The sequence below is a fragment of the Anarhichas minor genome, unplaced genomic scaffold (assembly GCF_050575085.1).
Source record: "Anarhichas minor isolate MPS153535 unplaced genomic scaffold, ASM5057508v1 ptg000010l, whole genome shotgun sequence".
Lineage (NCBI taxonomy): Eukaryota > Metazoa > Chordata > Actinopteri > Perciformes > Anarhichadidae > Anarhichas > Anarhichas minor.
In genome coordinates, this window is record NW_027466456.1 from 6,152,865 (window position 1) to 6,265,351 (window position 112,487).

The window sequence follows — 112,487 nt, forward strand, 5'->3', positions numbered from 1 at the left end:
TTTTATGACACATCGTCCTCAGTGACAGCAGTGTTTCCCTGAGAGAGTAAATGTCAAAGTGACATTGAGCGAGCATCAAGCCAGTCTGTGTGTCTGTGTGTGTGTGTGTGTGCGTGCGTGCGTGCGTGCGTGCGTGTGTGTGTGTGTGCGTGCGTGCGTGCGTGCGTGCGTGCGTGTGTGTGTGTGTGTGTGTGTGTGTGTGTGTGTGTGTGACCTAGTCTGAGCGTCCCCTGGGACTGGAGCTGGCTGGCTGACTGTTCCCAAGCTGTCACCAGACATTGACTCAGAGCGCTATACACTCACCATCGACACACTGACTCACCGAGCTCCATCCATCTATCACATCCATAAACACATTCAGAGGAACTTTGAGTCCTGTGAACTGAATTAAATTGGTTTCAGCTCCCTCAACTGAATTATGTTAGAAAGCAATATGTCTTAAAATCTCTTATTTGTTGCGCCTGCAATTGGATTTGTTTTCAGGAAATATTTGCTTATTGAATTCTCTACCAGGAAGCATTGGCCCTATTAAGGCATCAATGATTTCACTGGCAACATTGTGCATTCAAACCACAGGCAGCCACACTGCTGCACTACTGTTCTCTCTGCCTGCTTCTGCTAAATGATTGCTTGTTGTACTCATGGAGGGATATTGTGTAACTCATAGATATTGACTGGCTGCTAACTGTACTATGAACACTCCTTTTATTGTAATGGAAACAAAGTTAGGTCTTCACCTTTTTAGAAGTTTTCAGGTGATACCAACCCATCACTCCTACTTTCTGTGGATGCATTATATCTCAAACTGATGGAATATTTGTATATCACTTAGCACTGCTTCACCTTCTTATTGACAATATTCTTACTACATATGCAGCGCACAAGAGCAAACCAGGGACACGTAGATTAAGTTGGTATCAGTGGCAACGGCTAACCCATAAAACTGACTAACAGGGCTAATCTCCCCCCAAAAAACTTGGTGTATCCTTTTTTAAAAGTGCTTTTCAAGTCTAATCCCAGGCCTCGCGTTCTCCCAGAGATCTGTGTCGCTGTTGTTAAAACTCAGCAGACAGCACTGTACAAATATAGCTGAGTAACTAGGCCTACTGCAAATAGAACAGAACTGAATTTAATCAAATCAACACAGCATGCTCTATGTTCCAACATTCACCCTCTGGCTGCACCCCTCCTCCAGCTTCCTCTCTCCTGCTCTGTATGCTCTCTGTCTGACTCGGTTTTTCTCTCTTGCCTCCTTGCAGACGGTAAAAAAAAAGCACATGCACGAGCACACATTTAAGCACAAAACATGACCTCATTACTGCACTTTGCCGCCCGTCTTATCCCCAAAACCCCTCACACTAAATTACATAATTTCTGGATATAATAGTTTAATTTCTTTTTCCGTTCATCTCCCTTCCTTTTTGAAATATTTTTTTAATTTAACCTTTATTTATGCAGGTATAATCTCATCAAGAGAGACTGGTAAAGACACAACACAAAGTTACAGACAGACAGGACATTTATACAGAGACAGAAAATAAATCATAAAAGGGATATGACCAAAAGTGACAAAGTGGTAGTTTAAAACTATAATAAAGAACAAGAGCAGACCCCGCAGAAGTTCACTAACCTGCTCTTGAATCTTGAATCTTGCTCTACTTCATGCAGATCTTCCTGTCTAAGAGCTACATGCAGCTAAACATACACTCTTGCAGACACACACACTGCACCCTCTGCCTCTCACCGGACCAAACGTACCATGAGTCATCACACGAATCATTTTCAGCTTTATCACTGACCAGCTTTCAGCAGGTTGCAATTATCGGATGTCAAATACTGTTTGGTGGTATTGTCGTTATATTAGGACAACAGAGCAGCGACGGGACACTGATGGCTGGCCTGTGTCTGAGGTGACATAATGATAGTTTATGACGGGCTTGCGGTAGTGGTAATGTGTGTATTAATGTGCGTGCGTGCATTTGCTCCACCGCCTCAATTACGCAGCAGTCAGTCAGTTAACCGTCCGACCGGCCAGCCAGGCAGCCAGCAGGGTCCAAACAGGGTGAAGCAGCAGGCTGGTAGGCAAAATGAACCGCAGTGGCAGTGCAAACCGACCACAGTCGGACCACATCACAACCACACAGCACACTGCCATTTACAGCGCTGCATGTGTCTGTCTGCAGGGAGGGGAAGGAAGGAGGGACAGCAGCAAAGGGAAATGGAAAGGAAGGAAGGGAAGAGAAGAAGGACTGGTGGGATGGTGAGGGTGAAGTCTAAAGGAGGAAGAGTGAAAAAGGAAGAACGCAAGAAAGGTAGAGGAACGACAAGAGGAGGAGAGACAAGCAGAAACACTAAGACGAAGGAGACATTAACACAGAACGAGAGTCCAATTCAAGCGTTTTCAAAAAGCTTTCCATCTTCATCCCGGCTTTGTGAAGCCTGCTATATTTACTACTGACAACTGAGTCATTCATCTGACGGAGGATTCACTGTGGAGAGACGATTTACTTTAATAGCCACCTCCATCCAATACTGAATGATGGACTGCACAGGTAACCAGAAATAGCTAGCTGTATGGGAATGCTACCAGTACATAACAGGTTTCTGTTTCAGTCTCACATTGACACTGCAAAGTCTAATTTAGGTGACATGAAAGGCCGACAAAAATACTGAATAAGTGGCTTAGATTTGTTTTTTCATAGATTTAAAAATATGTGCTGGGCCGTGTTTGTACCCTTCTAGCATTTCTCGCTTAACCTTACTCAACAGTATATCCTACAGTTGACTCCATGTGTTAGATAAGGATTTTAAATTTTCTGCTTTGAGTGGCTTTAAACAAACAATTTCTACTCTGTGACTTATCTCCACAAACAAATATCTGGATATGAATGCAGAATCTGTCGGCAACGGGTTCTGGTTTCCGTTCCGACCAATCACGTTAGAGCAGGCTTTGGTTGTATGCAGGTAAACAGCCTGTGTGGAGAGCAAAAGAGGCACACTGGACAAAATGCAATGTCAGAACCAATCGGCTATTGCCTGATGATGGTTTATCTTTCTTTCGCTAAAAAACAAACTGTTAACTGAGTGTAAACTGGCTACTTGTGAAACAACTGCAGTTGTAGAGCTGAACTCCAGCGGCATTCTCGCGTCTCAAGTTGCTAACTGGACTGTAAAACAATGACAGGCGCATGGAAGAGGAAGTCTTGGCCCGGATGTGCGTTATCCGTTATCGGGATATCTGCTTGCTAAGCCATCCGAAACCGCTGAGAAATTGGCTGTTGCCCCCGGAGGCTACATCGTCTGTGGACCATTAGCTGATGGGTTGCTAGATTGCTCCGTTACTAGTTCAGACATAACTGTACAGGGCGGGGCAGGCTTTAAAGAAATGTCAGCCAAAAAGTTATAAAGACAACATGTTGGTGGATATCTTGGATAAGAGAAAAGCCAACAGTTAGGACGACGTGCTGAAAAGGTCCTGCAGTCGTGTGGCATGTACCTCAACCAATAGGTCACTGGGCCGCCCCGAGGGTTTAGCGGATGACTGCATTCAATAAAAAGTCAGGTGATCACCAAAGTTATACAACTCATGGTGACACTAGACTAAAACTCACAGGATCTCCAAAATCATCAGGGTTCATCATCTGGGCACTGTGGATACTTATATATTACCTTTATACTGTGGTACAAAGTTAAGGGTAATCCATCTGGTATTCTAGACCAATGTGGTGGATCAACCGACGGACCAACAGACAGACGTTAGAGCCGTGCCACTTACATGGATAAAAACCAGTGTGGACAGACTCAGTTGATACACCACAGATGACGGCTGAAAACACTTCTATCACATAAAAATCTGCATTTCAGCAACTGAGCAAAGCTTACATTTTACAGCCTGATAACCATGTATTTATGAAGTCATACAAAAGACTTTAAATGGTTCCAACGGACCATAGCTGGCAAAAAAAAGGACTCTTCAAACATTCAAACATGACTAAATGCTTTCCACTGCATGAGCAGCAGTGTGTAACCTTGATCCCTGTGCAACAGTCGTGTCATTTTCTAATATGAACAACAAAGGGAAAAATAGAAAGCCAAGAGAATTATAATTCTGAAGCACAAGTTGGCAGGAATATATTTGTGAAGCCCACTGAGGAGCTGAGAGGATCTAACATTAGCATTACTGTGTTTAGGAGAGTAACTACAAGCAGACCATTATCTTGTCATTGGCACTCACTGTAATGCTTGCTTTTAGGGGCGAGCATCAGATAAATGCAGCTCGAGAAGGAAAGCAGCCAAGAGGGGGAGAGAAAAGAACAGTACAAACAGAGAGCATAAGAGGCAGGAAACAAAGAGCGGAGACGGAAACAGGGAGACAGGTGATGATGAGGAAAAGAAAAGTGAGATATGGGAGGAGGAAAAGAAAAGAAACAGACTGCGTTTCATGGCGTGAGGAAGAAGCCAGGCCACTATTGTAGTGAGTTAGCCCGAGGTGTTTTCATACTTGAGCTGGCGCTGATGGATGAAGGTCATAAGCAACTGAATTAGTGATGAGGATCAGGATGAAAGTGCTTTCTAGAAACTGCAGGGCCGACCAGACAAAGCCGGGGCACATAGGATAGGTAGTGCCCGGGGTGTGAGGATGGAGTGATAGACGGGACAGGGCCGGCCATGAACACATGAACTGTCAACACATATCATACATGCCAACAATACTCCAGTAGAATCTGCAGACCTGTCAGTGTGATTGCTCCTTTTAACAATCTGTATTTAAGATGCACTTCTTCATGTATTTTGATGCGTTACTCTCATTTCTGCTTTAGCAGTTCCCTTAATTTCGCTGCTGACGCAGTTAAAAATGATCGACTTTTATTTATGGTCTCTGAAAGCAGGACTTCAATATGGGACATATGGGGCAGCAGCTTATGTGGTATTATTGGGGCTTTAATTATGTTCATTTACAATCCTCATGAATGCTGGTGAATGATGGTGCATTCATCCGGTTTACTCTGGTCAAAAAGTGAGAGAAAGTATCAGAAAAACATCCTTGCAAGGGATCCAATTTCTTTTTACTTTCTTGCCAATAAATCTTTGAATTTGACAGATAGAGTGTGAAGGGCGTAGAGATCCCATTAAGGAACATTTATATTTGTGGTAAAATATCTGTAATTTTACATAAAGCTTTAACTCGATGATCGGTATCATTGTTTGTAATATTACATCGGGGAGAACTCAGTTAGCACTTCCACTGTTTCACAGAATAACTTACAACAGAAAACAGATGAGAAGATTCCTGCCAACTCCTTCCTGCAGGCATTTGTGTGGCTACATGGTGTTAAGGTATTTTGAGGCTATACTGTCAGTGGATTTCCCTTCGTATGATTGTAAAATATTGGCAGCAACTGATGAACTTTGACTTTGCATATTGATTATGCTCAACTGGCGTCAAAGTCTGAGGTTTGCAGTTGACATTTTACGCAAATGAAAAGACATGAGCCGTCAGACTTTGTAGCCACACTGGAAATATGTAAAGGGGGAGTGTTGTTGTTTCGGTCAGATATCTGCAAAAAATGAGAAAAACGAACCATTACAGCAGTAACATAAAAGGGACCAGGGATGTTTTTTTTTAGCATTTGTTGCATGTACGACTGTTTTAAAGCAGCAAGACACACGCGGTTATACTTCAAAGAATAAAGGGATCTTTAAAAAGAGGGCATGTATGAGTTGTACAAAAATGCTAATTTCACAAGTCACAGAACTTAAATGTAAATTTATCCATGAAAAATACGAAACACAAAGAAAAATCAATGAATAAATAATACAAGAGTCCCTTTGCATCATATGTAGCTGCGGTTGTAGTAGCAGAAAGTACTGTGGCAGATACGTTGCGTCAGATTTACACAAGTTGATCAAATCAGCCGTCTTAACTCAAGGTCCAGCTTTCAATCACACCTCAGTGCAATCATATGACCGAACATACAGTTTCATGACAAGTAAGCAAATTCCATCCGTTAAGGAAGATCATGAGACAGAAAGTGAACATTTGGTTTGTTCTTTCTACTTTCTTTATTGTGTAAGAATTGTTTCGTACAACTGTGAGAAACACAGAGACAAAAAAGTGAATAATAAAGATAGAGAGAGAGAGACTGTTAAAAATGTGAAAGAAGAATAAGAAAAAGATGTTTTTTCCTCTAGCAACCAGGAGACGAGGAGGAGGAGACAAGGAGGAGGAGACGAGGAGGAGGAGGAGGAGCAATGTAGCAGGCAGCGAATAGAGCTGGAGTGAGAGAGAGAGGAGGGAGAGAGCGACAGCACTTGCTAAATGAATTTGGCTTTTAGCAATGGGGAGTCTACTCCACTGCTGTGCCAGTAATGTGTGTGTGTGTGTGGGGGGGGGGGGGGGGGGGGCATATGTGCCTGCATGCTAATATCCTCATATATGCACATATATGTCTGCCAGCGTGTGTTGAAGGGATGTGTTTGTGTTTGTGTGTGTGTGTGTGTGTGTGTGTGTGCGTGCGTGTGTGTGTGCGTGTGTGTGTGTGTGTCGCCCTGTATGTGTGCATCTGCAGCTGAATCTGTGTGTATTTGTGTGTGTGCACAAATGGTTTTGCAAGAATGGAAAACATTAGTGTGCGTGTTTATGCATATCTTTTGGACAGGCGACTAAATAATGTTCCTAAACGCGTATGTCAGGAAAAGACAAGGCGAGTGTGTGTGTGTGTGTGTGTGTGTGTGTGTGTGTGTGTGTGTTTTAGGTGCACTGTCACCAGGATTGGAAGTGACAGGCAGGAAGTATCAGAGGCAGCTGGGTAACAGCCCACTAACCACACAGGGGAGGGCTCTACACTGAAAAACATTACCAGTAGGGGTAGAGAGACTATATATATATATATATATATATATATATATATATATATATATATATATATATATATATATATATATATATATATATATATATATATATATATATATATATATATATATATATATATATATATATATATATATATATATATATATATAGAGAGAGAGAGAGAGAGAGAGAGAGAGAGAGAGAGACATAGAGAGACAAAGAGAGAGAGAGACAATGGAGGGGAGCTAAAAAAAATCAAGAAGAAAATCAAACAGGAAGACAAAAAAGAGGACAGAGGAGTAAAAATGATATTTGTTTTGCTGTTATTGCTTCAGAGCAGAACTGTTAAAAGAGTAGTTTCATACATGATTGGAAATAAACAAATAAGAACTGATATCTTATATATAAGGAAGGGAAACAGGGGGAAACAGTGGGCATGCCTCTGTGAAACTGTAACAAAATCCACTAACACACACCTCTGAAACCCGTTAATAAAGACAATATATTGTTTAATCTGTTGACGCTATGGAGGTACCGGTCATTAGATTTTGTGAGATTTGAACAACTGTTTCCCCTTTTCTTCAGTCTTTGTGCTAAGCTAAACGACTGCTAGCCGTAGCTTCATATTCAATTCCCCTTTAACTCTTGGTAGAAAAGCTTTCAAGCATATTTTTCTTTCCCAAATTCCTTTATGGAGATGGTGTAAGGACGTGTTTAGCATATCTTTGTATAAAATAGTTTCACTTCTACAGAAGTGCAAAAACGTCAATTTGTGGTTCTAGGGGGATTTTTGTGCTCAAACCTGACCTTCTTTAAGTCTTGTTGTCACAGTAAGATCAGCAAGTTTTGGTACCATAGTGCTTGGACAGTCACCAAAACCAAAGAGATGTGCTCATATCTGGCAACCCATGCAGCAGCAGGAGACTGCTGGGTGAAAGGATAAATAACTTCTGTTTATGTAAGCAAAGTTAGAGGTGCTGGTACTTTGAAGACAGCGGGACTAGCTGCTTGTCCCTGTTTTTCATCTTTACGCTAACCTATGCTAAGCTAAGCTAGGCTAAGATAGACTAAACATGTACTGGCTCCAGCTCCATACTTCTCAGAATGTCTCAAACTATTCTTTCACACTCACATGCTCGAGCGTTCATAGACAGCTTTTGGTAAAAAGAGCTTCCAAGATAAAAAGAAATAAAAAGGAAGGCGATGAGGCGTTGGCTGAAGAAAGCACAGTCATTAGGCTGCAGAACAAGAAAGATTCAAAGAAAGAAACGAGCGACAGAGATAGACGGTGAGTAATCGAGATAAGGCAAGGACCGTCATGAGTCAAACATGAAGACGGGATGGGAGATGGGAGACTAAACTAAAGAAGAGTAATGGGGTGAGATGATAAAGAGAATAACAAATGAGCGAGGAGAGAGGAAAAGAAGAGAGAGAACAGAGAGGAGAGACAGAAGGTTAGAGTGAATTTTAAAAAAAAGATGAAAATAGAGAGAGAAAGAGGGAGACGAGGAAGGTCAGCGAAGGAGAAGACAGACAGCGAGTGGAGACGGGACAGAGAGGTTGTTTGTATCTCATATGACTCCATTAAAGTTTGAATAGTTCTCATCTCTCTTTCTGTCTCCTGCTGCTGGAGAAACCCAACACACACACACACACACACACACACACACACACACAAACAAACACACACTGGTATCTGCATGCCAACACACACACGCTCAGACAGTGTCCACTCACACACACATGCAAACATGCCTAAACTCACACATAAACACTTGAATTTGCCTTAGACAGACACAGAAACAAACACACACTGAGCATGACACACGTGTGTGTGTGTGTGTGTGTGTGTGTGTGTGTGTGTGTGTGTGTGTGTGTGTGTGTGTGTGTGTGTGTGTGTGCAATGAGGAACTGCACAGAGAGAAGGCAAGATTAGAAAAGCAGGCCAAGAGACGGTTTCCCATGGTGCATCTCTGGAAGCATTTGTATGAGACCGGGTTGTGTCAACACTGACTGCTCCTCCAGCTGAGGCCCAGAGACACACAAAGACACACAGAGAGAGACAGACAGACAGAGAGAGAGTAAAACGTGGGTGTCTCTGAGAGCAGAGGAGGTAAAAGGGGGGAGTGCACATAGAAAGAGAGAAAATGTATATCAAAGTGGCAGGAATGGGTGAGACAGCTAGAGACGAAAAGAGTAAAGAGAGTAAAAGGAGTGACAGTGATGGATGGGAGAGATAGATGGATGGATGGAGGGACGTGAGGCGGGTTAGAGGATGGAGAGGCGGCAGACGGAGATTGACAGCCTCCTTTCCCGGGGACGGATGAATAAACCGGTTCAGCGACGGATGGAGAGAGAGAGAGAGAAAAGGAGTGAGGGATGGAGGAGGGGAGGTAATGAGAGAGAGAGTACGTCTCCGTAATCAAGCCATAAAGGAGAGCGGGAGCGAGGGAGCGAGGTGGAAAAGACGAGTGGGCTCTGAATGAGTCAATCATGATTAATCAAGACACTTCTCGCTCTCCGTCGCTCTCTCCGTCTTTTTGCTCAGACTCATCATCATCATCATCATCATACATACACCCACACACACACACACACACACACACACACACACACAAAACCTTGTTCTCCAGTGCAGCCCCCTTGTGCATTCCTATCCAGACTGTAAACACAGTTACACATGTACTTTCAGGCCTTTTTCCAAACTAGAAATGAAGTTCAATCGGCCAACTCACATTGAATGCACTACAATATAACTACTAATACTATTACATAAGGCCCCAGGGTCATTACACTCGCCAGGCACAGCAGGGAGCGACAACAACACACAGGTAGATGCTGTGGTGGAGCTTTTTAAATGCTACATGAACAGCAGCAGCAGCGTCAACGGCAAGTGACAGCGTAGCTGTTAGGCGAGTGGCGTGAAGTACACCGCCATTATTATCCCACGCCATGTGATGGTAGAGGCTGACTCCAGTTGACTGCCATGAAGGTTTTGCGTCTTTCATTTCCACTTGTGACCCTTAATCACAGGTAACGTGTTGACATGTGACATTATGAGTAACTCAAGAGTTATTTTCCTTCTTGGACTGTTTCATTTGACATATTTGTAAAAGCCCAAATGTGATAGTAGACAGTATATCACCAAGAGACACAATTATAGAAGAAAATACAAAAATACATTTTTTGAAATAGATATTTTCTTTCTATGCAGTTCTATCATCTGGTGACCCGTTAGATTTATCTTTTGACCCCTTGTCTCAAAGGATAAGGCTGGCGTTACCATATTTATTATTTATCAAATTTGAAAGTTCAATTTATTCATCCATAAAAACATGGACATATATTTTCTCTTTTTCAAAGTTGAGCAATTTATTTTTGACAATGTCGTTTTAAGTGAATGCTCAAACAGCAGTAAATATATTGAGGACTATTTTCAGATGCGGATTAATACACATTTGTTGCTCTCCGGACTATTTACAGCAGCAGGGTGGTGTATGTGGGGATGACTTAAAGGGGACATATCACAAGGAAACTCACTTCCTCTTGTGCACATACATTTGGATATCTCGAGTTCCTACCAACCCACCAACTGTAAAATATGACCACCGTCAGTTTTTACTGATCAGAAAACATGTGATTTAACGAGCCACTCAGATTCGGCTCCCCTTCCTATGACACATGCAGGCTCATTAGAATATATCGCCACCACATCGGAGTATCTCCACCCACAGCTTGAGAACTATACCTTTGCAAAGGTGCACCATATTTTTCCTCGCAAGCCAATCAGAGGAGACTTTTTATGGGTGGGGCCTTAAAGAGACAGGCACTAAAACGCAGCGTTTCAGACAGAGAGGGACAACGGGTATATTCAGACAGACGGTATGAGAAAAATAACGTGTTTTTATAACATTAAAGCATCTTAACGTGTTCTAGTAGAAACCCAAAATACAAAAAAGAACCTTAAAAATGAGCATATGTCACCTTTAAAATACACTACAGTACATGTTTATTGTAATGATAAACAGTGTGACTCACTCATGTGTTTTTAATAGTTTTTGGACAACAGTGAATATCTATGGCACAGAGGAATAAGCTGTATTAGGCAATAATTCATTATTAGTAAATGTATTGTCGAATTTGGTCTTTTCATGGGATTTCAACAACAAAAACGCAGAATGATCAGTGCTAACATTTAAGGTGCCACTAATTAAATTACTCGAGTATGATTGTGGAACTTTTTATCTTTTTTCCACAGGCTCTAATGTGCTCTATAGAAAAAGACTGGATGAGAGAAAACCTCCCCTACGCTGCCTCTGCGTCGCGGCTTGTGAGCAGCGTGTGATTCCTCAGACAGAAAGAGAAAAAAATAGGGCACTTTCATATTTATTCAAGTGTCAGATCCAGAGCTGTCTGTGGGGAGAGCGAGAGAGAGAGGAGGGGAGGAAGAGAGGAAGGAGGGCTGCAACCACAGGAGCTCTGAGGTTTCACAAGCCTGCCTTTCTCTTTTCTAACTCTGAACACACACACACACACACACACAGCAAACGCACTCATGTGCCCGCATGGACACAGAAAAAGAAAGTGAGGAGATTGAGGAGGAAGGATGTGCTGTCATTCAAACAGACACAAAGAAACAATTAATAAAAACATCCACTGCATGTGCGTGAATCTGCCTATCACCAGTGTGTGTGAATGAATGAGCTGTGAATGAATGAGCTGTGAATGAATGAGCTGTGAATTCAACACGCCAAGTTATGTCTCAGGAGTGTTAGACTGAGCATCTAAATGAGGATTACGCGCAGGTGCCAAACAGGCCGCGATCCACCGTCTCCGAGATGTCACATCAATTCTGGGTACATGCGCTGCTGAATAGATAAACCTTCATCAACGCAGCCAAAAGAACAGGAAGCTCCCTCTTGAATGAGATACACAAACACTGAAGCACATGTAAGAATACCTCAGAGCAATTACCTCAGAGTGCAGGTGCTGGTAAACGTAAATCAACACTTCCTCCTGGTGGCTCCAACGTTAACTACAGGAACCCTCCGGGCATCAGAAGGCAGTCAGATCCTGTTTGAATTCATCTTTCTGTATGACACTAAATTCGTTAATGTTACTGTGAGGAACTTTTAACTGGTTATGAAACAGTCTAAATGTAATACTGATGCCTCTATGACCTTCGTAAGTAAACGAGACCATCGGTGAACAGATTGACTATTTCTATAAAGTTATTCTTGATGCTCGTCATCGGTGCCACCAGGTTGGGTTCTGCGCAAAAATCAGATCATGATCAGTGAATCACGCAGGTTCGACAGCATCTCCTTCAGCTCAGACTCCAGCAAGCAGCCGGCCCACCGCAGACAGACCCAGATACGACGCCTTCGACCTGCAGTCAGAAGCTCCGGGGTCTCCTCCATCGGCCAGGAGCCGAGCTGAGCCGAGCTGGTCCTCTGGTCCCCGCTTGGGACTATACTGCTGCAGACACAGGCCGTTATTGCTGGGCCTGCTGCAGTTAAATGAGAGGGTTTTCTAAAGGGACTCTGGTGCTGTGGAAGCACCACCACCTTTGTCCACAGGGACCGCCAAAATCATCACGAAATAAAAGTTCCTTGTAGCAGCTTTAAGTCGTGGATCTGGTTCAGTCACTTACACCTCGACTTTGGGTCGTAAAGAAGGTGGACTAACAGATGGGGGCACTCATGTCAGCATGAATCCAAGTAAGATCTGAAGACACTTCTATGCCCTTGTTGTCAGTTTCTGCCTCTGAAAGCCACACATCATGGAACGTATTCTATATCTTATGCTATAAGACCTGCTAGCTGTGAGCAAAGATTTAAACTTCAACAATTCCCTCAACTGGGCAACTCCTCACTGCTGAGGAGGATTGTGTGATCAAAAGCTCCAGAGTAGCCACTAAACAGGCCTTCTGATGAGTTTGCATTTCATTCTTGAAGTATTTCAGATTCTTTTCCAACGCTTCAGTTATTTTTACTAGGTTACATAAATTCTTATTTTTACAATTTAGCTGAGATTTTTGTCAAAGCTGATCCTGCAATGGATGAATATTTAAATAATGAATGGATGGATTTGGTTTCATAATGCACGTGTATATCTTTGATATTCAACTTACGAGTTCATGGATAACAAATACTTGATTGTGCTGCTTGTAGTTTCTGAGACATTTTTTTATACTTTATTTAGACTTTGGACACAAAAAATATAATGAAATACATAGAACAAGAAAAGGAAACATTAGTCCCCTCATGTGTCCAACGACTAAATGTGGTGGAATAACAAAAACGTACTTTTCAGCCAAATTTTGAAACTTTCTTCAGATTTTTGCACGCCCAGAGAACACTTCTACCAAAAGAAATTCAAAAGTTAAATCACGAACACAAATGGGATTAGATCACCTCACTCCAACAAGAAATCAAGGATAACAAACGTTTACTGTGATGGATCGCGTACTTCTACCGACTTTTAGATCTCTGCAAGTAGATTTCCACACGTTGATGAGATGATCTGGGACCAATACCTGCCTAAAATTTGGGATATTTAACACAAGTTTATTTGGCTCACTCTGCAAAAAAGTAGTGACGTTAAACATTCAGAGGCTGCAGCACTCACCTTCAATTGGGGCCTTCTGCTTGGACGGTCACCCTGATAAAGTTCACCATACTGCCTGCAGTTACCAGTGACTTAAAGTAAATACAGGATAAAACGGGGGAAATGATTTTACAGGAATCCACCGACCACACAGACATTCAAAAAGAGTCACAGAAGACTTTCTTATGATTTGATTGACTTTATTTGTAAGGCACCAGAAGTCCTTCCTTACTGCAGAACATTTCATATTATTTATAGTAAATGTTTGTTGTACTTTTTAATAGTTTCTTTTTTTTTGTTGTTGTTTCAATGAAGCTATGATTTCAGACACAAAACATTTTTTTTTTTGCCAAAGTACACACTTTCAGGTTTTACATTATGCACAAAATAAGTATTTAAAAAAAGACCTTTACAAAGCTCAAAACGCTTACAATGCTTCACGCTATGGGGGCAAAAAGTCGGGGGGAGGTGGGATGTGGCGCGGGAGTAGAGGGCATGGGGGTAAGAGAGGAGAGGAGGGGTCAACGTACTGCAGTTTCCCCCCTGGTGTCACATCATTGTAACACAATAGCACAAGAATCATCCAGGACAGACAAGAAAAGATGCAGCTATATACACATAAAGCTTTCTATGTATAACTGTATACAGAGGCAAGCGCCTCCAACTACTTGAACAAATACATAGAATTTATTTTGTATGTTTATAACGTCAGCTTTGTAACTCTCGTTCTAGTTCATATTGATTAATATTTAAAAACAAATAAGAGGGGGAAACAAAAACAAACAAAAAACAAGTGCATTGATCACAGAAAAGTTTGGACCAAACATTCTTTTGAAAAAAATGACAACTAGAAAGAAATCGATCTCGTTTCCCCGACAGACATGCATTGATGCGTGTGTGTGTGTGTGTGTGTCGCTGTGTCTACACGCTCTGCATATCACTACGAGTACAGTATGTAGCTCGACACATACCGCATGTGGGAGCACGATGTGCTGCAAGCTTAACTCACAAATAGCATGTTAGCTTTAGTAACACGTTTCCTCTCTGTGTGTATCAAACCTGGTTCATGTATCCACATACATACACAACAATGAGCATCAGCGAAGGAGTCGCCTCACCAACAGTGTGCGTCGTCTGACCTTCTGGACTAAACGAAGGGTTTTATTCGGAGTGCCGTAACGTGCAATTTGTGTAATTGTTTCCTTTCTGAATCTCTTAAACAATAAATTTGCTTTATCGTCATTAAGCCAAAGATCGTTTGGAGTGGCGTTTCTTCCCAAATTCATTCTCACAGTGTAGCCGCTAATTCAGAGAGAGGAGGCTAAGAAAGGGTGTGTGTTTCTGTGTGTGTGTGTCGGGGGTTTATAGAACAACTTTCATACTATTTCAAGCTGTCTTCAGAATCAAACTGTTTGTACGGTACCCGCTGCGTACCAGGATGTCCTACATGTGGGAGTATGTTTGAGGGCACTATAAAGTTCTGCTGCTGACATTTTGAACACAGCCAGGGTTTGGTGACATCACATTATTCCCAGCATAGCTTTGCCGCACTTCCACCTGACGAGAGGCCTAACCAGACGAGCTAATTGAAAACAGGGCCTGTGAGGCTGAGGGGGAGTTGTTACTCATCGGAGCAGCTGTGGAGGACGCTTGTGCTGTGTGAGCTGCACCGATAATATTTGTGTTAGGTCATGGAAATTTCCCACTCAGGGTTGAACGTAGGTGTAATACCGCCTGAATAATGTAGTGTTAGCCTGATATGCGACAGATCAAAATGTACCGTATTTAAATCAGAAATTACAGAGGGCTCAAAAGCACGGGTCCAGTTGTGTTTCTGTTTCACGCCGAGATGTTCCCTAAAACAGATCAAAGGCTATTTCTCAAGAACTGGATGACAGAGACTGAGACTGACCGCATGCAGAGATTAATGTCGCCAGTCTAGTCTCTGTATATTTAGTTTGTACACACAGAGTGGATGAATAAGCTCTTCCCTGTTGTGAAACAGCCTGTTCTCCGTCATTGTCCTGTATTTTATTTGTGTTGCTCTGAACCCATCGAGGAGGAAGACACACACTGCCCTCTGCTGTCAAACACACAACATGCACACTCTTCCCCCCCTCCGGTGCCTGTTCTAATATTAGTGCACATTAAAGATGCTACGGGTGAATGGGAGGGTGCAGGAGTCTAGCAGCATCTTTGTTCATTTAACCAGTGAAGAAAACATTGTCTTTCAGTCGAGGTGCGGGTTGGAGGTATCGTACCGAACGCAGCTCACAGGGTCAGGCAAGGACCGCTGAGTAGAGGTGGATTACTCACTGAGAGGGTTTGTTCACTACTCTGACGGCTCTCAGCAGGATGTTTGCTCTAAGAAGGTGCTTTTCCTTTCTTAATATAAATTCAGGACTTTACACAAAATCTCTAGTTTGTCAACCGTCTTCCCAATACAACCATTCTGCTCTAACAGCAGCAGTTTTTGGGGGTTTGGATGTGTGTGTGTGTGTGTGTGAGATGTTTCTCTCTTGAGCCGGGACACGAGGGCGCTATTCAAACACTTCTCTGCTCCGTAAAAATCCACCGTTTAAACTCAAAGCCAACTTGTAGCTTGGAATGAATGCATGCAATCTGTACTGCCAAAAAAGAAAAAAAACATCAACACTACGGATCTCTGTCAGACCTCTTTGTTGGGAAAATGAAATTCGTAGGAATTCCTGTGTTGTGTCTGAAAAGTATTTCAAGCTTGCCAAAGAATGTTTAGCCTGCAGTGCGGAGCGTTCAGTGTCACAGATCAGTCCTGCATAACAAGGACCGGCTTAGAACAGAGGCGAGAGGTGGGTGCGAGTGGAGGAAAAAAAAAAAAAAAAACAGAAACTAAACAGGAATGAGAACTGAGAGTGCAACAGGAAGACAGGAAGGAACAGAAATAGAAACCAGTACTGATGAAAAAAAATAAACAAAGTAACTGAAGCTTAATCACATGCAGAAAAGAGACAGTATTTCAAGAAAAAGACACGGGAGACACTGTGATGGCGATAGAGAGAAGGGAGGATAAAGAAACAACCTATGTACGGTAAATATGAAGCGACCAGGACTAGTCTGGCATTAGGGGGCAGGTGCCAAAGCCCTCCCAATAAAGGGAGGTGGTTAGGGGTCTGTAGCTGGAGCTGTGTTGATGGGATTGAAGCCCATGTTAGCTAAGGTCAGAGAGAGGGAGACCAGGGGAGAGGCTGTAGGCCAAAGGGGGGGCTCAGATCTAGGGATTCAGGTCTCTGGACAAAAAGCGGAGCTGAATGAGGGGACACCATCTAATCAGACTTGTCTCCGTCCTCCTCGCGGTGGCTGTCAACTCCGTCACGCGAGGCTTTCTCCTCCTTGGCCAGCTGGGCTTGGGAGGCCAGCAGGGAGGAGAGGGAGAAGAGACCGGAGGAGGTGGTGACGGCGGGGAGGCTCGGCTGGCTCAGGCCCAGCGGCAGGGGGGTCATGGGCAGGGCCAGGCCCTGGAGCTGAGACAGCTGGTGAGCCTGGAGCTGCTGCTACATGGAAGACAACCAGACACAACTTAGGCACAGCAGGATAGACCCGACACACAAATCACCGCAGAAACACTGAGGGAAAGTCAAAATCTGCAATGCACAGACCTATTATACATCACAAATTATGTGTCGTATATAACCCCGGAGGCACAGCTCAGCTAACAGCTCAGGCACACTAGGATAGATGGAAGGCACACATCAAAGCTCAAATGCATGCTCGGTAGGAGATGGAAAGTCTGCAGCACACATAACTTATTTATAACGGATGCAATTTTCAATCTATATCGCCCCAAGAAACCAAGCGAGAGGGGAGAATACTGTACAGAGGACACACATGCTCCGCAATGCAACACATAAAAAGACCACGGGATGTTTCATATAGAAAGACACAGTTACTGCCAAGCGTGATCATTTTCATCACTCCCTGTTGTGCACACACTTGACGTCATGACACACCAGTGGGTGGATTTTAATGACGATGTGGCTGACGTCTCATAATCTAAATGCCCCGGTTTGCACAAGCTACACCTCCAAAGTAAACAGCTCTGCTTTACATTCAAACCAGAGCTCATAGGCTCCATGTCCTTGAGGTGTATATATATATATATATATATATATATATATATATATGATATTAGCAGCTATGGAAGAAAAATACAGATAGGCATCAGAAAATGGACCAAGTCCTGTGGCTCCCTCTGCTAAGAAGAGCCTAAGGACCGGCCGATGTAGACCAGTCTCCTCTGTTTCTAACGCGGTAGACACAAAGACAAAGGCAGGGCGCCTCTTTGGATCATGCATCACAGTGATGGAGTGGCTAAGCTAGCCAACACCAGACCCATAGTAAAATGATGGAGTGGCTCAGCTAGCGAATACTAAACCTCTGGTAAAATGATGAAGTAGCTAAGCTAGCCACTACAAGGCTTATATTGATGAAGTGTAGCCGGCTAGCATTAAAGCCCCAGAGATGAAGGATTACAGTTAGCTGGCTAATGCCCCATCCTTATTGATTCAGTATGCAGCAAGCTAATCTTGCTATTGTAATTGGTGTTTATTAAAAATAATGGTCGCACCATTGCCACCTACTGTTCCAGCTATTCGAGTCAGTATCTGACCAATTTCAGTTTTCCTACTAGTTTCAAAATATAGACGTTAGATATTTAAAACTATAAGCCAATAATAATAATATTAATGAAGGCCATTAAAGAGAACAATAGAATAAGTGAGAATGATCAATAGTTGTGCTTTCTAGCCATCATAAGACCCTCAAGCGGGGCTGGAACATCATACCCTTATGATGGAGTTCATCTCTGGGGGGGTGACCTGCTTGGCCCTCTCTATGGCTGCCAGGACCTGCTGCTGGTGCTGGAGACGGTGGGTGGATGGTGGGGGTGAAGACGGGGGAAGGAAAGTGAGAGAGACAACAAAAGCGAGACAGAAACAAGGAGGGGAGAGTTTGGGGAGAGGGGGGGAGAGAGGTGGAGAGGTTAGATCAATATCAATAGTCCCAACAGAGAGCGACAACCCTCTCTGGTGATGCACCCCCCCCTCAGGCCATTCAGCTGTTCATCCAGTCATATACACGCGCACACACACACACACACACACACACACACACACACACACACACACACACACACACACACACACACACACACACACACACACACACACACACACACACACACACACACACACACACACACACACAAAAGAGCCTTGTGTGACACCGGTGAATGGATGGTTGGCTGGTGTGCTGTAATGGGTGGAGGTCAACGCCCTGGTGGGCAGATAAGAGCATGGCTTATCTGAATCACACAACCATTTATTACGCTGACTCACACACACACACATATAGGGAAAAGAGAAGTGGGATAGGGGAGATGGTGGAGGAAGAAGAGATAAAGGGAAGGAGGGGAGTGGAGGAGGAAGTCAAATAGGGAGGGGGGAGGGAAAACTGGGAGGACAGATTGAATATGGCAGAGGAGAATGGGGGAGGGAGGAATAAAGTGAAAGTGAGTTGGAAAGGAACACGGGAGGCGAGTGATGATGAATGACGAGAGGAGAGGAGAGGAGGGAGGGATGCAGAGCGAGGGGTCGCGGAGGTGGAGAGGTAATGAGGCGGGAATGAGGATGATCTCATTCCAGGGCGTAAGGAAACTGTGCCGAGGGTCAGAGGGTCAGTGAGGACTTTGTGTGTGTGTGCGTGTGTGTGCTTACCTCCTGAGACAGGTAGGGGAGGACTTGTGCGCAGATCCCGTTCAATCTCTTCACGATCTCAGCCTGCGGAAAGAGAGATTTAAGTTAACGGGCAATACGGGCGTTGCTCTACATTTCAGTTGCTGTCAACAAATCCCTAGAAAAGACCAAAACCACGTCGCTGGCCCGTCAGTTACACGCAGGCCCATTCATTCCTACATAAGATGTTCACCATATAAACTGATCACAAAAAGTAGTTCCCTAAAAAAAGCTGGGCACTGTAGTTTTAAGCAAATGTTACTCAAACATTCATTTGGTGCTCTAGTGAGGACGGTGTACATGAGACTGATTCCAGTTCGACATCAGTGCCCACGTTCGTCATGATGGAGGATGTCGGCCAGAGCAACAGTGTGACTCACTGTTGTGTTTTTAAAGCCGCTACACACCCTAATGCCTGCTCCAGACTGCACGATATCCGCCCGACTCTAGCCAGACGCGGTCACAACGACAATGAGCGTCTGCTGTGTCAATCAATCGTTTTATTCCAGGTGTTGTAACATAATAGACGACAATGGATGTCGCATCTGGTTCACCTATCAACGTCCTGACAGAGGGACTAGCATGTAAGCCTTTTATTTTGCCTTCCAAGACTTGTTCCTTCACACTCTTCAACTGTAAACACGGCTAAGAGAAAGAGGAATGATGTGAAAGATAAAGAAGTCGTCTCCCGGCCAAGTCAAGTCGAGCATTAGTCCACCCACACAGGTGTTTTGCCCTCATCTCAGGACTATGTGGGTGTGAACAGACCGTGCTTGATTGACGGCTCCCTCACTCTCGTTAGATTTGTCGCACCATCATCACTAGCCAGCGTGAAGCTCGTTACGTAGCAGCAAGGGTGGGGAAAATTTTTAAGAGTCCTTTTCACTTTCATTTAGCCTCAATAAGTCATGTGAAATGTGTTTACTACTCTGTATTGTTTCAGTGCTTTCTGTACACGTTAATACTCAGCATGTGTATCACCAAGACTATCCTGATCCGGTTTGAACATTTTAAAAATAAGACATTTCGACATGTCACAGTATTAAACACACTAATTTAAGTAATGAAAATGAATGATTCAATCCGTTTTTGGTTTTGGTCTTTTCGTGGGACTTGTTGACAAAGAAAAAACTAAAGCACTTCACCAGCTTTATCCTTTAAACCCTTACGATTCAAACCACACTCTCATCAGTATGGGAAACATCTGCTTTGACCTTCCCAAACTGGGGCACACATATCTTGCATCACACACACATCAAAAATCCCTTTATTCACCTCATTAATTAAGTTGCTTGTACTCCATACTCTCAAACTCTTGGGCACGCACGCGCACACGCACACGCGCGCACACACACACACACACACACACACTTCTCATCTTGCACATTCTCTATCTTTCTCACATGCAGGTCTATTATCACATTTGGTTGGTAATCATCCAATCCGTCTGAGATATGCAAAGCAGCAGTAATTGTGTTAGAGCCTAATTCGTGGCACGATGAGGAGAGGGGCCCTCCTAACCGTCATTAGGCATGCAGAGCACAGCTCCCCATCAAGCGCCTCCCTCCTATCCGCTCATCATTACACGCACACACACACCCTGACATCTCTAAAATGTCTCTCTAAAATGTCTCTGCGGGACTCGCTCGATGCCAACTATGGCTCTTCCTCTTTTTCAGTGCCCTTTATGCGTCTCTCTCTCTCTTTCTCCCCAACCCAGCCTCCGTTTCCTCTTTTATCTGTGCTCTCTATTATCCTCCTCTCTGTGTCTCCCTCAGCTTTTATCTGTCTGAACGCTTCTTCTTCTCTTTTGTCCTGCCGTTACATTTTACTCTGCTTCTTTCGAGCTTTCCTCAAGTGCTACTGGAGCACACATTCACTGACGAGAGCGTTGCATGTGGGCAAATAAAACATACATCATGATAAAACTGGTCAAGGGCACAAATACAGCAGGGATGTTCAACAGCATTCATTTGTGTTGGAGATGTCTTGGCTGCTTTATGTCAATTTGGGATTTTTGTCTATATTAACCATTTTATTATCGTATCGTACGAGTTGATGAAGAATCCGTTTCAAGGAAGCATGGAGGGCAGTCTAAACAAATATAACGTTTCACAGACTTCCTCCCGGTGTCATGCTTTTGTCCCTGAATGAGCTTCTCTGTTTGAGTGTCTTGTGCTGCTGCTTCCTGCCAGGAATACAACCTGATATCATACGTATTCATCATTTATTAAATACCTTAAAAAGATTAAAAATCTAACAAGCAGTAGTGGAAAGTCCAGTGCATTTACTCACCGGTCTTAAGTAGAATTCTGAGATACCATGATTGAGTATTTACTTTTTCTACTCCAGAATATTTCAGAAGGAAATTTGGTCATTACATCATACAAACATATGATCTTAAAAAATATGATCCATTAGTATAGATTTAACTACCAAAATGTATTTAAATTAATTCCGGTAAGCTACAACTCAACCTACAACATTAAAATGCTGCAGTCACTTATTTAATCCAATAGCATATGATATAATTATAATAATAATAATATATGATAATGTAAAACTTTGACCATGGACATTGCACCAAGGTCCATTCTGCCTCAAAATAGTTTCCAATTAAACTTCAATGAATCCACTTATCAATTAATGGACATTATTTCAGCTCTACTACTTAGTAGTACTACTTGTACAGTGCGTGTAATGACGACTGCTTGTACATTATTTAGACATGCAATGAAAGCTCCTACACTGTATACCAAGTAAACAAAACAATGATGAAGAGTTACGTTGTGATACAGCAGGACACACATCAAACACTAAACATGGAGGAAGAAAAACACAGAAAACAGAACAGAAAGACAAAGAGGGGCCCAGCAACAATACGGCTTCATTCAACATGTTCCAAGTTCAATCCACAACTCAACCGTCTCTTCACCAAGACAAAACACGGAGGAACAGAGAGAGAGAGAGAGAGAGAGCGACAGAGAGAACGAGAGAGAGAGAGAGCGACAGAGAGAACGAGAGAGAGCGCGAGATAGAGAGAGAGAGCGACAGAGAGAACGAGAGAGAGAGAGAGAGAGAGAGAGCGCGAGATAGAGAGAGAGAGAGCGCGAGATAGAGAGAGAGCGCGAGATAGAGAGAGAGCGCGAGATAGAGAGAGCGACAGAGAGCAAGAGAGAGAGAGCGAGAGCGAGAGAGCGAACGAGAGAGAGAGAGAGAGAGCGCGAGATAGAGAGAGAGCGCGAGATAGAGAGAGCGACAGAGAGCAAGAGAGAGAGAGCGAGAGCGAGAGAGCGAACGAGAGAGAGAGAGAGAGAGAAAGAACAGACAGAGAAGAGAGACATTTTTTGAATTGAGTAGGACGGAGTGATCAAGAGGGAGCAATTGAATGTGTGAGAGAGAGAAAGAAAGAAAGAGGGAAATAGAGACAGAGGTGGAAAGGGAGGAGGAGGAGCAAACGAGGGGAGGGGGGGGGCACTGGCTGTGCACAATAGGCCTAGACATGAATGCTCCTCGACACTCGTTTCCACACATCCCCTTCAATTTCAACTCTCTAATGGAACTAGAGATTCTCCGCACCCACTCAAACTGTGCACAAAGCATGCACGCACACACACACACACAGGATAAGAGGAGCACGCATCAACAGAAACCCACAACTGCTTATGAACACGTGCCACCTGCGCGCACACGCACATTTTTTTTTTGTAAATTGCACACAGCCATAAGGACAATGCATGAGCAAATGTACAAAATCACACAAAGACTTCTGGACACACACACACCCACATATATTTGAAACAACAAATCACACACACAACCACACTTGTGACTGTGAATTTCATTCCTGTGAGATAAAGGAATAGGGTGGGATGAAGTGCACAATAAGGCTCAGTGTGTGTGTGTGTGTGTGTGTTTTTCCCGTATGCATCACAGCAGTCTTCCTGCCTCAGAGTTTGTGGGGGTGCATATATGTGAAGGTCTTTAAATCATGGAAGCTGCTACTTCTGTGCATGTGTGTCCATTTGTCAAAGCATACTCGGTTCTCCCAATATGGCTGTCAGTGTGCGCCATCAATCATAAGACAGTGTGTGTGTGTGTGTGTGTGTTAGTGTGTGTGTGTGGAGGGGCAGCTCCAGACGAGGTCACCGATAAGGGCCGGCCCTTTGGAGGCCCATCGCTCTCTCCCTCCTACAGGCTGAGCATAAATTACTCCCCCCAGCTTCAGCCACACAAACTGTATGATATCGGCTCTTTACACCCCTCCCCTGCCTTTTCTTTTCTTTATCAAAATGGCCAACTGAATCTAGCTGGACTTCTCTGAATTTAAAGATTTTGGGGAGGGGGCTGCTCCTATGATTTTGGATTTGTTGCCACATCAATATGCACAGACTAAAATAAACTTTCCAATGATAAAATGCACTTCCTCATACACATTTCCCTGCTCGCCATGACTGTGGATACAGTGAACTCAAATTGATTTGCCTGCATTTCCACACACAGCCTCAGGTGACATCGTTCAAATGTCCCTGAACACTCCCAAAGTGAAGGCAGATTATCTCTGTAATTCACACCTGCCAATCAGCGAGCTGCAGGTGCACAGTGGGGGGAATGGCTTTGGGAACGCACAGCTGTGTCTGCATCAACAGAATAACAACATGGAGGCGAGTTATTTTGGATGTTCAAGGTTCTGAAAGTAAAAAGTTTGGTTTTGTGGCGCCGTGAACACACTGGAAGCTGGACGGCCTCCAAGGTTCTGGTGGCCATGAAAGCCCCGTCATCAGCATGATAAACTGAAATGGACGGACTGATAGTCCTCGACACTGTCAAATCACAGAGTTTAAAAAGGATGCTGTGTGAACCAGTAATGGCGGGCAGAAAAAATTCAAAGAAAAACTTGGCGCGGTGCTGCGCTCCTAATTCCGACAACTAATTGTTCTGAGATTGCAGCGGCTCTAATTTGTGGCTCTTGCTGGTTTCTCCACAGCACTTCAAAGGGAATACCGCCTACCTGGTGCATATGAGAGAAGTTATGCTCCAGAAAGAAGGGATTTCCTGCTTCCTGTCAGCACCAAGTTTAGCGAAAAAGCTGAACTCATGTTTCACTCATAGACTTCTCTTTGGATTCTCCCCAGCGACATGAACACTGTAGCGTTTGCAGCTACTTGCCAAAGCAAACTGAGAACAGGTTTATATTGTATGTGATTAGGACGTGTGAGAGTTATTAAACATAGACTCACCTGTTTGTGCATCTCAATATTGAGCCCGTAGGACATCTCATAGTACTGGAAAAGAGGAGAGAGTGAGACAAAAAGGAAAATGTTAGAACAACACAAGCATCCAAAACCTTTTCTCAGACAATCCTTGTGCACAGGAGGTCCATGCTAACACTTTATTATGGAGCTGTTACTGTGACAATTCATTCGGATAACACTACAATTAGACAAACTGTCTTTTTCAGCTGGTGTTCTCAAAAAAAAAAAAAGAATGTATGATTTAGTAACTGCTATGCGCCGTTAATGAAGAAAACTAAATTCATCATTATTTGACTTAACATATACACGCACACGTATGTATACATGTATACATAGAGAGTGGGGAAGAGAAGGTGGACTATTGCATGAAATGTTTCTCTAAGTTATTAATAATAATAATTCAAAAGTCAAAAGTGAACGTCTATGTGTCAAACTATTCGGTACAGCCAGGGTAGGAAATTTACATATTTTTTAGGGAGCAATTGTTGCCCCCACTGACTGAAATCCAGGGGCATTTAAAAATAATTGAGGGCACTTTTTGAAACTTGTGAAATAACATTTAACCTTTGTTCAAAACAATAAATATACTTATTTAGGCTTACAGTATATGAGCAATTGTCATCAAATGGCAATAATAAGACTATTAGGCAGTAGTCTGCAGATTCAAAGATTCAAAAACAAACAGAAAACATAAATCAGACAATCATATTCAATTTTATTCTTATTTCTTTGTGGTTATTTATTGTTATTATTACATTTTTTTAAACAACTATTAACAATTATTAAGTCAACGATGACTTGATTACATATACATCAGTCATTGTATGGAATTATTGAGAAAGATATTTTGTAGCACCTCAAATATTGTGATATTACCCATTTTTGTCCTGAACTTATGCATTAGTCATTGTGTGGAATTTTTGAGAAAAAACATTTTTATAGCACCTTAATTTTTTTTTAAATGTGCCATTTGAAGGTACAAATTCAGTTCAGAGTTTTTGCTTAGTAAAATATCTTAATTGACTGTCAGTCAGGTATTATTCATGTCCAGCAACCCTCAAATCAAAGAATAAAGACACTTTACGCACAATTTAGGTGCATTTTCCCTTTAACTCACGAGATGCAGGTAGCATGTTTTATACTTAATGTGAATATAATTCATTTAATCTAATTTCCATTATGCAATATGTATACTTTGTTGGCATCTTATTCTGAAAACCGGATGTTCGTCTGAAGAAACCGGATGTTGTCTCACGTAAATCTTTCCGCTAACTTTCAAAGTCCTTCGCTCACTCCCGATCTGTGCCGTTTGAATGAGTTTACCGTGAATTTCAGCATATAGGTGCACTAACATGTAAGTGTCTGCTGAGTTGACCACAGAGATCTGAGCGTCTGCTGACTTTACCGCAGTCACAGGTCTGATGAAGAAGCGCTCCATTTGTTTATTTGTTTAGAACGTTCGGTTCTTCACTCACACGCAACATCAGTCAATGCGAAATTCATAACTATTCTATGGCAACTGGACTGGGTCATATAGGCTACGATGTTTTTGACAAGTTCATTAAATTCTCATTATTATTAGAGGAAATTATGGGGGCATTTTTTGCCCCTCTCCTAGTGATATCAGGGGCACAATTATATTTCTTAGGGGCAGGTTTGCCCTTTGCCCTTGTGTATTTCCGACGCTGGGTACAGCCCGAGTCATGGCTGTGATTTGGATTGTGATATTAAAGATAAGATAATAGTCTATTGTTAGCTGGACAATCCTGTGAGTATTGAAGCACAGACAAAGACTTGTAAAAGGGAGCTGCTGTTTGATTAGAGGAGACGTTGCTATTAAATAGATTCCTCTCTTTTAAAAATGTTTATTCACTTAACTTTAACTGCATTGCTTGCAAAAAGCTTCACGGTTCCATTATTCCAAATATGTCAGATGTTGAGCCATGGCGATCGAAACGATCGTCCTACGACACATCTTAATAACTCTAAAACGTATTCACACTCACAAACACACCTGCACACACACACACACACACACACACACACACACACACAAAAGGAGAAGAGAAGACACACGGCTACAAATAGGAAAAGGAACAGAGAGAAAAGACGAGAGTAGAGAAAGAGCCTGAGAGTGTGTGTGTGTGTGCGAGTGTACGTGTGTGTGAGTTCAGTGTTAATGAGAGGGCCACCCTCTAGGCGTCAACCCTGTTAATCACCCACTCTGTCTGCAGGGGGGACTGGCTCTGTCACTGGAAAACAAACAACACACAGATCTCTCACACATAAATGTGGACACACACACACACACACACACACACACACGCACGGCTTACTCACGCGCACACTCAATTATTGTTTTTTCTGTTCAATCTCACACTATCTCGTACGTGAATGCATGTGCACACACACATGCACAGACACACTAAACACACAAACACACACACTCTTTCTCTGTAGCTGCTCGCGCCCACATGGAAGCTCCCTAAAGTAATTACAGCGCTGGGGAAATGGAGGTGCTGCCGCTGGCCGGGGGAGTGGGGCAACCTGATACGCTATTAGAGAAGGAGTGGGGGGAGGGGGTTGGTTGTTGTTGAGATACAAGGCCGGGCCTGCCCCTGATGGAGTGGAAGTGCGATTGAAAGTGTGTGTGTGTGCATGGTGTGTCTTTGTTTGTGTAAGTGTGTGCATTACGAGCGTGTGAGGGAGGGAGCGAGGAGGGAAAAAGCTATATTGCATTCATAGTTCAATTTTATGGCAACATTTTGAGCTGAATCTGAAGACGGTGCGGACTGGAGGAAGAGCCCTTTGTGCTTCAGAGGAGGATATTTCATGTATGAAAAAACAAGGGGCATATGTCCCGATGGTAAAATACATTGCAGGATTGTTTAGTTTGTTCGTGTTGCCTCCGCTGTCTCACTGAGTGACAACTCCACAGGTGACTTCAGATTTTTTGTCGTGTTAACCAGCAGGCAGCAAACAGTAGGGCTGTGTCGAATGTCTGTTTTTACCCTCAAGCTCCTATTGAGGTTTCTTTGACATCTGTGGTTTTAAATCCAAAATGCTTCCACACAATAGTTCTCAGATGGTTTGGTTCCATGATTATTTGTTGATTACTTGTTTCCTCCACTTTAAAGTTAATGAAGAGGATAACTGGCATGTTTACTGATAAGGCCAAAAGCCAGACAGTGAGGTTTACAAAGACACGTGTACTTATACACGGTGAGTTTTGAATTTTTCAGACCGCAATAGATTATGAATACTGGATTTTGCTGAATTTAAGGAGCTAAACAGTACACAGAACAGGAACGATCATCAACCTTTTAGTTACTCTTTGCATGTATAGGACTTTGTCTGGATTTGGCACATGCATCCGTTAGGTCTCAGAGTGAACTGGAAGCAAAGCACTGTTCTTGAAAACAGACAAAACAATATATATATACAGTACTGTGGACAGCAGTCAAAGAAAATACTGCTTTTTTGGGGCAAAAAAAACGAGACCGCTGCAAGCAGCATTGCACTTCAAACCATGATGACAACCTTCATTTTTCTTTCCTGACTGATAAAGCCAGCCTTTAGGCGAGCACACATCCTGCCGGACCAGATCATCCAATGAAATCATGTAAAATTTTGGGGGAAATGTGTTTCTGCATACTTCATGAATCTAAATTTAACTTTTACCTTAATCTGTATCAGTAATTAAACATACCAAAATAACATACGTTCAGTTGTGAACGTCAGTTTAAAATACAGAAACGGAACATTTTGTGTCATCAGATCTTTTTGCACGATTGTGCTTTCCTGTCCAAATGTGGATATTTATCTGTGTGTGGGGATGCTATCAGGCCGACAATGACTGTGGTTGTGTGTGTGTGTGAGATCGTATGCACTCGCACCTGCGTGAAACACACAGAGAGGAAGTGCGTGTGTGTGCCTGCTGGCTGGCTGATGGTGGAGAGAGCAGTGCGGCGGCACAGATTAGATGAGATTAAAGCCAGTCAGAGGATCAATTAGAGGCAAAACATCAGACGGCAACACAGCCAAGGCCAGCAACAATGAGATTAGCCCTGAGGTGGAGCAGAGAGCAGGCGAGCACGTGTGTGTGTGTGTATGTGCGCACGTTTGTGTGTGACGGTGTGTTGTATGGAGAGAGAGGGGAAATGGAGGGGGTTGGGGAGAGATATTGCACACATACATCCCTCCAGAAACACAAAGGGAGAGAATAAACAAGGACGATTGCAATTTATTGCAACTATGGCCGTATCTTTGGCTAACGTTGGTTATGTTATCATTGTCACAATCAGTTTTATCAAGTAGGTTTCCACATGCAAGGGATCTTCTCTGGTGTATAACATTAACACAGTAGAATTTAATTTAATTAAAAATAAAAGCAAGTATTGAAAACTGAAGGAACAAATTGTCCTAGCCGAGTTAACTGTTGAGACCAACTTCACTGGACTAAACGAGGCAACACACAGGATTCACATTGTGATGTCTGAATCTATTCACGTTATTATAAACGATTTTATAGTTTCTCCTTGCTATGTTGATGGCACAGAAAAAGGTTTAACCAACAAGCCTCAATCGAATGACAAAATACGTCACTTTTCAGTTTTATGAGACAACACTATAGTTAAGGGTTAGCTTTAAGCAGAAAAACAGCTTTCATTACTTTAAACATATCAGATTGTCGTGTTTCCTGTGTTTAGCAGCGTCTTCGCATTCCAAGATCGAAGCAATTTTCTTTGTGTACGCAATTTTAGTGAGTACTGTACAAAGAACAGATGGCCAAAGCTATAAAAATGGGCAGCAAGAAAAGAGACATAAGAGAACAATTTCACTTGAAAGAGTATTAATTAACAGAGAGTGAGAACACAAGAACAGTAAATCATTTCTTTGCATGTAAACATCAACATCTTCATGTCAGAATCAAATATGACAAACCATCACCTCTGGTGCTAAACAAACACACACACACACACACACACACAGCTTCACTCACCATGATATAATGGCGCTGCATCTCTGACTTCTCACTGGCCAACTTGTCACACTCGAGCTTCAAACTGGGGAGAGAGGAGAGTCAGCCTGTGTTAGTGAGCTCGACAGTGTTCTCTCTAAAGTGCTGACACCAGGTGACTTCCACCCCCTTCATCATCCTCACCACCAACGGCCCTGTCATCACTTTCATCATCACTGCCTCCCACCTTCATCATCATCATCAGCACCACCTCCATTGTCATCCTCTCGGCTACCATTATTGTCTTTATCGCTATCACCGCCCCCATCATCATCATCATCATTAGCGCCGTCATCATGCGCACCTTTACTAGTCAGAGTGGCAGCGGTTCCACCGAGCTCGACAAGGTGTCACGTGACAGGAGGAGGTCAAACCGAGCTCGAGCCAAAATGTCTGCTTTCTAAATCAGAGAAGAGGCAGTGAAGTAAAAAAAAATAAAAAAGTCTAAATATAGCGGTGGGAGCGCTTCCTTGCGACCTGGTCCCTGTGACAGCCATTAGCTGTAATCATGTCAGCGCTGATGTCACGCGAGGCGACAGGACAAAGGAGGACGCGTCAACAAGTCACCCAGATCGTCAAACGGAAAAGACAGAGGAGGGGAAGAAGAAGAAAAAAAATCCCCCCTCGATGCCTTTTGACTGAAGCAGCCAGTTACGACGTGCCAGTCTCAGAAGGCATCATCCGATGTGAGGACAGGATAAGACTCAGATCAAATAAAGATATGCGCAGGCACACGGTGGATAGTTTCAGATTTGGGGATAAGTCTGAAACCTGTTTGATGGTGTGTGTGTGTGTATATTTATGCCGGGATGTTCTTCTCAGCTGTCTGCGGGAATGACAGCTCGATTACAGCGAGCGCCGCCTGAGTCTTCGTCGCTGTTAGTCTTAACTGGCAGACTGAACACGGTGTTACACGGGGCCAATAATGTGAGCTCACGCATACACACAGTATTGTGCTTCTCCTGTAATTATCGCAGCAGCTGCAGTGTTGGCTGTGGTTAACTTCAGCTTTTGGTTGAGCGTTCATCCTTGTTTATTAGACATGATGACAATATGACAATTAAGTATCTTATTTGAGATTTAAAAGAGCAATAATCAATCTGAATAACTCCATTAAAGACTACAAACTGGATAACTGAACATATAAGTCAATGTAATAATACCTGAATATATAAATCTGGATCACTAAAGATTAAATTCAAACTTATAATGTAGGCATACCGAAATAAATAGCCGATATGAATCTCAAACTGAACCTGAAGCTCAAAGTAATGAACAAATAAATCTGGAACTGAACATTAAACTAACCATAAAAGATCCAGACGAGAGTATTTCTTCTTTTTTAAAGAGAGAAATGAAAGTGAAGGAGTTTTTATGATGTGCTTTACTTACGTCGGCTACTTTTGCATACGCCGTTTTTAGTAAAGCTTTTTGTCCCTCAGAATGTAATCATCGGTAACTATGTACTACATAGTACTTAGTTGGAATATTTCTTATTTATTTACAATTGCCGATGCGCTGTTCTAAGTGGTCATCAGTTCAGCCAGCTTCTTCTAACCCGAGCGCCAGAAAGAAAAATGCATGGAAGGTTTTTGGAGTTTTTAAAATGGAGTGGAGAACTGCTTTCTGGAAAAACATCTCTGCTGTAGTCTACAATGAAAGACGTGTATTCACAGTCTGTCACACATTCACGGCTTAAGCACACCGAGTGCCAAACCTCTTAAAATGGTCAACCTCTATCCGCTAGTATTTATTTAGTCTAATTTGCTCTTCAGAGCACACTGAACTGATGAATCCATCTATGTTCTGTCCCCACAGAGGGACTGGAGCCGATTCAGCATGTATAGGAGACACGCTGTGGGTCAACGCAACACGTTCACGGGACAATCCGTCCAAACTGCATTCAGAAGAGACGAGGCTGTCGGGAATACTCACTGCATGTTGACACTCCCACCGTGACACCCAGTTTAGAAACTTTTGCTTGAAATATTTATTCGGAAAAAGAGCACAGAAATCCTGTAATGACCCAGAATGTGACCGAGTGCTCGTGGTGCTCCCAAAAACACGCCTCATTCAGTTCACTCAATACACAGTTTTATGTAAAAGTTAAAATCAGCATCCTGATGCGTTCTGTGATGCATTACCTTCACTAAAGTCTCAGAGGTTGTTTTTATTCATTCTAAAAACTGAATGAGGTCAAGCTATGGCCTCATAGGCTCTCATCCTGATTTAAAACTCTTTAAATGCATTAAACATTAAAAAAAAAAAAGTTTTGGACAATCTCAAATCATACTACACCAGATGCTTCTTTTTTTTTTTACTACCTGGGGGCGATCAAGATGTTTTGGCTTCACATTTGGGGAGCGGTCATGCTGTCTTTATATACAGTCTATGATGGGAACACATTAAGTCCACTTTACGAGATGATTAAGTTTACTTCTGCTAAGGCAGCTAACCGACACCGAACTTGATCACTGGGGTCGATCTCCTGCCACCTATTCTTGTGCGGTGGATAAGCAGACTCCACTTATCCCAAAAACGCTCCCCTTCCCTCCTACATGAAACCCTGCCTGCTATCCCCGCGTAGGCTGGTTTGGTGGGTTGTCATGACGACAGGCCTACCTGGGATTGGCTTTGTGCCGCCTCTGATTGGTGCTCAGCCCCCCCCCCCCTCCCCCCCCGGGCCTGCACCGCCGCTCTCAAACGACACTTTGATGGAGTTTTATTGCCGATTCTTCCGTCTCTAAATCGCTCCTGCTGTCATCTTTATTTTGATTTATGTATTCCCTGATCTATTTATGCATGTGAACGAGGGGAGGGGAGGGGGGCGGGGAAGAGGGGGGTGGGGGGGGGGGGGGGGGGGTGAGGAGAGGAAGACAGCGACAGCTACAATGCTCACTACTATACCCGGGGGATCGCCTGCGGTACATTTGCCTTTTAAAGGCTTCAGCAACAGACAAGCACGGCACAGCAGCAAAGCGCTACAAAGCCTCGTCTGTGTCTCCCAAGCCCCCCCCCCCCACCACAGCCCCCCTCCTGAGTCAATAGGCACTGTATGCATGTTCTGTACGCTCAGACAAAAAAGGTATTCTTTCAACTGCGCCCTGGCTCTCTGAAGAGGGTTAAACGGTGCTGCTCATCGTTGTGGGAATTACAAAAAACCAAAAGGCGAGAGGAAAAAAGAAGACGCGCCGCGGTGTTATCGCCGCTTCTGAATCCTCCGCAAACAAGAGCGATCAGACCAGAGCAGGAATTTTGCGCTCACACAATTTGTCAGGCTTTCATCTGCCTTCGCCCGTCTCTGTAACCGGCAGAGGCTCTGGAAGGTTCTGGGTACAGAGGAACAAAACAACCTCCTCAGGAAGGAAGGCGGGCTTCAAAGACTCCCCTCTCACAAAGAGAGGATCTCTCGCAGAGATGCAGACCCCGTGGCGCCCCCCCCCCCCCTCCCCTTCTTTAAAACCGCTATCAAACAGATCAGTTGAGGTCGAACCAGGCACTTTGGAAGCGCCTCAGACTGCTGGCACTGTAGCGGTATTTAAGCGGTAAAGCAAGATCAATGGGCGAGGGTAAACGAGATTGATTTAGGTAGGAGTCAATAAAAGGATGTTGCCTCGGTGGTGGAGTTGAGGAATAGTGGAACAATGGTAGACGTCTTCATTTCATCACAGTTCACTGCCGTGTCTCTCAATCTTCAGCACAGTTTTTATCATTCCAAAAGAACTTCTTTTAAGTTTTTTGGGAAGAAATATAGAGGAAATAGAGACTTCGAGAAAGAGAGAGTTCTCAGACTGTTATTTTAGTTTTTTTAGTAGTGTGGAGTTAAAAAGCAACTATTGAAACACCAGCTACATTTAAACCAAAGTAAATATCTATTCATTCCTAATACATGTGGAGTGTTGGGCTTGCCTGTAGACAAATGCACCGTTTTGCATGTTAATCTGATCTGCTGTGCACTGACCAAAAGTAACAGTGGCTTAGCATCTAATAGGAATGTATTAATTGGAAGTGTACGAGCTGAACACTGGGTCTATTTTACCGATAGTTTGGGTCAAATTCTATATTTCTTTCCAGGGAACTGATTAGGAAAGATCTGTTATATAAAACGCGAGATAGTTTCCAAGTGTATGTGACAACATTATGTGAAATGAAGTGTTGAACAAGGCCATACATTCACATTAAGACCTATTTGTGGCCAAGATATGGCAGCAATACTGCAGCTCAAATCTGCAGTTTACCTTCGTAGCTACCATTACAACAATGTGTGCAATAAAGGAAACCCCTAAGTGATACGTGTATAACTGAGAGATATGCTACGTATTTCAAAGAACTGCTTCTCCTTTGTGTGTGTGTGTGTGTGTGTGTGTGTGTGCACCTGTGGTATTGTGCTTGGAGGAACTGGAACTCATCCTTGATCCTGTCACAGGAGTCAGAGGTTGTGAATTTCAGCTGCTGCGATGAAGCCTAAGAGAAAGAGAAAAACAGACGAGACAAAAATAAAGTCAGAATCGAGTGAAAAGACAAAAGATGAGGAAGAGAGAGAGAAATGATTAAAAACATGAACATGAAATCAAGCAGTTGTGCGACATTACTAGGAAACCGGTTGCCGAGTATGTTTCCACACACGAGGGGCCAAATGTTGATTCAAGACAAACTGTGCAGGCACCAAAGCAGAAGCATGCATACCCATTGTTTCAGCCTGATTTTGAAACCTCTGCGTTTGCTCTACTCTGTTATAGATCTCAATCACACGAGCCTAACCCACACGCAGACACAATTAGCCATGAATGGATGTCGACACACCCCTATTTAACCTTCTATAGACGTAACCCAGACTCTTTCTGTCCTTGGTCTGGCTCCGGCAGAGCCTTCAACAGTGCAGAAGAAGCAACCATAGAGAGTTATTACCACACCGCCATTACAAACATTACAATATATGTTGCGAGCCGTAACAGCCGACTGAAGTTATAATCCAATGTGTGTTATTATACCGACATTCCTTATTGTTATTCCAACGTTCAATTAGGGTTACGTAAGCCTACGCGCTGGAGTACATCTTGCTGGTAAAAATAATGACGGTAACACACATTTGGAAGTTTTATTGTCGGGAACTTGGTTGAGACCGCATTGAGTCTTTTGAGGTGTTGAAAAGATTTAGCTCCAAATAAAAAGTCTCTTAAATTCCTGCATCGTGCCGTCACTCAGCTGTTCACTCAGAGATGTGCTTGTTGTGAAGCATAAGTGGAGTAAAGGACGGTGATGTGGTTCAAATATTCTATCACTATACATATAAACTTCAATTGTGTTAGTGATATAAAGTACATTATCTAGAAAGTCAATTAAAACATTTTACCATGAAAAAATGTGACGGTACCTTTCCACATTAAACAAAACAAACAATGCACCCAAAGACTGTAGTTTTCCTTCTACGACTACAACAAATGCAATGGCTGCCACTTTTATCTTTTCTGTATTTTGTGCCTCGTCGTCTCCTCTCTCCTCCTGCCTCTACTTAAGAGTCTCATGTCCCACAATGCATTTTGAGGAGAGAGGAGGTTTGCCGGAGGAGCTCTGAGCGGAGCACAGGTGTGTCCTTTGCAGAGGACTTTATCGGTACCCATGACGTATGAAAGAGGCGTGACACACAGCCGGAATACACACACACACACACAATTGTGAATGGAATTAAAATGAAATATTTAAGTTGTCATGAACACTGTTATGCTCATCTGACAGGTCATAAAATACAACAAAACAACAGACAGGTGGTGCAGCTGTGCCACACGTCAGATTTAATTGACGTCACGTCCGAAGCACGGATGTCTCGTTTTGTTACACGTCTGCTGCCTCGACTCCTCTCCTAGTCTCTCTCCTTTGCCTTCTGCGCTCGTATCTCAGGTGAGAGGAGGCGAGGAGAGGAATCGAGGATGTACAAACTGAGAAATGGGGCTACAACAACAAAGCCAAGGAAAACAGGGCACGGAAAAGTTTTTAAATTGGAACAAGACTACAGAAAAATAAATGAAACGACTTGAATGGAGCAAACTGAAAAAAATATATAGACTGGGTTGATATACAGATTAAATAATTAGTCAATTAATGTATTAAAAACAACACATCTGAAGACGTTCTCTGGGAAGTTATGCTTAGCACTTATTTTGGTAGTGATACCATGGTGTCCAATGTGGTCCTGTGTAACACAGCACTAGCCTAGTGAGGGTCAGGACTTCACTTCATAATTAAGCCAAGTGTTCACTGAAACCAAATGACACTCATGTCAAAAGAGAGACTTGTTTTGAGCGCCACACAGCGAGCTACACCATCGCTCTGTCACCTAGCCTGGATGCTGCTATTAGCCCTTATTGTAATTCTGTCCACACTACATTCCCCAGGCAGCCGCGGATGGCCTGGTTGTGTGTTAGAGCACAGCAAGCATCAAACCCAAATAGGGACAAAATCTCATTATTTCCCAGCAAGCTGCATAATGGGTCAGGTGGGGAAAGAAAAAAAAAAAAAAATCGACATTTTCCCACTACGATCAAGCAGGCATACAACACCATCAGACATCTGATTGCTGCACTTACGGGAAGCTAGCCTGCCGCTGTTAGGTATGACCTGTCGCTTTGTACCCTGCTCCCCATCGCGTGTCGCTCAGCTTCATTTTTAACTACAAATAGGCGGCTTCGCATTCACAGAACCATGGCCAGAGAATATGCTAAGCAACAGGATTGCTTCAGGTTGCAGGAATGAACCTGCACACTTCAAAAGGCTGAATTAGTTTTTTTGCTGTCTGGCTCAGTAGGCGGTGCTTTGGCTCCAACATGGTTTTAGGGTTGGGGGTGAATTCCTTGACAAGACTTCTATATATACACTCTTGGGATTATATTGGTTTGGACATCAAATTAAGTAGTTTAGATTATGTTACAAGAAGCATTAGGGTTGGAAGAGAAAAACAGACTAGGAGGGCATTAAAAAAAACTAAAAACACACATTCATTCCCGCTAAACGGTGACAAGCCCAGTGACCTCGGCCGTTACACTTCCAAATGTCATGAGAAGCGCTGACATTACCGCCACACAGAAGCCCCAATCCGCTACTCGGAGACAGCGGCTCCGCCTGTAAAGCAGAATAACCTTTTTCCATTATCACTCCGGCCGGTGTGGCGCGGACCAAACTCGGCAAACAGCTCGGGTCTACGGGTCTGTGCCACACAGAGCCTGTGTCAACACAAGGCACTTAGCTCCAGGCAGCCGTGTAACTCGCACTGCAGTAACTATTCCCTGTGCTCGCATGGTTTCTCAACACACCGAGTGTGTTTTCCTGTGTGTCTTCCTACAGGTTAACCCCCCCCCCCCCCTCCTTGTGCCTGGGGGGTAAAGTTGTTGCCCTAGATCCGATTTCCTTCCTGTGTAGCGCAGTATGCAAACGTTTAAAATACCAAAGTCTCTTTCTCTCTCTCGGTCAACAGCCCCGGGGTTTGGCAACCTGTTCCGCTGGGAATACAGAGGAGACGGAGAAAAGAGACAGAAGAAGAAGAAGAAGAAGACGACAAGGGAAAGGAAGGCAAGAAACTGAAGAACTTTCAATTTTAAATGAACGAACCACCTTGTGTACCGTACGGCGGAGAGCAAAGCGTTTTTTGAACACAGTTTTTGAATTATGGATAAAAAGCAGAATATTTCTTAAGATAAAAACATGTTGGGAATTGCTCAAAACATTTTGAAGGACTAGCCTGTTGCTCGGAGGTTTGCACACAATGTTTCTGTAAGTTATTTATAGTAATAATAATTTGAAAGTAAACGTTATGAATGAAGCTTGAAACTATTTGGAACAGACCTGTGTGTAACCGTCACTCGTCATTTCATTCAGAACTAGGAGTTGAATATAATAATAATATAATAATAATTATCTATAATAATTTAATGCAAGTACTCAAGTAATCTTGAAAGGACTATAAATTATCTTCCCTACTTTACAGGATCATTGCATGTGGTAACTGGCCTTTATATTGCATAAGGTGACAGAATGGTTACTACATTTTTAATCTGGTTTTTATATATTTTTTGATCGATAGCTTTTTTCTTGTGTCATGCACATAACGTGCCCGACCCTCATGGGTTTATAACACACCCAAAATACAGCTTCAGCGGACACACGTTTCATTCAATTACAAACTGACACGTTACTTCTCCACCCGATCTTAAACTAAATATTCGGCCTTCTCTCCCAACACAACGCTCACTCAACACAACGTTCCTGTAACTGTGCACATAGTGCTAACACACGCCATATACAAGTGGCGTGACGTAAACACGTGTATATAGTCAAACATATGTTGTTTATGAAATGGTTTTAGGGCTTTTTTTATTTTTTAATGGTTGCAACCAGACTACAGAAAGTAGTTTACAGTAGTCGGCATCTGATTGCTTGGGGCAACAAGATAACCGTCACACTTCACCTTCTACTTGAAATACTTCAAAGATTAATAACATAGATCAGAACGGGATGTATTTTCTGACCTTAGATCAAATGGGGCCATATTTAGCAGATCAGAATTTGAAAGCATAGCTGGAGGTGATGTTAATGTACACGCTAGCTTACAACCCTGCTAACAGGACGGGGAGGGAACCACAACGATTTAAGACGACGTTTTGTTAATAAAAAAGTATCGGAACAGTCATATGAGATTGTATTGTTTTGCTTACGATGTAAACTGTGTTACCAAGTACAGTTTACTATTCATCAAGGTCATCACAGAGCTGCCTAAATCCTGGATAAAACGCTCGGTAAAGAGCAGGAGTCTGAAGGACGGTTCTCACAGAGCCGCCCTGATACTTCTGCCACTACACAACCAGACCATGCAGGCCTCTCCTGGCTCCACAATATACACAATATACACTGCTAACAATGTGTATTATCCCTCTCTCTCTCTGTCAGGGACCAAAACAAGGTGCTCTGTGGGGGCCTGAGAGCGCACAACAGATGGATGCCCATAATGTTAATGAAATACTGCTGTAATATTGTGACACGTGCCATCTGCTCAGACAAAAAAAAAAAAAAAAAAAAAAAAAAAAAAGGTGCCTACACGCTGTGTACGTGGAAATGTGTTTCTGCAAGTGAGAGGCTATCGTGTGTGTTTGTGCGCCGTCTTTTGTTTGCGTTACAGAGGAATAGCCTAGACAGTGTGAATGTGACAGAGAAAGATGTGTGTGTTAGAGCAAAACAGAGAGCCTTAACATTGAATAGGTGTGTGAGTGTGTGTGTGGGGGGGGGGGGGGTATGATTCTTGGCTGCCAGAGGAACAAATATTCACTGCCATGAATCATACACAAGGATACAACAGCCCACACACACACACACATTCTCCCTCAAATGCAAAATTTGCATAGTGCGCACGCACACACGCGCACGTACACACACACACAGCACCTAAATGTAGGACAATCTCTAATTTGATTCTGCCCTGCTCCTTTGAGACGTAATTAAAGCATTAAAAAGCTTTGTGCGCTGGTGAGGCAATTGAGACAGTCTTCAGCGAATAAATGGGATTCATCGTTTCAGGAAATTGCTGCCCCACCCCCATCCCCCACCCACCAACCCAAAGCCCACTCATCATCCCCCCCCCCCCCACACCCTTCCTGGCCTCATCATCTGGTCCAATCCATGTGAAATCTACTGTGAAACATAATGTCTATTTTAAATAAGAATCAGGCTAAGGCTGTTTCTGCTCCATGGATCAGTCGACAAAGAAGATGGGGAGGGATGGAGATTACAGGGTGGGGGGGGGGGGCTTAACACACACACAAACATACCACACTGCACTGATTAGACACACCAACAATACATGAATACAGTACATACATCCAGGCAGAGCACACACACAATTACAATACACACAGACAATAGCAGCAGGATACATTGGAAAACATCCTCCTCAGTATAAATCCTGCCTGAGGGCAGCAGCAGCGTGGGGATTGTATTTCCTGGAGCCCTGCCTGGCTGTTTACATCTCAGTTGGAGTGTGTGTGTGTGTGTGTGTGTGTGTGTGTGTGTTGGGGGCATGGATAGGGCCTTGGCATTGTAATCACTCACTAATGACTGGATGTTATCTCTCTCTCCCACTTTTAAATGAATGCCGGAGATCTACACAGACGAGCAGTTGGCCTATTTCTCAACGCCAGGCTGTCTGTTTGCTCCACAGCAACAGTCCCATGGAGGCCATTTGAGCCGTCCACCTCCTCCGTCCATCTCAGACCCAGACACATTGTTATTCAAAGATAACGCAATGACTGAGAAGAAGGGAAAGGGTTTCTATGTTGAAAACAAAATAACCATTAGCTTCCTTGAGTTCGGTGGCGAGGGTTAGAAATTACAGGGGGTAAATTCAAGCCTAGATGGGAGTTGTTTAGAAAAATGCTTTTGTGAAAAAGGGCTGAGAGCAGGTACTGAAAGTGGTGTTTAGATGGTATGAAGTATTGCAATACACCCGGAGTAATTTAACACAACTCTGCAAACCATATCAAGACATTCCCATAAATTCTGGGCTCATTTCCTCTAAAATGAGAGTCTACGTGTAGCAGTCACCCTACTGAAGGGGATAATTACGCCTGGCTCTGTGTATTGGTGAATACAACATGTGGGGTATGTGTTTAACATGTGGGCAAACCTCTCAGCAAAAAATCCATCATGACATGACTTACCGAGCCAGACGTTGAGGGCTTAAAGCCTTTTGCTAATACACCAGCACCAAACAAGATCACATCCTCCGTCTAAGAATAGCTGCAACCAAACAATTCCATCTAAATATCCCAGATTAGTGTTTGGACTAAAGCGTATGTGCCCAGTGATCTGAGAGAGGGACAGGGCTAACTGGCCCACGTCCAAACTCTGTCTGGGCCAAGTGCGCCTTGCTATGTTAGCTGCTCAGAGTGTGTGTGTGTGTGTGTGTGTGTGTGTGTGTGTGTGTGTGTGTGTGTGTGTGTGTGTGTGTGTGTGTGTGTGAATCAGAGGAGGCTGAGGAATAGGATTGTGTCTTCAGCCGCTCTGGACAGGGGCTTTAGAGCGCAGGGAGAGCCTAATCCTGTTTGGGCCAGGAATTTGATTTTGATTATTATCTCTCACGAATCAAGCCAAGGCTTACCCCCATTTCTGCAGCATTATCCCAACAACACACACACAAACACACACCCACACGCACACACCTCCCCCTTTCAGCCCAACAGATTTGACCTCGTTAAGACGCTTTAAAGGGGATTATTCTACTTTTATCACTTCGAGTGAAGTGCCCTTGCAAACATAGGCTTGGCATGGCTCGACTCCCCCCCCCCCCCCCCCCACTCCGCAGAACTGTCTTCTTTACCCCCCTGTGCAAGGCCAGCCAAGCGCGCAGTACCCACACACACACAAACGTGACACTTAAGGCACACTGCCCTGTAAACACAGATGCAAGAAAATGTAGTAAACTTTACCCACAAACACACACACACACACACACGTATGTACACAAACACAGCAGAGACAAGGTGGGGGCGCTCATACTGTAACACAACACACACACATGAAAAATAGTGCAGAGATTGCAAAGCCAAGGGAAATGGGCAATTTGTCAAGAGTGGGGAAAGTGGTGAGGCCGACAGGGCTGTGGGTTTGGAGACCATGGCTGAGATTAAAGCCAGCCTCGCAGAAGGGGGGCTTTAAGATTACACCCAGTACGCTTGTGCAGATGATTGATGCCTGCTTGTAAAAACCAAGGTTTTTACTTACAACAGCCGGGAAGGAGGGAAGACATGGACGGAGGAAAGGAAGATTAGTCCCAAAGTTCGCAACAAATAAGTGGACAATGAAAACAGAAGGCTGGAGTGCCGGCATGCGGCCGACACCAGGGAACTTGTGTTTCACTAAAGTTCCAGTTTAAATTGAAGTAGTTATAGTGTGCTCACTGGACAGCACCTTTACCTCCACACCTTTCCTACATTGGAAGGTGGACGAGTGGGCCGACACTTTGTTGTAACTTTCCGAAACTGACAACCTAACTGATAAGTCCGCTTCACGCAGTTTGCCAGGAGTGAAGAAAGTAAAGATTTTAACTTCTCACTCGTACTTTTTATTTAAATTTTGGTCACTTTTAATAAGCACAAACGGATGCAACACTATGAATTCCTACACGAACAGAAAGCCCCAAAGTGTGTGCAGTTATCCCCATATTTGAATGATTATCGCATCTCTCTCTCTCTCTCTATGACAGCAAGCTTTTTTTCAGTGTGGCCGTTTGAAAGTATATAGACATGAAGACTAAACTTTTGCAATAACATAATGGCATTTTATCCAGCAAGCCACTGCATTGGCCAAATAAATGTATTCTGGTAGAATCATTTTTTTAAATGAACGGTGTAATTTGACCATTTCGCTCTCAAACGCTCTTTACAAAAGGATTAATGGTGACTTTCAGTTGTAAAATGTCTTGTAGTATCGTTTACCGCTGTGCGGTGTTCGATAATTCTTCTAACTAATCAGTCTATTGCTACATCTGGACGTCCTGGACACGTTTTGTGTTCTTACTGCTACCTGTGGCAACACGCCCAATCCAATGCGGCCCCTCGTGTTTTCTTTTTTTAACCTTCTTCTATCTCCAGTGTGAATTCCCCCGTGAGACTAAGAAAACGTCATTAGCCTGAGTGGACCAGTTAACAGGGTGTCCCGTTGCAAATATCAAGCGTGTCTAATAAGGACGGGACGGCCTGCACTCAGGACTAGCAGGACACCGACCACACAGCACGGTGCTGACAATACCTGCCAACGTGTACCCTGAATACAACACCATAGAAACCAGTGCTGTCTCATAGTGGACGTCTGTCCCCCCCCTCCTGAACGAGGGATGTTTTCTTTGCCTTGCTGTGAATCCTCCCGGTGTCTGACTGAGACCTCGGTGGAACTGAGGCGGCATGTTGTTTCAGTCGGGGCCGTACTGCTCTTAGGCACACAAACAGAGCCGCTAATTCTCTTGTCGGAACTGGTGCAGTGCCTGGCGTTTTTTGGCAGGTCTAGGGGGGCCCCTGGCCGAGGAGGGCCACGGCACCCCCTGTGCCGCTTTGTTCCAGCCCACCGCACCGTTCTGCTCTGAGGAAGGGCTGCCCCACCCACCACCACCTCCCTCCCTCCTTCCCACCTCCCACACACTCCTCGTAGGTAGCCGATGCTGAATACTGATACAGCCGCTTCACTCCACACACCCCCATCTTCACTCCACACACCCCCATCTTCACTCCACACACACACACACACACACACACACACACACACACACACACACACACACACACGCACACGATGAGCTCTTGACTGCGTGTGTGTGTGAGCGTGTACGTAGACACACGCGCACAAACTCATTACCATTCTACTTTTTTCTCTTCACGCACAACATCCTTCAGTGACACACACACGTCCATAAATGCCACAGAAACATTTACATCAATAGCTCCTACGGACTTGAGCTAAACCAAAAACATGGTTCAACTCAGTTCTGTTGACATCCGATTGTATTTATATTTCCCGTTCTTTCGGTTTGCTGCGGTACTTTGTGTAAGGCAAAGCGGCCCAGGCAGACAAAGTGGTAGAGATATAACTTGCAAATCTTATTTTGATCAATGTTAAAGGGGAAGCCGTGGGTTCTCATTACAAGGCATCATTCATTTTGACAAGGTTCTTGGTTATTTCACATAGTATGTTTTGTCTCATGACGGCAAAAAACCACACACTAAGCGGTCTTGTATTCCCTTGGCCTTGCCTGCGCCTTATGAATATGCCACAGCTGGTTTATGTGGTCTTTTAATCTGTAGAGGAAATTTACTTCCAGTCCATATACATTATTTTTCAGCTATTTCTGTCCAACACAACAAATAAACCCGAGGTGAAAGTTGTGTAACTGATTGGCCCAGCAGGGACTGCATCCTTCATAGAGCGGTGACATGTTTTCTGTCGTCTTGATTCAGTATTTCCTCCAAGAGGCCGCTCTGGTGCACGCCGTGTACTCCAAGGGGATGGTGCAAAAATTGCGCGCGCGTGTTTTGTTTTAGCCATAGTCACACTAATGTGAACACACCTAAAGCTGTGTAATATACAATATCTACATGCAAATGAATACGTTTACGGTTTTAAAACGAAAGCGATCTCCGTCCACGCGGGCGTTTCAGGAATGATTTCCTAGCACGTCTGAAAATGAACATCACATGACTGATCACGTACACTGGGCATGCGGGTGCCGGTGTAAACAGGAAGTAGACTGGTTGCTTAATTACAGAAAATATTATAGTACTCTTAAATAATAAAAGGTACTTAATACTTAAGATCATCCTCCTCTATATATTAAACGGACAAATATAGTGAAAAAAACAACTTAATTACAAGGCTGCAGTCTTGCTCTACCACACACACACACACACACACACACACACACACACACACACACACACACACACACACACACACACACACACACACACACACACACACACACACACACACACACACACACACACACACACACACACACACTACATTTGGTGAACACAAGGTCTCCGGTTCAGCGCCTGTCCACACTACGAACAACCCCGGAGTTTACAAACGTAGCCAGCATTGGTTGCATTTTCAAACTTTGTTTTAGGAGCTCGAAACTCATGAGTAGTGTGGCTGCTGGGAAACGTAGTAGTGTGGCTGTGGCCTCGGAGTGAATATGATCCACTTCTCATGTGGCCTAAGCATGACCAACAAAATGCACATGAAGTATCAGAGTTTCCATTCGCTTTCTGCGGCGTCAAAGTCAGCCCACCTTAATCAGCAAGACGCAGGAACTCAGCTTGGGTTCTGCTTGCAGACTTTGGCAAGTACTGCTATAACCCATCACGTCTGTCTTTTCATCTTTAACTGAAAAATGCTTCCACAAAATACATTTTAAAAACACATTACGAGCTGTTGACTGTGACATGTTTTATAGGGTTTGACCGTATGCAACAAAGCTTTGCAGTTTGCCTCAGTAATTTACACTCTAGTCCTCTTGCCAGTGTTATCAGCACAAACATAATCATGACAGCGATGAAGTTAGAGAGGCTGTAATATTGGCCCATTAACACCGTAGCTCCTTGCCCCTCCATGTTTCTTTTACATCTTCACGAGGAACATTTCTTACTATTGTTGTCGGGTTTATCTCAATATTAATATAAGACGTCTCAACAGAGATATTGCTGGCTAACATCGAACTATCGCACTGTAATTGTAGTTTAAAGAAACATCTCGAAAATACATTTTTAAGAAAAATCCCTGAGGCTCGACGGGGGGGTCAATTTAGGCCATGCTTGCAATGCAGTAGTGTAATCCCTGCTGGGGATTACCTGAAACAACAGTCTCATGTATGGAGTCACACAGGTTGAAAGCGCATATACCTGCAGCACCCTGTGTTTAAGGGGTTAAGATGATAACCGCTAACCACTTCCCCGGTTAGAGTCCAGCTGGGGGGCCTTTGTTGACTCTCTCTCCCCCCCACTGGCGCCATCAAAAAGCCAAAAAAAAATAACTATTTAGAAAGAAAGTGTGCATACAAGGGTGCACAGGTCTTCTGGATGAGGGGGGTATAAGTGTGTGTGTGTGAATGTGTATTCAAATGTAACTTCTCTGCTTACTTGAGTCCAAGTCAGTATGTGTGCGTGTTCCAGAAGAGGAGGGCTGCACCGGTCTACACCCCTCTCTTTCAACCAACCCCAAAGCATTTTGACAATCATCCACTGTGGCCCTTCACAAAAATCAACATCACCTGTGACCCATGGCCTCAACTGGACCACTCAACAGCAGGGCCTCCTGCGGGGGGGGGGGGGGGGCTCTGCGGGGCTCTGTTTGTCATGCTAATCAGCTGGCCTAACCTCAACGACCCAGACATCTGCTGGCCTGCGTGTGTCAAGCCCCACATTCAATTTGTTCCTCCGATACAAAAAGCAGATAAGACCCTTGAGGGCTGGGAAGAATGTCCGTGTGTGTGTGTGTGTGTGTGTGTGTGTGTGTGTGTGTGTGTGCGTGTGTGTCCTTGCTGTTGATGAGTGAAAGGGAAAAATCCTTTTATTTCTATGCATGTACAAGAGCGATAATTACCAGCAGAGAAGGGAGCTAAAGTGTATGTTCGTGTGTTCGATGCTGTGCTCATTCTTTCTTCTGTGTGTGTGCGCGCTTCAATGTCTAATACCCCCCACTGACAAACACACAGACAGCCAGGCTTGTTGCTCACACACACACACGCGTTTGTGAGTGCGTGTGTGTGTGTGTGTGCAGCGGGGCGACAGAGAAGGGGTGGGGGGAGTTTGTTTAATGGGCGAGACAGGGGACCATGGGGATTAAGCTGCCCCCAGCTGGAGGCTTTAGAGGAAAGGCTGGGGGCTGTCCTGTTAATTCAAGTGGGCTTAATAATGCCTGTGCACCCTCTGCCCCTGACCCTCCCACCACTACATCAGATCTGGGAGGAAACGCATGATAAAGGGAGACAAGCGGGAGGAGGAGGAGGGAGTGTGTCTGTGTGTACAACCTGTGGCCATCTCTACAGTGGAGTAACGGGCTCCGGGGACTCCAGAGATTTTTGCCTCCATATTACTTGCTCTACTCTCCGGCTTTTGGCACCGGAGTCTTTCTGTTGCTCCACTTTCACGCCACAGCCAGCTTTGTTGGAGCTGCATTAGGATTAATCAACACCCAAACAATATGGCAAATGCTATCAACTGGGTCAGGCACTGTGCCGCTATCAAATGAGGCTTTTTCCTATTAAACCAATGAACTGTGCCCGTAACCGGTGACAGTGGATTAAAATGCACCCATTGACTTAAAAGGCACACGAATCCTTCTTAAAAATACGGCCTTCTTTGTGTCTAAATGGGACGAATATCTGAAATAAACGTAAAAATTAAATTCATCGCTTATCGTTTTTGCTTTCCGATATTAAAAAATAAATCCTGGCAAACCTATAAAATAAGTGAGCACTTCCACGAGGCATGACTATTAAACTGGAGCACACAATATGTACCCAATACAACAAACATACAAATGTCAGCCCGAGGAAGATGGCGGTGAACCCGGAATCTCTGGAAAGAAAGCCGCTACAATGCAAATGGAGAAAAATGACGTGACCCGGTGTTTAGACAGAAACATCTTCCTCTTATTCCACATGAATCAGATAAAAGCCTTAAGGCATTTCACATAGTTTATAGAAACTAAATACGGTAAATTGCCTTAAGTGGCCAGGGAAAGGCAACATCTTCTGTGATTCACACAGGAAACGTAACATTATTTTAGTGCAATGTGACCACACATCACCACTACGGCTTCCTCTGCTGCTTCAAATTAGACACATCACACATGAGCGGATCCTTGATTGTGCACATCATTCATATATATACATATATATATATATATATATATACATATATATATATATATATATGGAACTTCAACACTAATGTTACTACAGAGAGAACAAAGGAAAATAGAGGGAAAGCAGATTCTGTGCTGACTGAGTCCGTTTGAGAGATCCATCATCTGTTATTATGAGGCAGTGCCGTTATTCTCTCATCCTCCAGCTCCTTATCTGTGACACTCGTATCTATACGAGTGTCACACATTCTCCCCATCCTCGGCCCCCTGTGACAGCAGCAGCAGCAGCTGAGAAGGAAGAGGAATTGAAGGGGGAAGACGGGTGTGTGTGGTGGGATGGTTTAGTACACAGGTGTATTTGTGGAGGGTTGGAAATGGCTTGTTGTAGCAGGTTGAGACTAAAGCAGCTGCAGAACGAGTGAGCAGACATCCTAAATTCCCCAAACCCCATTTTTAATCCTGTGTGTTGGGTCTTAATACTCCAATCAAGCAGCATAAGGGCACTCAATTGGATTAGAAAAATAACCTCCTATCAGACAGGCAGGCAGGAGTGGCCCAGCTTTTCTCACCTCGGACTCAGTTCTCACCCCATCAGGAGGTGACTGCTCCACCACCTCACCCAGAGGAAGGAGGTGAAACATGGGCTCTAAAGTGGAATCTCACTCCGGTAATTCCCTGAAATTAAAGTATGCGGCTTCATCTCTGCCACTTATTGCTCATTTACTTAGGCGTGTCAACTAGCCAGCTTTCTTGTGAGAAAGCATTGTATGAATAATAAACAACAATAACAACATTTATCCACAGCTGGTTAAGACTAAACTTCCCTTTCCGCCACTAAAAATAATTTCTTCTTCTGCAAAGCATTGCCAAACCTTCCAATTGAATTTCGCCCCATTTTTTCCCACCTGCTTTCCCACAATTCTTTGAACTTTGCGTCACACCGCAGCCAGTGTGTAGAATACATTTCAAATACTGTGACATGGACTCAGACACAACCAACAAAAAAAATCTATTCTTACTGTTCAAAGTACGTAACCGGCTGCCAACAAGAAATGGTCACTGTGGTGAGCCGTGGTAAGATTAAATTTAATATAGTGACAGATATTTTTGTTGAGAACACAGCCCAAACTGTAGTTTTTTTTAGATCATCAGTTTCAGAACCCTTAGGTTGAGCTCGGTAGGACGTAGAGCGTATACAGGATTTCACTCATCTGACAAGCCAGGCCAGAGGTTTCCCAAATCCTCACATTCTGCGCCCGAGTCTGGAAACACACATCCTGGATGGCATCAGAGGCAGTGCCACAATCGATCTGCCACACACACACACACACACACACACACACACACACAGACCGCCAAAGGGCAAAGCCATTCAAGTCACAAAAGACATTCAGGTTCTAGCTTCGGCAAACAACCCTTCCGCTTCGAGCAGTAAAAAGTACCAGTGGCGGTGACAAGACGTTGCCTGGGAGAAGCAGAGGGCACAGTCTTCTTCTCGCTGTTGTGTTAACCTGAGCCGGACCGACGCAAATACCTTTTTGTTATGATTTTGCCCTTGCGAGGAAGGGAAAAGGTGAAATGGCAGCCAAGACCAGGAGGTGGAAATACAGGTTATGTCATCATATTTCTGTTTCAGAGAAGTTTCTTGTTGCACCAAAAGAAGCCAATTGAGTTTGACCAGAAAACATCATTACTAACAGTGACACCAGTGTGCCGGTCACTTAACATAAATGTTTGACCAATGGGCTGAGAGGCCTCATCACTGATACATATACATGCCCTGGACTTAGTTTCTGTTACCATGGAAACTTGAGATTTAGGGGAATTGAGGAGATGTCATAGAAACACCGACCTGCACATAATAGTGTACAGTGTTATTTTTTGAGTGGTTCAGTAACCATATGATGACAGTGACAACATAATTTATATATCTTTGTTATAAAATATATATCTGGCATATTTTAGAGACTGCAGCCCATTGAAAATGCACTGACACGAGGGTGTGAAAATCACACATAGCTGTGAAATATGACAGCATTCATTAGAGTTGTTTGATTTTGGAGGACATACCATCTGGAGAAAAAAAAAGTTTAACAGTTTAAATCCTAAATACAAAAAAAGGGGGGGGGGGGGGTGGGTGGGTTCTCCCATCGTGTGTCTGTAATCCCACAACCACACATCTTCTGCAGAACTTACCAGAACTAAACACTGCAGTTATAAAATAACAGTTTCTTCTAAAACCTCTAATTAAATTACGACATGGTCCTAAACAAACAAGCATGCATAATTCCCCTACCTAGCTAACCTGCCTTTAAATCAGTTGGTGGGTTACCTAAATTCTGGAGGAAAAATAAAATAAAATGTCAAAATAAAAACCACTTACTGAGTGTCTTGATTGTGGAAACATCATGTCAATTCCTTGTTTGTTGCTTTCCTTCCTTAACACGATCAACTGAGTGCCCCGTGTTTATATGTTTCCTTTGTCCAAAGCTAGCCCAGCCGTGCACAGTCCAGCGTTAGCAGGACGACTAGCTAACGGTAGCTAGCGACCGAATATAAGTGATGCACTTTGAGGTAAAGGAGTCGGTGTCTTGTCTGGTTGATGGTAGACCTCGTACCTGTGTCCAGACCCCCGTATTTACTGCGTCTGTTGAACAGGAAACCACCACAACCAGTGCTGGTTCCTCGCTTGGCTAAAGCTAATGGCTAATTCTTCCAAAGCTGTCAGTCAAAATGATCCATCGCAGTTGCAAGAAGCCTTTCCGCCTCAACGCACGAGCGGCGGCAGCGATGCGCGAGCTCAACGCATATAAATTAAAAAAAAAAAAAAACGTTACGCACACACGGTGGTGTTTGGATTTAGCGGAGGGGGGGTAGTAATGGTTTCCTCCGTCGCTTTGTGGTGGTGGTGCTCCTTAATAAAAGCTTTCAGGTCGCTTGCTTCACACAGCCGCGATTACGCAGATGAAAAAAAAGTAGGTGGAAAAAAAAAAACGGTCTAATTCTCAGAAATAACAAAATGTCTGCGGGTTCGTTGTAAGTTGAAAGCTCGTTCCGTCCAACGGCTACACATAAGTCGCGAGTGAAAAAGAAAGACGCTCAGACGGTTAAATAAACTTTAAATATAAGCTGTTCGGGCTTCAGTTTAAACTCTGAACGTTTATCGGAGGGAGTCGCGGAAGAAACAGCGGGTTTGTCAGCGGTGGTGAAGCTAGAAAGTCAGTCCGTTCTCCCGGAGCTTGGAGGCGTAGAAGCTGAACGCCCCACACAGAAACACAGCGGATAGATCAGCGGTGACGCAAAGATCTACACGCCACAGATCTAACCTCGTCGGCCGGCTGATGTCTGGGCTACTAGCGCCCCGCGTGGACAGGTCGCCACACAGCAGCCTCCACGGTCACTGGAGGCTGTTGTGTGTTTATCATGGATGTCTGAAGAAGTTTGTATCATTGTACTATGAATGAATAATAAATAAATATGTTTTCATCGTATATGGCTGTAAATATTGCATTATTTTAAGTTTAAGTTTGCAGGATTAATCAACATCTATATTTGAGTCATATCCTTAAACTCTGTAAAATGTTTTATTTTTAAAAATCCACTATATCTTTACACAGCAAATAGTTGTTTGCTGCTAATCCTGTATACATTTATTTTTTTGGTTAATGAAGTTGCTTCAAAATATTTTCCAATAACTAATAATTTATTCTCTACTCCTGGAACTTGAGTATTGTTTTCTGTCAGTGATGAAAACTTGATGTTCACATTAATATACAAGCAGGTAGAGTTCACCGTCACAGAATTAGCTGCTACATGGATCCAAACCAAGAAGTTGTGCACATTTCAGTCCATTTAATACAAATTAAACGTGTACAGTTTATATTACAGCTGCCAATTAACCATTGTTCAAAGCATGCTGTAGTTTGTCAGATGTTTTCCCCCTTTGCAGATGTTAAATACTACATTTAAAAGGAGCCACTGACTTTAATGCCACAAAAAAGGTATAAAAAATAACTTGTGGAGATCCGACTCTATGAACATCACATTTTTCATGTTGTTTTTTTTGGTCAAAGTTAGTGATTGTTGCATGATAATTGTCTTAATTTTAACTTTGTACTGAAGAGAATGGAAAACAGCTTACTGGAAGGTACGGGAAGTTATGTAAAGTACACAACTTGTAGTATTTGACATAATTTGTATGGTTCTTCAATTGCAATATGTAAAAAAAACACAACTTTCTCACTCCAAAGGAAATGTACAAGGATGCAATAAGAGAGTATAGGAACATATTTTATTCCAATTTAAAACATTTAAAGGAGAAGGCTATGAAAATCATTTTCATGTTTGAATGAGGTTCAGGCAACAGTGGTTGAAATGAAACATACAAAAGAGAAATATGGCTAAAATACTGTAAATCAATAACTATTAGGACCCTTTTCATGAGGGTGTTGCATGAATACAGTATCTCACCCACCCACTCCCCAACCTGACAAACACATGCAATTAAAATGACATTTATCTTTAAAAACAGCAGTTCATCAATAATCTTAAATATAGAATAAAATTGTCCTTTTTAGTTTGTTTTTTTTAGTTAATTAATCACATACTTAAGTGTTTATTTCTTTTAAAAACTGGACCATGAAATTCACAGGCCCTCTGATTTTTCACAACATTGGCACTTTGTTAAGAGTCTGGCTTTACAAAGAAAGGGGATTGGCACACTCATTGTACATCATTTACATTTGGTATACTTAAAAAAAGAAAAAAAAAAAATACATTACTTTCAATTGTACACCACTACACAAAGTTTATTTTAACTCTTTTTAAAAAAGTCTGTCATCTTAAGTGGTCCTAAATACACGTGTTAAGGTGTGTCAACCTTACAAAAGAAACCAAATAAAAGATGCAAAGAGAGCTTTTAATATCACCGTATGTCCATCCCTCTAATCAGAATAGATCTCAAGCATAAGCAATAGCCATTAAAAGTGTACACATACATACATACATACACACACACACACACACACACACACACACACACACACACACACACACACACACACACACACACACACACACACCTCAAAGAGTACCAATGAGCACGCTTGAACGGACATGTAAGTTGCATGAATGCAGGCCCATCGCAGTGGTGCAGTTTCAGTGCCTTCGACCCAAAGAGAGAACACACAGTCCAATCAAGTAAGAGGGAAAAGAAGAAGAAGAGAGCGGAGAATGGCGGACATGTAAACACACAGCATATTCACTCACTCACTCAATTATAACCACCAAAATATTATAATGGACATTTCAGTACCTTCACTTGGCAAGTGTTTCAATAAATACGTTAATACTGAGGCTTAACACACAAGCTTCATTAGGAGGGGAAGAAGAGTGGATTGACAAAAAGGTTTTACCACAGAGCTCTGGGTCAGGTTATGACAAATTATTAATTTTTCATAGCTTTTTTCTGTGGCCGATTGATTTTGTTTGGCACAGTGTTTTGTACTTGATTGTCGTACAAACCCTCTCCACAATGCATTCTACGCAAAACAAAGCAAAGACGGTACAAATCAATGGAAACGGAAACGACCTCAGCTCTGCTGGTGGCTCTCATTACTGGTGGTGGAACCAACCATGTGACCTTTTTCCTGTGTTGGTCCTGCGGCTGTGAGGGGCTAACCGGACAAGGCATGAAGTGCGCAAATAGTCAGCATGTGAAATCTGATACAAAGTTTTTAAAAGAGTACAACCTCATGCCAAGACACCGGTCCCTGTAGTGGTCACCTTCATTTTGTTAAGCATCCTCATAGCGGTCCATTCGAGTCCAATGTCTCATCTACAAGACAAAGTGTAAATATAAAAAAAAATAAAAATAAAAAAGGGACCCCACAGTTCGGGGGAATGGAGTGTGCTTCCTGAAAGCCAAGCTGAGGGTTTTAAAAACACACACAGACATCACCGTGTTATCCCAGCAGTAAAGCAGAACACAAAACTTCATTTCCAAGCTCAGTTACAGTTTGACAGCTAGTTTATTCATCCGCATATCAAAATACACAAGCTCTTTATTTCAAACTGAAAAGTGTGCTGAATTGTGACTTCTGTTAGCGAGTGAGTGTGACAAAGCGTCGCCCTATAAACGGGACAAACTGGTCAAGAAAAAAAGGCCTTTAAATGTTTACTGAAGCACCAAAGATTAACCCACGACCAACACAACGAGATCTCCGCAGGAATAAGTTGACTCGTCAAAGTCGGAGTGTCGCAACATCTCCGATGTTGTCTCAACTCGTGGAAAATGATGGCACTTAGCATAAATATACACATGTCCCTTCTTCATTAAGTGTCTCAGGATGCACACAGTCTCACGATAATGGCTTCATCATCAACACAATGTACACGTTTACACTAAAGATGTGACAATTACTCACACTGGGTACATGTGAATACAACCAAGGCGAAGTAATACAAAGGGTGGGGGAATTCCCCCTAAAATTTAGCAAATCATACTGCTTTTCTACATTTGTAAACCTTTTTGGCAAACTTTTTAAGATACACAGAGGGAGTACGGCCGGATCTTTGATGTTTAATCTGACCCTTCCAGCTCTTTCAAATGTGCACAAAAAGGTCAAAATGTCCCGAGAACTTCCCCTTCTTCTCACTCCAAACACAGCCAAATGCCAAAGTCAAACATGGAAACATTACCAATGAGAAGAGAGAAGCCAAATATGCATAACCACATAGTGGAAAATATGATAAAGCCAAGAAGATCAGCATATATAATTCATGACAGTAAGAGGACGGTTAGTTTAGCGATAGCCAGGACACTAAAGATGTGCTATTGCACCTTGGGAAACCCCGCTTCTTCTGATGTCAGCCAGTCTCCTCCTCCAAAGGCAAAAAGATGGTGAACAAAGAGCCAAACAGCCACCATGTCATGTAGGCATCTGTGGACTGCTGCATTCCTCCCTCACTGAACCTGCGGCCATCACCCTCAACAGGAAGTCACCACACTCGTTCATTCATTGCTCCCCCCCCCCTCGTGAATTAATTGCACCTTTTGCTCTAAGCCGTTCATAGAGTCGTGTCCTTTCTACCAAAGCTGCTAGTAGCCCTTGTGATGAAAACATTATGAAAACTTACCTGAATTACATTGTGAAGACAGAAAACAGCCACCTATCAACGTTCAGCTTAATGGAATATTCAAACAACTACCAGGCAAGAGACACGATATGGGATTGGTACCAATATCCAACACATATCCTTCAAAATTACAAAAAAATTAAATTAAAAATGCAAGCATCCTTGAACGGTAAATATTCAACCACTACTTTTTTTTTTTTTTGTCCGATTTCATTTTCCTATTTGCATAAAGCACAAACCCCATTGTCAAACATTTCAAAACAGAATTTGCGACAACTAAATACATGAAGTATCATTAGAAAGATAGAACACTTGTCCGTAAAATTGATTTGATATTTTCACAGCAGTATAAAATCTCCTCCCGTCTCAGTTGGAAAAACGTTTGAGCTGAAACTAGGGAGGAAGTCTCATTTACTGTGTCAACAATACTCCGATCCGTTTGATAAATTAGAAAAACAAAAAAAAGTATTTAGTCTCGCTATGCATTACAGTTTATCAAATGTTGGCCCAATAATATGGCAAAACAAAGTGGATTACAGAGAGAAGCCATATGGATGATCAAGACCAACTAACTCGCAGCACAAAAACCTTTATCTACAAACCGACTATTGCACTGTACTGATCGGGCATCGTCATTCGCAGGAAGATTATTCTCACCATCAAAGGGAACAGAGAAAATAAAACAGTACTAATTAATACGCGTGTGATTCAGACAACAGTCGACACGGGAAAAAAAAATAAAAATGCCACACGAAGTGAGTTGTTATGCCATCAACATCTGAAGGATCCACTTAATCATTGAAGCACTTCATTTTTTGGCAATACCTGTTTCCAAATACATGTGTTAGTATCTGAACACTGAAGGGATGAACAGGATACTGGCTAGCTAATTATATTTACAGAAACAAAAAGTAGGTGGTTTTAAATTTGGCAATGTGATACAAAATGACAGGAGTGTTGATAAACAGGATGTAAATAATCGGTAGTGTCGTCTCTCAATTCTTAGTCTCGCCGTCTGTGTTAACACTTGTAAAAAGGAGCATTGCATTCCTTTGAGTAGTCATCTTCAATTCAATTGCAATTGGAGATCAAAAGCAGTAATAATATAACCGAGAAGTTAACATAGCAGAAAATATTTAAAGTCGACGGAGAGCGTGTAGTCGTCTCCGTCTAGCCCTCACTCGGTGTGAGCAGCATGAAAACATTATTTACATTCAACAGAGCTTCTGCGCTCTGATTCGGGGCAAAGAAAAAAATCAAATACACAAATCAATACCCAGGGGAACCAAGTACCTCACTGCAACCCCAGCACGGCCTGATAATGTATTCCTATCATCATAATTAGTTACTCCTTTAGCAGAGGAACAGAGTCCTGGTTCTGCAGCCTGGCCTCGTGCCCTCCTGCTGTAGTGTGTAGCATGCATGGGTTAAATAAGAAGAAGGGGAGAGAGCCCTTTGTCCTTCGAAGCCTCGTCTACCCACCTCCAACACACAAGCACTGGTGATAATGTAGTGTAAAGAAAGAAAACATGTGAGCAGGGCCCAGACCAACAAGAGAGGAGAGGGGGGGTGGGGGGACAAATGTAGGGAGTGTTATATTTGTGTTTGTAAGAGGAGCAATTATCAGAGCCACAAAGACGATTACCAGTCTTCTAAAATAAATGGGCAAACCAAAAACCAAGGAGCTCAGTGGACAGTGGGGACAGATCATGGATTAGGTTGGTCTGGCAGAGAACTCTTTGAGCAGCAGTGTGTTTCATGCAATTGTGTGTGCTTCTAGAAGTGGACTCTGCATTGTGTGAGTGTGTGTGTGTATGTGTGTGTGTGTGTGTGGGGGGGGGGGGGGGGCTGCAGGTCTTGCTCTCTCTCTCTCTCCCTCTCTTTCCGTTTCTCTTTTCACACCAGGTTGTACTCTTTGAGGTTGAGCTGCAGGATGGTGTCTTTGACGGCGGCAAAGACGAAGCGGATGTTCTCCGTGTCGGTGGCGCATGTGAAATGGGAGTAGATGATCTTGTCACTGTCTGGGTTCAAGTCCACAAACATCTTCAAGATGAACTCCCGACCTGCTTGGGCGTCCCTCTGGGGGCCTGGAAGAAGAACAGACCGTTTTATATTTAGCCGTTATTGAGCATCACATTAGCATAATTCAACCTGTATTGTTTTTTTTGTGTCATTTATCCGTATTATTTAAAATATCAGCATCCCAACAATTAAACAGAACACAAAAACATTGAACTAGCCTGTTCAGTCATACATCAGTTTGCGTTGTAGTACAGCATCATGACCATGGGGTGTCACTCTACAATCAAAAATATAAGTGAAAGGTTCCTGCCTATGTGTGCAAATAATGACATGGACACTTTTGGGACACTTCCACTGTTAAGATAAGAAGCAGCCAGTTAGATAATGGTACAGGGCGTGTGTGTTTTTAATGGTACAGGGCGTTTACAAACTGCTAAAAGTACATTGAAAATAAAAATACAGCTTGAGCTCGACTTCTCCCCTGTATGGATAATTCATTAAGTTAATCCTTGAATATACGTCACTGCTGAGGCTAACATGGCATGGTCCTACACTACACAGCCACGCAGGGATAGGCAGACTATATAACATGTATGTTCTCGTTAAGATGTCGAGTTCAGGGATAAAATTTAAAAAAAAAAGGTAAAATTACCATCAAACTCTGGGAAGTAGTCAACCAGGTGAGAATACATGATCTTCTCCTCCAGCAGGTCCTTCTTGTTGAGGAAGAGGATGACGGAGGAGTTTTGGAACCACGGATACGTGATGATGGTCCTGAACAGAGCTTTACTCTCCTCCATCCGATTCTAACGAGGCAGAAGGAGAAAGCAGGAAAACGAGGGCGAGGTTAGGATGTATCAACGATACAAGCCTTCTCAAATTCGCGACTTAAATTGTATCAATTCTGGCCTAATACACAGACGCTACGGTTAATATCAATTTCACATGGTACACATCGGATTTTAAGGATTATCTCTAAAGGTTTTTGGGTTAACATTCAGTTAGCAGCCCCAACAATGAACAGACCTTTGTGCGTCTCTGAAACGCTGCCAAAGCAGCGCTGAAAGGTGCCAGACTTTAATAATGGCGAGTCTGAATGTGAGAAAGGTTTTTTAGCTTTATCTATCTCTACTTTGTTTGCCGTTTACCTTTATCTACATTTGATGAAACTTTGAAGCTGAACAGCGCTAATAGCAATGACCAATGGAACCGAAACTTTGTCACTGGACTTCTGCCATAACAAGACATTCATTTAAAAATAAAAACACTACCAGCGACAATAAAAATGAAGCCAAATGAAACTAACGTTTAGTTTGTCTTCAAAGACAAATACATGAAGAAACATTTCACAGGAAACATTTAAGTATATATATTTTTTTACTTTCACTTATTATGATTGCTAACATTAGTAGCACAGTTTAGCTGTTAGCGATGCAAATACCCTCAAAAAAAGACATTGTTAGGTTTGTGTTTGTACTAAAAATCCTTGGCTTATTAATCGTGATGGACTGTAGCTGGATGACATCAGTTGTAATGTAGCATATACAGAGAATACAGGATATAGCAGTAATGGATGAGATGCAGCCAGGGAACACTCAGGATTGTCAAAACAACCCAAAAAATGGCTCAAGACTTTCCCAGTTATGTTAATTCATCCAGGCACGTTCCAAACAGAAGACTCACTCCAAAGAAAACTGTCCAGCAAACACAGAAAGCGGAGCAAGTGGAGTTGGGAACCTACTCACGTAAACTACTAAAAGCTTAGAGACTCTGTCAAACATGACTTGTCTTCCTCTTCCTGAGCTAAACTCACTCCCCTTCAGTTTAGTCTTGGCGAGACATAACGGGATCCGGGCCAGACTCGACCCGATGAAATCAAAGATGTTTGAAAACAATGTCGTCGGGCTCCGGCTGGTCTGAAGGGTCAAAGTCTCGGTGTCGAGCCCGTCAACACGACAGGATAATCTCTGCAGACCGTGATGCCCTCGTCTCGGCCGTCAACCATTTAGAAACGGAGCTCAGTAACTAAATCTAAATTGTCCAGCGGGGCCTACCACCTGCGGCCATACGACATATTACAAGCAGGAAGAAGCAAATAAACGGCAACCTGCAGAAATGTCCTTGTGCGTACACAATAAAGGCTCCACACATGAGCAGGCCCGGTGGAGATAAAGTACAGTATGTGCGCATTAACTAACTCCTGCCAGAGTGGACAAACATTGACACGGTTGACCATGAAGCTGCTGTGACGTGCCGCACATGTAGCGAGTCAAGCTGGCAGCTGGGCCTGGATTGTGAAACCCATTCGTCATGTGACCGGAGGCCGGTTTCACGAAACAGGATTCGGGGTCATCGAGGTGACGTCAGGGTTAACTCTGGGTTTTCAGTTCCACGACGGAGGTTCACTTCTTACCGGATTAGATTATCTCCAACATAAACTGCTCCGGAGTGATATCATAGATCTGTTAAACATTCACACAGTAGGCGATTTCTTGTTCAGACTGTTATTTTCAGCCGGAATTACGAGTTTAACTTCTACGTATTTGTCCGATCTCATAGTTTTCTCTTTATTTGTAAAAAGCGCCGCTCTGCTGACAGCAGACTTGTCCATGTTTGTGATCGGTCAAATGCTGCAAACAACGCCCCTCTTACGTGAACACAGCCAGATTGGAATAACCTGGGTTGAATTTACCGAGTTGATAACCAGCTTCGTGGGGCCGCTTAGCGGGACCGTGGTTGTTGGGGTCGGTGAAGCCAGATAACATAAAGATACCATGGGTATGTTGAGCTGGCTCTGTGAAACAGGCCTCTGGTCAGAGAAAGGGTTTGTTGTCAGGAGAGGAGCAGAGGGTCACATGAGCTTTATTAGGGATAATTCTATCTCGACAGTCAAAGAGGAAAGAGCCTACGACATTTACGAACTATATATCCGTGGAGTATACTGAGAGAGAGACTAAGCTGTGAACATAGGAAGTTGATATGGTGAACACATGTTGGCATGTTTGCACATCCAGCAGACACAGAGCAACAGTGTCTGCTCCCAGTCAGTGAGAAAATGTTGTGCATGCACTCAACCGTTCAGAGATCACAACTATTTCTGCGTCGCCGTCTCACCTCGTTGTCCGACTCCACCAGGACTTGGTCGTACTCGCTGAGCGCCACCAGAAACATGATGGAGGTGACGTTCTCAAAGCAGTGGATCCACTTCCTCCTCTCTGACCTCTGACCCCCCACGTCCACCATCCTGAACGGAACAGATGAGATGGAGAGCCGCCAAACGGGGGGGGGGGGGAGGAAAAAGAATCGCATAAAAGAGAAGAAATGAGAATTAGAATTCAATCACATTAGCTCAAAGATTGAACTTTTGTTGAACCCTAAAGCCACCGGCCAAAAGAGCGGAGTCACTTCAAGACAGGGTTATGATATTCAATTAGAAAATGTATCAGTGCAAAGAGGCATTTGTCTTGTATAGTGTGTCCTAAATATTTAATTTCCACTAAGCTTTGCATCTAGTGGTGGCCAATCCATACATTTCAAAAGGCAGTGTGGTCTCACTATTGCTTCTACGTTAACATATAACTTATATATAACGAGCCGAGCGTAGCTCAAGCCAAACACCCCTTTTGCACCGATAACATAAACAGAAGAAACGTGAACAGAGAATCTGCAGCGTGAATCATGGAGAGGACAGAGCAAACCTTCTCTACACCGAACCAAAATAACTACAAGGAAGTGTGTGTGTGTGTGTGTGTGTAAACAATGCAACCCCTCTCTCCTTTCTCTCCAATGTAGATGCAGGAGAGTCCATGCAGCAGAAACATTTTCTCGTTTAGAAGTGCTTACAAAAAGGTGCTAAATGTGAAAGATGTGAGAGGAGCAAGAGATGGAGGTCGGAGGAGGAGGAGGGTTGTTCAAAGAAAAAAAAGATGAGGAAAAGATGGAATATTAGAGAATAGGGAAATCAAGAAGAATGAGAGAAATTGAATCATATGCTTGATATATGGATTTCAATTCTGAGGTAGGAGATGTGGACGGACTCTTGAATAGGCTGGATTTAACGTCCATGTTTTTTAGATGAGTTTTGAGCAAATGGAATTGAATTCAAATTGGACTGAAAAGATAATGCTGTAGATAAGAATGGAAGGAGGCGCAGAGAGGGTGGAAGGGAGATTGTTTGATCCGTCGATATACTAACTAAACTGCTGCTGAAATTGCAAACTCAGACAATGAACTGAACTGTGATTGTACTCATCAGTTGAGTCGGTTCAAGTCTCCGCCCCAGAGAATTTCACCCCGATATCATTCAAAAGACAGTGGAGCGTTGATCACACATCACAAAAGGTGAAGTCAGTGAGTCTGCCAGAAGGAGGGCAGCCATTGATAAATGTCCTCCAGAAGAGCCAGCCCAAAATAAAACCCCTTCACATAAGACAACCTCCTTTTTTTTTTTTTCTTTCCTCTAGCAAGGATGAGTGACCTACTTAGTACGCTGAGCTCTCCTGGGCTGAATAGGCCAAGTGAAATTACATTTTCTGTGTCTTCAAAAGCCAATTAACAGAGAAGGAAGCAAGTCTAATGGAGATGTGTGTCTGAAAGGCTTCCTTGTTGCGGCTACGGCCCCGTCGACTGTGAGCAGAGGCAGAACAACGCCACATGTGCTTGTTACTATACACGAGCCTGAGGAACTTCTCATCCGGCATCAAGTATCCTCCATGTTAAATTACATGAATATGACAACTCGTTCTCATAAATCCCTAAACTAAGAAGCTTCAAAAAGTGGGCTCTTCTTCCAATAAGACCTGACATCTCGCGTTCATTCCCCCTTCATATTTGTATTCCCGGTCACTTAACACAAGACTGATGTCATTGAGAGCATGTGGTGATTCACCAGCAGCAGCACAGCCGAGCGGAGCCTATCGGCTGGCTGCAGCAGCAGCAGGGAGGCTGGGAACCTCTTCAGCACAACCTCAATGCAAGCAGAGTTATTTCTAGCCTTGCCAAGCGTAGGAGGGGGCTGACATGATGGCTTCCTATCGATTCGCACTCTTCTGTAATCGCTCTTGTTCACCGAGTCCAACTCTATCTTCTCATCTTCTCTCTCTCTTTCTTTTTGTGTGTGCAAGAGACGGAGGAAGGCAAGCTGCTCTACGTATTGGTGGCGGGTCCTAAGACGGTCTCTGTGCCAAGTCCTGGAGGCTGTGTGTCTGGACTACACACAACTACTATTATATAAAAATGCCTGTCTCCATGAGCCGTTCCGTTTCTAAACATGCAAACTTCATAGAGTACAGCTGGAGGATTGTCATGAAGCATCCGTACATAATGATTTACACAACTTTATCGTATAAATACAAATACACAATCATCTCGGCTTGTTTTTTTACTGTGACAAATTAGAGACTGCAGTTAATATGTTAATACGTACAAGTATGTTTATTTTCATTATAAGCTATTCTGCTAATGAACGTTTGGTCTAAAAATGTGCCCAAAAAAGGTGAAAAATGTCCACCAGATTTTCCCAATTTTCATTAAACTGCTTGTTTTAACCTACTACAGACATTCAGTACCCCCGCACAGCCGGAACGGAACGACCAGATGTTTCCGCCAATGCGATGATTTGACTGCGAGACTTCTGAATACAATGAACAGTATGGACTGGGGACATTTTTTCAGACAAAATGAGGACATAAAAGATTGTTGTGGGTGACGTATAAACATGTTGACAGAACACTAGGGGGGGGGGGGGGTACAGGAGTTAGTCAAAGTAGTGTTGTTCTTCTTCTACCTGAAAATGATGCTTTGCAAGTCGAAAGGGTATTCTATGATCCCAGTGGTTGGGATTCGAACCCTAAGCACGTCCTGTTGGGTTGGTAGATAGGACGGTTCAGCAATACGATCCAGATCACTTAGATAGCTAGAGACAGGAAGGACAACAAAAGACAGACAGAGGGGGGGAAAGAGAAAGTGAAGCATAACAGCAGATACAGCACACCCCCCTCCAAAAAGCAAGTGGATCAGTCCAGATGTAACTGCAAGAAAGCCATTCCCAAGAGTTATGAAGGGATTAGGGGACGTTTTTGTACCTCTACCCGCAAATTGTCTCTTAGAAATGCAGCTTCATCCTTGATGGCAGCTCCCAAAAGACAAAACATTCCTCCTTTTTCCTCATCTGCTCCCCCTCAAAGTGCTGGCTGACTGAAGGTTTAAGGAAGCAGGGATTTTTAACTTGACTCCAAAAAGATGATTTAGCGCAAAAGAGAAGCCAACTTTGAAATGAAAATTAATGCCTTTTTAGCGAGACTTGAACAGAGGGTTGGGGCCTGTTCTTGAGGCCGGTCTTTGGGAGCGTACCATCAGGGATGTGTTAAAGTGCTGAGCCCTGTGCAGCACAGGGTAGGCGGGACACAGCGGCATCGGCGGTTTTCAACTGGCCGACCAACTGTGTCGAGCAGCTAGCCAACCAGTGACGTCATCGGGCAGCACTCAACACCAGTACCTGAAGATAATACTCTCCAGGTCAAACGGGTACTCAATGATACCGGTGGTAGGCACTCGAACCCGCAGCACATCCTGCTGAGTGGGCATGAACCCCGCTGACGCTATTCGCTCTAAATCATTAAGGTAACTGTGGAAAGGGAGGGAACATGTGATGAAGATGCAAACCAACCGTCTCCACAGTAGGAGACCTCATGCACATGTGCAAAGAGCAGACACAAAAACACATACAATAGCAAAACAATATTCAAACAAATGCATATTGCATGAGCCAGTAGTAGCTCTAAAAACTAGGTATACACAAGTAGAAGCTTTCATTTTTCCCCCCCAATCCTCAACTTTTTAAGGAGCAATGTTAGTCTGAAATGGATTAATGTAGGTTGGAATTAGCTCGGATATTATTAGGAGTCGTTTATAAATCTGCCAACATTTCCTCTTCCATGACTCTCCCCATGTGCCTCCTCTCTCTTCCCTTCCTCGGGTCGAGTGCATGATACCAGTTAGGAAACTGAAAAAGGGTCTATTAACATCTGGCAACTTTTTTGATGCATCTGTGATTTCATCCCTCATGTCTATACGTTGGAAACTGTTATTAACCAACTACATCACATCAAGTAAATAATCATTCATTCTATCAGATTAAAAGGTCGTAGACGTACTATTTGGTTGAGTCGGAGAGCTGGTACTCTCTCCTGCGATCATAGGCCTCCTGGATGCCAGGGTCAGCCCACAGCATCTTTATCGCACTGGTGTACGGCTGCTCGAATGATGAAATCTTCTCCACGTCCACCTCACGCACCACCTGGGCATTGTTCTGAGAGAACAAGAAACAAAGCACACTTTAAACAACATGTCAATTTATTTTATGTAAGATTCATGAGTGAAATTCACAAGTGATTGCCTCCCAATCTCAAAGTGTCAGGTGCTTTCTTAGCCAATTATTGACTAAAACGTCCCGGGGAGTCAAATGTCTTTCTATATTGGCCACATTTACTTCCTCTACAGTGCTATATTCCTCGAAGTAAACATTATAGATACACAGGAGAGGCGGGAGCTAAGCAAACCCAGCTAGGACCTACTCAGCCTACTGCTCGCTGATGTCTGAGTGCAGAAAAATAAGATGGGAGGAAATAAGCCTTCAGGCTCACCCAGTAACAGAGACCTGGCTGCATTGTTGCTTCCCAGATCGGGCTGCACTTGACCTGTGGACCTCAGCACAGAGCGCAGGTCTCTGCCACATCGATGGGGGGGGGGGGGGGGAGACCATTCAATAATCCAGTATTTCAGTCGCTGCTCAGCACTGTATGTGCCTCACAAACTAGCAAGTATAACCAAGTAGTTGGATGTGGATTATCCATTTTAATATACACATCACACAAGAATATTTTCATCCCAACACCAGTGTTGTACATGAACAAGTTCATTTTATTCTGTGTGAACTGAACTTTGATCTAGCTCTGGGGTAGTGTGGACTTGGTACGCACCTTGTTCTGTTCGTACTTGTACGGGATCTTGAGGGTCTCGGTTGCACGGATCATGGCCTGCATCGAGGTGAAGATGTTCTGGTAGACCAGTTTGGTGAAGCCCTTCTTATCCTCATCTGTGTAGCCTGACCCGTGGATTATTCTCATCTGCTTGATGAAGGTGCTCTTGCCACTCTCTCCAGTACCTGAAAGGAAGACAAAAAGAAACGGGGTTGTTAGCCTCCGACTGAAAGCGGATCATAAATGGATACAGGCAATTGCCGACAGTGTGAAAAGGTACAACTGTTGTATTCTCACACTTGACATGACCCAGGAGCAAAACAGAAAGTTCTAGTATCCTGCAGTGCTCATTAACAACTGGAAAGAAACAAGGATGAGAGTATTCAATTCAAACTTTTGTTTGAAAAGCAGGCCGATGCTACAATACCCCAAGATGAGCTCTAATCCAGCCACCCTCCATCCACACCGTGAAGTAGCTCTCTCACATTAACGTAGTCAGCAAAATCTATTTTATCAGAGCAAACCAACAGTAAGATTCAATACAATCGTGGTCAAATTTGAGCCTTTTTTTCTTTATATAACTCATATTTCTGTGGTCTTTGCAACAGGCTGACCTCGTCTGTCCACCTCCAACCTGCTGCTGGACACACAAGACTGTGAAAGAATCCACACCATCATGCCCCCAGGCAGTGAGCCAGGCCTGTGTTTCACCAGTACAGGCTGCTAAGCTGAGCGTTTATTGTTAAATTACCTACCTATTAACATATTTTGTATCTTTTAAAAATGTACTCAAATGTTACTTGCTCGTGGTTGCATGCACTTCTGGTAAACAAGAAATGTGAGCAACATAATCCTGAGTAAGGGACCTAAACCACAGTCAAAAATACATGTGGACAAAAGTTTGTGCACCATAACAATGAAGTGTGATCATTGTTTTGGCTGCGGATGGACGGTCTGGGGTAAGTGGAGCAGCCCAGAGTAACCACACGAGGGCTGCACGGCTCACCTCAGCTCAACAAAGAGCCGGGTGAACCGAGTACACTCCTCCAACTTTGTATCACGGTGACCATGCATATGCACACATGCATAAACACAGAAATACCTCGTCATAGAGGAAGAAAACATGCAGGGGGAGAAATACACATAAACCCCCACAGATCCCTCACACACACTATAACTTCTCCAAGAGAACTTCCACCGCTGGATCTGGGTCTTTATATGGATATATTCAGTGAGCATGCTACCACTGCAGGCTTAGGGGTCATCAAGTAAAGTAGAACATTCAGAAGACAAGGCAGGTAGCGGCCTAACCCAAATTAAACTTGTAGTTTCACTATGCAGCTCTCTTTCCAGAGCATACCTCCTCTGTTCCACCCACCTATTGTCTTCCTCTTCCACCACTGATCTCCATCTCACTTCTCTCAACACTCAAGTCTGAGTCACTGCAGCGAAGCGTATTCTCTTTCACTCGTGTCTTTGTCCTGCCGATCCCAACCGGGGCTGCTACACACAGTTATTTTCCCTATGAATTCATCTAAATGTGACTTTTTCTGCTCGTAAAATTATTCTCTAGATTAAATTATGTGTTAAAATGTATGAAGTGCCCATCACAAATTAAAAGATACCATGTGACGCCAATCAAATTGCTGACATTATGTTTGAACAGATGCGTAACTCAAGGATATTTGATTTACATTAGCAACGTCTGGACGTTTTAAATTTGCACATAATCTAAATAACCACACGGACTGTACCTGCAGACCATATTTGCTGACAAATGTGTGAGAAATACATCCATGCATGCACACACCCAATAATGTAGCATAAACAGAAGTTAGGGTGGTGTGTTAGCATGCTAACATTTGATAGCTAACAAAGAAAACAGTACAGCTGAGGCTCATGGGAAGAACATTCATTTTAAGTGTTCAGACAAATTTTAATGTTGTCGTTTTACAAAGGACAACCTCATTGTGGCACTAGAGGAAAAGTCAGTGGGAGACATCCTCCAACGACCATGAATATCTGAAGAAAATTTCAAGGCAATCCCACCGATAGTAGGATAGTTTAAATATTATGGTCTGGACTGAAGGGGACATGCGGTAGTCTACAGCCTCCATTAGCGACCTAACAGTGAAAAGGAGAGCTGCACACCGCTCATAATGTTAACGGCCACATTGTGTAGACAGAACTCTCGGGGCTGATTAGATTAAGGAATGTGCTTTGTGCCATAAAGCACAGCTGGTATTCCCGAGACAAAGTAGCCGAAATGTCTTCCGAACGGATGACAAGAGTCAAGTTTGACTGTCGCTGACAGAAGAGCACAGTCGAGTGTACAGTGAAGGAGTGCCTCCAACCAGACAGGATCTCTCACTGTGGAAAGCAGGTCAGGCAACATCGGAGTTTCCCCTTCAGACAGAGTCCGTCTTTGAGAGAGGGACATAAATAGCGATTGTCAGGACACGGCACTGGAGAGTTCACTTTCTCATTGACTAAAGAGCTGTGGAGAAGGGAGGGGGTTACTGGGAGGGCTTAAGAGAGTACATTTTCTATGCTTTCCAAGCAGAGAAATAACGGGAGTTTACATGGGATCGATACGTCAGCTTTGTTGTTTAATTAAATGTGTATGTGTATTCTCCCCAAACACACACACACACACACACACACACAACCAGAGGAGAGGAGAACATGCCAAGCCAGGGTCAAAAAGGACAGAGGGCGTCGTATTGTGAAGCCCCACGAGGGAACATTTGGGATTCGTAATATTAGACTATATGAATAAAAAATTGAGCCGTCTTGCAGGCACGATCATCTTTAACTCAACAGATCCCATTGTTCTCGTGCCTAACTGGAGAACCCAGCAGAAGCGTTTATCACGGACCGGCTAACGTACGTTCACCGGAGCTACTCCTGAGGGGGTAATGCTAGTTGCCACGGCAACTCCTGTCCTGGACTCATAAATACATGACCGAAAACACACCAGCTGATCGGCTTCAGTGCGTCTCCACAGAGCCCAGGCAAACATGCAACTTCAGCGTGTGCTTTTCTTTTTTTAATCCCACAATGTCCTCAGCCGTCGGGCATTAAAATGTTATGAGAGCAGATACTGGACACGAAGATTTGAATCTTAAAAATGCATCTTATTCTCTTCTGAATATTGGAGACTTGAACTTTCTTTTTGAATTTGTGAACCCTAAAAAAAGGTTTTGAAATTGCACAACTTTAAGTCAACTATTGAAATTTTAGAGGGACAGTTCACCCCAAAATCAGAAATGTATATATTTTTCTTAACTGTCGTGCAACTCAGTCTACATTGTTTGGTCTGTGGATTATCTTGAGTAACCGGGTCATGATATCTGGAAAGAGACACTGCTGTTGAGAATTTAAAATGTTTTTCGTTTTTTTGGAGCTTTAAGCACCAAAAGCAAAGTGTCATATAGATGATATTAAAGAGAACGCAGACATCTCGACAGGCCGATATCTCCAAAACTAGGCAACTCGCACAAAAACAATCTAGATCGATAACGCTACAGACAAAAATTCTCTGATTCGAGCTTTTTAAATGTGAATATTTTCTGGTTTCTTTACTCTATGAGAGTAAACTTAATACTCTTGAGTTGTGGACAACACAAGACTTTTGAGTCTTCATGAGCTCATCATGGGAAACACTGAAACTTTTCCCCTCCATTTTCAACAACAATATAAATGCAAAATATGGGCATGATGCAATTATGTCCCATCACATTTGTTAGAAAATAAAGGGTTGTTATGCCCACTATGCCTGTAGGGACAGGAAGCAGAGCGCTGAACACACTCAAAATATGGCTAAAAAAAAAACCACTGTTGAAATACTGGTACTGCTTGAGTACCTCCACTAATAAAATGGGGTATAGTACCGTTTTTTTAACGGCACTATACCTTTACAGTATCGGTATACCGTGCAACACTAGACCGGGGTATTAGTCATTCTGTTAAATAACCATTAACTCACAAAGAACAGGAAACAATATCCTATATCCAGAAACAGATCTGTTTAAATGGGCCGGGCCAGCTGGAGACATCTCAGCTGTGGTTTACATGAAGAGCAACAACTTGAAGCAGTGTTTGGCATCCACGTTGAAAGGGAAAGAACAAAGAGTGGAGGAGACAAGAGGGAGAGGAAGGAGGTGCAAAGTGTCACAGAGTGGTGGAGAAGGGAGCTCTAAGTAAATGATTCCTTAAAACTAAAAGTGGACATAGCTTCAAACAGGAAGCTATGTCCACTTCAGCTCAGTGTTGGGGAAAGGTTTGCTGAAGGCCTGTCTGACTGCACAGGAACTGAATGACTGTCTAGTGGCTCTTTTCGCCCCCAGGAACATTTTGACTGTAGGAGCAGAGTACCAAGTTCCCACAAGGTTCCCGCTCTCCTCCCAGTTCTGTTGGAGCAGAACTATTGGGGTTAATATCAATTCAACAAACCCAAGTTTCACGACTTCTATTCAGATATCAATGCACTAACTGTACCAACATTAAGCAGCGGGGGGAAAGTAATACAATGCATCAAGGGAACATAATGTACTTTTCATTCCACTTCTATGACTACCAGTTACTTTGCAGATTGAGATCTTACAAACGTATCCTACAATGAACTCATAAGGTCAGTTTCTATGATACACTGTCACATGTTAACACAACATTCATGTAATGGATTTCCCCTACAGAGTGAGAGAGAGCCAGTGAGCCTGGGGAAACAAACATACAACCGGGTGCCAAATCAAACATCAAGTGTTTGAGTGTTGGATGACTAACAAGCTGAACCACCAAAAGATTCAGTGATCCTTCGTGTAGATTCTCCGTGCTGAGAATCTGTTCAACCAGTCTTCCTTTAACTCGTCTTATTGATTCAATGCAATTTGTACGTCAATAAAACAGAAAAATACAGGAAGAAAAAAAATTCTGGTTCTTCTGGTGGAAACACAAGAATGAACTAAAAGATAGACCCAGCCCAGTGCTGCCAACTCTTGTCCAATGTAAAGTAGCTAGCAGCACTAGCGACAAAATTGCTAAATCTAGCGACAAAATCAACAAACCGGTAATTCTGACAGCCCGCCCCTTTAGGGCTCCTTCGTGTGAGAGTTTGAATATTTCATTGCTGTCGGGACGTCGTGAGAATATCAACAAATATCACAAAAATATTTTTGAAGAAGAATACCATTCCGTGCTGAAACGGTTTTATCGAAAGCCCGATTCCAGATCTGCAGATTAAAAACACCATTTGGGACTGAGAGTGTCACAAGACTTGGATTGCCATATTGGCAGATGCTTCATCATGCAGCTGCTATGAATACAGTAACCCCTGCATGCTTGAGAAGAATGTGTGTGCGTGTGTGTGAGAGAGATTTATTTCCCATGTCACTGTTCCTTTCACGAGCTGGAAGCCCTCCACCCCCACCAATCCTCTATATGCTATAAGTCTACAGATACAAGACCACATGGGACAGAAAAGAAAAGGAAATTAGTAAGAGGTGGAACAAGACGGTGGAGAACAACAGCACACTGTATTACAACATTATTTCTGCTATCGCCGTTGTTATAGTGGAAAAAAGGCCCGATATTATCAGCCGAAACTTTATCCGATGAATCATTTGGGTCTATAGAAAGTCAGAAAATAGTGAGAGTTCACAAAGTGGTCTTGAATTGCCTTGTTTTGGCAAACCAAAAGGTCCTAAACCTAAGTATATTCAGTTCACCATCATTAAAAACTAAAGAAGACACCAAATACTCGCATGTGGAAAATGACTTAAAGTGTGTAGGATCCAGTGGCATCTAGCGGTGTTGGTTGATTAAAACCAACTGCTCGCAGCAGAATAAGCTGTTTGGCATTGGCAGAGAAGATTTGGCAAATTTTTCATGGGCACAACCCACATACTCAGCTGTGCTGCTCATCCCAGAAATGCATGTTCCTTACATATGGGGCACCGTTTGAAAAGGTAACTAAACAGGCTTTCCAACAGTATAAAATTCATTGCCAAGAAGCATTGTTACAACAGAGAAATAATCTACCAAACACTATTTCCGAACTTTTTGTTCGATGTTTAGTTATGAGTATTACATATTCCCTTTCTTATCATGTTCTTGTTCCTTAAATTTAAAAACACATCCATCTCCTCGTTTCAAATCGAAGCAGCTGGACTAGTGGGCACCAGGAACCGATTGGACACCTCATACATCACGGCTTTTACAGCTACGTCTTCATCTCCTCACTTCAAAGACGGTCTGAACAGCATCTATGCTGAGACAGAGAGAGGGGGCAGCGAGCACAGGATCTCTATTCCAGCTTTTAGATCATTCCGAGCATACTTTTCCTTCTAAAGCACTTACAAGCCAATTCAATCATTTTGCCTATTTTGGGTCCAATTTAATGAAAATAGTTGGACTGGAAGAGCAGTATTTCTCACTGTACAGAGGTTTTCGCTGCAGTTCGCAGTCCCTCGACTAATTGTGATCCGTCTTCAACTTCACTTCCTTGTCTGGAACTTTCCCTGTGTAAACATACAAAAAGAATGTTGAAGCTTTTTGTCCTTTCAGGTATCCAGACCGGTTTGATATTTTCACACACACACACACACACACACACACACACACACACACACACACACACACACACACACACACACACACACACACACACACACACACACACACACACACACACACACACACACACACACACACACCTTATAGATATGTCATTTCAAAAAACAAACATTTGTCTTAGACTTCCAACCCAATCTACCATAGACCTCAGATATAACTCAAGACATTGAGCTATAGGAGAAGGCTTTATCGGGACCATACGCGTCTATAATAAACGAGCCAGACAGGCGGCGACATGAGAAGCACCGGGCAGTCTCTCACAGGCCTGACTGCCACATAACTGTCGAAACTCTGGGTGTGTCAACATCGGTTTGCTCAACCAACAGAGCCGCCAGACAAACAGTGCAAGAACTGCGAACACCAACTTGTCTTGCCTTCGTACCACACTGTGAAACTCCATTTTTCATCTAGCAGGCACAGAAGCTCAGGGGCTGCACACATATCGCTCTAAAAAAAATGATGGTTGGCATGACTGCTACAGTACAGGTATACTTACACCACAAGTGCTGGTATACATTTCATTACCATAACAAAACTACTTTAGGAGCAACGGAATTCAGACAGCGGCGGGCAGTACCACGGTTTTGCCTTCTGCAGCTCACGTTACTGCAGTTTCACAAGCGTGTCTGAGAACTACGGTGGCCTGCAGGTAACGTAAAGCCACACAAGACCCTCTCTGGTGTGTGTGTGTGGTTTGTCCGTTTTTGGGCTACTGTAGAAACATGTCGGTGCGGACTCAGTGAAGACGACCCGCTCCCTGTGTAGATATGAAGGGCTCATTTTAAGCTAACGAAAACAAAACAAAAAATTCTTAGTTTCAGGTGATAAATGAAAATAGTTATTATTCCATTTCTGCCAATAAAGCCCCCCTAAATCCTAAACATTGGCCATTTAAGCTCAGATAGAATTTCTTCTTATGTTCATCCGCAGCATTTTTCACAGCATGGTACATCCATTGATATAAAAGGAGTGGTCAAAACGAAAATACGCCCCTCTCAGTAAAATGCAACGCAATTATACCTCACGACTGCATTAGTTTTATCTCATGTGTTCCCTAATAAACTGACCACAGAGTGTACATTTTGTTCTCATGGGATCCAAAAATGTCCAGATAAACTGTGCAAAACATTACTAAACATTGTTAAGTATGAAAGTCTCAGACTGTGAAGGCAAAGCAGAGACGGTCAGTCATCATCGCTGATATTGCAGCATTCTGTGAAAAGAGCTAAAAACTGGACGAACTATAAAGATAGTTTTATGACACGCTGCTTTAACTTAACTTGCCAAGTAGATCTTCAACATGCGTTGCGTTGTGTATAAAGAGCCATAATGTCACATTGGAACAAACACATTTGATGTGAAATCTACGACCATACCTGGATAACTAAACCCAGCAACATGCTGGATTAATCAGCAACTATTTAGATAATCTATTCATTGTTTCAGTCAACTGTAAGGCAAAAATAATGGCCAAATATCTGGTTTCAGCATCTCAAATGTAAAAAAAAAAATAATAATATTTTGTAATATGCGACAGTAAATTTTATATTTTGGCATGTTGGTTGAACAAAGGAAGCAAATTAAAAAGACATCAAAGTGGGTTTGAAGCAAGTGTAAATCGATTTTTGCACAATTTTGGAACATTTCATAGTTTAGTTTTTAAGTTTATTTTGTCAGAACAGACAAAAAAAAATAGTATTTACAATAAATTAAATATGACTGAATTAGTTAACCAACTAATCATTTCAGCAGTAAACTGGACAACAACTATAATCACCTAATACCATACCACCAGAATAAAAACCACGTTAGACCACCAAGGCAATGCTTCCTGTTGACAGGAAAATGGTGCCACACAAGTCATATTGGGTCAAGTAATAAATAGATGTCCTGGCAGTAATTTATTGAGCAGCATTATGAAAATGTATTCAGTATCCCACTGACAGCTGTGATGTACAGCCAGGTTGAGAGGGTTTCTTCTGTTTAGACACAATCTAATGCTGAGTGGAACAGAACTGAAAGCACAGGAGACTTTCATGGTGGATAAAAAAAAAAAAAACTATTTCAATAAAAAAACAATATGCATTTGTCTAAACTAACCGGCAAGTCACTTGGCACAATCACACACCAGGTCAGGCTGCAGGAGGAGTCCAGCAATTTGAGATTTTCTTGGAAATAAGCTCACGTGGGTGACGATTAGCATTATCCACCTTGGCTGAGAGTCAGTCAGCTTTAGACGTACGGTGGTGGGAGTGAGGATACAAGGGAGGGATCTGCCAACTCTGCCTTCAGCAGCGCTGGTGTACCCGTGAGGATAGCTGGGTACCACAGGGCAGTCCTAAGACGGCCCACAATGCCACTGTTCATACACACTCCCTGTCAAGTCTCTTTTGGGTCACTCTATCCTCTCGGTGTGTGGGTTGTTCCATCATTTTGTTAGTTCTACAAAACTCTGCCATGCCTGCCGTTACCTTGGCAGCAGCTAACAGGGATCCAAATAAATATGGCCAACACGGGGCTTATCTGCTGGGCTTACTGAAAGACTTACTAAGAGAAACCATAATACGCGTAGGTAGGCTCCATGCATGAGACATCCTTGGGTGTTGCCAAAAAACAAACACTCATTAACCCAGATACTACCGGCCTGTGTGAGCGGTGTGCACATTGACAGATGAAGTGTGTGCTCAGTCTGTGTGTGTGTGTGTGTGTGTGTGTGTGTGTGTACACACACAGCATCCTGACTACCATTTCAATTATGAATTCAGGTAAATATCATGTGCGGCCCGAGGCTTTAGCTCGTTCAGGTGTACAGAATGTTGTCCCGATGTCGTGGATTTAAAAACCGGCTCAGAGCCGCTGATCGGCTCGCCTGTAGCGCTGCATTTAAAACATGAGAAAAATCAAGGTAACAGTGTTTGAAATGACAAAAATTACTGTTTTAGCTCACTCCATCCTCGAAAATACATACATGTATTTAACGGTTTTACATTAGAATAAGTTATTTGATGCTCATCACATTAAAACTACATTTGTATATGTACCTGATGAACCAAAAACCTATGAATGGGTATGCTCAACCTTTAGCTTAAACTTTGCAGAACTTTCTTGTATTGAAGCAGCTATAATCAATATTTTTATATGCATATATTATTACAATATTTGGCCGTTCTGGTTATAAAATGATGAGCCACGACAATTCAACTGTCACCAACAGTTGACTGGACCTCAAATGTACACAACATTGACTTGACACATTTTAGACTTGATAAAGAAAAGGGAGTGATGGCATTACATATTATTGAGCTTGTAAAATGCATTACTCTAAACAATTTAAAATAATATAGTGGGATTTTCTGATATTTCTTGTAGGAACCACAACTGATTTCAGTCAAATGCTCCTGAGTTGCCCGCTTTGTAACAGGGCTGTTCAATATGAACACACTTCATAGAAGAGATATGTAGCATTCGTGCAGTACTGCATTAGTACACGTTTTACAGGTTTTTCATTCATACGAGTGACTTAACCTTCAGTCAACAGTGGATCCACATGGGAGACGTTAAAGTGACCGTCTCGAGTCGTTGTTTGCACACGATGCACAAAAGCAATTTATTTCACGTTATAGCGACATACTTTCATGTTATGTATCAAGTTTCTTGTTACAAAAGAAATACTATGATCATAATAATCCTGAGAGTAATATATCACAAGAACATGAAAGTATATTGTCATCACGAGAATGTACTTCAGTGTGCATCTGACAATTTCAGTTGGTTTGACACAGTTGCACAAACAAACATTAACATATTTTGAAAAACGGTCCCGTACTGAAGACGGCTCACAGACTGGTGTTGTTCCTGCAGCTCCCTGGGCTGCGGCTGCACACATTTAATTACTTGTGACTTTCATTAGCTACAGCTGACCCTGGCTGGCATTTCTACCATGCACGAGCTCACCACACTGTGGAGGAACGCCAGCCCGTTGCTGATAAACAGCTGGAATAAAGAAATCGTAAAAAACACAGCAATGCTCCTTAAAAGGTCACAAGTAAGTATGTCACAATTTAGAAGAGCATGACAATGAGAGTCGGAGCAACACCCAGGTTGTATCTTTCCAGCTGAAAACTGAAATATTTGGTTAAAGCTGCAACATTAGCGAGCAAATCACCAAAACTATAAAAAGTTTGTTATTTCTTTCCCCAATTTGTGAAACAGTGAATTTAAGCAGTCACAAGCCATTGAAGAGACGCGACATGATGCCAAAAACATAAAAAGCTGCAGTTTGCGTGAAGATCTATAAAAAGGATCAAAGATGTCCATAATAGGTTCCAAATGAAGTGAGACAACCAGAGTGCACCATAACTCACACTGTAGTGGCTACATGGTGCTTAGATCCTTTTCACACAAGCCTAAATAATGTGACAGCAGACTCCCACCACAAGCTGGAAAAAAGACAAATGACTCCTGCAATTTGTACTTTAGCATTTTCAACGAAAAAAAAAAAAAAAGGATTTGGGTTGCGAGGAAGGAAAAGGGATTTCTTCCAAATCAATCTCTCTGAGTGAGTCACCATCCCAGGAAAAGAAGGACAATAACAATATGTCGCTGCGCCAACAACACTTTTATATTTCTAATCAATGTTTGGCAATATGTTGGCCAACTGAATCAACAGATGCCTTTTGTGTGTTGCCAACCATTATTTTTTTGTGCCATTTTTCAATTAGAGGCTTTGACTTGTAGCACTCAGTCACACTGAAACGTCATATTACAGCTAAATATTAACAGATTCCAGGAGTTTGATACCTCTTACTTGATATTAGTTACATAACTTATCATAGATAGAATAGACACAGAATAGACATAAAATATAATCAATACATAAGAAACACATCATAAAATATGACATATAATAAAAAAAAATAAAAGAAACAAGCAGCTCACGTTCTCACTTTTAACTACAACAGTTTTGCTTAATAGCTAGAAATTATTAATAATCTATAAACACACGGATGAAATGCATTCATGAATTAATTTCGAGTGAGACAAAAGTTTTAAGACTTTCTGTTTCATTGAAACTTCAACATACCACTTACTGACGCAGTTAAAAGGTGAAAGGAGCAAAGATTACTTATGCATGTTGGAGAATCGGCTAAGCCTATTAGGCATCCACTACTCTACATGCTAATAAAATAAGAACATCTCCTTATGTTAGTAAAGATACAACAACTTATTTCTCCGCATTCAACAAGGTTCTGACAATGATACGACTCATAAACATGAATGGTTTGAGAACAGAGTCAAGAAAGGTTATTTCTAAAGATAAGTTAAGATCTTATCTTAAGTGCCACAGCAGTTAAATTTGCTAATGTATACACTGCTATCCCTTTGAGTGTTGGACGTTGTTGCCGATAGGAGTGAGCGTATCCTTATAAAGCCACAAAGTGTGAATTCAGTCACTTGTGACAACAAAGCACAGAGTTACTGAAGAGTACTCAAAGCATGATACTGAATACTTCAGCATGTCGTTGTGATGCCGTTTGTAGCCAACCCTAAACTTGGAACAAGCTAAATAACATCTTTCTAACGCAACATAAAAACTGGCTCTGCTCCTCTTTAAACAGGAAAACTAGTCGGTGGATGACAGAGCCTATTCTTTGGAGAGCAGTTATTTCCCCCCCGAGTGGGACACCTCAGTGAAGGCCTTTTCTAGACCAGACACCAAGAGAATGCGGTCTCTCTTGTAGTAGACTTAATTAAAACAAACTCTTAATCTGTATTCAAGCCATGTTTAACAGGCAGATAAAACTATGGTGATGTGGAAGGCCACTACAGGAAGAAGAGCTGGTTATGAGAAGATAAACTTAACGAACAAACACATTTTTTATATATATATTTTTTCATTCAGGAGGATAACCATGTATATTTCTATGAAATTTGATTTGGTTCACAGAAAGAGACTTCAAATGTTACAACCCATTCTCTTATGCCGTTTGAGTCCATTTGTGTTTTGTGAGTTGCCAAAATGAAGCCGGAACAACCATCTCATGAAGTGGAATACATGAAGTGACGACAGTCTCCTGCCTCCGTTATCTTGTGAGGGGTCGACAGACTTGTCATGAACCTGACAATGTCAAAGGGCTTTTAATTAGGCTGTGGAGGCAAAAGAAGCAAGAGGGCCGACCCAAGATGGCAGCTATGAACACAGCACAGACTGTTGGTGTAAATGTCATTCATATATTTATAGAACACATACATACTGTATATATACACACTGCATATTACCCAGCTTCCTGGGTCAATGGCTGCTCTTAGCTCCTCCACTACTAGCTCCCATCTGAATTTTTTATTTGCATGGGAAATGTGGCTCGTACAATTGTGGGTGCAATGTTTTGCATGCAAAACCTTTACAATGCAATCAAATCAATAGCTCAGGCACTATCTGATTGGTGTGTGTGTGCGTATGAGTGGGGTTTATCAAGAAGTAGCGATGATGTGCAAATGTCCAGCCAATGTGAGACAGTCTCCGTTAGACTTACCCAGCAGAAGAAGCTTCAGCTCCCGTCTCGCGTCCCTCTTGTCTCGCCGGAGTTGTTTCTCGATCTCTGCGTTGATTCGTTTGGACTCCTTCGCCTCTTCACTCAGGCAACAAGCCATCATGGAGTCTAAAGTCATCACCGCATGAGCTGAAAAGCCCGTCTGACAAGGGGGCCGCCTGGCTACACCTCACACAAGTATCAGAGAAATGAGCAACAGTCCCGTTTTTGTCAACAAGTTATATCCACACGCTGAATAATGGAGCTCGACGGGCTCTTGGTGCAGAATGTGGCCGTCTTGTTTGTTGGCGAAACTGCTGTCAAGTGTCAAATATTTGACAGCTAACGTCAAAGTCTTTAGTAGATCATCAGGCGACAGGGACACACAATGTGCAATGCAACATGTCAAATATCTCAGATGACTACCGAACGCGTAAATAACAGTTTTATTTGATGCACTTTTTCAAAAAAAAAAAAAAGAGAGCTGAAATTAGTTAGGGTAACGTCAACTAGCTTGTAGGCTAAATGCTTGCTAACGTTATAACCAAAGCTAACGTTGACAACTTGATGGATTGTCAGTGTTAACCAATACGTTAAAGCTAGTAAACTAAAACCGCAAGTCTAACACAATCCGGGTTTTTATTCCAAACTACCACTTACGGTCCCAGAGACAGTGGGACAGTACTGGCTGCCACATTTGTACAATCCCTCTGCTGGTCGCCCGGCCGAGTACAAGGCTAGCCGCCCAGAAACCAACACTGTACGCCCGCGCAGCGACGATGAGCGCCCGTTAAAACTGTCCATCTACCGAACTAACAGTCAGGCGAGCACGCTGCCACAAGGCACTCGACGGACGATGACCGTTGTGGCAATCCGAACGAAAAAAATATCGCTTTAAAAAATTGCGCTCAGTGCTTGTTATCCTCTTGCAAGAACCAAGACACCCAAGTGACCAGTGTGGCTAAATGGGAAAAGGCTAATTGTTAGCTAGCTAGCTAGGTTAGCTCAGCTAGCCATCCCTGGAAAAAGCAGCTAACTGGTAAAAAAAAAAATACCCAAAAAGCTCTGCTTGACAGAGGACCTTTATTGTGTTGAAATAGTGTTCTCCAAAAGACATCGCCAGGAACAAACCCTCAAAAGACCCAACCGTATATTTGACAGTCAAATGGACCCATGTAGTCCGTGCATTTTATCGCTCCTGGTATTCTTTTTTTTTTTTTTTTTTTTTCTCCTGGTGGTGGTGATTGCTCTTCGTCACCCACTCCTCAAGCCCCGGTGTGGCGCTGCTGCTGACGTCGCTTGGGATATAATTGATTGACAAGAGTTGGCAGCGAATGAGAACAGAGCTTGTGGGCGTTTTAAGGCGGGACTTTTGCCGGATGGTTGGCTTCCTAAGTTTGCTTGAGAGGACGCGCTCCTTTCGGAGGCGTGTCAGCGAAAAAGCAACAGACGTTTGGCTGGACGGGCAACGCCCATCTTTCCTGTCAAAGACCAGCGCCTCATCCCGACCGTTCCAGATGTTGGTCTTCACTGTGGCCTTTCAGAGATTCACAAGCTCACTACTGAAAAATATTCAAACATCTACCTGCAAACAGAGAAGTGACGTATATTTACTAAACCAGAATCAGAATCCGGTTTTATTGTCAAGTCGGTTTTTCACATAGAAATTAATCTACTTAGGTGTTTTGGTGCATAACATAAACATGGTAAAAGAAAATTTAATTAAAAATAAAAGCAAATTTTGCAAAAATCAAGAAATGTCAATATAGAATGGAAAAAAATACAACAAAAATATCAAAAAATACTATTAAAATATGTACAATATATCTGAATTAAAATCAAAGAGCTGTGTAGCTTTTAGAAGTGGTAGTTTTGTGCATAATTGCCGAATAATATAATATGAAGTTAAAATATGTAGTAGCCTGCTATTTTTAAGTACTCGTTTACTTGGATATTTCTATTTTATGCTACTATATATTAATCTTCACTATACGTAATGGCAAATATTGTACTTTTTACTCCACTATACTTTTTTGACAGCGATAGTTATTGGTTACTTTTTGGATACATTTTTTACAAAATAAATCACTTTAATTATTATAAGGTTATAAAATACAATGCATTGCCAATAAGTAAACCAGTGGTTTCAAACATTTTTGACTTGAGACCTGTTTAAGAAAGGCAATAATACCCTAAAGTACCTAACTCTATATAAATAGATAAAACCAGCCTCTTCAAGCAGCTACTACAGTGAAATGCCAACACATTGTGTATAATTATATGTCACTCACAGCCAGAGGACATGTTTCTGTGGAACCTTAACTTTTGATACTTTATTTATATTTAGCTAATTATGTAGTTTTACTTAAGTAGGACCTTTGAATGCAGGAGTATTTTCACATTGTTGTATTAGTACTTTTACTTCAGTAAAATATCTGAGTATTTCTTCCACCACTGTCTGCAACACAGTGCTTGATGCAACATTTCGTGACTAAACGGCACCAACATTAGCTAAAGACTTTAAAGAAAGAATTTAAAAGGTATAATTCTACCTCAATATCAGATCTGTCTTCCTGCCAAAAAGAACGCTTAGTCAACAAACGAAACAGGTAACATCACAGATACTGTCAATATTTGAAGTGGCTCATGGTATCCAGGAAACCTATTACTAAACAGAAAGTCTCATATTTACTTTGTAATGTGACACATCAGATACATCAGCATGTAAAAGAAAAGAGAAACAATATCAATTTAAAATAAACAGAACACTTTCACAGTTGTTTTCTTACAGATCATCAGTCATTTAACCTCAGGGTATACGTGTACCTGCAACTATAATCAGCTGAATGTCTAAATATATTTCCTGGTGTTAATTGTACGTCTATATATTTGTCTCTTAAATAATTCTAAATATGTTAAGTTTGAAACTTTCTCAGCCACAGTGGCAGAGGGAGGAAGTATTCACTCGTATCAAAGGATCATTATTAGTGATTACATACCCTGTAAAAAAAAAGTATCTATTACAATATATTGTATTATACAAGCTTATCTGTAAACTCTTTATCTGTAAAGTACTATACCCGTCAAATAAATGTACAGTAATGCATTCAAACGTAAACTATTTCCCTCTGAAATGTAATGGAGTAGAAGTATAATACAGTAGAATGTAAATACTGAAGTCTCTCAGTATTTACATTACTCAAGTAAAGTTACTCCGGTTAATGGGTTCCCTCATTTGCATACGTGAATGTAGAATATCCTGTTTCGTTGGTTTCCTTTAGCTTAAGTGAGTAATCATTTGGTCCACATCCAGTAGAGCAGTGGCGCAGTGTAAAAATATGGTTACAAGTAAAAGTACCAAAGTACGAATACTAAAAGTGTCCCTTAAGTTTTGAAAGTAAAACAAGTCATTATGCAGACTGGTGCCTATCAGAGTACTATGTTATTATATGACCACACAGTTTATAGGTCGATCCAACATGGTCGCCAGAGAAATCCCTGGAATTCAAATTGGCCTCTCCAGATGCCAATCCCAAATTTAGACACCTAAGGTTTCTTACTAAATTGTGCTTGTATGGATTTATCTAAACTGGGACAAAAATCCATATGCAGTCTGCTATGTGCACGCCAACCAATATAGTTGCCACCCTCATACTGCATTCTACCCTGTGGGGCTCCCGAAGGGCCACAGTGGGAATTTTGTTTCTGAACTACTTTTGCATTCCTCTCATTCCCTACCAAAACTCAGGGAGGGCACATTTTTTTGTAAAGTAACGCAAAAAAAAAAAGGTTTGGTGATACAGAGTCCCCTGTGCAATTAAAAACACCTATAAAAACAGTTTGTCCCTGTAAAATATCTTCATTATAAGAAGGACAGCTCCTTTTTGAAGCCAGCTTGCTACCTCAACATTAGATCTATTTCTTTCAGTACTCACCACCCAGTACCTGTTTCCCCTTTTAATGAAGTTCCTATTGTGGACTGTGTTTTTATTTAATGTGTTTTAATATGTCCTGTTTGGATGAAACATCTTCTGTTTGAATATACCCTTTTTAACAGCAGATTCTGAAACCAAATCAAATTTCTGCCTTGTCCATGTAAAAGCATTTTCTATTCTGTATAAAATGTTCACAGTTACTAGTATAGCGGTCAAATCAAGGCAGTGGAGTAAAAGAATACGCTTCCCTCTCAAATGTCGTGAAGAAAAAGTATAAAGTAGCAGAAAATGGAAATAATCAAGTAAAGCAGGAGTACCTCAAAATTGGACCTACGTACAGGACAGTACATCTGCAGTAGAGAGTTGTTAACTAAGTGAATGCAGACGTGAAAACATTGATAAATTCACCGAACAGAAATTCCTCTTCTTTGTCAGTTAATAATGTATTATTCATCTTGTCCACATTTCAGCGTTATGACACTGGAGGCAAAGTATTTCCTCCTCGTTGTATCTGAAACCTTTAAGTGTGAACGAGCCGGCAGACAAAACTGTTGAGCGAAGTGACATCTTGTGGACACGTGATGTAGTCGCATGACTAGAGGTTCAATCCACCACGGAGGAATCTGGCAAAAATGTTGAAAAGTCCTAACATGAAAAATAAGCGTTGTGTGCGTTTGACCTGTTTCAGAGCCTCTTCCTTTCATTCTTCCAAGCAACAAGTGTCTGACATAAATGTCTGGGACTTACTTTAGGAGAAGGAATGAAGGAATCCAAATGAATGTATTGAGGCTCAAATCACATTCAAATCTTAAACATTTCAATAAAAAATAGATGAAGTTTTAAAATGTCTTGCCGTTTTATGGTTTAAACTCCCGAAGGTCAATATGCCAAAGATAATAAACTAAAAGAGCGAACAGCATCAGATATCAAAGAAGCCGTTCTTTGTAGGATCAGGAAGATCTTCAGCCATGACTCATGAGATCACAGCCTGACCTTCGCTTATCTCAGCCACCAGCCTTCATGAAGGATTTTATTCACTCACTTTGGACCATATCATTCACAAACACGTAAACAGTGTCATCTTTCTAGTTTTCCTTTCAATTCATTGGTTCAGGCGTCTGTGCACTTCCCTCAATTTAATTTTCTGAAATTAAGATATCTCCTCACATTATGTTAAAGTCTTCGTAGTCTAATGTTAAATAAAATTAACTCTACTTTGGGTATTTAAATGATTAAATGACTGTTGTATAGCCAGTGGTTCCCAACCTAAGGGGAGCCCACCAAGGGGTCACAAGACATATCTGAAGGGGTCGCAAGCTAATAAATGGGAATATTCTGCTACACATCTTTACATTCATTTTTTTTCCCAGTGGATTTTTGATGTAACTGCTCACAATTCAGATGTAGATGTTAAACAGATGCATAACGCTGCTGCACTTTAAAAGGGTCTCAAGCCCACAAAGGTTGTGAACCATTTATAGTGAACAATTAAGGAGCATTTGCAACTAAAAAGTGTACTTTAATTGAATTTGAATTGTGTTTTGTGGTTGACATTGAAAGGTAATCTCATGAGTAAGTTAAAAAGATGTTCTCAGGTTCATGCATTCTCTTAAACAAACATGCTTTGAAATCTTGAGTTTGAATGATCACTCTTGCTGAGCGACATGTTTGAATGCAGAAGCGACGTTGACGTGAAAGGTGCTCCATCACCTCCAGTGTGTCACAGTGTCAGATTAATAATTGATGGTCGTCTGTTTTCCCACAGCAGCCAGCGGGCAGAGGACAAAGTCTCCTCTCCTCGCGCTTCTTCTTCTTCTTCTTCTTCTTCTTCTTCCCACTGGCTGCCTGTAACGATGAGGACACGACACCTAAAGGAGCCGACCTCATCATATAAAGTGCTGTATCTCTTAAGAGATTCAGGTTGATCACCTCTGAAAATCGGGAGAACACGACGGATACCTAACTTCCTGTAACTGGAAGGAGGCAGCTATACTTTTCCTGTTACTATCCACGCCTACCTGTGTTCCCTTATTATTCTCTTATTCCTTGTTTTCTTCCTTTCTCTCCCTCTCTCTCCCTCTCATCCTCTCTGGATTTCTTGTTTTTTTCTAAACACCAATTTCATCTTGACTTATTGTCACTAAACACACCTTTGATGCTGGAGAATATAGAGCGTGAAACCCCTTACAAGTGGAAATAGACATTAACACATTACTACTATAACTACTATCTATAATACTGTAATAAGTATACAATAACACATTTTCTTTCATGGAAAAAAACACACACATACTTGATTTACTCTAATTCATATAAATAAATGATTCATACAAACTGACTTTCTAAGAATCAAATACAAACATTTATCATCAAAAACAATAGGGATATCTTATATCTTATGTGTCCTCAGCGCTTTATACACTCATGTAACTTGTTAATCACGTGTAGTGCATGTATTTATAAACGTACGATATAACAGTGACAAAAAGCCCTCCAGTCCACACACGCCTCCCTCTTGGTCTTTCACCTCACCTTGTTCCCATGGAAATGCAGAGCTCAGGTGATCTCAATATCTGAGATCATGAAAGCCTGGACCGACCGGTTCTGCTGGCTGAGACAAAAGATTGACACCCAAATAGCAGCCGAGGAGGAGCGACAAAATACCTGTTGTCTTCATCCCTGCTTCAAAAAACACCTGCAGGGTGATTAATAACCTGTTCTGATACACCCATGTGATCCCCACAGGCACTTTAAGTGTTTATTAATGAGACTTTGCTTTATTTACTAATATATTATAATATATATAAATTTATAACATATAAAGACTAAATGCTTTAGATGTTTGTTTGATATGTTTTATATTGTATAAAGTTGATTCTTTTGAATTAATATCAACTAGTAAAGTTCCCAAATGTACACTTGAGCACCAGAAAAATAATAAATAATATCAAAATGTTATGAAATCTGGCAATGTTGAGTTGAAACTATCCGCTTATGTAACAGATAATGACTCAGTGAAACTTCTGTCCCTGATTTCCCTCGAGCTCCCTTCAGCTGAAACATGAAGCAGTGGAGCCTCTGCAGCAGCTGAAACTTTATCCGCAGCGCAGCGAACTCATTAGACTGCTGTCAAAACAAACCTAATTGAAGCATTGCAACTTCCGGTGCAGGCTTTTCAAAATAAGGCTGTTTGACCAGGCACAACACCAAAGTAAGTAAATTAAACACCAAAATTAGACAGTTCTACAGAGATAATCACTTTATTTGAAAATATATATACTTGACAAAAGACATGAACAGAATAATAGATAAGACAAACCACAAAACCAGGAACTCAAGTCATGCAAAACTCGCTGTAGACATAAGCTAATACATCAAATTTGCTGTCAACACATGTAGTGGTTTCGGCTGTTCCAACAGCATTGTGTATTGTGTCATATCCATTCACGTCATGACAGACTCCTGACCAATTTACCGGTATTTGCTTGGGAACAATATAGCAGAGGAGTGGTCAGTATCAACAATGAATCACACACTGTCAGGGAATGACTATACTGTTGCACTATAGCTACAGTTGATTTAACTTCTTAAGCATGCTGCAGGTTTGGTCACATTTCAGTGATGTCATATAGCAGGTGTTTTTCCTGCATGAAAAAAAAATGCTGTGTAACAAGAAAAAGTAAATAGTTCAAAATGTCACTTATGTTAAAAGTATTGCAGTATTTTACACAAAATGTACTTTGAGTGAGAGTGTATAAAATGGCCTGTGAGGGTTATTGTTTACCTTTGATGTTAAAGTATATTTTGTTGCAAAAAGAGTATTGAGTAGCATAATAGTATTTACATTGTATTTAAGTATGCTTGTGTAAATGTAATGTCTTAGGCTAAACCACTACTTGTGGTTTATGTGAGGCTTTCAACTACATTCCATTTTTTAGTTTACAATTAGCAAAACGCAGAAATGTACTCCGTCTCATAATAAAAATGTCTCTTTTACGCATAATGTCTAAGAACTACGTTTAATAGCAACAACGTGCTCTTATTTTATAGGCCCAACCGTCTGACTTCCGGTGTTGCCGCGGTTGATTGCCGCTCTCTTGCCGCGTCCTCGTCGCCCACAGCGCATTCCTGTTACAGTGTTTCCAGCAGACCACGGAGGCTGCACATTCCTCTGTAGGCGCGGTGGACTTTCCCGAGCGGCAGGTTGTTTCGCGTGGGCAAAAAAAAAGAAAAAAGAAACAGTTTTATCAGCCGTAACAGCGGGCCAATGAACGCTGCTCGCGCGCCTCCGCGACAGTAGCTGTTAGCCGCAGGTGGAAGTGGACTGAGGGGACACGGTGGGACATGGACCGCGAGGAACAACCAGAGCGTCAACCTGCCCGACTACAGGGAGTGTGACGGACTGATTTGGAGGTTAGACGCTTCATTGTAACTTCCAAAACTCCTCTTGAACTAACTTGTTGCAGCAGTAGTTTATTTAAAACGCACTCAACCAGGTGACTTTTTTTTCTCCAAAGGTGGCTTTATAACTCCTTTTTAAAGTTAACCTCTGACTTGTTTACATTGGCGCAGATTACTTTCAGCAGTGTCAAAGTAAGATTTCCGGGGTGTCTGTGTGCGTGTTAGAATAAGTCCCGACAGGTCTAATGAGTTAACAAGACAGTAAAAACGAAAAGACATCAAATGGACTTGACGAGGAGTTTACGACCAGTCCTTATCGGCTCATTACACGCAGGCTGATTATTCATTAACAGTTTTCATTTCAGTGGTTTTTGACCATGGCGGGCTGCTGGCACTGGTGCCACCGCCGGTGTGTGTGCTGCCTGTCCGAGGAGGAGAAGACAAACATCGCTGTGGACAATGAGATCAAGAGGATCCTCAAGCAGCAGAAGAAGAAGGAGAGGAAGGAAATCAAAATCCTCCTGCTGGGTCAGTGATTGCACACAGAGCACCTTTGTTCACCTTTTAAGTCAGTGATGGCAGTGTGAGGCCTAATAAAAACAAGACAAAAGAAATAAAATAAATCTGTGATAACGGATAGATTTATTATACAAATACAATATAGGCCATTATAAAGGAACGCCCGCCATGGAAATGAAAACTGCTTGGCCTGTTTGGTAGCCCAGAGATAAAGCTATGTGTCACTGTGTGAGTATGCAAAGGATGGTCCAGATTGGGATCGGTTGTACCTGCAAACCACAGAAACCTACAAGCCTACTCTACAGCTGGTTGGATGACTTTTTGATGGAGGGGCAGTGTAGAAATTGGGTAGAGAGAGAAAGCTAGAGAGAGAGGGAGGGGTGAGACGTGCCACAAAGGTCCCAAAATCTAACCTGGGACATTACAGTTATGGTCTGTGCTGTTACAACTTAGCTACCAAGGCGCCTCCTTGCTTAATGTTTCAATGGAGTCGGACAGGTACATCGGTAGCTGACGCACCAACATTGATACTGATATCAGATATCGGGCCCATAATGACTCAAACAGCTGGATCACGTATCGGTGACAATAGGGCCGATCTATTCAATGAGATCCTATGTTTATATACTTTGTACTTTGTATACTGGAATTTAACTTCCTGTGTAAGTGTTGACCAATTTGTTGGCTGATATATATATATATATCCATGCAGTCTTATTTTTTGGCAATACGGACAAAATGTATATCCTAATAATCTCAATATTGATGTGGAACAAAAGTATCCAAATCACGTGTTAAAAGTTCAGCTGATGTTCATCACATTGAATAAAATTATTTTTTGAGCGTTATAATGAAACATCCAGTGAAGCAGAGCTGCAGTCTACGCTTATATTTATTATTGATTGATCTGATGATTATTTTTATATTTGTGTCGAAACAAAAGACCCAAAAGTTCAAAGTTATTCAATTTACAATGCAATAAAACACAGAAAAGATAGCAAATACTCACATTTAAAAAGTGAATATTTGGCTTTTTAGTTTTACTGATGAATGACTAAGGATGAATCAATTATCACAAGTGTTGATGTGTTTTCTTTCGATTGTCTAATCGATTTATTGAACCACAACATCTTGATTTGACAAGTGTGCAGCTGGTTTCCTGCAGTGTTTTGTTTTATTGTGAAGGTGCAGTGTGACCTCTCCTGAAAATAAAAGAACACTGCCGCCTCCATTGGGCCGGGGGGGGGGGGGTTTACCACCTCCGGTAAATTTCCTGGGGGAAACCCTGCCATGATATGGAGGGACAGTAAACAATAACATTGATTCGTTGCCCAGCCTTATTTCCTGCATCACTGCGTAGAATGACAGGAAGCGACCGCTTGTGTACGGGAACAGGACTGTCAATAGAACTATTTTCTTTCAGCGCTGTTCGGTTGGAGGATTAGATGCTATTCTTCTTAAAGCAGCTTTGAGAAGTGACAGGACAGCGTTCGGCGGAATAAGAAGAGTTTCAGTTTCCTCTTGCAAATGGCTGATTGATTGATAGACATCTCTAAACAACAACTAAATCACTGTTGCTCTGCAACCTGTCTCCATGTGGAGCAACACACAAATAATACACAAACTGACAACTGGTTAAGAGACACAGAAATATGGATAAAATAAAGGAAGCTGTAAAGTGTCAATACAATAATCATTAAAATGAGGCAATCAAAGAAGATGAGTCAAGTTTTTTATCTCAGACATTATTTGACTCGGAGGCTGAAAATCAAGAGCAAAGAGAAACATTGCATCTTTTAGAGTGACGTCCGGTTCAACAGCATCCTTCAGTCACCTTGTTCTTCTGTTGTGGTTTACTGGTCGTTATCTTTTCATCCCTTAACTGCAGACGTAGCTGAGAAACGGCGATGTAATAACTCACAGTATTGGCTCGTTGAAATTCAGCTACTGACAACTTGGATTTTAACGCTACTGTTCTTTTCTAAAGCCGCACATCTATTTACTTCAATTTGACAAAACCCTCTTTTTGACTCGTCATAGCAGCAAACACCAATGGTCTTAATCGTTATTGTTATTAATTAATGAATGAACACTTTTTGCTTCTCATGTTTTCAAATCTAATAATGTCTATCGTTAGCGCTGTTGGTCCCGTTAGCAGTGTTGGCACCTTTAACGCTGTTGGTCCCGTTAGCGGTGTTGGTCCCGTTAGTGCTGTTGGAACCTTTAACGCTGTTGGTCCCGTTAGCGCTGTTGGAACCGTTAGCGCTGTTGGTCCCGTTAGCGCTGTTGGCACCTTTAACGCTGTTGGTCCCGTTAGCGGTGTTGGCACCTTTAACGCTGTTGGTCCCGTTAGCGGTGTTGGCACCTTTAGCGCTGTTGGTCCCGTTAGCGCTGTTGGCACCTTTAACGCTGTTGGTACCGTTACGGTGTTGAAATGGTTAGCGCCGTTGGTCCCGTTAGCGCTGTTAGAACCTTTAACGCTGTTGGCACCGTTAGCGGTGTTGGCACCGTTACGGTGTTGAAACGGTTAGCGCTGTTGGTTCCATTAGCGCTGTTGGCACCGTTAGCGCTGTTGGACCCATAAGCGCTGTTAGCACCGTTAGATGCTAGCCGAGAGCCAATCTCGTGTATAGCACCTTTAAGGTTGAATCCTTCTTCTGGCTACATTAAAGCTGCATTATTTTATTTTTTTCGCCACTTGGGCCATGTGACAGACTATAGACACAACATTGGCCTCATGAAGTTAATCTTTTACACATCCAGCAGACGCAGAGCATCAGTGACATCGATTTTGAGTCTTGTTTCTGGCGACCAGGTTGGATTCTCCTTTTAGCTCTGTTTTGGTCTCACCAACTTCTGATATCAGGCACTTTAGCTGCCAAATGCTCCACTATGTCCACCTGCTAGCTGTTAACTTGGTCTGCAGTTCGGTGCTGAGCTGAATCTAGTTAGTCTATCAGACCGTTTAAAAACTGGAAGCTAAACTCAGGGGAAATGTTTAAAGCTCCTCTAACATTTCCTCATTCCAGGAATGAGGAAGAGTGCCCACCAGATCCAACTTCTGACAAGTTTCAGTGTCCTTTTCAGCGACTATTTTTAAATCACATTTATCTGTTTCAGTTTCTTCAACCAATTCCACAGTCACACCTTCAGTTCACCTGACCTGTGTGTCTTTGAGCTGTGGGAGGAAGCTGGGAAACATGGAGGAAACCCATAAAGACACAAGCAGAGCATAAATAAACAGAGGCCCAAATAAACACCTCTGAGCTGCCCTGATGACAGAATTGTAATAATATTTGTTTTGGTCGTTATCATATTCTCAGGTACCGGTGAGAGCGGGAAAACTACCTTCATCAGACAGATGAGGATCATCCACGGACGAGGCTTCTCAGAGGAGGAGAGGAGGAGCTTTTCTAAATGCATCTACCAGAACATTCTCACAGCCATGAAGGCCATGACGGGAGCCATGGCCACTCTCAAAATCCCCTACTTCAACCCCAAGAACGAGGTACGAGGCGGGACCGCGAAACGGTTACCCCACAGGTTGAAACTGTTAGCTCTGTCACCACTGGAGCTGTTGTTCGCGCTGTTAGCGCTGTTAGCTTCTAGGCTCAGACATCCCTGTGTTCAGAGTCGTGTGCAGGCAAACCGATGTGTATGCGTTGTAGCTGTGTGCTGTAGTGTGCCAATCACATGTCGCATTTAATCGAAGAACACTTGCGGTAATTGGCTGTGAGCAAAACCATACAAAAAGTCTTTTTTTTTTGGTGGATCTGAGCACAAAAAGGGTCGATTGCAGGTATCGTTAGACGGGAGAAGTTTCGATACCTTCTGGTACCGGGTTATTTCGGTTGATACCTTCAAAGATACCGATACCCAGCCCTTACCTCAACACACATGAACACAAACACACTCACTTACTCACAAACAAGCATACGTCAGCACAGGTGTGCAGGCGTCAGGGTAAGTGCCCTCACTGGAGTCCTGAGATTGTGCCCACATTAAACAAGAGGGCACAGAAACACACACAGCATGTTGTAGTCTATAAGAAGAAGCAGGCAGTGTCACCATGAACACCGAAAGAGTTTTGTAAGACGTCACAAATACGGCACTGCACAAACTTTTGTGTACCGATCTCTCGCTGTCTTTCAGATCTACGGCAAGTGGCTGCAGGACGTAAACACAGTGCAGATCAGCCAGCTGGAGCGCGGCTACGTTGACGCAGTCCGCCGCCTCTGGGCAGATTCGGGCATCCGGGTCTGTTACAGCCGGCGCTGCGAGTACCAGCTCCTGGACTCCACAGAGTAGTAAGTAGCTGTGGCTTATCGAAACTGACATCTTCTGGTTGGCTGACCAAAAAATCAGAACACGGATATTTAAGTTCGGAGGATAGAAGACAGAAAATTGTCGCTTTTCAGAACCAGTTTATGTCACAACAGTCACAGAAGTAGTTGTTGACAATAGTTTGTCAATTGTCTAAAACTGTCTGCGTGACTAGCTTGCTCTAGGAATAAGACCTTTGAACACAAGCAGCAACATGTACACATGCTATCATTCTGATATCAAAGAGATGTCACATTAATGTGGCCACATCTGACCTTTGTACCAAAACTCACAAGTGGACAAAAAAAAAAAAAACTGTCCGTCTAGAAAAGTTGTCTTAAGCTTCTGTTTTTCTAACTGGTGAGTTTAAGGAGGGCGGGAGAAGCCGTGTGTACTTATTAGTTTCCATTTTTTCAGTCTTTTTTCATACTCAGTTGTAGTTTTCTTTTACGTTTGTGATTTCAAACAAACAATCTTTTTATTATCTTAAAAGTCGGACGGGTTTTTTTCTTGACTTGAGCCTCATTTTGTTTTTTGCCTTCGTTTCAGCAACCAGAACTAGTTTATAGTTATTTTGTACTGAGACCACTGGAGGGGGCTAGTTCTTCACACACCGTACTGCATACGGCCATGTTCAAACCACCTGTTGATCAAAGAGTATTTGAGGAAGCAAACTGATTAGGAAAACGTGAATAAAGTCACCGACCAGAGTCTTTGTAATCAAGGTGAAAAGAGTGAACATACAGTAGATATGAGCCTCACGCTCAAAGTATCTGATGTGTCACCGAACAAAAGGCTCAGCCTGCCTCTGGTTTTCTCTCTTCTATTGCTGTCCTGTCCTGTGTTTACCCAGCAGCTCAATCATCACCATGTGTATGATAAGAGACGGGCAGTAGCTAATGACAGCTTGTATCAACACCGGCCATAAAGCCGCCGTCTGTACACAGGGTGATATGGACTCACTCCACTCCCTTCTTGTATTTTTAATCACTGTTTTTATATATATATATATATATATATATATATACCATCGTACATCTTGTGTCACTTCAGTTTGTTTAACACGGTCGAGGCTGGATTTGGTGTAAACAGAGACATTATGTTTCACTAGAGGTCCCCTGTTGTGTCAAACAGACTCTTCTCTTGTTTCTCCTCCACCTCCAGCTACATGAGCAACCTGGACCGCATCTCCGCCCCGGACTACATCCCCACAGAACAGGACGTTCTGCGAGTTCGATTCCCCACCACGGGCATCCACGACTACTCGTTCACCATCAAGAACATCACACTAAGGTGGCCGGTCTTCAGATTACCAACCTGTCAGACAGACAGACGAATCCAATACTGACGCTATTCACTGCACGGTGGGAAAAGAAAAGGAAAAAAAGAGGCTTTGTCTGCTCATGCCTGTTTGGATGCAACAGGATCATATTTCTGATTGAGTCTGTACAAAGCCCCTGCCGGGAAGCGGGGTGTCGCTCTCAGGGTTTATTTATAACACGTTTCTTTCACACGGTGTTCCTCCGAAGTTAACTTTGGAGGAACACCGTGTTCCCAAATGAAATGACACCTGCTCTTAAATCAGGAGGTATATAGCTCAGAATCAAAATAACCTAACCCTGAAGAAAAGCTTAGACTTGGTTGGACGAATCACGGATGAAGCCGTTATTACCGTGTCGTGCACGCAGCTATGCCCAGTCTGCACACTGGCGAGACACCACAAAGTCATGAAAGCCAGATTGAGCATTTATGTTTAAACAAACACTACAAAAAGAGTACAAATAGGAAGAATACCACCTTGAAAAATCGCAACAATCAAATTTTCAGATCTTGTTTGTCTACAACAAGGTGAATAAATCACTGACAAAAATCTGACTTCCAATGTTGATTTTAGCGTGTTTCTGTCCATATCAGGTCAACAGCGTGGACATCACAGCAATTTAAAGTGGAAACAGACAACTTCCCTCCTCCTCCCTCGCCTAATTGTTTCCAAGTGGTGTTATTGACGCAAAGACAACTGGATCGCTTTCCGTTTTTTCTTTTACAGCCCAACAACACGGGCCATTTCTGCTTACATTAGATACTCTTTAGTTACTGGGGAAAGCTACCGATAGCTACCGAGGTAAACAAAAGCGCTATCCTCTTCCTGCAATGGGTGACACACTTGCTTTGTGCTATAACAAATGGCAGACAGAATTGCAGAGTGAAAGTGAGGCTCATAGGGAAGCAATCCAAACGCAGGGTTGTCATTCTACAGCCATTACATTCTGCAGAACCAAGTACAGAACCAAAACAACAGAAAATGTGTCAGTCTAAATACTTGGTGACTGCTCTGCATTTACGTTGATTTGAACAGAATTAGCACCGATGATTCCTTGTCGGAGGATTCAAACTGTACTCTTCCTGACATCTTCTCCTCCGTTCCCGGACAGGATTGTAGACGTGGGCGGTCAGAAGTCGGAGCGTCGGAAGTGGATCCACTGTTTCGAAAACGTCACCTCGCTCATCTTCCTGGCCTCCCTCAGCGAGTACGACCAGGTCCTGGAGGAGAGAGAGACCATCGTAAGATCACTGAGAAACTATCAGAAGCAACCTCATCTGAAACTACACTCAAAATAACAGAAGCAACCTATCAGGACTAAGATCCTTTACTGAAGTAAAAGTAGTTCTACCAGAATACTCCATTATAAAAGTCTTTATTCATCATTATGCAGAGGAGAGCCCAATGTTTGTATGCACACAGTATAGTATTGCAGAGCTGCAACAAATATTAAAAATGAGTAAGCAACCATTAGATATTCAAATATTCTTTGATTTAAACACACTAATTGATTATTAAAATAATTGTTAGTTGCAGACCTATATCATTGGATTATTATTACTGCAGCATTAACAAATACAGACTTTTAACAATGTAATTAGTCGAAGTGGAGAGACTTCTAACCACTTTATAAACAGTTTGGTAGCTTTCATCTTTAATATTTCAACTGATTGGAGGCTTTGAATTAAAAATCTGAATCTTAAAATGAACTAGTAACTACAGCTGTTATACAAATATAGCAAATATAATGTAATCTATTTACCTCTGAGATGTAGTAGTACATCCATCCATCTTCTCTTCTGTGTCTCATCCGAACCTTTTGTCACTGCAGTCATTTCCTCCGTCCACCAGCAGGTTTCACTCTCGCACAAGAGAACGCTCTCTCCCCTCTCTCGCCTCAGCCCCCCCCCCCCCACACACACTCAGTCACTAAGCTGTTTATCTGTCTTTTTAGACTGCCAACACATTCATTAACCTCTACAGAGGCCCATGTGCTCCAGACCCCCCTCTCTCTCTTTAAAGGACTGCTTCCTCTGCTTCAGACATCCAGATCCCCCCCCCCCCCCCCCCCCCACACACACACACACACCTGTATGTTAAGCTAAAGCACAGAGTGCTGTATCTGACTCTGTCTCCATCTTCAGAACCGTATGCATGAGAGTCTGGCTTTGTTCTACACCACCATCCATTCTCCTTGGTTCTTCAACACCTCCATCATCCTCTTCCTCAACAAGACTGACATCCTGGCAGACAAAGTCCAGACCTCTGACCTGCAGAAATACTTCCCCAGCTTCACAGGTAAGCAGAGGGTGCCTGTGTTTGTTTGTTTGTTAATAGTGAGGTTACATGGTACTGACGGCCACCACTTTCCAGACTGAAATATTACATATTGACATTTTGTAAAGACACTTCGTGAATTAATCATCATACGAATGAGTTTTCCTCTTGTGCCATCATGAGATTTACTTTTTTTAACTATGGATTGCATGACGTTCAGCCCCCCCCGTGATGAATTGTAATAACTTTGGTGATCCCTTAACTTTTCTTCAAGCTCAAAAAGCAGGTGAAATGTTATATTGTCCAATACTTTGGTTTATGACCAACTCTTTGTAAAACGAATGTACGATGAGAGTAATGTGTAACCGGAGTCAAATTCCATGTAAATGGCCATGTATGCGCACGCATACATGGCCATTGGCCATGGCCAATAAAGCTGATTCTGATTCTGATAATGACAATCCCTTATGCCTCAGCTGTACTAATTAGCAAATGTTAGCATGCTAACACGCTAAACTAAGGCCATGATCAGACACAGTGCGTTTTAGCAGCTGATTTGTGTAATTGTTTTCAATGAGAGTGAAGCGTTTTGAGCGCCGCTTTTGCGTTTCTCCGCTCTATGCGCCTTGCGTTTGGCATTAGCGCCTTGAGTTAAAGAAAAATCAAATCCGAGTGGAAGTTGCCGTTTTTTTACTTATTGTGGTTACTTTGGCTGGATACCCGCCACCCAACAACAGTTTCCTAATGTCACTAACGTCTTCATACAAAGGCAGCATTGGGTTTCATACAGGCTCCCCTCTGACTTTAACTTTATTTTTAGGTTTATTTCGTAACATCTGCCCTGAGACTACAGATGAAAAATAGCCTCTTGGCTAACTCTGGCGCATTTACAGCAATGTTGTATTAAAGTGCACTGTCCCGTATCAAATAAACCAATAAAAAAAAATCCATCGCAGTAAAGTGAAGCAGAATTGAATCTTAATCTAGTTAAATCTAAAATCGAAATCCTGAAGAAGTTTGTAGGGTGGCATCATAGTCGCTATGGAGATAGTGACGCGCTTAATGGATGTGCTCCAGTAAATTCCGACCAGGATGGAAAAACCTTTATTTCCATTTTGAGTATTAATTTTAAGAGCTATAAATACGACGGTTGCAATGTTGTTTTCCTCCTCTGACCAATTTGCTTTGGGCATGCAGCTCCCTCATCACATCCTGCTGCACCCACTACAATAATGTGTCATTGAAAAATAAATAAAAAATGTACTTTGCCCAGTGATTTGAGCCGCAGTGTGTCCCTGACTCTGAACGCTCCATCGCTGTCCTGGTGTCAGCATAACATCCTTACATCTTTTTTAGCTAACGCTATTTCTTTCTTTCTCTTTGCACACACACACACACACACACACACACACACGGTTGCAAATGAGTCACTTCCAGGTACTTGGTGTGCTTAATGATGTGGCTGCAGCCTGTAGGTCTGCTGGTGTGCCCTAACAGTCCCCCCCTCCCCACGACCCCCCTCCCTCCACCCTCTGTTACTCATGGCAACCCAGACCAATACCGAGCTTCACACAAGCCCTGCACCCCCCCCCCCCCAACCAACCAGTGTAAATGTGTGAGAGGTGTGTATGTGTGCAGGGTGGGAATTAGGGACTTCAAGTGATTGTGTGTGTGTGTGTGTGTGTGTGTGTGTGTGTGTGTGTGTGTGTGTGTGTGTGTGTGTGTGTGTGTGTGTGTGTGTGTGTGTGTGTGTGTGTGTGTGTGTGTGTGTGTGTGTGTGTGTGTGTGTGTGTGTGTGTGTGTGTGCAGTACGACCACTGTGTTTTACCATCAGTGATAAAATAGTGACTCACACAGGGTCAAGCTACTTGATGTCAATTCAACGTTAACAACAACTGTGAGCCGTTCGTACCTCTGGCTGCTAATGCTGCCGTGTTCCTGTGTGGCCCTCCTAACCACTGCTGTAACCACATGTGAAGGCTGCTGTAGTCCTACAAAACGTTAACACGGAGAGAGGCTCGGTGGGTTGGACCAGAGCTGAATTGATTTGTCAATTAAACGATTATTCTGGTGACGCAGAAGTCATTTATCAAGTAAAAAAAAAACCCACAAACAATCACTGCTTACAGCTTTTTATGTTTAATTTAGAGCTGCAACCAATGATTATTTTAATTTGATTGTCTATCTATTTCCTCGATTAATAAATTATGCATTTTGATTATAATAATGAAATATGGAAATAGTTCCCACAGCCCAAGGTAATCTATTACAATAGCTTTTCATTCCACCATCAGTTCAAAACCCCAAAAATGTCCAGTTTACCATCAAATATGACAAAGTTGTTTGTCTTTAGTCGAACAAAAAAGCCACTTTGAAGACATCACTGTGAGCCATAGGAACTTTTGATTGCCACAATTTTTTACATTTTACATTAAAGAGATTCATTGAAAGAATGATGGACTTAACCGAAAAATTCGTATTAGTTAGTTAGCCCCTTAATAAATGGGATCTCCCTGTTCTGGCTCTCACTGCCTTTATGTGATGATGTTTTTGTCTAGCAGTCTTTTTTTCAGTTCTTCAGCTTTCGCCTTTACGTCATCACAACATCCTGATGACATGACAGAGGTAGTTATCAATGTAATAACCATTTACAGAAATAATAAACAAGAAAACTCGCTAAAATGACCGTCAGCCCCAACAATCGATTTCCGGTCCTGTAATCATCCTGTCATTCAATTTGCAGTTGTGCGCTCTAACTGCTCTTTATCTAACAAAATGACTCCGGCTGGGAAATCATAAAGCAAAACTTTGTGATGACCTTTTCTTTTGTCCCAAGATTGTTAAGAATTTAGAGAATGAAGAAGGATTGTGTTTCTGTATTCTAGCAATTTAGTATTCTGGCAATTTAGTTTGATAATGTTGCATTGCAACCTAAATTCATCTGTTATGCTGTGTTCACACCAAACGCGGCGCGAATTATTCGCGCGACAAGATTACATACAAAGTCTATGCACAGACACGATGAGACTGGAGTGACGCAAATTTGCGATGGCGCGGCGCGTTGGGCCAAAACGCCCCAAACACGTGAGTTGAAATTTTTCAACTTCGTACTAAGCAGAAATCAAGGTTATTTTTTCCCTGGTTGATGGCGGACAGTTGAACAGCTTCCAGGGCGATAAGCCACGCCCCCTCTCCGGCGCGTCCAGCGCTATTCACGCAAATGAACACAAATAGTCCCCGGCGAGACTGGCGAATCGCATCATTCGCGGCGCGTTTGGTGTGAACACGGCATTACTGTCCTTCTCGTCTCTGTTAACAGGTAAGACGCGTGACCCCGAGGACGCCAAGAACTACATACGCAAGCAGTACGAGCAGCAGGCCGCCAACCGCGACAAAAGGGACGAGTGGAAGACTCTGTACCCACACTTCACCTGCGCTACAGACACCAACAACATCCGCAGGGTCTTCAGCGACGTCAAGGACACGGTTCTGCTCAAGTCTCTCAGGGACTACGGGGTTATCTGAAACTTTTCACACGGACACGGACGTGGAGAACAGGAGGAAGACGGTGGTCCTTGACCCTGCCTGCACTATTCACTTCCACTTCCTCTTTTTCTATGATTTTGTTTTCTGAGGCAACAATCAGACCATCGTCCGTCCGCCATGCTTCTGTCCACCCCTCATCCTCCTGATCGTCTTCTCTTATCGAGTCTTAATGAAGAAGGGAAGGTGGAGAACAAAAAGGCCAAGTTTGTACTCATCTCTCACCTTCACCACCCCCACTCTCGCCTCCTCTTCCTCTCGAGTAGAAAACGTGAAGACGTTTAGGGAGATTGGAAGAGACAACTAGACTTCTGATCAGGGAGCGAGGAACCATTAACCCCCCCCACCTTGTTGAGTGTTTGGTTGATGCAGTGACTGAATTGAACCATAATTGAAGCAGAAGCAGAGATGCTATCAAGTACTGTGCTGCCATTAACGGAGTAATGACTTTTACAATTGGAGATGGGGCCATGCTTGGGTACACCAACCTGCCACTCACATTTCTAACGCTTTTCTTTTTGGGTCCACCAGGTACAAACATTGTAAACACAAAAACAGTTTCTATTGTGTAACATAAATAGCAATACACGAGGTACAATCCACTGCTCCATTTATTATCAGACATCCTGAATTGGGGTATTTTCTCTCCGCGATTAACGTCACCACAGTCTTCGTCAGAGAGCCAAAATCCTTATTGACTACAGTTATCTCACACTGGCAGTACTGCTATCTGTTCGGCACCGTCTCCACCAATTATTATGTGCAGAAAGATTGAGTGACCAGCATCTTTGGCGTCGATACCTTGTGTGATAACATCCTTTAGGTTCACCTCCAGTAGGCTGAACAACAGGTGAGTCTTCAATCAGTACAAACAGTGAGTGAAAATCAAATGATTCAACAACTGGATACTTCTGGCCTCTGTTCAAGAGTTTTGCAGAAAGAGCACAATTCCATCCATTTTTTTTTTTTTTAATGCAATTTTCTAATTCAAACGTAAACTGTAAACTGTTTTTGGTCGGTGGATCCACCTGTTGTTGGTGTGCGTCAGTTTCATTGCAGAGCAACAGATTAGTTCACCGTCTCAAAGCTAATTATCCGTGTTGTCTTACCGGTACGAGGGGAAAGATAAGCTCATGAAGGAGGAGGTTTGAATGGTTTATGTTCAAAACACTGGAGATAAAAGTACTTTAAAGCAGCTATAGTCAACATTTTTAGATTAACAGTGGATACTTGTGTGACTGTTAGCTCTACGGAGCGTTAGCATCTTTCAGCCTGCAACTTTAGTCTGTGTTCTGGTTTACTCTCGCCGCTCTCATACTGTTGTTTACCGACGCAACAGGCAGCTGTTTTGAGCAAAAAAGTTTGGATTAAATCTCTGTATGCTACCTGCCCAGCGTGAAGCATCAGACAGACACAGTGAGCGACTCGCTGGTGAACACAGTGGAGCATTTAGCAGCTAAAGAGACAGATGTTTCTCTCAGGAGTTGGTGGAGAACAAAAACAGAGGGTGAATATTGGACTTCCATTCACCAACTAAATGAATGCTTATGTTTCACCATAACTGCTGTTTGCTAGGTTCTCCATATACAAATTACAAGGTGTCAATGTTGGGACTCAAAATATCAGCTAAAGCTGGTTCTAGAGCTTAAAAGTCTATTTTTCAGAGTGTCAAATATACGAATGGTCACAGTATCTGAAATGAACCTGCTTTGTACGTTTCAACATTCAGTCTCCATAAAGCAATAAAGCCAACAGCGGATTATGCAACCCTCAAAGCAATAATGCACAACAGTGAAATCAATGCCATGAACTTGAGCACAAATCACAGACGGAGGCTGACAAGCTTTAAAATGTCACGAGTGAAAGAACTGAGAAAACAGCTCGATTCACACGACGAGTTCAAACCAACGATGGTGAAAAAAAAAAAAACATCCAACGGGCGATCTGCTGAGTAAAGAGTAAATAATATTAACATGAACTCTAGGCACATCCTAGATTTCGGCTGCTGTTTTGTTCATTGTATATAGACTGTTTTGATCTCCACACTGTACATTTACTGATGACTACTTTGGATTGAGTTTTGACTGCTGTATTTTTTTAATACTGTTTACCAAACTGATCGTCTAGAGGACTACTTTTTGGCATCGGGAAACCTCCTCTCATAGGGTGACAAGTGAATTATTTTGTGTTGACTCAGGTGGAGGAAGTGGGCAATTGTTTTGTTTTCTAGTGAATATTAAAAATAAACTTTTGAAACACACCCCTCTGCTTCCCTTTGTTTGTCTCCTCTGGCAGACATGGACAGAGAGTGTCTCCTTGTGTGTCTGTGTGGTGCGTTTTCTCTGTCACCAACACTAAGATGGTCTCACAGGCTGCCATCACACGCTCGCTGTGACTCGCAGTTTGCAAATAAAACAATTGGGATTTGCATAGGATTGACACATGGGGTTTTTTGTCACGCCGTACTCATTTCAGAACATGGTGTCACATCCATTAAAGGGGAAAACTTTCACCATGTTCGGAGTCTGAAAATGTAGACAGTTGAGGGTAGTCCAGGCTTTACACAGTTGTTTACGTAAGCTGTCTTATTCCTCCACCCTGCTTGCAGAGGCAAAGTAGTTCCCCATAAGAGAGTGACAACTGGCTTTTTAGTTTTCTTCGAGCGCGAATCCACTGACAGCAAAAGAGCACGTCGCGTGACACACGTTTACATAACAAATATTATACAGATAGACAGATAGTGAAGCATGTCCCCGAGTAATTTCACTGTAACACACACACACACACTGTGGCTGGTAGTGGCTGTCAGAGCACCGCACCACGGGAGTGTGAGAGTGTGATCCTGTGGCCCTGGTGACTGTCAATCTCATCCAGACGACTTGACATTCTCAAGAGTGTGTGCAAAAAAGAAGTACAGGGATGTGTGTGTGTGTGCATACGTAATCCTCCCAGACAGTGACCGGGCTATGGCAGTCCTACTGCCTCAGTCTAACAGCTTTGTCTGCAGTTGAAGGTGCCTTGTTATTTAATGGTTACTTTCACTCCACTATATTTACAACATTAGCATTGGCAACTTCCTGCTGTTTAAAATCTAAATGTAGCAGTTATTCTGCTCTCGCTTTGTACAGGAAAGCTTAGCAGATAGCTAGTAGATCCATGAAATAAAGACCCAGGAATCCGTAGTAGAGTGCAGGGCTTTTAGTGAGAATTATTTGTAAAACTGGAAACATAGCATGAAATATGGCCAAATATGGTCATTAACATGAGACTTGCCTGACTAGTTAGCGTCTAAGCTAATATTAACATTGATGTTAGTAGAGAAATGCTGATGGCGATTAGCATATATTACTACAACACAAACGTTATCCTAAAACAGCAAATATCATAGTAGATATGGACATGCTACAAACAGAAATACTTACAGACAGTAACCGCAGCATGTCCTCTCAGTAGAGTCAGAAACAAAGAAGAAACTAACTACGGCAAGAGAGGAGGGATAAATATAAGAACAGAAATGCAATAACATTCTACACCACTTGGTGTCTCTGATGCAACACAGAAATGTGGGGGCAGAACACCAATCACTAGGACACATGATGATCTATATTAGTGCAGAAAGTCGGATTATTGCAGTGCAAACATGCAAAAGTACAGGACAAGTAATGATCTGACATTGACTGACTGCCGACTCCTCACTCATTACTCTTAACCTGATTCGCTGCTTGTTTTTGAGTTTGAATGAAGTGTGTTTTAAGACACCTTACAGCCCATTGATGTTTAAACGCGAGGTCAACCAATTGTGGGTTGTATTCATTCACTCACACAACGCAGCGTACAGTGCATTATAATCCAAGTAATGGAGATCTGGGTGGGTCAAAAAAACACCTGTCACGCATTGGTGTCCTGTGTGAAAGTAGAAATCAATGTTGATTCGTCACGTAACTATCGTACTCAAGTAACTATCGTACTCACGTAACGTCACTTCCGTAGTTAGTAATTGTAACCCAAACCACAAACTCGCGGAAATTGACACGGTTGCTGGACATTCGTAAGAGAACGCACGAAAATGAGGAATAACTTTTAATAAGATATCATACAAACTGTTGGACGAGGATATGTTGGTTCCACCACCTCATTCACATCCAGGGCAAGAGAACAGTAGTTTGGTTTTCCGCTGTAAGACTCATCACTACTGACTTGAATCCTCTGCATCCTGAGCTCCAGTTTGGGGGCAGACCCAATTTTGCATGGCTGACATTTAAATTGATGGATTCCTCTGGGACTGTGTGCCAGTCTCCTAAATATTGGATGTGCTGGCAAAGATGAGGGGATTTGACAACAGGTGGGAAGCCAGGCTTTGGTGGACCATCGCTGATAATTAGGGATTTGTTTATGTAAATCTAAACTCCGTCAGATACCACCGCTGTTGCTGTTCCCATCTCGCCTGCACCCCAGCAGCTTACATTTACTCAGCTCCCCTGGGTGCCGAGCGACTTGGCGAGAGGTCCAGCAGCTCCTGTGATCTCCTGAGCAGAAGCAGAGCTGAGATGTGTGGCGCAGGTTAGCCGGTGGGCTTTTTTTTTTTTTTGCTGCCTGGTTTGTTGCTGTGGACTGTCTGTTGCTGATAAGAGCCGGTCAAAGCTTTTTCCATTTCCTACAATGCTCCTTTAAAGCAGATGCACGCCTGCTGTGCACTTATCAAACATACGCTGCACATAAACAGATGAACACACAGATTCTAGCGTCGGCTGCAATCACAACAATTACCTGTCAAGATTAGCGGGTAAAAATAGCCGCGATGGTCTGAACACCTGTAGAACACAATGAGACCCGACACAGCAGAGTGAGGCTGTGAATGTTCAGAGAGGTGCAGGTTTAACTGTGTGCTGATTGTTGACGCTGTAGTTTGTGATGTTGAATGTGGATTGCATCAACCACTCTGAGCCTTTTCACCGGGGCAGAGGAGATGTTCTCCGACAGGTCTTTTTCAAAGCCTCTGCAGCATATGGGCACGAAGAGAAAAAATAAAAATAAAAAAGGTGCTTATCAGCAGAAGGAATGAATCAATTTGCCAGCATGAATCACCACTCGGTTTCCCAAAAAACAGCTCCAGGATTTGCAACAGCAGCTGGCCCTTTGTAGCCTTGCTGTGTGCCGTTTCAAAAACATTGCGCAACTCGGAGGGGGCCAGAGCTCGAATGCATCGATAAACCCTTCAGGATCTTGACCTGGTTTAACAAGACCTCTCCGAGTTCTGAAAACCATTTAAGAAAAAAGCACAAATAAGAGTTTTTAATTAGCAATACAATCTAAAGTAATGTTGCTCTTTACTTCCGTTCATGTTCTATAGCCAGCCTGTTTATGGGATTTTTGTTTGTCGTCGTTGTTGGAGATGATATCACAGCTAATAATTCAGCTGCAGAAAATGATTATGGTAATGAGAAACATAATGGCAACGGTGTTGATAATGATGAAAAAGACAAAAAAAAACATTTATTTTCTGATGCGTTCTCTGCTCAGCATCACCTGGCTCGGACTGCACCTTGTGCATTGATGAGTGTTTTTTTTAGAAACTGCTGTAGGGCTTTTGGTTTATTAATGTGGAGTAACACAAAACGTTCCCAATTAAAATAAAGATGAATTGCAGGAGCGGGTGCCCTGTTGTGGCTCTACTTTTAGTACGTGTCTCTGAATCTCTGCCGTACTGACAGGTCGTGAAGCACTGAAGGCTGCTCGGGTCCCCGCGGCGGCGTCGCAGCATGAACACATCACATCGCTGTCTGAGAGTTACTTCACGTGCTTAATTCTAGTTGTAGCGTCTAAAAAATATGCTGCATTGTGAAAGCTTTTACCCCCGAAAGATTTCAGGAACCAACTTTATTTAATTTACAATTTGAACAAAAGGAGACAAAAGGTTCCTCATTTAAATTAAAGCTGAAAAACATGAAATCCCCAAAGATTGGATTTCTGAGGTTGGTAAATTTCCTGGAAATTCAAATTCTCCGTGAATTAAAAAGAATGTAAAATTTGCCCACAAGCAAGAATAGGGAATCGAATAAAGACAGGCAAGTTTATAAAGGAAAGGAGTTTAAGTGGAAATACAAAGGAAGTCGTCACATTGGTTTAAACGCAGAAGCTGATCCAGAGTTTAGAGCCCTGACAGCCGAGGCTTCTTTACATTTCTCTCTATTTAACACCGTAAAGTCTGACGTGGTAATCTGACGGTCAATGTGATCGCCGTCACTCAACCATCAGTTGTTACTAACAACATACTCAAATATGTCCAATGTATTTCTATAGAAAAGACAAGGAAGTTGTGTTCAGCTGCTGTTATTGTCTTTGTGCATCACAAGAAGCTTTTGTGTTTTTCCTCTTTTTTTTACGCTGCGTGGTGCCACTCTAATCACTTCATCTAATGGAGCACCAAGCTAGAGAAAGAGAGAGACTGACGATCATCTGCTCTTATCTCTCTTGGGGCTCAATGTTACAGCACAACACACACACACACACACACACACACACACAGTTATTGACATTGATGTATTTTAAGTCTCCTTCACCTCCTCCTCCTCCCACGCAAATACATAGCAGCAAAGTTTCCAAAAAGTTATTTTTTTCCAGTTGGCCAGACACTCAGTGAGCTATACGCTGTTTACCCCATTATCGTCCCTGACCGCTGACACCGAATCAAATGGAAAAGTACAAACACACATATTTGTAGCTGGGGGGGAGACGCTGCCGAGATGTGAGATCCACATCAGGTCAGCAGCTTAGCTCGATTAAATGCAGAGGTTTTGTTTTGGTGGCCCGCTCCTCCTCCCCGAGGGAATACATCGTCTGGTCTGGTTCAGAGTTCAGTCTGTAAAATATTTTAAAAGCTGCTGGTTGTATTACTCTGCAAGGATTCAAAAAACCTAGTTTGTCTGGAGTGATGGTGGGGGAGGGATGTGCAAATAAGAGAGAATCTGCAGGCGTTTCTCAATAAAGTTCACAGAAACGTCTAAGAATTAGAAGCTGGTGGTTGAAAAACAAAAGGCTTCGTAGCTCAAATGTCTTCAAGAATCACTATGTTTAGCTTTAATATGCACAGTCTGTAACAACTGTTACTACGTCTGTTGAACAACTGTCGCTGTTAGATTTTAATAAGCTATAGCTAGCTCGTTAGCTAATTTGTGCCGACAAATTTTGGAGCTTGCCGAACAAAAGCCCTGAATCGGAGGCAAATTGGGCTATGACTGGACAATCGCTGTTCTGGGGGTTTAGCTAACGGTCAAGTAGATAGACACGATTAACTCAACAGAAAACTGTTGGTTGATTAAACACAGGAGGATTCAATCAGGGGACAGACAATCACAAAGGCGGGGAAACATACAAAGGCAGGAAGTGAAGTAGCAGGGAAATTCAAAATAAAACAGGAAACAAACCGTGACGTGTTTAAATGTGTCTGTTTGAGTTTATAGAGGAAGATTTTAGAGAAGATCTTAAGTATCAAACACAACCTTTCATTATTAAAGACTACTTTATTACTCTGTCGTATTTTTTTTAACCAAACAACCAATCTACTTCCTGTTTACATCGGCACCCACCCGCATGCGCAGTGCACGTGAAGAGTCACGTGATATTCGTTTTCAGGCGTTTTAGTCTGGACGGAGATCATCTCGAAAAACGATGCTGAAACGCCCGTGTGGACGGAGATGGTTTTCGAGTAGTGTGGACATGGCCTAAGAGTATGTGAATGCCCGATCCCGTAGTGTGGACATGGCCTAAGAGTACACTTTATTCAATAAGAAATGTAACTCGTCCTTTTTGGCTCCTAAGGCAGTATCACAGGTGAGGTGGGGGGGGGGGGGGGGGGGGGGGGGGGGGGGGATAGTTATGGAAAGGAAAAATGTCGTTAAATTCGTACCAGAATAAAAAAAAAAGGTGTCTACATGTTCCTCACGTAATTCGCCTGTGACGTGCATGTGCAATGGACTGGACTGGTTGAGCAGAAGTGAAACCTCTCCACGTGTGAGTGCTGCACAGGCTCCTGAAATGTGATAGAAGTAATTATGGCACTCAGCGGTGCATGCAGGAAACGCAGATCAGCAGCTCTCTGAGAGAACTCTTCAACGGCGGCTTCGGCTGTCTGTCCTGCTCAATTACAGGCTGAGGAGAAAGCCCGACACTTCTTCAGTGAACCACTTTAAATGTACATTTAATGTATAACTGCTTCTGGCTCTTCAGGCGCACGTTTTACCTTAATTTACATAAAAAGAACAGATCATATATTTTAAGGGGAAGAGAAGTCTTGTGCAGCCGGTAACACATTTTACGTGGGCTGCAATTAACAACTATTTTTAAATTGATTAACGGATTAAATTGTATTATTTTGTGTATTCTTTTAAGCCACTAGTGGGATTTTAGCTGACGTTTTTATCCAGCTGTTGATTAAGCTTCTCAAAACCATGTTTTTTATGCTGGTCACACGATTCCTGATTCCCGTAAAGTGGGTTACTCGTCCACTATGTGATATTTCTGCGAGCCAGCTCCAGTGTGTGGCTGCTTATTTAGCCTGGAAGCTTCAGGGAGTTAGCAGGAGTTCTGTGTTTCCTTCCCAGAGGTGAGTAATGAGAATCACAGAGACAGATGGTGTGTGTACGCAGCGGCTGATGTTTCCACGAGCGTCTTCTACCACCTGGGAGCCAGGAAAGAGATGTGCGACACACTTTGGATCCCCGGGTAACAATTTTCCTGGGCATCACATTATTGCACTGTGCCAAAGCACAACCGGGCAGCAGAGATTAAAGAAGATGATTCAAGTTACCAAAATGTACACGTAAATGTTTAATGAGCAACAGCTTCCCAGAGTGTTTTATCTTGAATTTGGCTCCTTTCTCTTTTCTTTTCCCCCCCTCATCTCTTTGAATTTAACTTAATTTTGTCCGTTCAAACATTATAAATATTGAACTATTGTTTCTCTCTTCATCGTTAAGTTCAGCAAGGAATGCCAGTAATACTCCGGGGATAAAATAACACCAGCAACAGCAACGAGATAACAACCAACCCGATAAACTAAATAAAACCTGAACACACATATTCAGTCAGAAGATCAGTTTGTCCTCTTGACTTTAAAGTAAATTACTGTATCAAACCAGAAAGCATTAGTCATATACATTGTATAAAGACCTCCGTACGAACACGGTAGCAGAAATGACACCATCATCACTTTGTCACCTGGTCTTTCCGGCTCCTAATCTTAGCTGCCCGTCAGCCTTCAGGATAATAAGTTGCGCCCACACTCGGCCTTTGTTCTTGTCCTTTGTCCGGGTCCACAGCAGCAGCAGGAAGTGGCGTTATGGAATAATGGAGCTCTGGACTGGTGCGACTTCACCAGTCACAGCAGGACTACAGCATGCTAAATGATGCATCATTACAGCGATTATATAACGTAATGGCAATGCAATTGGGCTCAGGCGGCACGGCGGCAGTATTTCACATCAATCATTTCTTTTTTTCAGGCTCCTCTTTCAGGTTTTTCCTTTTAGTATATCTGCATCTGTTTATCTCCCTCTGAGGTTTTGTTTGTCTTCCTCTCTTTCTGCCTTTTACCTTCTCGGCCTACGTCGTTCTGCTGTCATGAATGAGGAAGAGACCTGGAGACAACAAACGTGTTTCTCTGTGCAGGAGAAGCCGGCGAACCATTGTGCTTGTGATGAAAGAATCTCTATGCGGTAGGGGTGGGAATCACCAGAGGTCCCGCGATACGATATTATCATGATACTTAGGTCACGATATTATCACGATACTGCGATATTATCACGATACTGCGATATTCTGAGTATTGCGATAACATATATTGCGATTTATTACTTTTTGCAACTTCAAATTATGTCCCCAAAGGAAAACTGTGTCAACATGTTTTATCTAATAAGATAAAGTTTTCAGTCTGTTCATCTCACTTCAATCATTTTTATTGCAGTAAAATAGGATTGTCAAGCAGACAGACTGACCAACAATGTCATAAATGTTGCATGCACCTGACAAACTCAACTGTTTGTATTACTACATAGTCCAACTTAACTAAATGCAAACTGGACTCAGTATATGAACTATAACTTATATAAGTAGGATATAAGAGTTATATAACTCAGTATAACTTGCGATGCGTGGACGTCAAGGGCAGAGAGCCAGTTATGCGCTGCACTCTCCCCATGAGCCTGGCTACTGTTGGCAGATTTAACCCCGTTGTGAGGCCAGATGTCTCTATCTTTGTTTTGACCAACTTCCTACCAATCACGCTGACCCGGGACCTTTGCTGACCTCACCAGAAAACAACTCAGCACCATCTAGTGGACTGAAAAAGCAATTGATTTGATTTTTCTAGTAATTTTTTTTTAATCGTTTATATAATAAAAGATCGATACTTGGCGATACAATATCGCCACGCAAAATATCGCGATACTATGCTGTATCGATTTTTTCCCCCACCCCTACTATGTGGGGAACCGGTTACCAGGAGGCTGGAACATGTGCATGACGCCAATTACAAAGTTTCATTCATACTGGCCACATACACAGTGTGGTGTATACAGCAGTGTGGGTTTCTTAGGACCAGATTGCCGCCACGTTACCAGAGTGACGTTAAGTCAGTAAAATCATCACAACAGGATTTGACTATATTCCCCCTTTGACCAAAATGCGGTTCGCAATGGCAGAGGAACTGCAGAAGAAGAATTACTGTAACTTCCCTGAAAGCTTTGGCCAAAATATGAGATATTCATGTCTTGTCCAGTTTAGTGACTGAAACTCACAAGAATCCTTTGTTTTTCTTTGAGCTGATGTTCATCTGGTGGACCTCAGTACGTTTTGTTCCATTTAATCAGCTGTTTCTCCGCCGTGGAACCGGACAAACGTTAAGAAGAGAATAAGTATCTGTGTGTATTTATGTTTATATATATATATATATACTGCCTCAGTCTTTTTTCTGAATATCTCTGAGAGAGTCTTGAAAACACAACGCAGATGTTCACTGTAATTTCGGCAGACGCGGTGGCTTTTCTCCAACATGTGCCGGCCTCCCACAGAGCGCGGAGCAATTAACTGGATCTTCTGTCGGTGCAGATTTATGTAAGTATACGCCGTCTTCTACTTTGTCTGCTCAGTCATGTCGGCTAATCACCCACTTCTTCTCCGGGTTGGTTGAAAGTCTGTCGCTGCGTTAAAAAAAAAAAGGTAAAATATAGTTTAGTGTCTGTCAGTATGCACTGTTTCTGCTGAGAAAAAAACTCCTGCGTTATGAGGCTGATGTGAGAACATCACGGATAATAAAGCTTCAACATGTCTGTATATTAAATATTAGTGTATATTATAAGATGCTCAGGGATGTCATGTTGGTTTGAGGAGGGCAGGCTTACCGAGTGTCACAGATGTAAGAACGATTACAAATCGTGAAATAGACTATTTGGGGTCAGCCCTAACCATTGCTAAACAATATTGGCTTCCAAAAATTATGAAAACAAGATAATCAGCACAATATTGGAAAGGCATTGGGGGAATTTGACTTGCAGCTCCGGCCCTGACCTCTACAGCTACCCTCTTGCATACATCTTTTTATTTCATGATAAGTGGAGGAAATTTGCCATAAGCTAAAGCACATGTCCTGTCTGAAATGATTCCTACATAGAATAACATATCATAGCTCTTGAAGTCCTAAAAAAAGTTATTTTTTACATCGTGTGCACATAAAATCATAATACGCCCTTATTTTGGATTTTGGTAGTGATCTGTATATTACTGTGGATATGAAGACACATTGTCTACATTGACAGTCAAAGTTCTTTGAATGTATCGACTGATTGTATAGAAGTTTGGCCTGAACATGTTTTAGTGTATAATTCAAGGAGAACAAGTGAGGTTGTTTCCTTTTTATAAAATAAAATAAAATAATTTAATAATCCCTGCTCCACGGGAGGGCTGAAAACATTCTATTCACTGATTCAGTGGCTCTCTGCTCGGTGGCACGTTGCATAGTGTCTGCTGGAGGTATAATTACAGAAATAAATGAATATAAGGGTGTAATTACCTCGAGAGAAGGTTCTCTGCAACTGAGCCCAACACAAGTGTGTGTGTGTGCGTGTGGCTGAATTAAGGGGCTGTGACAGAGGGGCTGTGACCTGCGTGCATCAGTTTAGGTGCAGAGCTGGGTGGTCTATTTAGACGTTGTACACTAATGGCTGTTTAAGACGAGGAGGATGAGCCTGACCTTTCAGAGCTGTGATGAGGCTTCTTCCATACTGTGGAGGGCTGCGACACATGAATACTTGCAGACTTATTTACATAAACTAGATTTTTTTTAAATACACATTTGCCGAAAACTCTTTCCAGCATTTTCAGGTAAAACAACAGTTTGACATGTCGTGTGTTTATTTGATTTATTGCAAAGAGTAAGAGTAACAATGAAAAAGAGTGGGGTGAGAGAGAAACATTGTGAGATTTCAGATTAGTGGAGAGTATGGGGGGTGGTGCACTCTCAACCTTTCAAAGCAAGACATTATGGAGCACTTAGCCGTGTAACAACACTGTAATAAGATTTTCCAGGCAGCTCTGTGTGACCTGCAGGGACGTGCCCATCGCCTTGTGTGTGAACCTGAGCATAAGGTGTAACCGACAATAACGCATTCGACATCATGTCAGAAAACAAATAAGAAAAAAACATTTTAAAGTCATTCTTAACTTGAAAACACTATGTTTTAATTAAAGTAAGTACAACGTGCAATAATGCATGTGCCTGAAACTAACCTGCGCATAAAGTCACACATGCTTCCTTGCTCGTCTCATTATTTTTCTCATAAAACCACTCATAGCCGTCTCTACTTTCTCACCGTCATCTAACGCCTCCTCTGGGCTCCAGGCCCCAACCAACAATGGCACATTTTAATTAAGGACAGAGGGTAACCCGAGACCTCGGATGGTGAATCGTGACACAATGAATCCTCTTTATTTTACAAATGTTGAATAATGAGCTCCGGGTCGGGTTTCCTCTGCCACTGAATAGCTTAGTTTAGACGGGTTCAGCAGTGCTGAATCCCTCTGCAGCACACAGAGAGAGATCCCAGATTAAAGCACCAAGTATAAAGAGGCTTCTCACTTCAGGGTGAAATGTAATCCTTACGATCTATGATTGACCACAAAGGTACCTCCCCGTCTCAGATATCCTTAACCTAGCCAGAGGCGGAGGACTTCTTGTGTTTACCTGGCAGCAGAGCATCAGTCCTCTGTTTCCTGTCCTGCTCTCTATCAGTGCAATAAAAAACCTCTTCAGGCCAATTAAAGCAGCTACCATGGCTGTGATTGGATCTCTGAGCTTTTGATGTGACAAGAAAAAGCACATTCTGATGTCAAGATTTAATTATTGTCATACCAGATTTCTATGATTAGTGATGTATCATGAACTCTTATTATTCGATGTTCGTTGATTGAATCTCGGGCGGGGCGCTCAAATATTACTATCAGAGCTGCAGCTATCGATTATTCTGGTAATCAAGTATTCTACCTAATATGTCATCGATTAATCGAGCAAGTGGATTCAAAATAATTTCACTTTATCAAGGCGCAACAGTACACAGTAAATATACAATAGAAAAAAAATAAGATGGGTCCCAAAATGTTCATGTTTTGTTAGAACAAACATTTTGGGGGAGATGAGATTTGAGGAGTCTTTCTCTGCTGATAATAATGGGGAGTTTGCACTTTTGGCAGAAAAGCTGATTCCGTCACTTGATGAGCTTTACTGTCGTCAAAACACTAAAATCGCTGCAGCTGTGGGGGTTTGAACAGTCGCGGATAAGTAAAATAAGCCCAATTTTCACCATTTATCTCAACAGTGTTTCCCTCACGCTCACACAAACTACAGCAGCAGCTCCTCACTCGCTCACCAGCATCTCCATCCAAACAAAGTGTTGTTTTTATCAATAGAACGCAAGATAGAAGATTGTTTCTAGTAATGTGTGGTCTGTTTTATCATAAATATGTTTTGTGCAGGGCTGTGTGTTAACGTTTTGTAAATCAATGCAAACTCCGTTAACGTTGTTGGCTGTTAGCTCTGTTATTTAGCCACGGGCTGCTAACAGCTTTACCTCACTTTATCTCACACATATATCAATCCTTTCATCAAACCTTGTGTCAGAAAAGCTAAAGATCATAATTCCCAAAACATGGAACCATTGCTTTGAGCTACGATTTCTTATGTGTACATCCACATTGTAATTGGGGGGTAGGCGATAACACAAAACGTGGTTTCAAACTGGTCACAACACGAGGGTCAGTATCACCGATGTCAATAAGGATACCAATACATGAATTATTAAAACCGGCTACTCATCATATATGTGAGAACAGTGATGGTTAACAGTGCGAGGTGAATGCATAATTAATGGCCCACATTTATTCAATACCACCAAATGATTTGTTTTTCCAATGGATTCAAAATCAATTTGATCAAAAAATGGAAAACTGAAAATATGTGGCCTCTCAGCTTGTAACATGTTACATATTTTGCCCCTGAACTATTTGAAAAACGCTGTTACGGTTCCGTATTTAATGGTTAATATCTCATTCTGACCAGTTTCTGCTCTGTCATTGTTCCTTTTTGAAATAATCTCCCAGAAAAGTGACAGTCCTGGTCTAATCCTTTCACGCTGCTGCTCCAAACCAGAGCGACTCGGCTTTTAGAGATAACGAGGTTTCCTTTCTTCTCTCCTTCATCATCAGAGGTGTAATTAGACAGGTAATGGAGAGGAGAGCAGCTCCGGGCCCATCGTTCTTAATCAACGGAGTCATAACAATGCAAATACTGACCCTTTGTTGACTCAGAAGCCTCAAAGACTGATATCATGTCAACTTTTCAGAGCAGGAGAGGGACACTAGAGCCAAATGATGATACACACTTCTAAATTCACAGGAGGAGCAGGATCGTTAC

At 42.5% G+C, this 112,487-nt stretch overlaps 3 protein-coding genes across 9 annotated transcripts; 1 reads left to right on the top strand and 2 right to left on the bottom strand.

Moving 5' to 3' along the window:
- Positions 1–13,644: 13,644 nt before the first annotated feature.
- tle5 (TLE family member 5, transcriptional modulator) lies at positions 13,645–50,191 on the bottom strand. 3 transcript variants are annotated; one of them, XM_076087842.1, is made up of 7 exons: positions 49,292–50,172; positions 33,884–33,972; positions 29,491–29,554; positions 24,474–24,518; positions 19,216–19,278; positions 18,286–18,360; positions 13,645–16,995 (listed from the first exon to the last, which is right to left on the bottom strand). In XM_076087842.1, exons 1-7 carry the CDS (start codon positions 49,316–49,318, stop codon positions 16,768–16,770), a joined length of 591 nt encoding a protein of 196 aa, XP_075943957.1. In that variant the 5' UTR covers positions 49,319–50,172; the 3' UTR covers positions 13,645–16,767. The 3 variants fall into 3 exon arrangements, with proteins under 3 accessions (XP_075943957.1, XP_075943958.1, XP_075943960.1); XM_076087843.1 differs by having other exon boundaries at positions 13,645–16,992; positions 49,292–50,171; XM_076087845.1 differs by lacking the exon at positions 18,286–18,360 and having other exon boundaries at positions 49,292–50,191.
- Positions 50,192–51,180: 989 nt separating this feature from the next.
- Positions 51,181–78,788, bottom strand: LOC142946502 (guanine nucleotide-binding protein G(q) subunit alpha-like). 5 transcript variants are annotated; one of them, XM_076087840.1, is made up of 9 exons: positions 77,213–77,274; positions 70,481–70,564; positions 64,047–64,231; positions 63,222–63,376; positions 62,564–62,692; positions 61,853–61,981; positions 59,182–59,311; positions 56,720–56,873; positions 51,181–56,132 (listed from the first exon to the last, which is right to left on the bottom strand). In XM_076087840.1, the coding sequence occupies exons 3-9, from the start codon at positions 64,191–64,193 to the stop codon at positions 55,942–55,944; spliced, it is 1,035 nt and encodes a 344-aa protein (XP_075943955.1). In that variant the 5' UTR covers positions 64,194–64,231; positions 70,481–70,564; positions 77,213–77,274; the 3' UTR covers positions 51,181–55,941. The 5 variants fall into 5 exon arrangements, with proteins under 5 accessions (XP_075943955.1, XP_075943956.1, XP_075943952.1 ...); XM_076087841.1 differs by having other exon boundaries at positions 70,486–70,564; positions 77,213–77,270; XM_076087837.1 differs by lacking the exon at positions 70,481–70,564 and having other exon boundaries at positions 77,213–78,788.
- Positions 78,789–83,509: 4,721 nt separating this feature from the next.
- Positions 83,510–99,782, top strand: LOC142946504 (guanine nucleotide-binding protein subunit alpha-14-like). The gene is made up of 9 exons (XM_076087846.1): positions 83,510–84,355; positions 85,195–85,557; positions 85,899–86,073; positions 89,388–89,572; positions 90,217–90,371; positions 91,552–91,680; positions 92,820–92,949; positions 93,853–94,006; positions 97,305–99,782. The coding sequence occupies exons 3-9, from the start codon at positions 85,923–85,925 to the stop codon at positions 97,508–97,510; spliced, it is 1,110 nt and encodes a 369-aa protein (XP_075943961.1). The 5' UTR covers positions 83,510–84,355; positions 85,195–85,557; positions 85,899–85,922; the 3' UTR covers positions 97,511–99,782.
- Positions 99,783–112,487: the final 12,705 nt, after the last annotated feature.

Coding starts and splice junctions, on each gene's coding strand:
- LOC142946502 (XM_076087837.1), bottom strand. CDS start 77,348: ATGACTTTAGACTCCATGATGGCTTGTTGCCTGAGTGAAGAGGCGAAG. Junction 64,232..77,212: donor GCTGAAGCTTCTTCTGCTGG/GTAAGTCTAACG, acceptor TCTTCCTTTCAG/GTACTGGAGAGAGTGGCAAG. Junction 56,133..56,719: donor CTACTTCCCAGAGTTTGATG/GTAATTTTACCT, acceptor TTCTTCTTCCAG/GCCCCCAGAGGGACGCCCAA.
- LOC142946504 (XM_076087846.1), top strand. CDS start 85,923: ATGGCGGGCTGCTGGCACTGGTGCCACCGCCGGTGTGTGTGCTGCCTG. Junction 89,573..90,216: donor ACTTCAACCCCAAGAACGAG/GTACGAGGCGGG, acceptor GCTGTCTTTCAG/ATCTACGGCAAGTGGCTGCA. Junction 91,681..92,819: donor ATCAAGAACATCACACTAAG/GTGGCCGGTCTT, acceptor GTTCCCGGACAG/GATTGTAGACGTGGGCGGTC.
- tle5 (XM_076087842.1), bottom strand. CDS start 49,318: ATGATGTTTCCACAATCAAGACACTCA. Junction 29,555..33,883: donor CTCCAAGCACAATACCACAG/GTGCACACACAC, acceptor CTCTCTCCCCAG/TTTGAAGCTCGAGTGTGACA. Junction 16,996..18,285: donor AGATGAACTCCATCATAAGG/GTATGATGTTCC, acceptor TCTTCCATGTAG/CAGCAGCTCCAGGCTCACCA.